Below are 144179 nucleotides of genomic sequence, written 5' to 3'. Positions count from 1 at the left end.
ATATGCACAAGATTGATGTACGATTTTTAAAAATCTATGTCTAATTATAAGTGTATTCTTTCAATAAGTGTAAAATAGAAACACTATAAGATTTTTTTTAGGCATAAAGTCCTAGTTTAATTGGCAGTGTTTTTTTTTTTCTTTCCTAGCAGTTAATGATATTATGATTTATAATAACAAATACATATTTGGTCTTTGTCCACTGTTCCTTCCACAGACCTCTGAAAACTCTTGGAATTTCCTAAGTGATGAGAGTAATAGAGAAGCCTTGTATTATGTTAATGAGGTAGCTTTTGGACCCCTCCTAAGGATAGGGGCTGGTTGCTAGGAGAAGCAACCATGTGATTGAAAGGCTGAAATTTTCTGTCCCACCCCACCCCTACTCCCATCACTGGGGGGGAAAAGAGGGACTGGAGGCTGAATCAATCACTAAAAGCCAGTATCTTGATAATCATGTCTAGGTAATGAAGTCTCTGTAAAAACCCAAAAGGATGGGGCTTAGAGAGCTACCAGACTGGTGAACACATGGAGATTTGGAAAGAGAGCATGCTCTAAGAGGGCATGGAAGCTCCACACCCTTTCCCCATGCCTTGCGCTATGCGTGTTTTTCAAATGGTGGTTTCTGACTTAAATCTTTAATAATAAACCACTGATCTAGTAAGCAAAATCTTTCCCTGAGTTCTGTGAGTAGTCATTCTAGCAAATCAATCAAATCCAAGGAGGGGGTCATTAGAACCTTCAGTCTATAGCCTGTGAATCAGAAGCATAGGTGACAACCTGGAGTTGGAACTGGTGTCTGGATTGGGGTGGGAGGGGGAAGTCTTATGGAACTGAGCCATTAACCTGTGAGATCAGACCTTATATCTAGGTAGATAATGTCAAACTGAGATGAATCGTAGGACCCCAGCTGTTGTCAGAAAACTGCTTGATGGTGTGAAGAAACACACACACACATAGAACACACACATTGTAATTGGTATCAGAACCTACTTAGTAGTACATAAAATAGTGGCATATCTTACAATGGATGGTTTCTTAGATTTGATGAAATGTGATGTTTCTCATTTCAAAGTACTGTAGTGATTTTATGGGTTAACCCATTTTACTGAGATGATTGGTTAGCATGTAGGGGTCCCCTGAGCCATCCCAAGTATGAAAAGAAAATAGTATAGATTTTCAAGAAGTGCATATCTGAGCATTGAACCCTAGGATGTGATAAATCCACTGAAGTCCTTTCTCCCTGTGAGAACTAAATAAGACTTCTCCCTAGCACTCATCAAAAGCCATGCCTTTGGACTCCTAGAAATTGGACACTGTTTTATATTAATTTCTGTGTCCCTCAGAATGCCTAGCACAAAGTTTCACACATGTTCAACCCTCAATGAATGTGTGTTGAGATAATGATGACTTCCACTGAAACTTCCTTTCCTCTGAGTCCATTCATCCAATACCTCTCTGCTCCAAAGCATACATCAAGTCACTGAGATCTTGATACTTAATGTTGCTCCTAACAAAGGCATGCCATCAAATAAATATTTGCTCTGTTTTCCTATTAACACTGCATGTCTGCCATTGCTGATCTTTTTCATCTCAACCCTGAGAAAACCTATAGTGTTTCCACCAATGGGATAGAACTCATCTTTCCTGCATGCCACCAGATTAATCACAGCTGTATTCTATAAGGAAGCAACATGGGCTTATGTGTGTCATCTCTGATCAGTTGATAATAGCTCACAAAAAAAAAAAAAAAAAAAAGAATCCTGAGGCCATATTTGGTTCAGCAGGGAAGATACCTATGATTGATTATTAATGTCTGCAGGAGACATCGAGGTACCACCATACATGTGTCACAACACATGATTCATGCAGCAAAAAGAATTTCCCTCATAGTCTCCCACAATGTAAACATTGAAATGAATCCTATAAAAACATCTTTTGGTGTTTATAACTTGCTTTTCAAGATTGTCTATGATTTTTTATTGTGTACAAAAATGTGTATGTGTGCATTGGTTTTGCCACATAATCAAATCTATAAATTTTTCTTTATTGTTTCTGGAATACTTTTCACTCTAAAAATGATTCTATTCTAATACTATGGAAACTTGCATACATCATTTTATGTAATACTTTTTAGGCTTATTTTTATATTTAAATCATACATCTACTTGGAATTGATTCTAGTGTAAGTAGTGAAATTGTGAAACTTTTTATCACATAAAATATCAACTTCACATCAATTATTGAATTTTTTTTTTCCATTTATGTGAACTGTCTTTTGGATCTAACATTCTGGATGTTAGAATTCTACATTCTATTGCTCTTCATTTCTGCCCATTTCTTTGCAATTAGCATAATATGGTAGCTTTACAATGTATTTTAATGTCTCATGGAACAAGTTCTCCTCCTGTTCCTCTTGTTTTTCAGCAATAACTGGCCAATCTTAAATGTATATTCTTTCTTTAAAAAAAAAAGATTTATATATTTATTTATTTGAGAGAGAAAGCACATATGCGAGAGTGGGGGAAGGAGGAGAGGGAAAGAATGTCAAGCAGACTCCTCACTGAATACAGAGCCCCAATGTGGGGCTCAGTCTCACAACCCTGAGATCATGACCTGAGCTGAAATCAAGAGTGGGATGCTCAACCAGCTGAGCCACCCAGGTGCTCCACATGTTTATTCTTTCAAGTAGACTTTGGGATCATTTTTTAAAAGCTCAGGGAAAAAAATCCAATAGTAATCTTAATGAATTTTGTATTTATAAATTACATAAGGAATAATTTAGTTCTTTATAATATTGTCTTTCTCCTCTCCCAAATGATTATCTCTTAATCTAGCAAGGAGTCCTCTCTAGTCACACAGCAGAGTTTCATTCTTTTCTTTATCAATATCCTGAGCATTTCTTTGAAGTTTATGCCTAAATAACTTATGTTTTAAAGACCACTGGGGAATGACTCTTTAACCAGTACATTCTCTTGCTGGCTCCTGCTGACACTTAAAGTTACTTTTTACAAAATCTTTTTATTATATGCCTCACTGAGTGTATTATTTCTAAAGTTAATTAATTTTCATTGTTATTTTGCATTAAGAGCATACGAAAATATAATTTCTCCCTTTTTTCCAAAACCAATTCCTCTTGTTTATTTCTGTTCTGTAACTACATTTGCTAGTACTATCAGTAAATAATGTTCAAAAGCAAAGGTAAGAGCAGGCATCTGGTCTCAACTTTTATCATAAAGAAAAAATACTAGCGTTTTAGCATTGGCATGACTCTGGCTACCAGTTTGAGATTCTGTTAAGGAAGATATTTTCTATGGTCATTTCACTTAAGGAGCCATATCAGGAAGACATGTTAAAGTTAAGCAAGGGCTTTATGAGCATCTACTGAAATAAAGATTTATCTTTATTCCTTAGTCTTGTGTATTAGTCAACTATGATTGCAATAATGCTGTGTAACAAGCCAGTCTAAGTTTAAAATTAAAAATTTTAAATATTGTTCACAATAGCACTTTAAAAATGAAATATGTATAAATTTAACAAAATATGTATAGGGTCTGTAGACCTATACATATAGGTCTATAAAACTATAAAACTCTGATTAAAGATACCAAAGAAGATCTAAGTCAATAGAGATATTCCATGCTTACAAAAGAGTCAGTATTGCTAAGATATCATTTTTTTTCCAAGTTGGCCTATAGATTCAACACAACAGACTGATCTTAAAGTTAAAAGCAAACTGAATCTAAAGTGTTTACAGAAAGCCAAAAGACCTAGAATAGCCAACAAAACACTGAAGTAGCAGAAAGTTAGAGGACTGATACTATGTAATTTTAAGAGTTATTACAAAGCTAAAGTAATCAAGACACCCCATTAGTGAGGAAAGAATGGACACACAAATCAATGTAATAAAATAAAGAGCCTTGAGATAGCTCTATACATATATAGTCAACTGTTCTTTGACAAGGGAGCAAATACAATTCAAAGAACCTTTTCAACAAATGGTGCTATGACAATTGGGTGTCCAAATGCAAAAATAAATGAACTTACCCACACACCATATACTTTTTTACAAAAGTTAACTCACAATGTATCATTGACACAAAATTATACAACTTCTAGAAGAAAATATAAGAAAAAATCTAGTTAACCTGAGGTTTAGTGATGATTTTTAGATATAACACAAAAGCATGATACACAAAAGAAAAACATTATAAATTGGACTTTATTAAAATTTTAAAACTTCTTTACAAGGACACTGTTGAGAGCCTCAAAAGACAAGCCACAATCTGGGAAAATATATTTGCAAAGCACAGACGTGATAAAGGACGACTTGTAGCCAAAATACATGAAACATATTAAAACTCAATAATAAGCAAACAAACAAGTCAACTTAAAAATGAACAAAAGAGGGATCCCTGGGTGGCGCAGCGGTTTGGCGCCGGCCTTTGGCCCAGGGCGCAATCCTGGAGACCCCGGATCGAATCCCACATCAGGCTCCCGGTGCATGGAGCCTGCCTTCTCCCTCTGCCTGTGTCTCTGCCCCTCTCTCTCTCTCTGTGACTATCATAAATAAATAAAAATTTTAAAAAAAAATGAACAAAAGATCTGAGCAGATACCTCGCCAAAGAATATATACATTGACAAACAACACATCAGTCTGCTCAGTTGGTATTGTATCAGATAGGACCATTTGGTTGCAAGCAACAGACCTAGTTTTTTACTATCTTAAACAAAGAAAAAACTTATTGGAATTGCATGGAATAGTTTACAGAACCAAAAGAAAATCTAAAGAATGAAGGCTCAGAAATATAAGAAGCAGGGAAACCTCAGGGATCTGAGTACCAGAAACTAAGGGTCAGTCTCCATGTCGCTCTGCCACCCAAACAGGTGAGCACCTACCATTTCTTAACTCTTGTATCACTATACTCCAAATTCAACTTCCCAGAAGAGAGAGTATAATTCATCTACTTTAGTTTGATCCCCCCCCCCCAATACTACTAGGACACTAGTACCTGAATCAGGGAGACAGAATGTGTTTCTAGAGTGAATTCTGTCTGACTGTGTTGCTATTACCTTAAGACACTGCAGAACTCAGTTAATATTTTATTTAAAACTTTCAAATACATACATACAAGAAAACTCTCTGGGTGTGTACTATCTTTTGTCTCTCGAAACAGTGTTACCATGCCTCTGTTTTAAAAAATATGGATCCTTGTCGTGACTGATTTTTGTTCCAATAGCTTATATCGACTAGGAATTATGCTCCTTAAAATTCTAAAGGAATCTGTCCATTAAACCATGTGGATGCAGTGACTTTTTTAAAAAATACAATATTTGTATTTCCTACTACTTAAGTCAATTTTAGAAATCCATATTTTCCGCAATGAAACACACATTTTATCCATGTTTTCAAGTTTATTTTCATTGGTTGTATCCTCTTGTTATCTTCTAACTGCTCTTTTGGTTTTTCTGCTGTTCTATTTATCGTTTTCTCATCCCTAACTTATGTCTTTCTGTTTTCTCTAAATTTTTCCCTTGAGTTTTTCTAAATTCAAATTTATGTTTTTACTGGTTTTTAAAGAATTTTTTGATTTATCAATTCTATCTTTTTTCTAATTAATTACATTATCATTAATTAATAGTAACTAAATTGTATGAAGTCCATATTTATGCTTTTGTTAGGTTTTTATTACACTTATTTTGACTTCTAGCACTAAACAATTTATTTTTCTCTCACTCAACACAGATTTTTAAGGTCATAAACTTTCCACTCAATACAACTTTGGCTACATTCCACTACTTTTTTATATATGGCTTTTTCGGTATCTATATTTTCCAAATATAGAAACTTTTGATTTTCTCTTTGGCCAAGAAATTATCCAATAAAGATATTTATAGTTCCTAATCAGTGAAGTTTCTGCTTATCTATTTGCATCTCCATTCATTATATCTAGGTTTATTTATCAGAAAATGTGACTCAGCCTATTTCTACTTTGAAGACTCTATTAAGAGTCTCCATGTGGCTGGATGTACTTAAGTATTTCAGAGAGAATCAGAGATGATGCAACTTTATAGTCTGAGGAGCAGTCCATGGCTAGTGTAGAAATCCATCAACTACCTACCCCTATCTACCCCTGTTATTTTAAAAAGTTGCTTCCCAGGAAACCTGTGTGAATCCTAAAGTAAACTGGTAAAGTGAAATTCTCCCTAGTACTAGGATGCTACAAGGCATGGCACTGGGTGATATGAGATCTGGATGCAAACTCCCAGCTCTACCACCAGCCAGCTGAGTGACCTCAGGCAAGCTTCTCATCCTCCCTGAACTCCAGCTTCACCATCACCCTATCAAAGAGCACAAATATTTGCAAGCTCCAGTCTCTCTAAGCCCAGAGGCTTCAAAGGGCTTTGGGAAGCACTATCTCTAACTCCATTTTGCAACATGAAGGGATATAACTAGATGATCCATAAGATCCCTACCAGCTTTAGAATTCTCAGAGGAAATGAATCATTCACCCATGGTCCTTGCTTTTAGGACCTGGATTAAACAATTGTACCCAGATTAAAAGGACCCACAATATAAAAAAGAAAGTAGGAATTAAGTCCAAGTTTGATGGTAGATATAGCTGGACATCTACTGTCCAACTATTCTGACCCTCACTTATCTCATCTTTAAAATGGATATGATGATCACCAGTCTCTTACAAAGTTTAAATAAGATAATAAATAGAAAGCACTTTGTAAACGGTGAAGCACTGTTAAAGCATTAGTTCCCATTATTAAATACTCATGCACACTGATGCCTCCAATATCTTATGTGTGTGTTATAGGGTGTTAAATTTAACAGAATTGTTAAAGTTACTGCCTTTTATTAAACAGGCAGTCACAGGCAAGTCTAAACAGTAAAAGCAAAGGAATAGGTATTTTGCCTGAATTACCTGGGTAATCACAGCTAAATCACTTTGATGCGTTAAGAAGAGTAAGAATTAAGAGTATCTCAAGGCTGGGGAAGGACTTAATAACCTCACTACATTTTCCTCTTCCCCATTATTTTATAAAATTGAGATTGAAGGAGAATTCCATTACACTACATACTGAAAAGGAAATGAAGCCATAAATTCACACTAGACTAGCACGTTAGAATGGGACAAAGTCATATCTGGTGACTAGTGTGTCAAATGAGTTTTCATGTAAGGTGCTAATTGTTTATATTTTATGGAATAAGGTAATAAACCAACACTCTGCTGCTTTCTCCTAACTCAGAGTTGTATGAGGAGTCATTTTGTAAATCCCAGCCCAGTGATACTAGTGGACACAAGGAGTCTATAATCTCATTTCCCTAGATGCAGGCTAGAGAAAATGGATTCAAAAGATTTCTTCCTCCAGCAAAGAATAATCCCGTGTTTGTCTGAGGAAGTCTGTATGCATATTGTCCTTTTAGCTTTTGAGGAAAGCATCACAGCAATGATAACAATTATAAAACGACCATCCTCCCAACAATTGAGAAGGTCAAAGTCATGCCTCCTGGAGCTGGGCTCTTAAACCAAACCCATGCCAACTGGCACAGAGAGGCTCATTCAGGTGTCACTCAACCACTCACATGGTAAGCCCAGCTGAATTGCTCTCATTCTAAGGGGAAACCTAATACCACACTTCTTTTTTTTTTAACAGAAGTCCTCCTTGGGGGAAAAAAAAGTCGTCCTTGGAGCACCTAGGTGGCTCAGTCACTTAAGTAACTACCTTCAGCTCAGATCATGATCTCAGGATCCTAGACTCGACTCCAAGTTTGGTACTCTGTTCAGTGGAAAGTTTGCTTCTCCCTCTCCCTCTGCTCCCCCTCCCCCATTTGTGTTCTCTCTCTCTTTCTCAAATAAATAAATAAATAAAATCTTTTTTTAAAAGTCTTCCACATAATCATTTTTCTCTTCAGAGCAAAGGATGATGTTAAAGAGGCATTGATTCAATCTCCATCCAGGACATATAACTTTATCCTGTTATTTTTTTTTAAGATTTTATTTATTTATTCATGAGAGATACAGAGAGAGAGGCAGAGACACAGGCAGAGGGAGAAGCAGGCTCCATGCAGAAGCCCGACATGGGACTCGATGCCGGGACTCCAGGATCACGCCCTGGGCCGAAGGCAAGTGCTAAACTGCTGAGCCACCCAGGGATCCCCCTTTATCCTGTTCTTAAGCCATGATTTATCTGCCTGTGTCCCTGTATCCTTGATTCTGAAAAGCATGCATCTATAAAATGGGAGTAATAATATTCTCACTCCCTACCTATAGTAGGGTAAATGGTAACCCCCAAAAGAGATGTCTGTGGCTTAACCCCAAGAACCTGTGAATGTGACTATTTGAGAAACATAGTCTTTGCAGATGTAATCAAATTCAGGATCCCAAATGAGAACAACCTGGATTATCTGAATGGGCCCTACCTAAATCCAATGATAAGTGTCTTATAAGAGTCAGAAGAGCAGAAGATAGAGACAGAACAGAGATGGGAGTTATGCAGCCACAAATCAAGGAATACCTAAAGCTGCCAGAAGCTAAAGAAGGCCAGAATTCTCGCCCAGAGATTCAGAGGGAGGCAGGTCCTGCTGACACCTTGATTTTTTACTTCTGGCCTATGGGACTGTGAGAAAATAAACTATCATTGTTCTAAACCACCAAGTTTGTCGCCATTTGTTAAGGCAGCCACAGGAAATGAACACACTACCTTAATAGGGTGATTACTAATTGTGAATAAAGAATTTAAATCATTTCTGGACTGACCAAGGCCTGCCTGTGAAAATGACGGTCAGAGTCTTATTTCCTCGGAAACTATCACAGAGTTGAGACAAATGTGTGTGGAATGTTACATCAGCCTTCTTTGCTACAAAAGCCTGGTGTGTGGAGCTATGAGTTGACATGCAGACCATGCACTTATGTGGACAGAAGTGTGTAAAAGTCTGGTGGCAAATGGAGACCTCAGCTATTCTCTGTCAAAGTGACCCACATACAAGGTTCTTGTTCTGGATGAGCCTACACACCTTTTTGGATTAGGAAACAAAGGAATCTGTGTCCTTGGGTAGCTGTTGGGTGTCCCAAAGAGATAAAGCCACTGTGAGCCTGCATGTCCTGTCCTTTATACAGCTGAGAAAAGATAGAATGTGATTCAGTCCTATTGCATCTTGTGAAAGTGATCGCCAATTCCAACCTGCACTTACCCCTGTACCAATAAAATAAAATAATAGTTAATACATACTGACACACCTACATACATATGCAGGGTGTTATGTGCCATTTCTCCATGAATCCTCACGTCCTAATGAAATTGCAATCATTATTCCCATTTTAGAGATGGAATATAACATTTAAATAACCCATTCAGTAATAATTCAGAACTTTGGGGTTTTTTTAATTATAAACTTCACATTAGGGCACCTGGATGGCTCTGTTGGTTAAGCATCTGCCTTTGACTCAGGTCATGATCTCAGGGTCCTAGAATCCAGTCCTAAGTCAGGCACCCTGTTCAGTGGGGAGCCTGCTTCTCCCTCCCCCTCTGCCATTTCCCTTGCTTGTGTCTCCTCTCTCTCTCTCTCTCTCTCTCTCTCTCAAATTAAATAAATAAAATCTTAAAAAAAAAAAAATTAAACCTCACATTATGCTCCTACCTGTTGGCAAGATGAAATAAGTTCAGGGTATCTTGTTAAAAAGTCACAAACTGATATCCCTCAGGTTACATCTATTTCCCAGACATATTCTATCTCTATTTATAAACTGTGTTAGTTGTCAGTTGTCTGAAATCAGGAAATTTCACATTAAAATCTGAATTTCTGGCTTGTAGTGAATAAACATATCTTGCAACACAGGGCTCACCTTCTTAGCATATGTGGGAGTGTAGCAGTGAAGGTGCCTTTTATTCAGAACCCTTCAGTTGACCACAGTCCCCACACCATTCCCTCTTGACTCTCCAGACACTGAGGCATAGGGTCAATTAGCATTCATCACTCCTCACTCAGCTCAAGAAATCTACATGTACTCATTTATATTTCTTAGATTTCTTCTTGGCCACTGCTGATGTATGAATTTGTAACCCTGACATAATAGTTTTCTATTGCTGCCATAACAGATTACCACAGTTTTAGAGACCAAAAACTAATTACCTCACAGTTCTGTACATCAGAAATCTAGAAACAGCATGGCTAAGCCTATTTTCTGCTCCAAGTTTCATGAGGTTGAAATCAAGGTATAGCAAGGCTGTACTCCTTTTTGGAGGCTCTCAAGATAGATTGTGCCTAATCTCACTCAGATTGTTGGCAGTATTCAGTTCCATGTGGTTATAGGACTGAGATCCTTATTTCCCTGCTGGGTGTCAGCCAGAGGTCATTGGCTGCCAGTGGAGCTAGCTTTCCAGGGCTCAAGGCTCTCTTCCACCATCTGAAATACCAGCAGTGGCAGGTCCAAGTTCCTCTCATGCTTCAAATTTCTAAAATGTCCCTTTCTAAAATATTTCTCTTTGCCTTCCTTTTCCACCACATTTTCTTACTTCCTCTTCAATCTTTATGGGCTCATGTGATGACAATGCATCCATCCAGATAATCCAGAATAATCTCCCTATTTTATGGGGAGATGATTAGTAACTTTAATCTGAAAATCTCTTCATAGCAGTGCATAGATTAGTACCAGCTTTAATGAACAGAAAACAATTTATATTGGACACATTAACTTGTTACATGCAAATTATTCTTATTAGCACAGCATGAAGACATCTTAGGCAAAGTATATAGATGCTCAAAAATGTGCTAATAGCAGTAAAATGGAAGTAGTATATGCCTCATATGGATAATATAAGGATTAAATGAGATCATGTAAAGTTTTTAGCACAGTAGTAGATATTTGTTGTTTGCCTCCCAAAATATACTCTTCATTCTCTGGGGAAGAGAGACCCTATTGTATTCCATGACTCTTGCACTCACCCATCCACTTCTAGACACAGTCTTACAACGATTGGCAGTGAAAAACCCAAACCATTTATTTCTGAAAAATGAATGGGCACATTACTTAAGCCAGGAATAATAAATTCCTCCATGGCATCTGAATCTTAAATGGATCACATCTGCTACCTAACATAGTTCTGAAACTGAAGTAGCACATATATATTATAAACTTACAAATAATTGATTTATCAAAAAAACTGAAGTAGCACATATATATTATAAACTTATAAACAATTGATTTATCAAAAAAACTGAAGTAGCACATATATATTATAAACTTACAAACAATTGATTTATCAAAAATTATCAAGATATCTATACTGAAAGCTATAATACATTGCTGAGTGAAATTAAAGAATATCCAAATTAATCGAGATACATACCATATTCATGGATTAGAAGATATTTATAAGATGACCCCAAATTTATCTAGAGTCATGGACCTCTTACAAAATTTCCAAGATTTTGTACAAATTGACAAGCTAAGTCTAAAATGTGTATAGAAGGACCTAGAATATCCAAAACTATCCTGAAAAATAATTTAAAATGTTGAAGGACTAGTATTCTCAATTTCAATAAAAACTATTAATCCACAGTAATCAAAAATGTATACCACTAACTTAAAGATAACTAAATGATATACTATATGTTGATAAATTGAATTTAAATTAAAAATATATAACCAATTAATGAAACAGAATATAGAATTTATAAATAGAGCTACACTTACACAATCAATTGATTTTCAACAAAGATACCAATACAATGCAGTAAGAAAGGAAAGTGTTCTGAACAAATGATGTTCAAATAGCTAGGTATCTACTGAAAAAATGAATTTTGACTTCCGTCTCATACCATACACAAAATATAACTGATCATAGACCTAAATATAAAAGTTAGAATTGAAACACTTTCAGGTAAAACATAGGAGAATATTTGTATGACTTTCATGTAGATAAAGATTTTTTAGACAGGGTACAAAAAGATGTGCCATTAAAAAAACATACATAAATTCAACTTCATCAAGATGAAAGACTTCTGCCCATCAAAAGAGGCCATTAAGAAAATGGAAAAGTTAGCCACAGAATGGAAGAAAATATTAGCATTGCATGTTTCTGACAAAGACTCATTCTCAGAACATTTAAATTTCTATAAATCAAGAATGAAAATGTAACCCCATGTTAAAAAAAAAAAAAGTGGAGGAGAAGAATTGAATAGACATATGGCAAAGGAATGCGTACAAAGGGCCAATAAGCACGCGCACACAAAAGTGTTCAACATCATTAGTCATCAGAAAAATACCAATTAAACAAACTGTGAGATAACCGCTATGCACTCACTTAAATGGCTATGATTTAAAATTGACACTACCGGGATCCCTGGGTGGCGCAGCGGTTTGGCGCCTGCCTTTGGCCCGGGGCGCGATCCTGGAGACCCCGGATCGAGTCCCACGTCGGGCTCCCGGTGCATGGGGCCTGCTTCTCCCTCTGCCTGTGTCTCTGCCTCTCTCTCTCTCTGTGACTATCATAAATAAATAAATAAATAAAAAAAAAAAAATTTAAAATTGACACTACCAATGTCATACAAGCATTTTGGAAAACTATCAAGCAATTTTTTGTTACCGACCCTATGACCCATCAATTTCACTCCTAAGATATTATACGAGACTATTTGTAGCAACTTAATGCATAAAAGCCAAACCTTGAGGCAGGGAAGATCTAAATGCTCAACAATGGGAGGAAGGATAAGTAAATTGTGGCATATTCATACAATGAAATACTACTCAGCAAAAAAAAAAAAAAAAGTAATTGATACAACAATAAAGATGAATCTTAAAACCACATTGAATCAAGGATGTCAGAATAAATAAAGTCCATTCTGTAAGATTTCGTTTATATGAGGTTCAAGAACAGGAAGAACTAATCTCTGGTGGTAAAAATCAGAAAGTAGCTGCCTCTGGGTGAAGAGATTGTTTGGAAAGAGGCACAAGCAAATATTCTGCAAAATTGGAAATGTTTTCTATCCTGATGGGAGCCATAGTTACCTGCGTACATCACTTTTCACAACTCATCAAACCATATACTTAAGATCTGCAAATTTTACTATACATAAGTTAAACCCAACTACAGGAATATACATTTATTTTTAAAAGTATGCAGAAGAAGAAATAAACGTCATTTAAAACTTGTCGTTTCCATCCCTGTGCTACTTTATAGCAAACGTTCTCAAACTTAAAGCTTTACTGACTCCTTCATAAATACCATTTTTAGCTTTATATTACTCCCACACTTCATTAATGCCAATTTGGGGGTTTTTTCCTTTTAGTGTTGAACAATTCTCTAGCTAAGCATCTTCCAGGACATGCATCATGCAAACACTGCACCAAATGAGAGAAAGTGAATATGCCTAACCCCAATTACATGGTATAAAAATAAAAGCCTTGTTATTGACCATGGGAACTATGTGAACAAATTAAACATGGCTTAATTGTGCTAAGGAAAAAGGAAGCAACAGTTAGAGTTTAATAAGGTGATCCATGGGGTTCATTAACATGAAGTAGAATTTATAAGAAGAGGTTTTTGGAACCTAATTAATTAAACCCCCATTAAATAGATGAATTCGATTAATATGATCTCATTCTGAGTTTAAACATCAACACTAATTAACCCCATAATTTATATATTTCCCAGCCATGAGAGGAACATTAGTCACATTAATCAAAAAAAATCACAATATTAATGAAAATAAATCGAGTAGCAAATGCAAATGAGATGATGTGACCCTTTGGCCCATCCCATTTTAAATTCATTTCTATAAATGAATGAGCTAGAAAAGTGTCAGGTGACAGTATGTGGCAGAGGAAACATTTTAAAATTAAGAAATATATGCTCTATTCTCAGTTTTGCCACCAACATAGCATAAGACTTCAGCAAGTCACCAGGAGATTTTGTCTTGGATAACAAAATACAGGATGATGTGGGAAACAAAGTCAGAAGAGAAATTATTAAATTTCCTTAGTACCTACAGCCCACTAATAAGTCCTTGAAACAGGCAGAGTGACATTCCTCAACTGCCTCCATGTTAATACTTTGCTAAGGGCAAAAGGCAATCTTAGCCTGGTGCCCAGGATCCTGTCAGTCTACTTTAACATATGAAAATTCCTTTAGAAATAGATTTCATATATCTCTAAACCCTCCAAGATATGTGTTGGCAATCATTCCCCAAGCATATGGCCCACCGATATACATCTGAAGGTCTCATGACTAAGGGTTTATTAGACAGTCATAAATTACTCTTTCCCAACAACAGCTAGACCCCTCAAGGTGCTGGAAACCTTGTTTCCAAAATTCCTTAGAGACTTAGCTATCCCTAACCCCATCCCAGCTTGAAAGTATATAAGGGGCCGCTCCTCATGACTCCAGTGCAGCTCCTTCTTCCCATGGTCCTGTACCCATGCTTTAATGCAACCACCTTCTTGCACCAAAGACATCTCAAGAATGCTTTCTTGGCTGTTGGCTCTAAACCCTAACATCTTTCCTATATCACAGGATCTCCCTGTTTCTCATGGTTTACCTAGGAAGTGGGCTTTTGAAGAATCTGGTGCCATGCATGAGTCTTGTTCTTTATGGACACCCTGATTATCCATGGCTGCTATCAGAAAGTTACTGAATCATGGCCTATCCTGAAATGCAAGACTTCTTAAAAATGCAAACCATTGTCTTCTAGAAATACAAGCTGTTTTCTTTTAGAAATGTTTTCTTTTTTCAGGAGGAGAAAAATTAAAGGTTTCAGGTAGGTCAGAATTAGACTGAGGGCAAAATGGCAAGACTGCTTTTTCCTCCATGTAGAATCCAAAGATTGTTCAAGTCCTCATTGGGCCATGTACTGTTTGACTTGGGCAAACCCTTAATCACTGATAGAGTGAAAGAAGATAATACTACTGCTGTAGGATAACTCTCAAACAGTTGAAATTACGATATTCCTGAAAATATAAAACAAACATGTGTTTAAAATTTTTATTCAACTCATTCATTAATGACACAGCCAATAAAATACCATGACTGGTTCAAAGGAGAGTAGAAGGAACAGAAATATATTTAGTCACTCAAAGGGATGCCAAAATAAATTTGCTCATAGATGCAAAACTGGTTAATACCCTACAAGGCAATAAATGGTAATATTTGGGGCTATCCCTTTTCACCACAGGGAAATCAACTGCATCTCTCCTGGACAAGATTTATTTGCATCCCTGTGGAGAGGAATTATTTACATTCCTCTCAGACAAGAATCATTTGCAATGCTATTCATTTTTTACAAGTTAATTTCTATCCCTACAGAGTTGTAAAATAGCCTAGTTCAAGAGCCTGAGAGACAAACTACTGCCCATGGGTCAAATCCAGCCCACAGCTTGTTTTTGTACAGCTCACAAAATAAGCATGGCTTTTACATTTTTAAAGAGCTGTTTTGAAAAAGCAGAGGAGAATAAAAATATTCAACAGATAATGTATATATTCCACAAAGCCTAAAATATTTAGTATCTAGTGCTTTATACACATTTTCTGACCCCTGGCTTGGTCAATAGACTGTCTCACACCCTTGTAGACTTAGATAATGCCTGGAGGATTTGTTAAATAATGTTTGTGCAGTAGTGAAAGAAAACCATCCTCCCTTTTGCCTATTTTCAAGTTTTGGATCATTTTCTTAACACTACCTTTCATGCCAACCTACCAGAATTGTAAAGTCAGTTTAGCTAATAATGCAGTTAGGAAACTCTAGAGTGTCATGTATGCCATACATGCCTTAAGTGAAGGGTTGATAGTTTCAGAAGTAATCCTTCAGGGGCACCTAGATGGCTCAGTCAGTTGAGTGTCTACTTTCTGCTCAGGTCATTCTGGGATGGAGCCCCACCTTGGGCTCCCTACTCAGCAGTGAGTCTGATTCTTCTCTCCCTCTGCCCCTTCCCTCTACTCATACTCATTCAGAAGGAAGGAAGGAAGGAAGGAAGGAAGGAAGGAAGGAAGGAAGGAAAGAAGAAGGAAGGAAGGAAGGAAGGAAGGAAGGAAGGAAGGAAGGAAGGAAGGAAAGAAGAAGGAAGGAAGGAAGGAAGGAAGAAGGAAGGAAGGAAGGAAAGAAAGAAAGAAAGAAAGAAAGAAAGAAAGAAAGAAAGAAAAAAGGAAAGAAAGAAAGAAGAAAAAAAGAAAGAAAGAAAAAGAAAGAAAAAAGAAAAGAAGAAAAAAGAAAAGAAAAGGTATACCCCAGGTATGATGAGTTCATAAGGACATCTACCCAGGGTGGCCTCTCCAAAGATATTTAGAATCCTGAAGTAAGATGTGTTTGCCTCCATGAATTCTGCTCCACTGTGTCATCTACAATACCATTAGGTTTTGTAAGAAAATCTGCACTTTTGTCCTTCAGCATTGGCTCATAAATCGTTATGGATATTGGGCCTTTTACTAAGTTTGTACTTTTTTTAAAGCTACAACTGCTTTCATAAAGACAGCACTGTCCTCCCTCCCCCACAGCCCAGTTAAATATCACGATAACCACCTCGGTATATTAAGCTTTTTCCCATGCCAACCAATACTTCCTGAAGCTATTAATATGTTTTCTAATAAATGAGGGTGATTAATAAAATTAAGCAACGCTTTCTGCTTGCCCGCTCCAAAATAAAACTCCTACTGATAATATATGAAAATCCATTCCAGCTTTATGAAATATACCATTTATCTCCATTAGTTGGCTTACTAGTATCTATTGACCTCCCACTGGGTGTGAAACATTCTGCCACATATTTTAGCAGATGGAAAAATAAAAAGAAGATCCCATGCATGTCCCTAAGAAGCTCAAAATCTATTTTGAGCAATGCAAACCATACATCGACAAGGGCAAACCCATGAAATGCAAAATCCAAAGTATGGTGAGATCAGTAGGGGTGATATCTTAGCCTTAGGAATCAGAATAGTTCATGTACTTAATTCCAGGAAGTAGTCAAAGAGAGGTTTCCTATTTTTGTAAGTATCTTTGCAAACAATAGTTACTACCATGAAAAATCAGGGTGTTTCAGATAAAACAGAATTACTGTTTTTATTTAAAAAGTCTGATGAGATGGCAAACCTGGACCAACATTGTCATATGGCAACAATCAACTAGATTCTTCTCAGAGGATGGAAGATGGAATCATCTAGCAGTTTGTTAGAAATACAGAATCTCAAACTGGACAGCCACATGCCAAAGAATGAAACCAGTCCACTTTCTTACACCATACACAAAAATAAACTCAAAATGGATCGAGGACCTAAATGTGAGACCTGAAACCATAAAAATCCTAGAAAAGGACACAGGCAGTGATGTCTCTGACATTGGCTATAGCAACATTTTTTTAGATATGTCTTCTAAGGCAAGGGGAAGAAAAGCAAAAATGAACCATTGAAACTACATCAAAATAAAACATTTCTGCACAGTGAAAGAAACAGTCAACAAAACTAAAAGGTAACCTACAGAATGGTAGACATATCTGATAAAGGATTAGTATGCAAAATATATAAAGAATTTATGCAACTCAACACCAAAAAAATCCCAAATAATCAGATTAGAAAATGGGCAGAAGACATGAACAGACATTTCTCCAAAGAAGACAGAGAGCCAACAGACACATGAAAAGATACCCAATATCACTCTCCATCAAAACTACAATGAGATACCACCTCACACCTGTCAGAATGGCTAAAAATAAAAAACACAGGAAACAACAAGTGTTAACAAAGATGTAGAGAAAACGGAACCCTCATGCACTGTTGGTGGGAATGCAAACTGGTGTAGCCACTCTGAAAAATTATATGGAGGGAGGTGCTAGGTGGCTCAGTCGGTTAAGTGTCTGCCTTCGGCTCAGGTCATGATCCTGTCATGATCCTGGAGTCCTAGGATCAAGCCCCAACTCAGGTTCCCCCTCAGCAGGGAGTCTGCCTCTCCCTTTCCCTGTGCCCTTCCCCCTGCTTCTTCTCTGCCTTTCTCACTCACTCTTTCAAATAAATAAATAATTTTTTAAAAATAGTATAGACTTTCCACAAAGTTAGAAATAGAACTACCCTATAATCCCACAATCACACTACTGGGTATTTACTCAAAAAAATACAAAAACACTAATTCCCTGGGATACATGTACCTTTATGCTTATTGTAGCATTATTTACAGTAATTAAATTATGGGAGCAGCTCAAGCGTCCATAAATAGATGACTGGATAAAGATGATGTGGTATACATACAATGATATAATATTCACCCATAAAAAGAATGAAATGTTCCCATTTTCAACAACACGGATAGAGCTAGAGAATATAATACTCAGCGAAGTAAGTCACTGAGAGAAAACAAATATATGATTTCACTCATGTGGAATTTGAGAACCAAAACAAATGAGCAAAGGAAAAGAAAGAGAGACAAAGCAAGAAACAGACTTTTAACTTTAGAGAACAAACCAGAAGGCAGGTGGGTAGAGGAATGGGCAAAATAGGTGAAGGGGATTAAGAGTACACTTACCATGATGAGCCCTCAGTAATGTTGAATTGTTGAATCACTATATTGTACACATGAAAAAAAAATAGAGCACTATTCATTAATTACCTTAGAATTAAAATTAAAACCTTAATAAAAAAATATGGAATCTCAGCCTCCCTCCTCCATTCCAAAACTACAGCCCCATAGATAAGGTGCTCAGGAGGTGCCCAGGTATATTATAGGTATTCAGTAATGAGAGTATGAATGTAGTAACAAATAAACCAATGAGTGGAGGAATGTCCTATTAAAGCCAGAACTTCAAGTGACAAATATTTATGTCCCATCAGGTACTGCCAGGCCAAGGGGATACAGATAAGTAAGATACCATTCCTACTCTCAAGGAGTTCCCAATACATCTGGCAAGCCTGAAAAATAAGCCATAATTGCAACACAAGAGAATCTGAGCTATAATAGAAGTGTAACTGTTATCTATTGCTTTAATAACACTACATACCAAACAATCACAAAACCTCAGTGGCATGCTGCAATTATTACTTATTGATCATGAATCTAGGGTGGTCAGCTAAGTGGCTTTGTTGCTCTTGGCTTGACTTAATTACATACCTGGGAGTGAACTGAAGGTCAGATGCTTTTGGTTGGAATGACGGGCTCACCTCCCCATGTGTCTCTTGTTCTCCGGCATATTGGCCTGGACATTTTCATGGGAATGGCCAATATGTACTTTTTTTTTTTAACTACAAAAGGTTTAAATTTGATTTTTTCTTTAGATAAGGAAAATCCATTCTCCCAAGGAAATAATAGTTTTGCACAAAGACTAAAGAAGCTACATCTGCCTTGTGATTTAGGTTTGTTTTACAATCTATGAACTGCCAACACTGCCTATTCACCTGGCAGCACTTCTCAGTGATGCCCTTGGCTTTGAAGCCCAAAGCAGACTGAAGATATGGCAAGAGACAATTTGAAAGAAATGACTCACTGCTGAGCCAGACTTTGTGAACTGTCCAACTGGAACTGACCTTCAAAGGAATCCTAATAGGATTATGGACAATACTTAGAATTTCATTGTGAAATGACTCAGAACCAGCAGAGACACTCAATGGCTTTGTCAAGTCTTTCTCTGCATTATTTCCACTAACATTTCATTGGCCAAAGGAAATCACATGACAAATTCAGAAACGAGGGGCAAGAGCTTCCAAGTCACATGGCAAAGGGTATGGACAGATGAAGAAGAACTTGGCCATTTTTGTAATCCACCATAAAAGGTATGAAAAAATTGTTGTAGGCAGAAACTTAAAATCTAAGCACAGGAAAGTGTACTTGGAAGATTTTCCGTTCCACAACTCCAAGATCATTTTTTCTAAATGCTATCCAGACCAGAAAGAGCACTGCCATTCAGAGCCACATAGAAATAACAAATAGAACTCACTGAGCCCTTTCAGTACATCAGGCCCTATGCTAGGCTCTGCACACATACTAACTTATCACTTCCTCCCCAACAACTCTAAGACGTGCATGATTACACCAGCTATAGATAAAGAAAACCAAGGTTCAGGGAAGTTTGATGACTTTCTCAAGGCTGCACATCCAGGATTCAGTCTGAAGCCTCTGCTCTTCTCACCTACAGCATAGAAATTAAACTCATGTCCATCCCCTTATCCTTTTTTTTGCTGACAGAGGCTATGTAATGGTTTTCACATAAAGATCATTTCTGACCAAATGTAGAGTCCCAAGAATTAAAATTTCAATAAGTGAACCATCAGGAGTAAATTCTAGCACAGGTCAGCCATGAAATTGCAGTGTGTATATTTAGGGCTGTTGTATACTAACAGACAAGGCCTATTTGTTTTCTTTTTCTGCAATATTGAATTTTTAAATTGCTTCCTTGGTTCAAAAAGTTCTGATGCCATTTGTGTTGTGTCAGTTGCAAAACAAATTCAAGTAATCCTGAAGAATCTAATAATCATGTGTCAACCAAAGATGAGAGCTATGTTTTTTCATTGTATGAATAATGCATTTTTAATGAAACCATTTCACTTCTCAAGTTTGAAAACTATAGCCTAAGTATTCCCTCCTATTACATTATTTTGTTCTGGGTGGTCATCTGCCTGACTTTGCTCATAACTTCAAGATATAAGAAAGGAAGAAATCAAGTCCATAGACATGAGCATTCAGGGTCACTTGGTGTTGAGTTGCCATCCAAGAAAACTTTCTCACCCTAAAGAATTGGATTCTCACTTGGTGCAACCCATTTGCTTTCTCTCCTGAAATACACAATTTTCCATCTGTTCCAGAAGTTGGCTTCCATCAATGTCTGGTGTGGAGTAAAAAGCTCAAAAAAAAAAAAAAAATCAAATGAAGCCTTGCCTCAGCAATCCTGTCAAATTCCCTAGTGGAACTTCTAAAATGGCCCACTTTTCAAAGTGACATAACAAGCAATGAGCCATTTAGTGATTCAGTTGGAAATACAAAGCCTAGGCTGTTTGTCCTCAAGCATTCCCATAAAGAAGGAAAAAAACCAGCAAGGAGAGAAGATAAATATGACTTTTCCTTATGATCTACATCAGGGATGGTAAGACTTCCATTCACATGACCGCTCCTGTCAAGTGGTGGCTCTGCCTGGAATGCTATGTTTAGAACAATTCTGAGCTCATGGGTGGACGTAATGGGACCTGTGTAGCAGTCAGTTAGTAATATCTGCTTGCAGAAAGAGGAGCGGCAGCCTGTGGGCCATCCTGGCTTCCTTCTTCAAAAGTCACAGTTGTTTAAACGTTCATTCATCTAGTTATCCAGGATGCCTGATTATACACAGACGGTAGAATAACTCTTCTAATGCCCAGCATAACAAATGGCATTAAAGAAATTAGTTGATATCAGCATCTTTCCACAGTGGGTCACTGCGAAGAAAAGTGATCTAGGGTTTTTCTCTACCTAACAGCATCAGAAATCCATAACATACTTACATTTTTATTCTTCATATCCCAGTTCTGTAAAATAGGCTTCACCCAGCTGGATATCTCTTTAAAGATAAAGAGTTGCGCTTTCCTGTTCTCTCCCCACAGTTTAGAAATGGAATGCTAAAAAATGACCATGTAGCCATGTCTTTCTGCAGTCCCCAAATCAGATCAGTGGCCTCCTGCTGGACAGACGGTCAGAGGATACCAAGAGTCTATTCAATAAAAGCCATGTAACCCCGGAGCATGACTCTGAGGATCACAACAGATCGTTAGGTAGAAATTAGCTGCCTTTCTTGTCTGGTACCTCATTAAAGTTCAAAAATAATTGTTGTTCTGACTAGTTAGCACGTATTGTACATCTCCCCTTATCACCTTGTAGTGCTACCAAGAGAGAAACAGCCTTATTGATTGATGTCAGCACATACAACAACAAATGGCATTGTGTTCATCGCATCAAGGTTGCCCCCCACGTGATGTGCCCACCATGGTGGAACAGGACAGCTTTGGCTTAGCCCATGTCTAAGCAGCATGAGCCAAGAAGCAGCCCCCCATCCCCATTTCTTTTCTCTCCTCTTTCCATCTTTCTTTTCCTTCCATTCTAACGTGTTCTTATTCCTTTTCACTTTCAACTTTCCTCACACTTTGTTACCTTTCAACTTTTCTTTCTACCTTTTTTTTCTTTACTTTTTTGCTTTGATTCTTACCTTCCTCTTTTTTCTTTGTCTGCCTACACCACTACTTATTTCTAGCCACTGAGCCTGTGAGTTCAACATGTATCAAGAGTGATTTTTCCCACAGTCGCACATTTCACATGGTCATGATCACACTGCCATCAGATCCTTTCCAGAGAAGGGATGTATTGCTGGCTGGGAGAGGCATGGGGAGTGAAGGGGATAAAGTGCACTATCCAGCTGAGCAATGGTGCTGTCATTGCTTAAAAAGAGTCAAAGCAAAGTCTGCTTCTAATAGTCCTGAAGCTTCATCCAAACTAATGGGATAAACTGTGGCAGTGGGATGCTTTGGATAGAAAATAATTTTAATCCATATTTTAGTTCTTTTTTATTATTCTTTTAATAAGATTTGGGGTGGGGGAAGTTGCCATTCCTTGGTTGCAGCCAATTTGGCCTGATTCTCAGCTTGCCCAGCACCCTGGGCAACTCACCTCAGAAAACAAGTCAATGGCAGGAAGGCTCAGTGGTCTCCTTTGGCCTGGGGTTTATATCAGTGGTTGGTCATGGCTAAGAGACTCAGAGCTGAAAATTCACCAGAGTTCACAAAATACTTTAACCCCTCTCTCCGGCAGACCCTTCATTCTTGCTTTCCTGCTGAGTCCCCAGTCCCTATACACCACATCTGACTTTCCTGAGAGAAAGATTTACTATAAAATCTGGATCTGTGTTTAACTTATTATTAAAAGATTGCCTTTTTCAAGGGCTTATGGATACCAAGATTTTTTCATAAATTAATCCCTTTTAATTTTCATAGCAATTTTCTGAAATGAGCACTGTTGCTGTTTCCATTTAACAGATGTGAATACTGAAGCCTAGATGTGGAATTTATTTACCCAAGGTCACATAACCAGTACTCGTGCAGCCATGACTGACAACCCTGCAAAGCTCTTGTTCTTTGTGTCTTTGCTCAACCATCTCCTTCGAAAGCCTGCAAATGCAGCTGTACAATGACCAACTTCAATCCTACAGAACCCCATAGACTGGGTACCCAACCTCCTAGGCCTCACTCAAGTTTCATTTTCTCTGTGATGCCTTTTCTAATGCCCCAGCCTGCATTGGTCTCTCCCCACAGAGGACTGGTCCATGTATGTTTAACATTTTGTACTGAAATTTCACTTCCTTTTTACCATTTTCTCTGTCTCCCTACCTAGAATATGAACTCCTTCAGGGTCAAAACACTTCCTTCCACTTCCTATCTTTGTCCAAAAAGGATAGAGATTCTCCTACCAGGCTCTGCATATCAGTGTCATCCAGGGAACTTGCAAAAAATAAAAATGGCTAACACCTGTCCCTGGGCTCCTGAGGTGGCCTCTCTGGGAAGGGCCCTAGCATCTGTACTTTAACCCATATCACTAAGTTCTTCTGAGGCATAGCAAGGCATGTAAATAGCTTATCTACAACAGATTTAAGCAACTCTCCTCTCAAAATGGCTATAGAGTCCAGTCAGAAATATTTTTCACAACCAAACTCCCTATCTTCCTCTACCTCCCACAGCTCCTGATAAAATAACAGGTCTGGATAGTCCCCTGTGCCCTCAAGTAACCTGGATCCAGGACTGTACTAGACCCTGGCCCAAGGGCGTTCCATTTTCTCAGTGGAGATAGAAGGCCGGATTTATGCATACATTCTAGGGAGTTAAACTATACCAAATGCTGTGACAGAGGTTTATACAAAATGCTCTCTGAAACCTGCAGAGGAATTGGGGAAGCCTTTGCTAAGGAGGTTAAATTGGTTGAAGGATGAATAGATGTTGTAGAGTGGGACTGGGGATGGGTAATAACTGATTTGTGAGGAGATGCAGAACATGTACAAAGGCTAAGAGTGGGACTCAAAAACTGTCGCTGTTGGGATGCCTGGGTGGCTCAGCGGTTGAGCATCTGCCTTTGGCTCAGGGCACTATCACAGGGTCTGGGATTGAGTCCCACATTGGGCTCTCTGAGAGGAGCCTGCTTCTCCCTCTGCCTACATCTCTGCCTCTCTCTCTGTGTCTCTCATGAGTGAATGAATAAAATCTTTTTTTAAAAAGTTGCTATTTTTTAACCAATAGAGAACTGGTTATAAATGATAATATATCTATACAGTGGAATACTATACAGATGCAAAACATGAGTGCAGAATTCTATCAAGTAATTTGGAATCATTTCCAAGATACATTGATAAAACAAAAAAGAAAAAAATCAGGGTATAGAATCATGTGAATTATACGATCTTATGTGTGCTAGAAAAAAAACATAGAAGGAGACTGTGTATATACACACATTTGTGTTAAGACAAGAATATTCTGGAAACACAATGAAATGCACTGTGAAGAGTGACTGGGGGGATAGATGTCAAAAGAAAAACAGAATAAGGGCACCTGGGTGGCTTAGTTGGTTAAGTGTCTGCCTTGGGCTCAGGTCATGATCTCGGGGTCCTAGGATGGAGCCCCATGCCCAGCTTGCGCTCAGTGGGGAGCCTGCTTCTCACTCTCCCTCTGCTGCTTCCCCTACTTAAGCTCTCTGTCAACTAAAAAAAAAAAAAAAAAGACAATATTTCATGATGTACCCTTTTATACTGATAGGTTAATGTGTATGTGTATACATTAATTCATTGTTTAAAAAACCAGTTAAGTGTTTTAAATATATTTTATTGGTGATCAAACAAAAGAATAATGAATGCCATTCTACAGAGTTGTTTCCAGTAAAAAGTGCCCCATCACTCAGGTGTTCGAATGCAACCTGGTCAACTGCCAAGCCAGATGATGTAGACAGGGAGAGAGATGGATTCAAGCAAGTTAGTTGGATGAGATGACCTTCTAGGTATCAAGCCACCAGGAAACTCGAAGAGCCTCCATGCAAACATCTGGGGGCAGGGCTTGCATCACCAAATTCAATTAAACAAGCCCACTAGGCAACTAGCATTTACCGCAAATATTTTTCTCACATGTGCTACTTCTTGGTGTCTATTGAAACTGGCTTGCCCATTGCACCTCATTATCATCCTCCAGCCCAAGAAGCAGTAATCTCCTCATTCCTGCTCAACTCCAGGGTGGCATTACCTTTGTGATATGATCAGGCACCTTTCTTAAGAAATTTCCGTTGAGCTCCACATTGTTAGAAAAGAAATTTCCTCTGCTGCCTGAAACCCACTGGTGGGTGTAATTTGTGGCATTATGCCTTACCACCAGGAGGGTGCATGAAGGCAGGAACATTAATCAAATTTGGAAACAACGAAGAAACAGTGGGCTCTGAGTGGATCAGCATATGATCAGCAGCCCACAGTATCAGATTTTAGAATGTGAAAACCGGAAAACCTTGGGTCTTAGCTGTGCATGTATGAGATTAAAGTGCCAATCTGCAGACTACCCCAAAGCCTTTGACAGCAAATATTACCTCCAAATGCATAATATTAATGTCATTGATTTACTAATTGTTTGTATTTCCTTTCTCTAACATGAGCTGCAGTTTTTCTGAAAACTATAACTTATCAAATCTATATAAATTTAGTATCATCCCTAGCATGGCACCAATGGCATAGAGATTTAAATTTTTTTATTTTTTTATTTATTTATGATAGTCACAGAGAGAGAGAGAGAGAGAGAGAGAGAGAGAGAGAGAGGCAGAGACACAGGCAGAGGGAGAAGCAGGCTCCATGCACCGGGAGCCCGATGTGGGATTCGATTCCGGGTCTCCAGGATCACGCCCTGGGCCAAAGGCAGGTGCCAAATCACTGTGCCACCCAGGGATCCTTGGCATAGAGATTTAATAAGTGCTTCTAGCCAATGAAATGTTTGTTGATCACCTACTATTTACAAAGGGCACCCTTGAGGACGTATTGTTGGATGTTTTATCAAAATAAGTAGTTGAGGGTGCCCTGGGTGGCTCAGTCTGTTAAGCATCTTCCTTCATCTCAGGTCATGATCCCAGAACCCTGGGATCCCTGCTGAACAGGGAGCCTGCTTCTCCCTCTCCCTCCTCTGCCACTCCCTGTGCTTATACTCTCTCGCTCTCTGTCAAATAAATAAAATCTTAAAAGAAAAAATTGGTCTGTGTGGTATTTTTTCACCTCTGGGCCTTTCATACATTTCACCGTGCCAGAAATATCCTCAATCTTTGAAGATTCTACTCCTCCTTAAAGGCATAGTCAGGATTACAAGAGACAGAAGAGAAGACAGAGATACAGAAAAGGAGAAGGCCCTGGAAAGTCAGAGGCAGAGATCAGAGCAGCCCTGCCACAGCCAAATGCCTGGAACCATCAAACCTGGAAATGGCAAAGAAAAATCCTCCCCTAGAACTTCTGTAGATAATATGTTCCTGCCAACACCTTGATTTCCGACTTCTGTCCTGCAAAACTGTAAGAGAATAAATTTCTGTGGTTTAAGACTTTATATTTGGGGCACCTGGGTGGCTCGGTCAGTTGAGCTTGATTTCAGCTCAGGTCATGATTTTGGAGTCTTGAGCTAGAGCCCCATATTGGACTTTGTGCTCAGTGGGGAGTCTGCTTGAGATTCTCTCTCTCCCTCTACCCCTCCCCCTGCTCGCTTGCTCTCTCAAATCTTTAAAAAAAAAAAAAAAAAAGACTCATGTCTGGTGGTAATTTGTTACAGCAAGCAGCAGGAAACAAATACAATTATGGTCTCTGGTTTTAAAGGAATTATTGGGGAGACCGTGACATGCAGTTTGTAAAAGGATATTCACACATAAAAAGACAACAGTAAAGTCAGGTGTCATTAGGAGCTGGGGCAGTTGCACGGATTTCAGAAACCAGGTGCTTGTTGATTGCATAAACATTGATTGATCATCTCTGACGCTCCAGGCTCTCAGAATTCAGCAGTGAACAAGGCAGGGAGACGTCTAGCCTCATAGAGCTTACTGACAGCAGAAACTATAAAACTCAAAAGCCTACAGGGGCCAGGCAGGTGATGGAAAGCCATAAGGTAGGGTGAGTGAATCTATCATCCACCTTCCCACTTTTGATAAAACAGGTTTAAAGAGAATTATTTCTTTACTTTAAAAAATATCAGCCACAAGAATGATGATAAATAGCGATCAACACTCAGACTTCATTTGGAGTGAGACAGCAGGGACAGGTAGAGACTAGAAAACTGCAGACACAAAGCCCCAACTGTTGCCACATGGAAATAAGAGCACAGACTTGCCTGAGTTTTACTCTTAAAGAAATGAGAATCCCAGGGTCCCCCCCCCCCCCGTTTTACTGAGAAATAGTTGGCACATGTCATTATAAGTTGAAGGCATACAGGATGAAGGTTTGATTTATACATATTGCAAAAGAGAACTTCACTTTTTTTTTTACTGCAATCTCCTTTAAATGAAGCCTCCAATGTTTAAAAATGACTGTACATGCCAGAAAATAGACCCGTGCACTTGATGCAGCCCTGATGGCTCCCAGGCTTCTGATTCAGATATTAAATTGGTTCAAAAGAGAAAGATCTCCCTATGAACTGTACCAATGAAAGAATGCCGCAGAGCCAGTGAAACCTGACCTGGACCTTTAAAAGCAGGGAATATTCTTGGCAAGGAAAGGAAGAATATTCTAGTATTCCCAAGAGGCCCTTATTGAATGGGAAGCTACAATCAAATATTTTCACAGCCTTTCCATTCCTGAGCTGGATACAGAGATGGGAATGCATAAGGTACATGCCAGGCAAAGAATAGACATGTGTAAAATGTAAGAAAGACTGTTAAATGGGGATAAAAGAGCCTTCCTCTTTTAAACTCTGGGCTTATTTAGATCAAGTGGAAATGCAGAGGTTCCTGATTCTGACCATGGCTTGTGCTTGAATTCATAGAGGGAACAGCTGTTGATAATGATCATTTTATGGGAATTCTAAAATTCAGAGACATCTTGGAGAGAGAAGAGCTAAAGATTCATTTATGCACTTATTTATTTATATTTGTAAAGCATCTGCTAAGTGCCAGGAGTTATTTTTTTTTAAGATTTTTATTTATTTATTCATGAGAGACACAGAGAGAGAGAGAGAGAGAGAGAGGCAGAGACACAGGCAGAGGGAGAAACAGGCTCCACGCAGGGAGCCTGATGTGGGACTTGATCCCAGGCCTCCAGGACCACACCCTTGGCTGAAGGTGGCGCTAAACCAGTGAGCTACCCAGGCTGCCCGAGTTATTTGAGAATACAGGGATGCAGCCCTGAATAAAGCAGGCAAAGTCCCCATCTTCAGGGAGCCTCTATTCCAGTGAAAGAAGAGAGATAACCAATAAACATGTAAATACATAAAATGTCAATTGTATAAGCTGTGTACCTTTCTGGGGAGGAGTTCCAGAAAGAGTAAAGAGCAAGTGCAAAGGTCCTGAGGTGAGATTGATCACAGCATGTTGGAGGAATACCATGGGAGGCAAAACTAAGAGAATTCTGCAATCCCCCACTCCCTGCCCCACCACTGTGTTACTTCCATGTTTATATATGTTAAGAGAATTTTGCTGCTACAATTAAGACTACTAATCAATCAGTTGACCTTTGGTTAGGAAGATTATCCAGGTGGGCCTAATTTAATCATATGAGTACTTGTAAAACAGAGCGTTTGATCTGGCTGGCTGCAGAAGGGAAAACCAGAGAGACCCAATGCAGGAGAAAGATCCACTACACTTGCTGGTTTAGAGGATCCAATGCATATTTGCTAGCTTAGAGGTGGAGGGGACAACATGGCAAAGAATGTGGGTGGCCCCCAGAAGCTGAGAGTGGCCATCAGCAGACAGCCAGCAAGAAAATGGGGACCTCAGTCCTACAATTGCAAGGAACTGAATCCTGCCAAAAAACAATGAATTTGGGAGTAAACTTTTCCCAAGAGCCTCCAGACAAGAGCCCATCCCAACAGGAAAGCTGATTTTGGCCTGAGCAGAAAATGTGGCTGAGCCTGCCCATACTTCTGAACCACAGAACTGTGAGATAATAATAAATGGGGGTGGTGTGTTTTGAGCTCCTATACTTGGAGCAATTTATTATGCAGCAACAGAAAACTAATGGAAATAGGTGGCCAATATGGCAGGAGTGTAGTTAGCAAAAGGGGTTAAGAAGATGAAATCGGAGAAATAGCCAGAGGCCGGACAATGCAAGCCTTTATGTGCCTTGGTCAGGCCACTGGACTTCCACCAAATGAGATGGGACACCCCCAGAGGGTGAGTAGAGGAAACGTGGCCTCGACTTGCTCCCCAGAGCTCATGTTGCTAGACCAACATATATCCAGAGAAAGCAACTTTGCTGATGGAGTTCCCAATGACCTTCAGAGGCGCTGCTAACTACTGGATTATAAAATATTCAGAAGAAGCCAGCAAAACAAATGGAGAACAGCTAGAGAGGTTGAGAGATGGACCATACCAAACAGAGGATTAAAGACAGGCCTGCAGTTCAGCAGAGCAAATCCGTCGAGGGAGATCACAGAAGGCGGCCTGAAATGCAACCGCACTGCTCACTTTCTTGGGCCCTGTGTGCAATAGGACAAATGCTTGCAGGAGACGTTTCGCTAACAAACATGTCTGTGCCGTGCAGACGCAGGCTCGGGAATATCTGAAGCTTGCCCCCACGCCATCTGGCGAATGATTAACATGTGATTAAACCCGATGATTAGGCACGGCCAGGAATTTGATCGCTAATAGTCAGAGACTCAGAGGGCAACTTTTATCGACACTTGAGTGCTTTGCCAGACACTGGCTCCCAGAGGGGCTGGGGGTTGGAAAGATGACTAAGGAGCCTCATGGTGGGAAGAATGAGACTGTAGACCCGTGAGATAATAACAGCAATAGAGAGAGCCAGAGCCTCCCACACACACACCAAGTCAGAAATACCTCAGGTATAATTAAACCCTACTCCAGAATTTAGCACCTTTTTGTAATAAGAATCTTTACATGCAATCCTCAGCATTCTGTTGCCTTGGCAAAAAACCTATCTCTTGACATTCGGGAGGTTTCCGTCCCATTTTCAAAGAACAGTCCTGGTGAAGATGCCTTTAAAGAAATGTGTTTTGTATCTGCAGGGACTTGGCCAGTAAATACCCCCCTTCCCCAGCAGAATTGGTTCCCATTCTCTCCCTGCCTTCTCCCCACCCCATCTGCACTGGCAAACCTGGGGCTGGACCTGCTGTGGGGCCCCAGCTGGTGAAGAGGATCCCCAGCAGGCAAAGACCGGGATCTCCCATGTCACATGCTTCCCGGGGAGGATGCCTTGGAGTGTCCACTGTCTGCTGGCCTTTGGTTCTGGTCCCTGGGAATGGTGGACTCCTGAGTCAGGTTGGACTTGGATTTGGGACCGGTGACTTATGCTTTCTTGACTGGCTTCTCATCAGTTTTCTCTCAACCACCACTTTATGAGAACTCTGATTTTCTATTTCCATTCTTGTCCATATTTGCTTTTTCCCGCCTTCCTGTTCTCTCTTTTCAAGATCCAGGGTCAGAGCCTAATGCTGTTAGGTGTAAATTAGAACTAGAAATTCTGTTACACTAGGATTACATGTGATTTGATCACAAAGTGAGTTTGTGATGATTTGGACGAAAACGCATATAAGGCCCTATGCAGTGTGGTTGGCACATTACAAATGCTGAACAAACGTTAGCCATTTTTAGCAGGAAAACTGGTGGTTGTGTGGGAAAGGATAAGGATGAGACCCAGACAGTGTGCTTGTAGGAGAGGAGACAGGTGTGGGAAGAGAATTTCAGAATCCTATTTACAGGCAAAAGGCACCATGTAATGGACCCCATTTTATGAGGATCAATTCAGCCCTATGTTCACAGAAACGCAAAATGTGGCCCTGGGGAGTTTGCCTAAAGCCATGTAAGTTTCAGTACACTGTATTTGAAAATCCTAGTGATGGAAAACTCGCTTTAGTCCTCTCACCTTCTCCACCACGGTGGTGAGGATCACCTCACCTTCATTCAATAATTATGTATCAAGTGTGTGCTGTAGGCTAGATCCTAGGTTACTGCAGAAAGCAAAGCAAAGTCCTTGCCCTCCTGCATCTTAACAGTCTGGCCAGGAAGATAGATAATCAATATATACATATCATAAGTAAGTCATCACAGTCAAGATTAGTGGTATGAGAAATAGAAAAGAATCTCTTTCAGAGGGAGTGTTCAAGAAGGCCTCCTGAGGGGCTCCTAGGTGGTGTAGTCAGTTAAGCCTCAGATTCATGATTTCAGCTCAGATCACAATCTCATGGGTTGTGGGATCAAGCCCTGTGTAGGGCTCAGGGCTCAGTGGGGAGCCTGCTTGGGATTCTCTCCCTCTGCCCTTCCTCCCACTCTCTCTCTCTCTTTCTCTAAAATAAATAAATAAATCTTAAAAAAAAAAAAAAAAAAAGGCCTCCTTGAGAAGGTGACATCCAAACTGAGGTTTGAAGCAAACAAGAATAAACAAAGCAAGCCAAGAGTGGGAGTAAAGACCTGAAGTGGGAAAATGACAGCAATCACCATGTATTGAGCTACTTACTACATGCCAGCCCCCTTCCAAGTCCTCTCACTTGACTCCACAGCTCTGCGAGGAAGGTACAATTTTTCCAGGGGTGAACTGAGACTCAGTTCAAATAAATCGCCTGAGGCAAGTCACAGTGCTAATATTGAGTGGCATCAGCATCTAGCTGTGGTGCACAGCTTTGTTTTGGAACTCCAAGGTCAGAGCAAGGCAATGAACCAGAACCAGGAGCAACACAAAAGACAAGCCCTCTGGGCCAGGGGGGAAAAGACCAGAAGCCACCACAATGGATTTCAAAGGACTCTCTTAAAGAGAATCATAATCATCATCACTATTTCCTCTGTGATGCTCCTGTGCCAGGCACTGCTAAGCCCTCCACCATCAGCTCTCAGGTCCTCCTCCCAGCTCCCCCTAAGTTGAGCAGTGCTACATCCCTGCTTTGCAGGTGAATAAAGGGATGGAACACCCCTTCCCCTGTTTCCCTGTCTCCCCTACCACCAGGTCACACACAGACCCAAGTGGAACCCTGATTTCAATCTGGGGTACTGACTGTCAAGGTGAGTGATGAGGGAGACTTAAACCATGTCCTATGAGCATTGACCAGAATAGAGTTTCCCAGAGGAAAGAGTGCAATTGAGAGCCAGGGATGGGACACTGTGAGTATTTAGAAGGTTATTTCTTAGGGAAGCTGGGCTAGATTTGTTGACCTCAGATCATAGAACTCAAATCAGTGGATGCAGTGGAGGCCATCAGCATCCCACTCAGACCCCCCTTTCCAGGTCCATCCTCTCAAAGCCAAGTGGCTGGGTGTGCTAGCAGACACGTTCTCACAGTGGCACCGTTTTCTGAAGAATTGGCACAGGAGATTCACCACAAAGCAACTCAATGTTTGCTCTGTCCCAGCCATTCTTTTGCAACTAAATTTTGACACGTATAATGACTGTCTGAAAATCCAGCCCCCATTTCTATACAGCTTGCTTTAACAATAACTAAAAACAAAAAACAAAAACAAAAAACAAAACTGTGATTTGGAAACAAAATGAATTCCACGGTATTCTGAATCTCCTCAGCAAGTAGACACATACTGAAAGAGGACACAGGTAATGTAGCACTCTGAAAATACGGTTTGGGAGTTTCTCCCTGCCGGTATTTTATTTAAGTCTTGGGGCTTTCCCTCCCTTGGCTAATTAACAGGTCAGTGATTTCGAGTCTCTTTGCACACCTAATATTTGCTTCCTTAGTTTAATCAAGGAAAGATGGAGGCAAAAGCAAGGACATCTGACTGTAGCAAAAAGCACTTGAAAAAAGCATTAAGCCAAAATCAAATATTTATGCTTTGGCAAGCTAGCTAACTGATTGTAATATCCAGGGATAATAAATCATTTGAAAAAAAGGGAGAAAAAGGGATCAATGTGAATAGTATAATTTGCCTTTCATCAGGAGCTTTTGATTTTTTGTTGCTGCTGTTCATCTAACAATGATAGTTTCTGATTTTTTTTCTTCTCATTTCAAAATACTTTTCATTTCCCTCCCCGCACCCCCCCCCACCCCCGCTGGCCACTCAGATGTGCAGTGTTATTACAAAAGATTTTGTGAAGGAGGAACTGGATTTGGTGCACTGCAAAAGGGGACGTGTGCACTTTTCTTTAGCCCTCATCTCTGTTTCAGTGGCTCCTGCTGTGGTTACATGATTAAGAAATTGATTGAACTTAGAGAGACTAGAGCATTTCAAAGAACAGCCATGTTCAAATTACAAATTTCAGTAAATGAGACTTATGAGAAACATTATCAGCCACCAACTGGCCAATATTTTTCATCCGCAGCCACTCCTCCCTCCCAGCCAAGCCCAAATGGACACCAGGTAATAAGCAGGTAGGTAACAGAAGAAAAATGATAATGAACAATTTGACATTCTTCACCATTAATGTTTTCCATTTATTTATTTACTTACTTATTTATTCATAAGAGATACACAGAGAGAGACAGAGAGACAGGCAGAGGGAGAAGCAGCTCCCTGCAGGGAGTCCGATGCGGGACTCAATCCCAGGACTCCAGGATCACGCCCTGGGCTGAAGGCAGATGCTCAATCACTGAGCCCCCCAGGTGCCTCCACCGTTAATGTTTTCTAAAAATCTACCTTTTTAGTACTTCAAACAGTACCATTCATCTTGTTCCATTTTTTTAAATTTTTATTATGTATTTCAGTTACAAAATCTTCCTAGAAAAGTCTGCAACAAGGTCATACCTGAAGATAAATTGCCCTACAATTTATCATCAGACTATAAAATACCTGATCCTCAATGCTTCTAGAATTTGGCCCTTCTGATTTTTAGAATGTATTTATAACAGCTTTATTGAGATAAAATTCATATACTATACTATTCATCCATTTAAAGTATACAATTCAGTGGTTTTTAGTGTAGTCACGGAGTTGATTTTCTTTTGAGTAACCATAATAGTGTTGTTTTAAAATGATCTTTTTGGAGGGAGAGCCATAAAGAAGAGACTAGAAGAACTTATAACCTCACAAACTTTGAACTCAAAGAAGCAACTGCTACTTTTCTTCTACTCATGGCTTTGTTATTTGTAAACGTTTAATTTTTTTTTTTTTTGGACACATTTATTTGACCAAATCTGACATTCCACCAAGAAGTCCTCTATGCCTAGTGTCAGTACAGAAGTAGTTTCATCAGGTTAAATCCTGCACCCTTGCTCTGGAAAGCTGAGTTAGGACTTGGTGGCTGGAAAATAAAACCTCTGTTTCCCATAGTATTCCTTACTGACATTTTTGGGCACAGCTTATTGCAGACTGATCTTTATGACTTCATTATTTGCTCAAGGCAAGTGATTTATTATTAGTAGCACCAACATAAATTCATAGAGGAAAAATCTTTATAAAATATCAATGAACCAAGTTTCACTTTTTATACTGCCCACATGTGATTTGCATGCCAAACACACACACACACACACACACACACACACACACACACACACACATTCAGTCACTCGTACTATGGCCAATGGATCTGATTCTATTGTCTTTTCCTTTTATAAGAGGAGATAAACTGTCCATTCAATTTCTATACATCATTCCTTCTCACCCCAGGTTTCCTGAAATTCTTGGAGAAGTGGAGTCTGGGAACCTGTATTTGAAACAAATTTTCAGGGTGACTCTGATGGCCATTGGGAACATTGGGAACCAAGACTACTCCATCACATACTGAAGACTGGTTATTCAATGCAAGCAGTGGATGGCTTTGTGGGTGATATTCAGGGAGACTGATACACTGATACACAGAATCAAATTACTAGCTGCTAGAATCTGAATGTTTGTATCTTCCCAAAATCCTATGTTGCAATTCTATCTCCCCCGGTGATGGTATTAAATGGTGAGGCCCTTGGATGTTGATTAGGAGATGAGGTGGAGGCCTCCTGAATGGGATTAGAGTCCTTATAAAGGAGGCACCATCTCTTCCCTTCTTCTTCCCCAGAGATCCCTCACCTCTTCTATCATGTGAAGACACAGCAAGAAGCCACCAGCTATGGACCAGAAAGTGGGCTTTCACCACAATCTAACCATGCTCATAACTTGACCATGGACTCATTCACTTTGAGAAGCAAATTTCTGTTGTTCACATGCCACCCATTCTGTGGTATTTTGTTGTAACAACCCCGACAGACTACAATGCAAACTGTTCTGAAGTTTGAGAGTGCCTAATTGAGCATGTGTGCTACTCTAAGTCCACTCTATGCCACATGCAAGAACTACAAGATAAACAAGACTTGACCTCTCCGTCTTATAGGAATCTGGATATGTAAACCAATAAATCACAGTAACATATTTAAAAAGTACAAAACCAAAAATCTGTATGTTACAAGGCCAATTTGGGGAAATCTTTTAAAAATCACCTTCAGGTTTCTGGTATCTTCTCTTTCTTTCTTCTGACCTCCCATCCCACCACCCAAACACAACCCCCCCCCCCACACACACACACAATACACACACACATACACACCATGTACTCCCCACTCACACATCACACAGATATGGCTGCCAAATTTAAATAGCCTGTTCAATTAGACTCTCAGACAAACATATTTGGGACATACTTCTACTAAAAAGAAATTCATTACTTATCTGAAATTCTAATTTAACCAAGGTCCTATCTTTTACTTGGCAACTCTTCACACCTCCTTCTCTTTCTGTCTTTGTCTCTTTCTCCCTTTCTCTCTTTCATACACCCACAGCCACCCACACAGAGACACACGCACGCACACACACACGCACACACACACACACACACACACACACACCTCTGCCCTACTTTCCATAGGTCTACAGATACTGCTGAAAATCCCCACAAAAGAGTTCTGAGTCACTATATTTTTTACTTTCTATATTTTTGGCTTGAATTTTTATAACACATTATGTATTTGAAATGAGAAATTTAAAAAATTGTTCAGAAATTATTAAATGCATATTTAGTCCCATCAAGCCATTTACGTTCCTAGGAATGTGCCCTCTTCTCACCAAGTTCATGAATCACTAGAGAGAATGTTTCAGGGAACTGTGGGAGCTTTAGAAAGGGAAAAGCAAAGGTCCGGTAAAATGGGCAGCTAGGAACAGACACTGGAGAGGCAACCAGGAGGGCTCTTGGCATGGAGACTGCTAACTGCATTGGTTGTTTTTTTTAAATGGTAAAACCTACTACAAAACAGGTACATTTGGCTGAGCCATAAGTGTACTGTAATAGTGGCTGATCCCAGGCCAAAGGGGCTCTACTCTGCTTGCCCTTCCCCTACATTCAGATGCTATCTTTTCCTAATTTTTTAAAAGATTTTATTTATTTATTTGAGAGAGAGAGCATGTGTGCAAGCACAAATTGGTACAGAGGGAGAAGGAGAAACAGGCTCCTCGCTGAGCAGGGAGCCAATGTGGGGCTTGATCCCAGGGTCCTGGGATCATGACCTGAGCCGAAGGTAGATGCTTAACTGACTGAGCCACCCAGGCACCCCATCTTTTTCTAATTTATGTAAAGGCCCCATGTTAACCTCTCAAGAGGTTAACAATCACCTCAGTGAGTTAACATTTAGGAGAAATTGTTACATGCCAGCTAGCGTGCTAATTGGCTTAAGATGCACCATTGTTGGTGGAGATTTCCCTGTCACAGAAAAAGCATCGTTCCAGGACATTCAGAGCACTAGCAGGTAACACAGGCACTTGTCTAGTGCACATGTGGAAGCCGGCACCCCCTCTTTCACCTGGCCTCCCTCACACTGGCTCCTGAGGGAAGTAGAAGATTGCTTTTGTCAAAGATGGCTATACTATGCCCTTCTGCGACGTGACTCTCTGACTTGGAAACCTGGTAGGCTTGCAGGAGCTTTAAACAATACAGTAGCACAGAGTTGACACAGATAGCTTTGGAGGCTAGGTCTAACAGGTGAGGCAGCTCCCCATCATCTCTAACTACCCTGAGGCGGCCATGCTATAAAGAAGCCAGTGAGGTAGACTCTAAGTCATCCTTATCTGGGCACCAGATGTGCAGGAATGAACCTTCAGAAGACTCCTGCCCCCTGCACTTGCACCACCACTAACTTTTTGGTCTTCCCAACAGAAACCCCAACATCCCAGAATATTGGCATGCCATTTCCACTATTCCTTGTCTGATCTCCTGATCCACAGAAGCCATGGGTGTAAATCATTGTGTGTTGCAGTAACTTATTACACAGCCTTAGCACCCAGACCAACAGAACAGAATGCCACCTCACCCATGAACCTGATGAGGGCCAACAAGTTCTATCAAAACCTAGAGGAGGGATCCCTGGGTGGTTCAGTGGTTTAGCGCCTGCGTTTGGCTTGGGGCGTGATCCTGGAATCCCGGGATTGAGTCCCACATAGGGCTCCCTACTTGGAGCCTGCTCTCCCTCTGCCTATGTCTCTGCCTCTCTCTCTCTCAATCTGTGTCTCTCATGAATAAATAAAATCTTAAAAAAAAAAAAAAGCCTAGAGGACAATGTGGCATAATCGAGACCAACTGCATGGTCCTGAAATCAGCCAGATGGGCTGCTTCCCTCTCTGGCCTCAGCAGTATCTCAAACCCATGTGATCACACCAAGACAGAAACTACAGGACATAAAAAATCAGCAACCGGTAAAACTGGCTTTACTCTCTCATTATTGTCTACCAGAAGCCATACTAAGCTCTATCGAGACTTTCCCTCACTGCTCCAAACCTCTGGGCAAGTTTGGTTCCTTCAATATTCTCAATACCCCTAGACCCTTAGGTTTGCAGAACCCACTCTACGATGTGGCAGGACAGCAAACTTTGCAGGTACAATTTGGGGGCTACTATTCCTCAAGGTGAGGGATAGTTTGATGCCTCTTAATGCTCTGTCATGGAAAGAAATTCAGGGGTTGTGGTGCTATTCTATCACGACTCCCTTGAGCCTTTCTTGGCAGATAAAGTAGAAGCTTCTCCTTAATATGTATAAGAACATGCCTAAGAACAGTTATGACAAACAGACATGATTTCTAAATGAAGGAGAGTTCAGCAGACGGTTTGCAAACATTAAGAATTCTCTTAACTTTGCGCAGATTTGCAGCCCAAATCTGGGAAAAGACACAGGAAACCCACAAAAAAGGATTGTTAGACACTAGCTCCAGTTCACTAATTCCACCAATCACCCGTGATATAGAAGAGTCACTCACCACATGATGTTGTTAAGGATCTCCAGGGTAAGGGATTTTTCTGAGGGGCTTCCATGACATTTGCATATAATTTAAATAAGCACCTGTGATTATTTAATAAGGTCCAAGAGGATGCCCAAATCACTCTGTACCCTCATTGTATTCACAATATAGGATGCTCATTGTCTCCAAGAAGTAGAATAGCCAGGGGGCACCTGGGTGGCTCAGCGACTGGGCATCTGCCTTTGGCTCAGGTTGTGATCCCAGGGTCCTGAGATCGAGTCCTGCATCGGGCTCCCTCTGCCTGTGTCTTCTCCCTCTGCCTGTGTCTCTGCCCCTCTCTGTGTGTCTCTCGTCAATAAATAAATAAAATATTTTTTTAAAAAGTAGAATAGCCAGGATTCATGAAAAAGTCTTGGGTCAGTTGAAGAGGTTGTGCACAGCTATTTAAAAACAAAATGAATGGCACTCGTTTTTCAGCAAAGACAAAAAAAGTCTTCCCACTTGGAGCCTCTACTGGTAACAAGCCATGGGCAGGATGGAACTGGCAGCATGGTCCAGAGACTTCACTTCAGCCGGCTCTGCTTATGTTCTATGCTAATAGTCTCCCTGGAAGGGACACCATTAATCGGGGATCCCTTCTGAAAGGGCGACATGCAAGGTACTTCCAAGTCTCCAATAAGTGACATGATGCAGTGGTCCAAGCACTAGCCGAGAGACAGCCCAGGTCTCACCAGTAAGACTTCAGTTGTATAAATATTAATAAATGAGTTCTCTGGGAACAAAATAGGCCCAATGCAAGTGCTGGGAAATACTTTCATCATCATGCTGAGGGTCCCTATTATTCTTTGTGATGCTACAACTACCATGTAGCCACTGCCAGGTTGACTGGGGTAAGTCATTCCTCCTTAATAGCCCCCAAAATAGCAAAAGTGTTCCCCTCTTTCCCAGAAGTACTGAGCTTGGAACAACTTCCCATTGCTGTCCTGAGAACTGAGTATTTATCTTGCTCTGTCTCATATAAAATGCCTGTCCCTAATCCAGGGATAGCAACTAGGTTTCTGACCTATTTTCTCCCCTACTAGGACTATAGGGAGAGAAGGATCCTAAGGCCATGTCTGGAGTCATGCGGAAAGAGTTCCATGATTGATTAATGATGTCTGCAAGGGATCAGGGAGCAAAGACATTGGCCATGGGTTTGTTATCCTGGCTCTAACCTAAAAGCTGCTATCCCCAAACAGCAGGGCTGTTCTAAAAATCAGTCCTAACTTAGCAGGAGAAATGTAAACAAATGCTTGTTTGGTGCTTTGTGTGTGTGTTTTTTTTTTAATATTGCTCTTTTTACACCACTCGCAGTTGATGGGAAAAAAAACTGTGAAAAATGAGTCCATTTTATTACACTCCCAGATCCTGCTACTGATTCTAGTGGGATTAGTGCTAATAAACTTCTGAGATGGAAGATTGAGTTGTAGTGGCTGCAATCCCCATTTTATATCGTTACAGATAATATGTACCCACCAAAAGTAACTTTATTATTCTTCTGACATCTTTTATCTAATTCAGAAATGGGCAATTCCAGCCATGAAATGTGTGTGCTGCATGCCAATATTTCCAGAAGCTGGGCAAATGCCTGCGTGCTGATTGCACGTGAAGGATTTGGGCTTGGCGCCCCCCTCCCACCTCCCTGCAGCCCCTGCCACCCTGTGATCACCTTCACAGGAGGAAGTTAGTAACAACTGCATCCTGCTTCTCAGACACTACCTGGTCATGATTCAGGAATCACTGAACTGCTTTGGACTCCTCTCTGTTTTAAGGGCTGGGGACCATCTTCAGGTCAAGCATAGTCTAGAGTTGCTGACCTCAACCCCTGAACATTTAGAGACTCCAAACTGAGCAGAGAGGGCATCAGGCTGTGCCTTAGGCCAGGAGCTTCAGGAGACCTGGATTCCACATGAGTGCCATCCATCAGCACGTTGCACCATGTGGGAGTGTTCTGTGATCTGCTTGTCCAATAAAGTAGCCATGTGTGTCTACTGAGCACTTACACTGTGGCTGATGTGCCTCAGAAATGTGAACTATTTAATGTTACATCACTTTAATTAATATAAATTATTTAAGTAGCCTTTAGTGACTTTGGGCGAGGGATTTAACTTATCCAGCCCTCTCTTTTACTTCCTACAGACTCTCAAACCCACTCCTTCCTCTCTCTCTCTGCAGCATTGTAACCCCCAATCTAAGCTATCCTGTCTCTCCCCAGGATAGCCACCACAGCCTCCTAGCTAATTGTCCTTGCATTGTGGATGGTAAGCACCTATAAAAAATAAAAATTGGACTAAAAAAAACCCCTATCAACAGCTTCTCAGTGCTTGTCAGATAAAGGACACAATTACTAACATGATTTATAGATCATGTTTTTAGGGTCAGTTTGTAAGATCCTACATGGCCTGCTCCCTCCTGCTTCCCCAGCATGAAGCCTCACCCCCACATCCTTGACCCTGGGCTCTAGCCACTCAGGCCTTTCCCTGTCACTTGAAGCTTTCCTGCCCCAGGCTCTTTGCACATTCTTCCCATCCTACCCTTTGCCCTCTTTCATCCCCCTCCCCCTCTGCCTTATTTACTCTTGTCCATCCTTTAGAACTTGGTTCAAGCATTACTCATCCAGGGAAGCCTCCAGTTTGGGTCCCAATTCTCTGTTGTAAAGTTTATGAAGATTAGAGTCCAACCTTTCAGAGGACCATTACCTGCCAACTTCAAGTTCATTGCTCTTATGATAAGAGAGAACACAGCCTTATCAGAAATGTAGTCACATCCCAGAGGAGGAGGGCACACCTGTAATACCTAGGAGATGTGGGGGGATTGGTTTAAGGCCACTCTTTCAATGCAGGGTCAGACTGGGCATATGCAAATTTCATCTCATAATCATTGAGGACTGCTGAACACAGCAAGGCAAGGGTTTTGAAGCAGTCTTGAAAAGTCATTTGACGAGGCCTGTTAAGCAACGTAGAGCACTGAGAAAGGGACATTGACCCTAATGAGAGCTAGTTGGGAAGTCTCAATTTGGATAAATAGATTTTCCTAAACAATATAGCTATTCGGAACTTCAGCTTCTGGCGTGGTTTGTCCCGTGACACACAGTCAATAGTAAACTCTTGTTAATGAAGATGGTGAGCTGAGTGTTTGCAAGTGGGTCTGCTTCTCAGCTCAGATGGGATTTGTTAAGTATGCACTGGGTGATCGTTTGAATAATGTCTCTCTCTGCCTCTAGGCTGCAAACCCCATGAGAACAGAAACTGTATCTGCTTCTTGAATCACCACTGTACCCTAACACTAAATCTTGTCTGATGTCTGGCAGTAAATATTTGTGTTGCAAATACATAAGCAAACAGAAAGAAGTGGACCAGTGAGATTTGTGCACTGGGAGAGGGCCTTAAGAGAAAAATTCTGGGAGGAGGAAGAGGTGGTTATTTAGAGGGAAGAAGAACTGCACAGAATGGGGAGCATGCCACTTGATCAAGACTCAAAGTTGGTCTGTCTTCTGACTTCAGTGACTACCGCTGCCTATTTCTCTTTCCTGCTCTTTCTGTCCAGGCATCTAGGTCCCCTCAACATGCCGCTCCCACCTCGCCATTCCACTACCAGAACCTTAGACCAATCACATACCATCCATTCCTGCAAATTAAAGTTGTGTGGCCTTTTTCCCAGAAGCCTCTTCCTCATCAGGTTTGCTTCTTTTTGTGGAATCAGAGGCTTTTCCCCTCATAAAGGGAACCCCATCAACCTCCAGTGAGCCTCTTCTGCATGTTCAGGCACTTCCCGAGCAAGCATGAGGTAGAAAAGAGGGCTGACGGCTCCCTGATCATCTGCAGAGATCTCTGCTGGCAGGAGTTCGCCCTGCCAAAGTTCTTGCAAGCATTGTCACAGTTCCCTCTTGTGCTCAAGGGTTAGAACTCCTGTGTGACCAGCACTCCCTCCTTTTTTTTTTTTTAAGATTTTATTTATTTATTTGAGAGAGAGTGAGAGAGCAGGAGCAGAGGGAGGAGCAGGCAGAGAAGCAGGGTCCCCACTGAGTGTATAATTTGTAAGAAAATATCCACACGGATACACTTTTAATATTAAAATAATAATATTAATAATTATATAATAATATATTATATATAATATGATTGTGTAATAATATTAATAATAATTATTAATAAAATTAATAATATTCAAGTCAAATATATTAATTATATTACATAATTATATAACATATAAATTTATAATATATAAACATAATAATATATAAATATGATATTATATAATATTAATAATATATTAATTATATATTAATTATATAATAATATATATTAATAATGTATTAATATTTCGTTTTTAATATTAGTCACTTTTGTAGGCTGGAATTTAGGGAATATGCTACACTCCTGGGCCTCCTCATGAAGCCGTCGGCAAAGATGTGTGTGATTCACTGATGCTCTTGCTGTAGGTGTTCTGGGGCGTGGGATGGGGGTTACCGACCCATGAGGAAGTGACCACTGGGACTCGATCCCAGGACCCTGGAATCATGACCTGAGCCGAAGGCAGACACTTAACTGACTGAGCCACCCAGGTGCCCCAAGGACTCCCTCCTTGACCAAACTACTCAGGCTCCTCTGGGCCCTTGTCAACTAGGCCTTGACCTTGACCATCCATGTCCCTGGCCTACTGATTCCAGTTCTAGCAAAGAAACCTAAGTCAATGTAGCAAGACTATCACTGCTCTTGCTATCAATTTTTTCTTAGTGATTTTCCATCCATCGACCCTCACATTCTGCACACTGGTTGTAAATCCTTAGATGACTTTGCCATATTTGGAGTTCAGCTTAGTTCTCCACTGAAGTCTCTCTCCCTACCATTGTAGCACAAATGAAATCTGCCTTGCCATTTGTAACAAGCATCCAGTGCCAAAGTTTTCTTTTACATGTAAGCTTACAGAGAGACTCCTGTGAGCAGAACATGGCTACTTATGTCCATGTTAATATCCTCCCACATTCCAGGGTGTAGGACTCCTGAATCAGAGCTCTTCTATTGTAAAAGACAGAAATCCAACTTAAGCAAGCTAAAAAAAAAAAAAAAAAAAGGAATAGTTTGCTCATTCCCATTTCTTTTTTTTAAGGATTTATTTATTTATTTATGAGCAGGAGAGTAGGGGGAGGGGCAGGAGAGAGGGAGAGACAATCACAAACAAGTCCACACTGAGTGCAGAGCCCAACACAGGGCTCAAACTCATGACCTGAGTTCATGACCCAAGCTGAAAATCAAGAGTCACCTGCCTAACTGAGCCATCCAGGTGCCCCTGCCTGTTCCCATTTCTAGGAAGACCACAGCATGACTAGATACCGGACTCAAACTTCATCCTCAAGTGAAGGTCTCTCTCCCCATTTCCTTGGCTGCTTTCCCTTTGTAACTTCATAGTCAGACAAGTTCAAGACTCACTTGATCCTTTGTATTTCTAGCATCCAAGGACTTTCATCATCTCACCTCCAAAAAATGTCTGAAGGCCCTGCCCAAGCCAAACATCAACTCATGGACCACTCCCCAGTTCCCTGACCAACCTGAGACCCTGAGATCTCCAGGGCAGAGATGCTCAGTCACCCTTAGTAAGCAACCCCACCCCCAAAAAAAAAACACAGAGAGTGGGGAGGCAAAGGTACTCAAAGAGAACAACAAAGAACAGACACTACCTAATGCTACTGCAAGTGTGGTACATGGATCACACATGGATCAGGCAATCCTTAGGAGCTCATGAGAAATTCAGGTTCCTAGGCCCCATCCCAGATGAACTGATTCAGAATATCTAAGAGTGGGGCCCAGCAATCTCTGCTTTAAGAAGCCTTCAAGGTGATTCTCTGCATACTAAAGTTTGAGACCCACTGCACTCTTCTACCCATTTGGTCAGAAGTCATAAACTGAAGAGTGGTGGTGGTACAATGAGCTGTCACTCCTAGAAACAAATAGAGTCTCGAAATGAGGACCATCCAGCACTTATAAATGTCTTCCCATCATTTCTTAATCCCTCAGGGGTCCTACTTTGTGTCAAGTACAAAGCTAGATTCTGCATATCCAGAGACAAATACAAAGCCATCTTAGTCATACAGAACCAGAGATTTTCAGTCTAGAATGAGCTCTATAGATGCATTATCACATTCTATTGATAAGATTATGAAAGAATACAAGACTTCCGGAGAGCAAACAGGCAATATATACCAAGAAGCATAAGTATCTCTGCGGCCCATTAATTCAACTTCTAAAACCAAAACTTCCTAGGAAGTGAACAGTGACATGGCTCAAAGATTACATATAAATCTTGGTAGCATAGTTCATCATGAGAAATAATGAAGGCAATCAGAATAGCCAATGTAATAGGAAAATAGCTAAATAAATTATGATTCATTCATGAAAAATCACATTCATGACTAGTTTTTAATAGCTTTGAAAAAATGATTACCATACGATACTAAGTTTCATAGAAGTACAATATTGGCTCTGCCTCAGTTATTACCTCCCAGACTCTTTGTACTAGTTAGCTCCTGCTGTGTAACAAATTACCCACAAACCTAATGTCTTAAAACAGTACCACTGATTATATCACAGTTTCTGTGTGTCAGGAAATTGAAAGTGGCTTAACAGGGTCCTCTGACTCTGGTTCTCTCACCAGGCTACAGTCCTATGAAGTCTCAGTTAGGGAAGGACTAGCTTCCAAGATCATTCTGGTGGTTATTGCCATGATTTGGCTGCTCACTGGCTGTGGGCTAATGGCCTCTTTCAATTTCTCATCACATAGGGCAGTTCACACCATGGCAGCCTGCCTCATCAGAGCAAGCAAGAAAGACTGCCAGCAAGACAGAAGCCACAGTCCTTTATAACTTAAAAGGGCTATCCCATCAATTCTGTCGTATTCTACTCATGAGAAGCCTGTGCTTACAAGTAACCACTCTGTGAACGTCTTGCAGGCAATGTCACAGTTCCTTCCCGTGCTTGAGAGTTAGCTCAACCATCCTCAGGAGTTGTACTAGTAGATTAGGCTTAGGATCCCAGCAAGCTTACAGGGACCCCTAGGTCCAGCCTGCACACAAGGGGCAAGGACTACACAAGGCCATGAATACCAGTAGACAGGGATTGCTTGGGGCCCACATAGAAGCAGCCTGCTTCACCTTCAATAGTCAGCCAGAGGCCTGCAGCCTGAAGCCTACCTCATCCTTCCCATCACCCTCATCAATGTCAAGGGAACAGAAAAGACTCTAAGCACCTGATGGTTTGAGGCAGACACCAAGGAGAACATAAAATAAGCAGATGCAAACAGTGAAGAATGAAACATTTGGAAAAACCATCTTATGTAAACACCAAGACTATAGATAACAAACAGTAGAAAAGCACAGATGAAATAGCCCGAGGAAAGTTAGGTCTCTAATGCAAGTTTAGCCCCAGAACCAGGGCCTCAGTCAAAGCCACCTACCTAATGCTTCTGACTTCTTCAGAAGCAAAACAGATACTTAGCCAGGTACACAGAGCAGGAGGCCTGGGAGGGGCACTCATCCCCCTTGCTGCCCATAGCACCCAGCGGAAATGTTGGCCCCTAATAGTACAATTCTCCTGTGGAAATCCCTTCTCCCAGGAAGCTGTGTGCATGTCTTACCCACACACAGGTGGCCTACTGTCTGGCCAGGAGATGGTGCTGTGGTGCCAGGGCCAGACTCCCTGTATCTCCACCCTTGCCTTGCTCTTTCCTCTTAACTATCCTTCTTCCCAACTTCCTTTTCGAGCCCCCACCCTCCTCAAGGAATCCAAATTCCTGTCTCAAGTTCTGCTTCAGGGGATTGACCTAAAATAGTGATGAAAGCTACAAGATGCAGAGCACTGTTGAAAGGGCTGGTCCTCCAGGACATGTGACAAGTGCTGGAACACTACAGCAGTTAGCAAAAACCAAATAACCAAGCAAAAGGGCTTGGTATGGAGGAAGTAAAAACAGGGGCCCTGTAAGGAGTATTGGCTGTATTTGAGTTGGCATAACAAACTCAGGTATTAGAAACAAAAACAAAAACAAAAACAGGAGAATGTGGTTGATAGTCTCCTTAAGGGTCTCAAGCAGGTAGGTTAAGGTATCAATCCTAGGCCATCTTTGCACCATGGTCACCAGAAACATCATATTGATCAGGGTTCTGCTCCTCACCCTCAGATCAATAAGAAAGAAGCATTATCAATTAGCAATAGTCAACCTCAACACAGGAGCGAAGTACCAACACTATATGCCTTGAACAAAAGCTTTCTCTGGATTGCAAAAGTGAGAACGGGCTTTGGAGTCAGAGAGACCTGTGTTAGAACTCTGAACCAACTTCCTGTTAGCCCCAAGCTACTTCCTGTAGCTTTAAGCAAACACTCAACTCCTCTGTCTCAACACACTAGTTTCCTATGGCTGCTGTAATGAATTACCACCAATTTGGCTGCTTAACACAACACACATACTCTCTTCCCATTCTGAAGGCCACAGAGTCAATTACACAGAGCTTACACCAAGGCTGTAAGGAGGCAGGACTGGTTCCTCTGGAGGAACCTCTTGGCCTGTTCCTCCAACTTCAAAACTCATCACTCTTTTCTCTGCTCACATCACCTCCTCCTATTCTGAGCCAAATCTCCCTCTGCCATCCTCTCATACAGACACTTGTGATTCCATTCAGGAACAACCGGGACATTCCAGGATACTCCCCCACCCTCAAGATCCCTAACCTAATCAAATCTGTGAAGTCCACTTTGCCATAAAAGGTAATGTTCACAGGTTCCAAGTATTAGCACCTAGATTTGGGGGAGCCTACCATACTCAGCTACTCAGTTTCCATGCAGTAGGAATATGCCTGTCTCTTCATGGTATTGTTCTAATGATCATAACACTCAATAATAGGCCTTTTCTCTTCCACAAGGATCCAAATTGTCCCAGTCCCACCACTGTGAAGTAAAAAATTTGGCCTTATCCTAAGAGAGCTCTAGACTTTGTTCTTAACTTCTGGAATGTAATCCATATTATACTTGGTAGGAGTGTCTTTGTTGAGGGTAGGGACTGGCCATATTGGATCTTGGAGTGGGGCTGGCCATACCTGATAATCATGGGATGAGGGATAACCAATGCCAGAGAAACAAACCATGTGATTTAGAGTGGGGGCTTTCATCATGCTGTACCAGTTGACCTACAACTGAGTTGAACCACAGGAGCAATTAATCAATCAACCACTCATGTATGTAATTAAGTCCCAATAAAAACCAGACACCAAAGTGTGGGGTAAACATTCCCTGATTGGCAATACTGCATGAGTATTACCACACACTGATGCCAGGAAGGTGATGCACCCTGAGGACAATAGATACTTCCCATTTGAAACCTTTCCAGATGAGTGCCCAATGCCTCTCTTCTTTTGGCTGAGTCATCTGTATCCTCTTACTGTAATAAATTGTAACCATGAATATAATAGCTCGCAGTGAGTTCTGTGAGTCCTTCAAGCTAACTATCAAATCTGAGGATGATTTGGGAAGGGGGCTTCTCCTTTTAACCTTGTAGTTGCTCACAACTCCTTATATTTGGTGTCAGAAGTGAAGGAAGTCTTGCATAGAAACTGTTCTTTTAACCTTGATTTGGAGAACAAAGGCAAAAGGAGAAAAATTAAATTTCTTTACAACTTACACTTATTGACAAGTCCTTGAGAGGCAGAGTGACCTTGCTTCAGGAACTCAACTGCCTTGCTAAGGGCAAAGGCAACCTTAGCTTAATACTAAGGGTAAAAGGCAACCTTAGCTTACCATTAGCCTAAACTCCAGGAACCTGTAAGTCTTCCTTAATATACAAAAATTTCTTTGGAAACTTCCTTTATTTCTACCTCCCCCCCAACCAAGATTCATGTGAGCCATCATTCTCCAAGCAAATGGCCCACTGATAGACATCTAAAGGATCTCATGACTAAGGGTTTACTGGACAGTACTAAATGATCTTTTCCTAACAACACTAGCCCCTCAAGGTCCTAGGAACCTAACTTCCAAATTCCTTAGAGACTAATGCTCTCTCTAACCCCCTCCCAACTTGAAAGTCTAGAATCAGCCACCCCTCACAACCCCAATGCAACTCTTTCTGTCCATAAGACCTGTCCCGGGCTTTAATAAAACCACCTTTTTGCACTGAAGACATCTTAAGAATTCTTTCTTGACCATTCACTCCCAAACCCCACCATTTTCACAGCAACCTTTATAGTTTGGTTAACTTGAAACAAACACCCACTAGTCCTATGACTTTAGGCATTTCTTTGTACCTCAGTGCCCCAACTCCAAACTGGGGGTACCTGATAGGATCACTGTGAGAATAGAATTAGTTAATATAGGTAAGCACTCAAAGAGAACCTGATACACACAGAGTAAGCACTGGATTGCACATCCTCCATGGAGACAATATCACCAAGAGGGCAAAAATGGTTCCTAGAGGCAAAGAAAAAAAGACTTAAAATTTTTATGTATCAAGATTTATATCCAGTATATAAACAGGTAAATAGTATATATCTATAGTATTAACATTTCATAATGGGGAAAAGGATTAGAAAAACTCTAAAAGGCTTTGAGGAGGCAAAAAAAAAAAAAAAAGGCTGACAAACACTGCCCTACATAAGGTCACCTACAGCAATGGTGGTGACACAGCTCCACCATTCCAGGGGCTGAAACATGGAAATGGGCTCTGTGACTTGGATAGTATCCCAGTCTCAGGACTGGTCAGTCCAGATTGTTTTGCCAAAAACCCCACCCGCTTCTCAGCTGTCAGTGCTGTGATCTTGTAAGGCTATTCTCAGCTGGGGAAATGCTTCCTACCTCCCTCAGCTGGCAGCACCTTTATGTGTGGCTGGCCTCACCCATCCTTGTTTTGCATATTATTAAAACCAAATCATCTGAATGTCTGAGCTGAGAGAATTTTACTTTTTTTCCTCTTTGAGATCTATTTTGAAACGGATGGATGTGTAAAAAACACATGCAATGTAAATTAGCCTCAAAATGACTGATTTTTCAGTAATTCTGGGGAAAAAAAAAGAAAGAAAGAAAGTGTTGCCCTCTGAAGGTGTCATCTATCTGCATACAATTTGGGTTAGAAAAAGAAAATCCTTATCAGTACTTTATTATGTAGCTCTCAACCCAGCACCAGGAAACAGTGTAATTTGAGACAATGAATATCATCAATGCCATGAATTCAATGTAATTGTATTTCATTGAGAAAAGGAAAAATGTCTCTCCTGGCATACTTGTGTGCCTCTGAGTGAGGAGAAAGGGAAAGACGAGGAGCAAGAGCACTATACCATCTGGACTGTCAGAATAAAGATGAAAAAATAGAACAGACACTCACCCCCGTCATTGGGAATTCAGTCACATGTTCCTGAAACACAAAATACGAACACCATTAAGCTAAGGTCAAAAGTAATCAGCTCGAGGCTGCTTTTTCTCTACAGTCCAGCCATCCCTCACTGAACACCTCCACAAATTCTCTCCCCCTGCTGAAGCTTCAACCCTTTTAACAGAAGGGGTGGGGGAAAAAAATTAAAAATAAATAAATAAGTGAAATAACAGAAGAGGTGAAGACGAAGCCTGAAAAGGGCAGAGTTGGGACTCGAACCCACGTTCCCTGAGCTTTAAATGATAACCCTTTTAGTTTCAACAGACAGAAGCAAGTTCCAGCCAAAGAGGGAAAGGACTTTTTAGCAAGCTAAAAAGTCCAGTAGAGGACGCCTGGGTGGCTCAACGGTTTAGCGCCTGCCTTTGGCCCAGGGCGTGATCTTGGAGTCCTGGGATCAAGTCCCACTTCGGGCTCCCTGCATGGAGCCTGCTTCTCCCTCTGCCTGTGTCTCTGCCTCTCTCTGTGTGTGTCTCTCATGAATTTAAAAAAAAAAAAAAGTTCTAAGAGGAAAGGCTTCAGACATGGCTGGATTTAGGACTTCAATGAGATCTGGGTTCTCTGCTGCCCTCAGCTCTACCTAAGATCTCAGGCAGTGCCAAAGCCTCCATCTGGGGGATCAGGGAGGTGAACGCTGATTGTCTGGACCTGGGTCATGTGGCCACCCCCAAGACTGTAGGGAAGGAGAGTGAAACCTTTTGAATTGGATGGGGTGGAGTGAAGATCAAGATTAAAGGGCAAAATATGGCTCTCTGTATCATCCAAGAAACAAAGAATAAGCTCCCTTCTCCACCCAGCCTACTAGCCTTTCTCCTGGCTCTGCCCCCATGTCTTGCCGTGCTCTGACATTAGAACATAAGCTGATTTCTGTAAAGGCACAATCCTTTCACTATGCCCTAGTATCCAGAAGAGTGTCTGGCACCTAATAGCTGTTGAGTATTTATTTGTTCAATAAAAAGAACAAATGAATCAGGAACACCAAGCCTGCCTCTCAACCAGTAATGACTTGGTTCAGGTGATAGGGCTCGTTAGAGGGGATGAAAAATGATCAGCCCACGCTCGGCTCAAGAAGGGCAGGAAGTGGATGGCTTCCGAAATCTCTCCCCCCCGAGGTGGCAGGAAGACCAGCAGGCCCTCACGGAAGGTCACCGGCCACTCAAAATCCAGAATCCTTGTTAAAGCAAATTGCCAAATCCACCCTCCTCCCCTGAGAGTCCTGTTCCTTAAGTCTTGAGTAGAGCCCATGAGTTTGCTTTTCTTTCTTTTTAAAGATTTTATGTCTCTAGGGCAGCCCCAGTGGCCCAGCAGTTTAGCTCCACCTTCAGCCCAGGGCATGATCCTGGAGACCCAGGATCGAGTCCCACGTCGGGCTCCCTGCATGGAGCCTGCTTCTCCCTCTGCTGTGTCTCTGCCTCTCTCCCTCTCTCCCTCTCTCTCTCTCTCTCTCTCTCTGTGTGTCTGTCATGAATAAATAAATAAAATGTTAAAAAAAGATTTTGTTTCTTTATTTGAGAGAGATCAACACGAGGAGGGAGGGGCAGAAGGAGAAGCAGACTCCCCACAAGCAGGGAGCAGGATGGGCTGATGCCAGGACCCTGGGATCCTGACCTAAGGGGAAGGCAGCCGCTCAAGGGACTAAGCCACCCAGGCGCCCTTATGAGTTTGCATTTCTTTTTTTTTTTTAAGATTTTATTCATTCATGAGAGACACAGAGAGAGGGAGGCAGAGCCCGATGCAGGATTCGATCCAGGGTCTCCAGGATCACTGCCCTGGGCCAAAGGCAGGCACTGAACCACTGAGCCACCCGGGCTGCCCCTGAGTTCACGTTTCTAACAAGTCCCCAGGTGCTGCAGCCGCCGCTTTAGGGACCACATTGTGAGGATGAGCTTTCCCACAAAGACAACATTTCCTAACTGCATTGCAGAGCTGGCCGGCAGCTCCCGGGTGGCAGGAGTCCGGAGAAGGGTACAGCAGGAAGCAGCCTCAATGAGCTGCACTTGCGAATTTTATTAAATTAGTCCCAAAGGTAAGCCTTGAAACGCAGAATGTGCTGCAGTTCCCCGCCAGCAGACTCCCGAGGCAGCTTTCAAACTGTGACCCTCCGACCACAAGCCTGGAAGCCTGGGACAGTCGGTTGAAAGGCAGACTCTGACTCAGGGCCATCAGGAATTGTTTAGCAACCACACCAGGGATTTTTTTTTATTTATTTTTTATTTTTTTAGATATCTAGAAAGATTATGAAGGATTAGCCTCACTTGAGTATGGAGGCTAAATTCCCCCCTGCCCCCCAGTCCGCCGACTGCAAGCTAGAGGCTCAGGAAAGCCAATGGTGTGGTTTCAAGTCCAAGCCCAAAAGCCTGAGAGCGAGGGGAGCCGAGAGGGAACTCCCAGTCAGTCGGAAGGCCCGAGAGCCAGGAGCCCTGATGTCTGAGGGCAGGAGGAGACGGACATCCCAGCTCAGCAGAGAGCAAATGTTCCCTTCCTCTGCCTTTTTTGTTCCATTCAGACCTTCACCAGATTGGCTGCCTGCCTGCGTGTGTAGGATGATCCTATTTGCTCAGCCACCTACCAGGGGCAGGGGGGGCAGCGAGAGCCAAGGGCCAGCCACCGTCCATGAGGGAGACTGCCACAGAGGCCCAGCCTGGCCACCCATCTTACAATTGAACAGGGGATACTTATTTAAATATTAGAACCGCTGCCTCAAGGACTGCAGGGTTGTGTAGCAGAGCGAATTAGGTCAGTAACAAATATTCTGTGAATCCTCTCCAAACCAGGGCTCACAAGCACAGGGGGGCAGCCAATCTGAGGGTGAGGGAGGAAGAAAGGAAAGGATATCCCCACTAGCCCCTGTTTGATGGGCCTAATTAGCCCCATTTTACAGATGAGTAAACTGAGATTCGGAGAGGGTTAATAACTCACCCAGCTAATAAGGAGCAGAATCCAGATGCAAAACTACAATGTCAACTGTGTATACTGCCCTCTGTCTGCCAAATCGGACAACAGAAACCAAGGCAGGGCAGTAACCAGAAGGGAAGGCTCACCAGGACCCAGAAGTGTCCAACATCCAGAGTACAGGTTCAAGGTGAGAAACCGTGAAGGAGAGCCTAAGGAAGCCATCCTCTGGGAAACTAACTCTCCATTGTGCAATGCCCTGTGGGTGCCCAGAGACACCCTCCCAAGTAGCGAGCCCAAGGCAACTTCACAAGACGAAAATTAAGCCACCCACTCGAGTGCTGAGGAAAACCTGGTGCACTTCCCAAAGACTAAGTCTTCATTTTCCCTTTTCTTCCCTACCCCTTGTTCTGAAATATCACTGTCTAACTCGGCAGCTTGTGGTATTTACCTAGTCTTGGTCTCAAAAACAAAACAAAACAAAACAAAACAAAAAAAATGAGAACCCCAAGACACAAGGCATTGTGAGTCTTCACCGAATAACCCATATGAAAGAGATTGCACTCAGGAGGAAGACCCCATGAAGACACCCAATGCCATCATTGTCATCGTCACTATTACTCATGTTTCAATTAGCAGCACACACCGAGAGTTCGATACAAGATTCCAAAAGACCATGAAATTACATTTTTTGCACACCGAGTTTAAAACATGCCAACACTGTTTTTTTTCTGTACCCCTGGTTGTTAAAACTGTATTTTTTAAAGGCAGCATTAGAAAAAGTGAAGCAAGAGTGGCCTCTTGTGGAAGTAATGACATCTACAGCGATTTGTAGAGCTCGAATGGCACAGAATCTTCTGAAGCCCACTGGAGGGAAATGGTCCTTTTTCAAAGTGAGTGGGTTTGTGTATATGTGTTTTTAAAGATTTTATTTATTTATTCATGAGAGACACACAGAGGAGAGACACAGGCAAAGGGAGAAGCAGGCTCCCTGATGTGGGACTCGATCCTAGGACTCTGGGATCATGCCCTGAGCCAAAGGCAGACAGTCAACCACTGAGCCACCCAGGTGCTCCTCAAAGTGAGTGGTCTTTGAAGGTGCATACCTAAAACCTGAAGCCATGTTTGGCAGACTTTCCTCAAGGCCATGACCAGCTGAACCCCTCTTGTCCACCACCAGCCTTCCTACCCCATGCTCCTCAATCACCCAGGTGAGTCCATAGCAGGTGTTCAAGAAATACATGCTGAGATCTGGTGTTCCAGCAGCTTTATTGGCATGTGTGGTATGTACCACTGCTTTCTTCCAATAGCCCTTGGAGTAGGGGGGGGCATGAAAATTAAAGACCTTCCCTCCTAGACTCCCATTCAAAAACGGTCAGCCAACCCACTGATGAGCCCTCACGTAGGTTTGCATCCTCATAAGGAAAAGAAAGACTAAGGCTAGCAGAGGAATAACTGAACTAAAAGGCTTCAGGGGCCCCAAATCCTTGGGACATTTGTCCACAAGGCCATGCACGTGATTTTATTTTTCCCTATTTTGCCGAACATTTTGCCACTTTTGACACTGTACCAGAACAAACTGAATTGTGACTTATTTTTCATAATTTGGGAAACCAGTTTCACACAGAATGTTAAGATTCGTTTATTATGAAACTTGACACACACTGGAGAGGATCTAAAACATATGGACCATATAAAGACTAAAACTAAAGCAGCCATACAGCTAAAAATGAACCCAGGATAAAACCGGACATTGCCAGCACCGCTGTGTGCCCCTCCACCCTCACATCCACATCACTCCGGGATGACACGTATGCTAACTTCTAAGATAATCATTCCCTTTTTTTTTCTTTATAATTTTGCACGTGTGTTTACACACCTAAGCAATAAATTCCATTTTGGTTGCTTTTGACCTCTATATAAATAGACCCTTGTGAATTGCATCTCTGCCCTAGAATATGCGGTTGTACAAATCAGGCCTTTTGTTGCATTTGCGTGGCGTCTCATGTTTTGCTTTGGCAGCCATCTATCTCATTAAGTGTCGCTGGGTTCTCACATGCAAGGGATCCTCTGAACTAGATGCCAGCAAATGTTTTGTTTGTCAAACAGTGAATTTTGGGGGGTTTTGAACCAGATGGTCTCTCGCAACTATTCAGCTCTGTCACTGTATCAGAAAAGCAAACGTGACCGTGTGTAAACTAAATGAACGTGAAGGCGTTCCAATAAAACTTTATTCCACGACACAAAAGCAAACCAAAACCAGTGGCAGCTTTGGATTTGGACCATGGTCCAACAGTTTGCTGACTCCTCTTAAAGAGGATTTCCTTAGGAGTGAAATGCCAAGGCCCCTCCGTCGCACAACTGCACGGCAGCCCCAAGTGGTGCGGCGCCCGGCCTGGCACAGCCGGGAGCTGCAGCCCTGGCTGCTGGGACCGAGGGCATGTTCCACTTAACTGCGCTGGGTAACACCAAGCTCTTCCCCCCAAGGGGACTCACAAGTTTGCATTCCCATGAGCAGTGTGGAAACGTCCCCAACACTCGCATCCTAACCAGTATCTGGTATCATTAATTTTTGCCAAATCCATGGGTGTGCAAGAGTTTTGCTTTGCAACTTGCTGAAAAGTAGCTGAGTCCTGACATTTCTGTCATAAATTTGTATTTCTGACAGAAATGCTATTTTCTGACAGAAATACTATTTTCCTGTACATTGAAGATAAGACATTTCTCCTTGGGCACTTAAGTGGCAGAAGCACATGGTTTTGTATCTCCCTCTTGCCCCTTGCCCAAAATCCACGTGGAGGCAATATATACATAATGTATATGTACATTGCTGAAGCAACTGTTTTGATCATTGAAATTATGCCTTTAAACTTGAAAAGATCCTCCTACTAATAAAAGGCAACCAAGACTGGTGGTTGAGGCTGAGGCTATTGTTTTGTGGAAGACCACAGACCATATTAAAACCTGAAAAATGCAAACCCTACTAGTGAAGGAAGCAGAGTGAGTGGCTATCTCCGCGTTCCTGGGGGGACCTTTAGTTCTTCTAAAACAGACCTGGTTGGAGGAGTGGGAGGTTCAGGGTCCCCATTCCTTTCCATACTTAACCAGGGCTACAAGTCTACAGGGTTCTTTTTCTGTTGTTTTTGTTTTTGTTTTTTTAAGATTTTATTTATTCATGAGAGACAGAGAGAGACGGACACAAGCAGAGGGAGAAGCAGGCTCCCTGCGGGGAACCTGATGCAGGACTTGATCCCAGGACCCCAGGATCATCACCAGAGCCGAAGGCAGATGCTCAACCACTGAGTCACCCTGGTGTCCCTCTGTTTTATGAAGTCAGCCACTTCATAATATTTTATTTGAAGAATTTTATAAGCTCTTTAAAAAAGAGTACAAACCACTGTTCAATGTTAAGCAACTGACAGAAAGCCAACACAAAAACTGCCCCACGTAGAGCCTATATGATGCTGCCCATGGTTCAGTTTAGGTGCCACAGCCAAATGTTCAAATCCTGGGTACCCACATTGACTCTCCCACTTACTGGTTGGGCGACGGCTGGGCTGATGCTACACTTCTCTGAATCTGTTCCCACATGTGCACAATGAGAGTAATGATTAAAATACCCGCATCAGGGGCCTCTAGGCAGCTCAGTTGGTTGGGCAGCTGCCTTCGGCTAGGGTCATGATCCCAGAGTTCCGGGATCAAGCCCTGCATTGGGCTCCCTGCTCAGTGGGGGGTCTGCTTCTCCCTCTGCCCCTCACCCCACTTGTGCTTTCTCTCTCTCAAATAAATGAATGAAATCTTTAAAACAAACAAAATACAAGTCCCACATCGACTTAGTCCATGCTTTAAATGAGATAATACCTAGTAAAATCTTGCTATGGTACAGGCATGAAATTTAAGAAATGCTAGCTATTATGATTTTAGGATTTTTTGCAGTATAATCCGGAGTACAGTGGAATGTCCCTTTGCTAACTCTACACTAAACTCTTTAGGCTCAGAACCACTTGTCTTCTTCTAGTGAAGAAGTAGGTTTGGTGTGACTAGACAATGAGAGGCCAAGAACCCAACTACTTTCCTTCTTTGCTCTAACTGCTAGGAAGTGAGGCTCTATAACCGGAGGGTTGGGAGTCAGGGAAGGGGCAAACAAATGTGAGACACAACATATATACAGACTGATATAAGTATAAATATAGAGAGTAATTGAAGAGTATATAACCAAAAAATGTGAGGTAATTTTAATTAAACCATTGTGATTTTCATGGAATGTGTGTTATTGTAGTATTTGTTAGCTTTTTTAATATTTGTGATTTATTGTGATTTTTTTCTCATCCTACAGACATATTTTTTACTTTTGCATTTCTAATTTTGTGTTCATAATTTTATTTTATTTTTCATAAAGACATCCCCCGAACAGTCCCCTGCAAAACATGGGAAAGTTAAGAGTGTCCTTTGTATTAAGACTCTCCAAGGGGAAAGCTTTAAACGGGATTCTCAAACTGTGGTCCCCAGACTGGCAGTAATCAGGCTCACCCAGGTGCAGAGCCTCAGACCTACTGAGTCAGAAGCTCTGGGGTGGAGCCCAGAGATGGGTGTTGCTACAAACACTCCAAGTGACTCCAGGGAACTTTAAAGTCTGACAACCACTGTCTTTAAACGAATCAATTTCCAAATCCTCACCATATGCAACATAAAAGTACACATGTGTACTTTCCCTGAAATGGCTTGGCTTGACCTGTGACCGGCCAGTCCTCAGCCCCCATGACCCCTGTCCACCTTGGTGGGAGGGCACACGTGGCACAGATCCAGAATCTCACTGCGCTGTGTGCCCGGCCCTGAGCTATAGGAACCTTCTTGACCACTGAACAGAACACGGGAAATACATCTCAGGAAACAAACTGCCTCTTCCCTTCGTGGCCTGTTGGCAACAAAGCCTCAATCCAGGCTCAAGCGCCTCCTATTCCCGCAGCAAACACAGCAAATCTTCGCGCCTCCTTGCTCGGCGCTAGAATGCAGAAGGGAGGGGGCTCTCGTGTTAAGCAACATGTCTATTAGGACTGAAAAATGAAATCAGACTTTTTCCATCAGCAAATCAGCCTGCTAGGGCCAAATAGCTTGAAAACAAGGACCAGCTTAGCCAATTAGGTTACATGGTGGGTATTTCCTCCCAAATGTGTTAAGACTACACAGCTCCAGGGTTTTGATGTAAATATATTTAAAGGAAGTGACAAGATAAAGGCACTTATTTTTAAATGTACTATTAGATATATGCCAAAGTTAATATTACTTTTTTAAAGATTTTATTTACTTGACACAGAGAAAGCACAAGCAGGGGGAATGGCAGAGGGAGAGGGAGAAGCAGACTTCCCACAGAGCAGGGAGTCCAACGTGGGTCTCAATCCCAGGATCCTGGCATCATGACCTGAGCCGAAGGCAGACAGACACTTAACCAACTGAGCCACTCAGGTGCCCCTAAGATTAATTTTCTAGCACTTTCTGAGTATTTCAGGTTCTATAAGGTGCCTCTAAATTTAAAAATAGCAGGTACAGGGACACCTGGGTGGCTCAGTGGTTGAGTGTCTGCCTTCCACTCGGGGTATGATCCTGGGATTGAGTCCCACATCGGGCTCCCGGCGGGGAGCCTACCTCTCCCTCTGCTTATGTCTCTGCCTCTCTCTCTATGTCTTTCATGAATAAATAGATAAAATCTTTAAAAAAAAAAATAACAGGTACAATGAATAATCATTTGATAAATCTCGGAAGGCATTTCTGGGATATATTTTATTAAAGTGAATGACTCTAACTGAATAACAAATCCTTTTTGCAAAGGGGCTTTCTCTTGGTTGGAGAGAGGGCAGTTTCCCCACTTCCTTCACACCTCCACACTGGCACCGAAAATGTTCTGATTCATGGAATGCAGTGCAGCTTCTGGATGTCTTTTTTTTTTTTTTTTTTAAGATTTTATTTATTCATGAGAGAGAGAGAGGCAGAGACATAGGCAGAGGGAGAAGCAGGCTCCCTCTGGGGACCCCGATGTGGGACTTGATCCTGGACTCTGGGATCATGCCCTGAGCCTAAGGCCGATGCTCAACCGCTGAGCCCCTCAGGTGTCCTGTTTCTGGACGTCTCGATTCTCAGAAGTGGGAGGGCCATGGTGCCTCAGGCTGGGGTCCCAGGAATCCGGAAGCAGGCTTACTTCCCTGTCCCGACCTCCTCCCTCCCACTCTGTGGAAGGGGCCATGGGGGTCTCAGACCAACGATTGAGGAACACCCCTCTGGAAATGGCCCAAGGTATTCCCCGCAGCAAAGACCCCCTTCTCTCCAGCCAAACTATTCATTCTGGTACTTACATGAGCTTGAGGTCACAGGTTCAGAGCGGTTCAACTGTGACCTAGGGCAGGGTTGCTTACCTTCCAGTGTCCTCAGCTGGAGAAATGGAAAAATAGAACTCACCTCCCAGGACTATGGTGAGGCTTGAACATGGTAGGTTTTAAGCCACGTGCACACGTGCACACGTGCACACACATGCACAAACACACACGTTGGAGCACCGTCTATTTGATGAGCCAGTGAGGAGCAGACTGTGCTGGGCACTTGCCCACAACTCCCTGGGGCATGTGGGGTACAGGCACCACTGCTAACCACCCTGCACCTCACCTTCTGGCTCCTTAGGGTGGACAGGAAAGCAGCCTATTTGCCTGATTAAACTCTGAGAGAAGTAAGGTATGTAAAGATGTTAGCAGCTGGCAACTAAAAGGCTCTGATAAAATGTAGCTCATTCTGCTCACAAGAACCCTGGAAGTGGAAATCATGTGAGACTCTGATGCGAGCTGCTGATCCAGAACAAGCCCGGGCTCTGGCTCTGGCCTCTTCAGGCCAATCTAAGTCCTTATCGCTCCCCAGGGTCCCTGTGTAAAAGTCCTACAGCTTATCCTGGCCATCAAATCCAACTTGACTATAATTATAGGAAATGCACACACACAGCTACTATGTGCAGATGCCACTTTAAATACTCTACATGTCTGAATCCACACTGTCCACCCCATGTGTATGGACTGCTGTTGTCACTCCATATAATAGATGGGAAAATTGAGGTCTGATAAGATTGTGTACCTTGCATGACTTGGCACAAGGCTCATGGGTGGAGTTAGGAATGTACCTCAAACAGTGTGGGTCCAGAGTCCCACTCTCAGCCCTGGCGCTCCCCTGCAACATCTGGACAGGATGCTCCAGGACTCTCACCACCAATGATCAAGGGCATGGGTGCTCCCAATACCAACGCTCTTCAGGTGCCCCCTGGGCATAAGGGCCCCACCCAGCCTTGTCAAGAGGGTTACAAACCCACAAGACTTCATAGAAACAACCACCACCAACCCTTACAAAGGGGCAGTGTACTTTTTTTTAAGTAGCTCCACACCCAGCGTGGAGCCCAGTGGGGGACTTTAACTCACAACCCTGTGATCAAGACCTGAGCTGAGATCAAGGGTCAGACCCTTTACCAACTAACCCACCCAGGTGTCCCAAGCCAGTGTGCTTTACTACCAGCAAGGTACTTCCGATCTCAGGGCTCTCTCTCTCTCCTTGTTGCAACTCACAGTTTTTCAAAAGCCCCATCAAGGGGTCTCAGGGGCAGAATCAGTGATCTCCTTCCAGACCCCATCTCAGGGTCAGCAGAGAGATGGTAGCAGTAGGGATGGAGGCCATCTCACTGAAACCCTCCCGCCTCAGGCCTCCCCCACACCAGCACACCCCAAGCTGACTGCATGTGCAGCTTAGCCTGCAAGGTTAGGAGAAATGAATCGCCTTGCTTAAGATAACAGAGCACTGGTTCCAGAACCTAGAGAGATTCAGATAAATGGCAACAAGAATTGCGAATGAGTCAGTGCCTGGGAGAAAGAGGCTAATGCAGAGGGGAGAGGGTGTGGGGGCCAGGACTAAACCACATGGCAAGGACAGTTCAATAGAAGGTATGACAGACAGACATGGAACGGTACTACTCAGGGCTCAGCTGTGGAAAAAAAAAAAACAACACAATGTTTTTATTTGTCTAGTTTTATAGTTTGTCCTGTGTGTAATGTATATGTGTGAGTATATAAATGAGAAACAAAATGACAATTCAAAAAAAAAAAAGAATCTTTTAATAAAAATTACTCATAAAAATCCTAATAAATTTCAAAGAACAAGATATTTCTTAGTACATTTATAAAAGAACATTTGGTCCTTTTACAAAAAGCTCCCTCTTAATTTAAATACACTTCTTATTTACAGATTAAACATAAAATATCATCTATAGTTGCAAAGCATATTGCACATTACAGAGAGAGAAGCATGTGTATATTTCAATAGGTTTTCCCAGAGTTTCCAACTCCAGATTTTTTTGTAAAAACAGATTTACCTTTTTTGTGCATAATAAATAAAAATGCAGCTTGTGTTTTGCCATTTAAAACTAAAACAAAATACCTTTTAAAAATATTATTTCTCTGCCTCTCAGAAAGAGGGAAAGGGGGTAATGAATCAGGAAGGTCCACAGGTACATTTTCCCGGATTCACATCCAAACTCCAGCGGGAACAGAACCCTGAGCCCTGCAACACCTAGGGACGCGCAGCCCAGCCAGCCCACCTTCCCTCTTTCACAAGGGTCCCTGCCCTGCAGGGAAGAGGCACTAGAGAAGGAGCTGGATGTCTGGGAATGGAAAAGGAAAGAAGAAGATTTTCTTCAAAAGTCCCTGCTCAGGTACTCTGGTTAGAGCCATCATTCAGCCCTACCGTTTCACCAGCATTCAATTTGAAAGTGTCAAAAGAGAAAGACCTCTGGAGCCCTCCAGAGAGAAGAAAAGGATGTCTGACGTTCAGTCCACAAGATTCAAAGCAAAGGATTACAGTTTGCAATCATTCGGTAAACTGAGCTAAGAAAATAGCTAAGAGGGTATTTTTCTTTGCTGGGGGAGGGGAGGGGAGAGGAGGGGAGAGAGGGGGAAGGAGGGGAGGTAGGGGGAACCACGTTCAGGCCCTCGGATCGCATACAGAGCCTCCTCTACAATTCACCTGCATAGACACAGCCCTGGTGCATAGACACACAATGACTTCAGTGATGGCACGTGCCCCTCGAATCCGGGATAGCCTGGGACCAGGGATTTGGAGGCACAGACCGAGTTTGGGTAGAAGAGCTGGAACAAACTATAGAAAGATGTGAAAATTGGAAGCTGGTTCTTCACCAAGGCCAGCACAGCCGGAAGCCAGCCAACACTTCCTTTGTCACCTACTGTTCCAGAAATGGACTTCCTTGGTCACATCACCCAAAGTAGCAGGGCCTGCCCTATGCTGACTGAGAACTCTGTGGTGGGAGATCCAAACTCCGCCAAGCCTAACTGCGGGGCAGCTTTCTACGACAGTTTTGCAAAACCATTTTCCCTCGTGTTGACCAAAGCAGACTCTAGACACTCGCTACACAGGGAACTGGAGGAGGGGGCAGGCTCACAGCTGTTCCAAAGGATGACATCTGTTCAGGGATCAGGGCAGTCCTGGCACAAGACACTCCCCTCCTTGGCCCTTCCCTACCTGACATCCTGCAACACAGAAGAGAAGAAACAGCAACTGTCCTGCAAGATACAGCACAGGTGTTGACACTCTGATTTCCAAAAAGAACACAAGTAAGCTTTGACCTTGGCTCAGAGAACCTTCCTTTCACAACTGGCACTAGACAATACTGGGCCTCTGGTCCCATAGATAATGGGCTAGGTAACATCAAACTTTCGACCAGGTAGCCCGGAAGCTCAACCAGCAGGACTGGTCTGCAGTAAGTAAGGCCCTCACCCTCAGGCTCACCACCTGGTACAAGTCAGAGCCCAGAAGTCAAGGGGCTTGAGACTCATACAGAACACATCTCCTGCCAGCCTGTGGCCCCTGGCTTGTGGCAGTGGTGCTGAGGCACAGGTCCCTGGCCTGAGCATGAGGGGGATGGAATGCCAGAGCGGGTGACAGGTTATGGGCCCAGATAAGAGGGTAGTGTTGGAATGCTACATATCGATGTCACAGAAGCTGGAGACAGAATCCAGCAGGACCACAAGAGAGAAAACGGATACGGAGGGCCCACTTTCTTCCCTGACGTGCCCCATCCTCCCAAATGGGACGTTCATGGTCCCACCTCAGTGTGCCTGGACAGAAGCTATGGGGACACTCGTGCCTGTATCCACATGGCATAAGTAAAATGAGGCATTTTTATTTTACCAAGTCAACGAAAACACTTAAAATATAGAGTATTCTCAAAATGTTCTATTCAGTAGATGAGACAAGGTTGATAAAGAGAATGCTTCTGAAATAAAGAAAAAAGGTAAAACAGAAGCATCTGATTTTACTTTACAATTTGCATAGTAAATATTTAAATGACAGAGGTGATACATTTATTACTGAAAATCCCTTTTTTAAAAATCACCAAGAAAAAAAATTTAAAAAATTAAAAAATCACCAAAAACTGAATTCTGCATCTATTAAAAAAGAAAAAAAAAACAAAAAACAAAAAACAGTAACACTGAAATTTTCAAGAAGGAATAAAACTTCTCCCTTTGATTGGTATGCAATGGCTCAGACCACACTTCTGGTTTTAAAAAATGAACAGGAAATCATTTGAAGTGGGCAAGCAGAGACAGGTGAGCAACAGGACAGGTATGGCTGGAGGTTCTTAAGAGACTTCTACCCTTTGTACCAGGATTCATTTCAACCTCAGATGTTAGACGGAAGCCAGGCTGAGGGTTCAAATCCACCTCTGCTCTGTATGAACATTCAGCCTAAGTTCAAAGAGAGACACTTCTGTTCTAAGAAAGAAGCCGTTCTAGCACAACTTCCTCCTAATGCAGGTTTCCTTAAAATATCAGGCTGCAAGGCAAGGACTGGCCAAGAATTTTCCAGAGCCTTACAAACACTCATCCCTTCCCCTTTTTCACTGTGGTCCCACCATGTGACAATATGAAACATGCCTGCTAAAACCACAGCAGCAGCTGTGACATTCAGCAGCCCCTACCAAAATCATATAAGGCACTAATCTAAAGCCTGTATTACATAGAGAAACGGCTCAGGGATGCCAGAGAGTCATCTGATCATTTCTTTCTCCCTGACTTAATTAATTGGCACAAGACACAGAAAACAAAAACAAAATAAAATTCTAACCCAAATCTGGTCAGAATTGAGAATCCTTGGTTAGTAAATATGAAATAGATGGAAGCTCAGACATTCTTAGGTATTTTTCTCTCTCTAAAAGGCACCTGGTTCTGGAACTATGAGAGTTCCTCAGGTAAGTTCAAAATAAATGTAATACAGCGTCCAAAAGACCTAGCTGTGTGACAACTTAAGACACTGCCTTTTGAAATTCAGATAAAAGCTATTCATAAGCAATTAACTTGTAACACTGTGAAGATACCTGCGGTGCAAATGAATAACTGAATGATATTCCCCCGTGTGATCCAAAACCGTCAGTGGAGGGAGAGCCAATTGTTTAATGAGAGAGAGAAAGGAAAACAAAATGCAATAAATAGGGATGAACCTCAGGCCTTTCGCACAGAAATTTCGTTCACAGTCCTCTAACAGAGAGGTAGCAATACTGCAGTCACAGCAAGTGCCGGAGACAGGAACACACTGGTTGGATTCCAAAGTGTGAAGCTGTGAAGATCACTCAAAGATGCCTCATCCACACTGTGCTTATAAAACCAGCATGTCATAAGAAGCCAATCTCTGTGTACCTTCTTACTTTAAATTATATCCTTAAGAAAAACAGGGCATTTTATTGAACAGAAAAGAAACACTAATATATGCAAGATTCTGTTAGGTGTGTGTGAGGAGTGGGACAGAAATTCCTACATCATTGCGGATGGCCAGACTTCCATCCTCTTCTGTCTCAGACTGGATCTCTGCACTGCGCGGGTTCAGCTGTTTACATCCCGTATCAGATGAGGCCACACAGAGGAGAGTAGATCAAATCAAGCCAACCATCTGGTCAATCTGCCGCATATAGATGCTCTTTAAGGGCAGGGAGTATCTCCTCTCGTCAGGAACACGATTGCACTAGAAAGAAAAAAGAAAAAGGAAAAATGTAAACTTTAAATTAAAAATCCGGGTATTAATTGCTCTGGGAATAAAGTAGGATTTCTCAACCTGGGCCCTGGTGACATCTGGGGCCATCCTGTGTGCTGCAGTATGGTTAGCAGCATCTCTGGTCTCTCCTGCTAGATGCCGCCTCACCCTTACTCCCCTAATCGTGAAAACCAAGATCGTCTCCAGACATTGCTCAATGCTCTTTGAGGAGCAAACCATCCCTAGTGGACAGCCCATCACAAAATTTAAAAAATTTAATATCTGCAATTCAGAGGTGAAGAAGTAGAGACCTAGGGAGGCTTAAAAACATCCATCCCTTGTGTCCTTAACTTAACATCCAGAATTTTAGAAAATACTCTAGCTATATGAAGATACAACTGGCCTTCAAGCAACACAGGGATTGGGGCACTGCCCCCAGTGTGGTCAAAAACCCACAGAAAACTTCTGACTCCCTAAAAACCACTGATGGCCTACTGTTGACTGGAAGCCTTCCTGATAACATCAACAGCTGATTAACATGTATTTTGTATGCTGTATGTAGTCTATTCTTACAATAAAGTAAGCTAGAGAAAAAAAATGTTATTAAGAAAATCCTAAGGAAGAGAAAATACATTTACAGGATGGTACTATATTTTGTCAAGAAACACTGACGTGCAGTTTAGATCTGCAATGGTCAAGGGTCAACTGTCCTGTGGTTTTTCTGAGTTTATGGCTCTTTTCATCCACAGCTAAAATCCTAAATGCCTGACAGAGCTTTTTTGTTTTGTTTTTCCCCCCTGCAAAGGAGATGCAAGTTTGAGAACCAAACACATTTATCTGCAGTTTCCACATACATTCATTACACACTTGCCCCCAAAGAAACACATTCGCACCCCTCTGAACTACCACTATGCCCTGTTCCTCAGCCTTGTAAGATCAAGGCCAACAAACAGGTCCTTCAGTTGGCCCCAAATTCTCCCCAGCTGTGCATCTGTAGGTGCCATTCTTGCTGCCGGAACAGCACTTCCTGGGAAGCTCCTCCTCATCCTTCAAGGATATTCAGAAAAGCAACCTCTGCCAAGAAGCCCTCTGTATTTTCCCTGGCAGATTAACTCCTCCCTCCCGTGTGCTGCAACAGCACTTTACCAACAAACACCCAAGGAGGAGTGGGTCTCCCCACTAGGCCATGAGCCTAACGGAACCCCTGGGACAGGCCGACATAGCAAGAGCCAGGCACAGGATCAGGTCTAAGATGAGTGTCTCCTTCCCGGCCACCTGCTGGTTCCAACAAGAGCCAGGATCCTCTCTGTGCCTCCCTTTCTCCACATGTGAAATGAGGAGCCCAGAGGCACCTACCCTCACGGGGCTGCTGTGAGAGGTTAACATGCACGACTGGTTGGATACCGGGGCCTGGGCTTTGGTAGGTATTATACGCAAATGTTAACTGTTACTATTTCTCTCCCCCAGCTCTCCTCCTTCCATTTCCTTCCCACTTAGGCTGTGTTCACCTGGTCTACACTGCATGGCCTTATGGCGATTTGGGGGAGTTTGCTCTGCTCTGGTCCGTCAATATAGCTCCTGGCCCTTCAATGGGATGCTGAAGGCCAAGTACAGAAGCACAGCCTGGGAGGGCGGGATGTCCACTAACCAGGGCAGTTTAGAAGAAGATGGAGAAATCTTGACAGCATAGCTTTTTCTGAGCAGAGAGGTGGCATAACACGGTTTGACTTTCAACTGATGCAGGGTCTCCTTCCCCATCCTCACTTTCAAACCATCCTATTTGACTCTGATCAATACAATTATCTCGGACTCCTACCACAAACTCCAGGACTTGTTTCCAAATCTTTCCCAGTGTTCATCAGGACGATCGAGGCATGCTCAGTGAAACCCTGCTTTAAATGAAACCAAGTTTCTTCTGCACTTCAAAAAGCATTTCATTAAAAGTCACGATGACTGATGACTGCTTTTTTCCCCCCTCTCCTGCTGGTGGGTGATTTGGCTGGGCCTCCTCCATTTGTCCTTTCAGCTCTGCTCTCTGCCCTTCCCATCCTGCTCTGGCCCCCAAGGCCAATTTGACAGATTAAACCAAAAGGTCCCTGTGGCCTCTGCCTTCTGGTGAGCATTGCCAATGAGAAGCTCCAGTAGATGAGAAGGGAAGATGGTCAAGGGCTTACTCTGCTGGCTCTTTCCCACAAGGTCACTGAAGCCAGCTCAGAACAAGACTTTGCTGGGAGACCCCCCTGCTCTGCACACCTCTCCCCATCCAGGTTCCCATGACCATGAGCCCCTGGAGCCCCTGCAGCCCCTACAGCTAGGAGAGAAGTGGTGCTGCCCCTAGGGGTCCCCACATCTTGATGATATCCACGTCAATGGCCTTTTGGGAAATTCCCCTCCAATTGACCCAGTCTGAGTAGGCCACCAATTTTTCTCTCAGGGACTTTGGATGACAAGTTTGTATTATTTTCTCCTCCTCCACATGCAAGCCAAGCCTCCCCTGGAGAAAGCAACTTACATTGGAGCTGGAGTTGATGACTTTTATCTCGGGTGATTTAGGCCTGTGCACAGACTTCCCCTCTGGATCCTGCCCTCCCTCTTCAGAAAAGAATTCCTTCCAGGGAGATTCCCGAAGATGTTTGTCCACAGATACAATGTGTCCCTCGGTTGTAAACATGTATTTGGTTCCAGATTTGTGGACTGGATTCTCCTCATCAAATAGCTAGTAAGAAAGGAAAGAAAAAAACAAAACAAAACAAAACAAAAAAGATACAACTGATAATTGTAGCACATTCGTAACAAATTCAGACGAGTATGTCCCAGACCACTCAGGGAGTAGAATTTGCTGGGTCCTCAGGCTTTTCAGGGACATACGGGTAAAAAGGTGATTCCCAACTGTGGCTGCAATGCAGAATCACCAGTTTTGTTTAAACTCAAATGCCTGAATTTACCCCATCCCATCCCACCCTGCTCAAACCTAAAGATTCAGAAATCCCAGGGCTGAGACCCAAACTTGCTCTCTGGATGACCCCCATATACTCCCCTGAGAGTTCTGGCACTAGAATTCTAGAACTACCTCCACCTCACACACACACATAGGCCCTGAACTGGAAAATGCTGGAGGGGAAGAAGCATACACTTTATCTTTCACCACATCCCAGGGCCTGATAGAGCAAGACACCTGTGCCACCATCCCATTGATTCCTGTCAGAACACAGGCCAGGCTGTGAGGACAGAGGCACACAGGGCAGTGCCTTCCTTCAACAGTAGGCGTGCGACAGGAGCATCCAGAAAGAACACGTAACTGAATACAGGACAGGTTAGTGGGTGGAGAAGGCAGGTGTCAGGTAAATGTTAAATGAGCAAACATTTAGAACAGAAATGTCAGTGATGGAAGAAACCTTACAGTCCCCTGAAGTATTTGGCAGATGAGGAAAAAAGAGGCTCAGCACAACTTGTCCATTTCCACAGCTCACAGGAGAAGAATAGGGTAGGCCTAGGTTTTTTCGCCCCAGAGCCTATGTTCTTCCTTCTAGAACAGCCTAAGGAGTCTCCATCATTTGCTCTAGAACTCGCCCTGTGAACACTCCAGGCATTGAGGGCTGCAGAACGGGGATGCACGTAGGGCTTCTATCAGCCTGCAGCGGCCCACCTGGCCCTGACACAGTCACTGATGGAGAGACCTAGGCCCTCACAGGGATCGGACGGCAGGGTGGCCATCTTCCCGTGGGCACACCTCCTGCACAGTGTCCTGTGAAAAGCCACACCAGATTAGACTGGTAATTCTAAACCGTGGCTTTGTACCAAACCACAAGCCATTGTCAAAATTACAGATTCTTGAGCCTACTCCTGAAGATTCTGATTCAGCAGGGCTGTAACTTTAACAAGGGCCTAGGGTGTTTCTGATCCAGCTGGCCCCTGGGCCTGGGAACCAGAGACCTCAATAACACGGCCTGTCACTACAGCTCATTTACCTTAGAATCTCAGCCTCCACACTGTTTCTGACCCTCTGTGCCTTGAGGAAGTATCCTTAAGTACAGTGGTAGAGAAGGTAGTAGAGTAGCCATGTGCACATGCCACTCATACCATGTGCGCATGCTGCAGAGTAGGAAAGTGGCAAGAGCACTGCAGAAGTCAGCACTGAGAGTGAAGCCTTAGCTCTGCCATGCAATCACCCCAAAAACCCAGGCAAGTCACCTGACCTCTCCGTGCAGATAGCAGCTCCCATTAGGGAAAAAAAATGAATGCTGACAAATGACCCCTTAAAGGTTTCCTCCAGGTCCCGTGACTGTCTTTCTACACACGAGAAATGTGGGCCTGGACAGAGAGCCAACCAGGCTGGGGTCTTAGCCACACTCACACACATCAAAAGACTTAAGAGCTGTAGACACTGGCGCTTCCTCAAAGAAGCCTTCCCTGATTGCCACCACTCATGTGGGCGGGTCCTTTATAAACCGTGACCATGGCTTATCGGTCAGTCGTGATCAATCGAAAGTTCATTTGTTTGTTTACTTGACGACACTTCCCCCATGAGGTTAGAAACCACAGCGGATGACAGCAATATGCTTTTGTTTTGATAGTACTGTGTCCCTGGGCCAGCACATGTCCAGCACGGAGAAGTGCCCAGCGAATATATGCTAGATGGAAGATCAAATAATGCATGCTCCAAGCAGTAATAAACATTTTTGGGGTTAACCTTCTAACACACTTACCAGATACAAGTATTTACAGGTCTCACTGAGAAAGAAGCTCTCCATCCGGTCCTCTTTGGATTTGTCTATGACATGATGCAATGTAGCATACCCACACCTGCAAAACAATTGCCCTGTTAGTCCTACCTCTGCTCCTTCCTGCTTGCTTGTTAATTTAAGAAGCAGAAATAGACTATTAACAGAAAAATCAACCAAATCATCAAATACCATATGAAAAACAAATTAGGTTAGATTTAAGAGCTATCCTTCTGCAGCCTAGACTATTTGCAAATTCATTAAAAAATGGTTTGGCTGCAAAATCATCAGGTTAGTTGTGGAGAGAAAGCAGGTGGAGGTGGTGGAGCTCATCTGCCAAGAGCTAACATGACACCAAGAAAAGGACTGGCAACAAATTTAGAACTGATTGAAATTTTTTGTCCCAGTATCTGTAGAACTGACTTATTGGGTAGTGTAAAATACTATTTTGTAATAAAATACTTAAGATATGCTGCTAGGTGAAAAAAAGCAGGTCCCAAAATTGAAATACAGTTCTTTTTTAATATATGCATACATACACACATTATACATACAAATATAGGAAAATGATTTAAGTATATAAACTTAAATGCTGATTGTGGTTATCTGCACATGGAGATTACGGTGATAATAGTCTACCTCCATATTTTCTGTAATCTCTAAATTTTTAGTACATGTATTATTTGTAAAACTAGAGAAAATAAGTTACTTAAAAAGAATATACATAGTCTACTGGAATCTTACAGAAAAAAAAAAAAACGTGAAAAAAAAATTAAAAGTAATTCCCACTATAATGGACCTGTCCTGCTATGCAAAAAATAAGCAAATTCCCTAAAGAGTAAACATTAATGACCTGTTCTATAAATTAAAGTGCAAAACAGAATACTTCCCCAGAACAACTGAAAGAAATCAAAAGTGGCCAACAGAAAAAGGAAGGAACTTAGGAAACTAACTTGACTTTTGTGTACTTTTCCAGACTCTGCAGAATATCCATTCCTACATGGAGGTAGAAGGGATTCTTGGTTGCCTAGAGAGAACATGAGAGAGTGTGATCCAGCAAGGGCCTGGAAAACATGCCATCAATAAACATCACGGTGACTGCAGGAATCTCCTGAGGAGGTGAGTCACTGGCCAAAGGCAGGCACAGCGCCCAGCTCTCTTGATCTTGAAGGGTCATAAATGTTCAAGAACTAAGGTGTTCTGTTGGTTCACGTCAAAGTCCATCTAGTGTGTTTAACCTTAACCAGGCCAGAGGCAGTCCTGCCTCAGGATAGAACAATACCCTGCTCTGGCTCTCCAGCTCCCCACCATAATCAGAAATGAAATAATGCCTCACTGAGAGTACCATAGGTGAGAACAAATCTACTCTTTCTTGCCTCAGAACTCCCTAGAAACATAAGATGCAAACCTAAGGACACAGGACTCAGCCCCCATTCCACGTGTAGCCTTTAGAGGAAAAGCTGAGAGGAACAAGAAGACTCTCAAACAGGAGGCCCCCACACTTTCCTCTCGAATTGCCTGATGAACTCAGTCCCTAGGGTTGCTTACTCTGCTCCATGCTCTTATATGGTTTCATTAGGAAACCAATTTTCTGAGAAAATGAGACCTGTCCACCACATCCAGTTCAAAAGCTGGGAATCATCTTTATTTCATGCCTAGTGCCAACCTGCAGCAGCATATGCAAACTACTCTAAGGGCAGCAGTCTGTGTGGGAGGAGAGCACAGGGAGTGGCCTCCGAGGGTGGAGCCAGAAAGCTGCAGGTTTCTCTGCCTTCTAAGAAAATAGTCAAAGGGAGAAGAAGCTGAAAATAGGAAAGAAGAAGTGACAGAAATGAAGAGGTATAAACCCAAAGGCAACAGACCTAAGCTTAAGAGAACTCCGGCAGCACCAGGCATGGCATCCTCGGAGCACATGGAACCTGACTGTACACCCAGCTCAGAGAAGAAAGCCTGGAGGCTATCTTTGCCCTCTTCTGAGAGGTCATCTAAGACTCATGCGGTCTCTCTTTACATGTGAGGACTTTGACCAGTTTCATAGGATTTTTCCCTTTTTCCTCTAGAAGCAAATGGCACGATTAGGTGTTCATTTTATCTTTACTAAATCCAAACCCCAGTACTAATCCTACTACCAAGACTCATAAAAATAAGTATCTTCTTGTCTAGGCTTGCTCCCTGCAGGCATCTGTCACAGGTCCCCTGAGGTGCACTGAAGACAGGCTTTGTAGAAAGCTGCTGTGTTTGTGAATGGATGCACACTCCCAGTGTGTATAGACGGATGGCAGGCCCAGAAGTATAAATATCTGCCTTAGGCTGCGGGGGAGACTTCACAGTTAAAGTGACAATCTCTCTGGCATTAAATTTCATGGAAAAATGAACACTATATGTTTTTTTAAGCGTTAAACAAAAATAGGCATTCGGATGAATCCCAGATGATTTCCTTTACCCAGAAAAAGAATTCCTTTCGTCTGAGTAATTATTACACAGACCAGTGCTCCACAGCGCATGAATACAGAACTATATCCCAAAAAAGAGTTCTTTGGCCAAACAGATCTAGAAAACATTGAGTACTAAGTCCTCTTTCATGTGTCAGGGTGGGAGAGAAAAGCCCCATGGTACAGGCACAATGGGCTTTGGAGAAGATTAGATTCAACAATTTGGTGTGAGACTGCAGACACCTTCTCTGTCCCAGGGAACCATGAATCACACTAAACACCGACAAGCCTATGGTTAGGTGGCAACCATATCACAGTCACTAGGAAACAACACACCTCTACACCACTCAGCCAATGTTTGCTAAAAACCAGTTGCTAACATTTAAATACAAACTACTGATCAACAAACTCTAGTACCTGGTAGAGGAGATATGTAGACTCCACTAGCTCTGGTCTCAGCGGGTAGAAGAGCACATCAGGGGCCTGGAGCTGCCAGTTATACCTCTCAGGGAGGGCCCCGTAGCGTTTCCAGATGGCGTAGTAAAAGGCATGGAGGCAGATGGCATCTTCCACATCTCCTATCAGAACCTACGGAGAAGACACAGGTCACCAGGCTAAGAATCTTTTTTCAGAGCAGCAAGACATAGTGGCAAGGCCCTGGGCTGTCCCTCTGCCCCCCGGTTCTCATCTGACCTGACTGGAGACAAAAATCAACCCAAAAGGAGCAACCCAGGAAAAAGGATGCCCTCCCTAACTGACTCACAATGCCAAATTGATGCAAACTGCATGGGACAAGAGGTTTACCATTCTTATGAGCAAAGAACAAACAAAATTAAGAGACAGATGATTCAAAAATCACACTTTCCAGCCATGGTTTTACACTTACTTAGTATGGCTCTGTTCAATATTCTGGGGCTGATCCCACAAACAGAATAATCAGGACATATATTGTGCTACTAACCTCCCAAATCCAGAGGAGCCAGAGAATGCTCTGGTCTCAGAGAAAGAAAAGAGGAAAAAAACAGAAACGCTTTCCAATGACAGCTTTTTCTTGGTAAACATGATCACAAGATACCTGCAGCCCGGGGAAGAAGGCCTGCAGAGAGTCGATCCAAGTGTTCATCAGCTGCCCACTGAACATGTTCACATTGACATACAGCGGGGGGTCTCCTTCTCCTTCGTTACAGGCTTCCCGACTAAGGACCCAAGCAGAGCGGTCAAAGGTGAAAAGAAAGATCACTGACAGAGCTCCAGCCCAGCTCCTCCCGCAGCTCCTCGTGGTTAAACTTCAGTGGAATCAACATTAACGTTTTCTCCTAACTCACTCTTTAAACCTTTGGAGATAAACTGCCTCTACCTGTTGATACCAGACTCTAGCATAAGGTAACATCTACCATAGAATAAAAGTTCTTAATTTAGCCATTGTAACTTATCAGGGATTTCACCGTATTTTTTGCAGAAAACACTTGGACGTTCAGGCTTACAAATACTGCCACATAATATGGTATCTAGCATGGGTCTTTGCTGGATTTGACTGGAGTAGAAAAGCCTCTGGTTACTTCTCCACACAAGAGTCTCTTCTCTGATAAAGTCCTATACCAGGGGCCCAAAGGAACGAATGCATAAGCAAGATGCTCAGGGATCATCACTCAATTTAGTTTGGGACTTTAAAAAGCAAAAATGAGGGATCCCTGGGTGGCGCAGCGGTTTGGCGCCTGTCTTTGGCCCAGGGCGCGATCCTGGAGACCCAGGATCGAATCCCACATCAGGCTCCCGGTGCATGGAGCCTGCTTCTCCCTCTGCCTGTGTCTCTGCCTCTCTCTCTCTCTCTCTCTGTGACTATCATAAATAAAAATAAATAAATAAATAAATAAATAAATAAAAAGCAAAAATGACTAAATCCTGGCCAGACGGCCTCTTACTAAAACACAGCCCTCACATAAGGGGTTCCTACAACAGCTAACATAGAAATGAGTCTAAGAAAACCCTAAGATGCAGAAACTCAGTAGCTATTACTTGCAATGGACATTTAATAATAAAAGCATATGAAGAAAGGCCCAAGGAAGTAAGGTGACATCGGGGTAGAAGCCGCTGTAGCTTTGAATGGCACTCCTCTCCTGCCCCCCTGATTGTACATATGAGTAGTAGCAAATAATGCTGTTTTAATCAACAGAGGGGGGACATGTGGTAACTGTCCTTCCTCTCATTAGGTATAAAGACCAATCCAAACAAGTCTTTGAAAGTAAAAAAAAAAAAAAAAAAAAAAACCAACAACAACAACAACTCAGTAATTGTCCTGTATTACAGCTCCATCTGCAATTAAAGCCCCAGTGAAACACAGGCACATGTCACTCCTTGGGACAGCCAGTCTCCACCATGGCCCCAAAGATCCCTGACTTCTGGCAGTCACAAAGGGTGTGACTTGTACGGCCCCCTTCCACACTGTATCAGGGTTCGTCTGTGGGACCTATAGAGCCGGGCAGAAGTGCTGGTTTGTCATTTCAACAGTAGGTCATGACAGCACCCTTTGGTCTCTCTTTCTACCTCCCTCAGATCACCCACTCTGGGGGAAGCCTGGCACCATAACCTGCCTACAAAAAGGTCCACATGGCAAGGGATTGAAACCTGCCAACCAGCAGAGGCATGAGCCTACAAGTGGGTCCTCTGGCCCTGACCAAGCCTTGACAGGGCCATAGCCCCTGCCGACAGCCTGGTGACAATCCTGTGAGACTCAGGGCACTCCACGGCTCTTGGATTCCTGACCCTCAGAAACCGAGTGAGATAATGTGTGTTGTTTTAATCCACCCAGTGCTGGGGTAATTTGTAATGCCACAGTGGAAGGCTAATACAGCTCTTCACCCCCAAAGGTCCGATCAACAACTAGGAAATGGGAAGATGAACGCTGAGACCAAACAGTGCTGTGGAATCATGGTGGGAACGCCACAGGGGTTTGTTTTACAGGGCAAGAGAGGAGACGCACCCTCTTCTCAGGTAGTTCTGAATACTTCGGTATGCTGCATTAAACATTTCTAGGTCTTCCTTTTCTCCAAAGAGAATGTAAGATTTCAAGAGGTATTCATAGAAGGAGTCCAGGCCGGCGCCCAAGCCGCTCTGCTTGCCAACCCAGCGGCCTGTCTGAATGTTCACCACGTTGCCTGCAAAAACAAAGAGAGCCCGTCGGGCCCCAGTTACATGCCAGGGTGCCCTCCTACTCCAGCCCCCACTGCTCTTCCACATCCTTGTGCTTAGCAAAAAAGTGAAGGCAGAAAGAGAACGCTTGGCCCTCATGTTTGTATCAGTCCCATCAGGGGCACAGAGAGCCAGGAAATCTTTCTGAATATAAGGTGTTTAAATACTGGGATAAAACTGGGAAAAACACTTAAGACACAAGAAAAGTAAAGTTGTCATTTTGCCTTTCCAGATTAAAAATGCATTTCAAACGCCAACTGAGTGTTCAAACCTTTGACTTGGTAATGCCATTCCTGGGAACTTATCCTTTGTGAAAAAAAAATGTTTTTAAGAAAAAGTATTGTGTTGTTCATCAAGAATTATGAATTGTATGATTTATATTATCTGTAAAATGGGAGGGGGGAGAAAAAAACAGAAATAATCCAAGTGTCCAACACAGGAAGAGTTAATGGACTATATGTAGATTTTAAAAACGATAGCTATGAGAAAAGAAATAAACCAATAGCCCTGAAAACAAGGTAATGACACAGAAAACCTGAACTGCCAAATGTAAGACAGAATAAAAATGCTTATTTATATTATAGGTTGAAGGTATATAAACACTTGCACATGCCAGACTGACAGAGTATATGGAAATTTAAAAGGTGACAATTTGTGGTGACACTGGCAAACCATTTGGTGGTAGGGTAGCAATTGGGCAACTTTTTTATTTCCACCACTGTTATTAAACACAACAAATATGTCAATAAGTTTAATAACTTAAGGCATAATCAAAAATCACTTGTGGGGCCCCTAGCCAGCTCAATCAGTGGAGCATGGGACTCTTGATCTCAGGGTCACAAGTTTAAGCCCTACACTGGGCACAGACATTACTTAAAAAAAAAAAAAAAAAAAAAAAACACACTTTCAAAAAGCAATGCTCTTGCAGTGACACTCTATGGCTCTAGGACAACCAATCAAGGTACTTCTCAATGACAAAAAGGTTTTTTCTTAATGTAAGACAGTTTAAAATAACATCTTAAATAGCAAAAAACTAGTAATTATTGAAGATGAATGAGGAGTACATAGGGATCCATTATTTATTCTACTTTCTCCCTGCGTGTATAGGTTTGAAATATTCCAAAATAGTTTAATATCTTGACTAGCATTCTCAAGAGGAAAAAAAAAATCCCACCTAATATAGGTTAATCTGGCCTTTCAACCTACTACCACACGCCCAGGGTTTTTTTTTTTAAAGGAGAAAGCCACTCTACCAGTAACACTAAATTCCTAATTTAGAGCCTTATGTTAAAATAATATAACCTGCCTTAGAGGCAGTTCTTTTTATAGCATTTCTATTAACAATTATTTTCAAGTAGAATATGCCAGGGGATTCAAATCAGAGGGAACCCTCAAATGGCAAAAGCATTATTCTTTCCCATCAAATGTTACAGCCTCACTCTAAGCAGAAAGTCCCACAGAGAAACTAGACATGAAGACACTGAGGGCCATTCTTTCTGAGGTGTCAACTGTCCAGTTCAGCAGTACAGACAGAAAGAGTGGAGAGGATGTAGAGCCCTAGAGAAGAGGAAAGGAAAGGGAGCCAAATGTACACGGTCCCAATGGCCTGAGAAGGTGCCATCATACCTAATAATCCCGTATCATTGCTCCGCAGGTTCCAAAGGGCTTTCACAGCACGTCTGGCCACCCACTCAAATGTAGAGTCCCCTAGGAGTCGGCTCAGAATCCCAAATTCCACCAGGAGGGAACCAGCTCCTGCTGTGCACGTCTCATTATTGCTGTCAGGAGGAACACCTGTCTTTAGATTCACCTGGGGACAGGAAGAGACAAAGGATTTGTGGCAAGGCGTGATGAACCCTCAGGGCTAGAAGGCCAGGTCATAGCCACTAGATTCAACAAATGAATCAAACTTACTACAGTGGACTCAGCTCACTGCCTCCCATGTCACATCTGAGATAGATAAGGGAGTTAATGCTTAAAAGACACAAACAATGGGACACCTGGGAGGCTCAGCAGTTGAGCCTCTGCCTTTGGCTCAGGGCATGATCCTGGAGTACGGGGATCGAGTCCCACATCAGGCTCTGCAGGAAGCCTGCTTCTCCCTCTGCCAGTGTTTCTGCCTCTCTCTCTCTCTCATGAATAAATAAATAAAATCTTTTAAAAAAATAAAATAAAAGACACAAACAAGACAATAAAGACACCCAGAACCTTGTTTGAATAAGAGCAAGTGTCAGGGGAATGGTTACAATGCTATTCACTAATCCACCTCTTTCTAGCACCAGGCTTTGGCATTCAAAAAAAAGGCCAGCTGTGGAATCCCTTATAAATTTTAAGTGAGCTACTAGGAACTCACCCCCGCTCAGCGAACATAAACAAATCATGGACTAGTAGACAAGGGAGATACAGGAAGAATGTGACAGCCTCTTTCATCACTGAGGCTCTGTGGGCTGGCAATTCTCTGCTGGTTACCTAAAAGCCTGACTCAATTCCCAAAGGAGTTCTGAGCTCAGCAAATTGCATGCCACAAAGATATAATCTCATTTCAGATCTTGCATTTAAGTCAGCAGCTAACTGGCTGGGCTGTGCAGGCTTCTACTTGAAAGATCCATGTGAGGCATTCCCAAGAACGTTCACCAGGACCCTAAAGTACACACATGAGGGTCTTTGGGGAAATGTACTCGAGCCAGAAATAAAGACAAATTCCCCATGCTATTCTATAGCAGGAGATATAAATCTCACATGCAGAACTTCAGAATACTGAGCACAGGAACAAAAAATTCTTAAAGGGAAGAATCAAAATATGTCACTGTATGCCTGACATGCAGTAGGTTCTTGGTAAATGCTAAAGGGATTAAAAAAATATCATATTTAGGGCCAAATTCTCTCAAGGACACAGCTTTCCTCTTTCACATTACCTCCCCTTTTCCCCCAAATAAATTAATCAAAAAAGAGTTTTAATTCAGGAAGATGCGGAAATGTCAAACTGGTCTACCTACCCGAGGATAGGGGATCCCTGTCTTGGTGTTTTCAAAGGCAGGGAGGAGGCGCACAGCCAGATCGTGAGCCATGTGCAACAATTCGTTATCATAATCCTTAATTGTCATGTCACCAAAGGGCTGCTTGGAGTCAGTTATTATTCTGTGGGCAGAAAGGAGGCTTCCTAGGACCCTAAAAGACAGGATGACAAGAATACAAAAATAATAAAAGCATGTTGTTTGTCAGGGCATACAAACCAGTTTAGAGTGACAGCTTCAAATCCCCTGAACTCAGAGCTGCCCAGAATCAGAGGAACTGAACTGCATGGCTCCTTGAAGGTCTTTCCAGCCCTGATAACAAGTGACCGATTCTAGTTAACCACATTACTGGAAAGGAGAAAGAGAACCATTCACCTGAGGCCGCCAAGAATAATCTCACTTAAAGTAGTAACTAATGGCTGGCAGTCTCCAACATCTCATCAGAAGGGAGGGTCCTAGCCATTCTCAAAATAAACATTACCTCTCAGTATCCATAAATGACTCTTGATTTCTCTCACACGGGTAAAACAACCATACGGGAAACAGGAAAGGTCAAGAGAATAAATAAAGGTCAAGAGAACAAATACTAACTGGCTTTTCTAGTTTGGGCTCCCAAGCAGCTGAGAAATTCTCCACCTGCTGGTGAGGAGGCAAGGTGAGGAAGAGGAGGAGATGGAGAAGGTGAGGAGAGGTAGCAGAAGGCCACCGGCTCAGATCTATGTCTCCATGGGCCAGGAATCATGGGACACTTCAATGATCTCAAGTGGACTGTGATGTGTTGGTACAAATGTTGTCATAACTTTAATTTTAAATAAATGATACATCTGGAATGGTATGCAGGAATACAGTTTTCTAAATGAAATGATAAAATAGTCACAATACAACAACCTAAAGAGGCAAGAGACAAGGTATGGAACATGTGCCCAGTACCTTGGTGGTGGGAGTAGAGGGGAGGAGGGAGGCAGGGTGGGGGCGGTGGGGTGCGGAGAGAAGAGAGAGTGGCTCCTGAGGGAGAAATACACCCAAATGATAAGAAGGGGTTCTCTGTGGGTGGTAGGTAAGATGGGAAACTTTCATTTCCTTCAGAAATACATAGGGGTTTTCCTAGGACGCAGTGAAGGAGACCAGACACAAAGTGACAGAGAAAATCTGCCTTAAAAGGGCACCTATCTCCCGCCTTTATTAACGCATAAGTCTTTCTTTTTCGGCCCAAAATGTAATTACTTTGAAATGACAATTGTTCCACTGTTGATAAAGCCCACAAGGCAGAGGAAAAATGGACACAGCGTCCATAAGGTCCCCACAGATGCTACCTGGGACAGCCTCCCAGGAATTCTGCTGCTTATACACACAAAAAAAGCCTTCAATATATTTCATGTACTATTTTACCTTATTGTGGCCTCAAAGACTTGGACGGTGGAATCTTTGTCAAATGAAACTGTGTTGATCACTAACTTGACTGCTTTCTGGAACTCAGATGAATTTCCCATTATCTTTAAAAAGAGGAACACAAACCATTATAACAGCCTGAAAGGACACTGAGGGACCACTTCATCTAAATGTCTGTATGCGGTCTTGCCATCCATGGGAGGACCGGAAACACAAAAGGTACCTCTTAGAATATATTTCGGGACAGATGGCAAGCCCATTTCCTGCAATTCAAGAATCCTGTCTCCAAATGGTCAAACTGTGAAATAATTCCTTCTGAATCATTAGTACCCCTCACCTTCCCACTTGACTCTCCCTCAAACTTCGGTCTGATATGATTTAACATGCAAGGCACCAGAGTCCCTAAAACTCTTGAAATGAGTAAAAATAAAGCCAAAAGCCAAAGCAACAAAAATACCGTTTTCCCTATGCTCCTCAAATAAATCGACAGCTTGGGTGCTTGGCTTCCAGGAGACCAAAACATCTGTAAAAGTGACTTGTTGCTGGTTATCCAGATGTCTAACACTTTGAGAAATAGTAGCATGATCTTTTGGAATACAGCATTCAAACAAACAAAACATACAAATAATCAGCTCCATGTCCTTTTTAAACAGTAATCTAAAATTATGATTCCTATTTTGGGTATATGACTATGATCTCATACTAAGCTGCTCTCTCCTATCTGAAGTGCAAATTTGGTATAAAATTTTACAGATTAACTGAACCAAAATGCTTTCATTCTGTTCAAAAATCTAGGACAATCCTGGGACTTTAAGGACATCATAAGGACACACACACAAAGGAAAAACAAATAATTTCATCCAGACACTATTTATTTCAAGTATGCCTTATCTCTTAGTATTTATTGGTCTAATACATCTTTTTATTCCCCTCTTCATTGTTATTTTGCCATAAATATGCAGGGCAAGTACAGACGTTTCTTTCCTGACTTATAGTTCTCTCTTTTTAAAAGATTATGCAATAATGCTACAAGTTGCAGCCAGTGGTCAGGGGACTGCTATCTTCTGAATGATTCCACAACACATCTGTTAAAGCATGTTTAAAATGTTAGCAAGAGAACAAGAAAACCTCAACTGAAGTAACACCTGAAAAATAAGCTTGAAGTGCTAGCACACTGAAGACCGGATATTCTACAATGAAAACCACAGAAGTGGCTTTGTTTCCTTACAGATGCTTACCAGCAATAGTATCTGTTAGCAGCTGCAGAGGCTGATATGATCTCAGATCAAGTGAAGGAGGATGCTGAAGGAAGCCAGTAACTTTCAATTACATATTCTAATTTACCATTTTAGTCACACAGCTAGAGAACACAGTAAGCAGACTGCGAAATCATTCACTCAGGCTTAAGAAAACCTGGATTGGACAAAAGGGTTAAATCACCTTCTTTACCGCAGGACCTCTCTGAGCCTTTAAAATGCTGGTGTATGCTGTCGCTCTCTAATAATGGGACAGGCATGCAGAATTTCTCAAGTTCATTTGGGAACGCAATTCTTCATTTAGGGAATATAACCTTGGAAATAGTGTTGGGAAATGCTGAATCTGTAGAAACTCATTTTTTGAACACATATCTGCACTTCTACTATGTATCAGACACTTTTAGGTGGAGAATGCAGTGAACAATAGAGATTAGATCTCCATACTTAATGAGCACAGCAGAGGGATAAAAAGACACAATGGAGGCCAAAAGACAGAGAGCAGGGACAAGTGGTGCTCTTCCATAATGTATATGAGTTTGGGGAGACTCTTTTTTAAGCAATACCTATAAGGCTGAGTCAGCCTCTGGTATCTTCAACAAGTTAGCTCTAATTAGGCTGCACAGACTTGTCTGGGCACATTGTGATCTCCGATGATACATGACGGAAGTGGAACAGCGAGAACCCCAGAAGAGAAATTGGCCCAGTAAAACATCGTGCCACCACAGGGGAACGAAAGCCTGAAGGCCCCACATACCCCGGGCCTAGGAAGTTGCAGAGCTATCGCCCCAGCTACTTCCAAGTCCTAGTCAGTTTTCTCCAGCAAACTCCTGGGCAGCTGTGATGCACATTTGGCTAGCATTACCCACCTGTAGCCCCTGACAGCTTTAAACTCTTCTCAGGAAGTTAAAACAGACAAGAGTACATTATTAAATGCAGGATTTGGGCTCGACTATGGGTAAGAATTCTCCAATGGTAAAGGCACTGGACAATGAAGGGGAGCAAAGAGGTTGTGCAATCACCTTTATCAAGGAGGTTTTAACACGCTATACTGAAATACGGTCCCTTGGAAGCAGAGTAGGAGAAGCAGACCGAGCACACGTGACGCACAGCGGGATGGTAAGGACCATGCCACGGTGCCATCCAGCTTGCAATGTGCTTCTTCAAATCTGCTCAAAGGTCTCCAGCTCCCCAGACTCCATGAGGGAAACCATGGGATGATGGAGGAAAAGGCAGCACCCAAGTTGGCAGCCTGAGCGTGGACAGAACACGGAGCGGCACGCAGAAGGGAGCATTTCTAGAGAAGGTCTTGTGTGGGGGCCCGGGAGCAGGGCTCAGTACATACTCTTGGGGAGCATATAGTGGATGCTATTTCGGGGGCCCTAGTGACCCCTTTTACTTCTGAGATCTTAACTACGGTACTGTCAACTTGAATGCAATGCTCTACTGATTCCTTTATGGAATAAAACAGTGGGACACTGAGAGAGAAATTGGTTTTCCCAAAACAATCATACTGTCTTCTCCATTTTCTTAGGGGGATCACATTTCTTTTCCTTTAACCTTGAATGCTCTTCTCATTCTCAGCATTGGGGTCATTAAAATAAACAATGGCTATCAGAGCTATGAATACATTTTGAGTGTCAGGTTTCCCTGGAAGAAACTAAGGATAATCAACTCTAAAATACCTTAATTAATTAAAAAAATAATAATAAGGCTAAACACTTACTGCAAGAGTATCCAACGCATCAACAAGAGTCAATGAATAATTCCCTAGGACATCATTGATGTTCAGATTTGAACTGAAAAAGAAATAAAATTAAAATTAAAGAAAGGTACTTTATCTTAAAAGAGAAAAAGGATAGTAAAACTAAACACCCATCAGAAACTACAACTGCTGGCAACTCGTATTTATTCAGGGACAATTATAGGTGTGTCTTATAGGTCTTATGGCAGTGGTCTTTCTATAGTGTCTACAAGTGGACCCAAGTAACCCAACAACAGTGATGACACTATTGTGCAAAAGGACATGCAAAAGGAAGTCCGGAGATGGTGACCCAGAGTCGTGTGCCCTCTCTGGGGTAGTTTTATCACCACAAATCACCTCTCTCACCAGCTTCAAAGAGTTCTGATTTCAAAAATCATTAGAAATGAAAAAAGAAAGATCCTGTCATGTGACCTGCCCATGACCCTTTAATACAGAAATCAGACACTGCAGCAGGTTCCATACAAAAAGAAGGAAATACCTCAGTTAGGTCTGATTACCACTCAGCTGTGCTTTGGTTGGGGGAATAAATTAACCTCTTGATCCCATTTTCTCATTCACATCTCAAAGAATCCCCATCACCTCTACCAACTCTCAAGAGCTGAGCCAAGGCAGGACTCCTCTGTGCTGGAGCTGCATCCACGTTTCTGCCCATACCTCCTGTCCCCACAGTCAGCACTCGCTTTCCCTCCCTGAAGCAACACCGACTTCAGGCCTATGGTGAGGGTAAAGCTCCCCAGTCCCTCAAACAGCTCCTTATAACCCCAAAAATGATGGACAAGGACAACGATGAAGTCCGGGAAGGGCCAGGATGGAGCAACCAGGCAGCCTGACAAATCCCGGGGATGTCAGTTACTTCTCTGTCTCATTCCTATAAGCCCAGAAAGTAAATGGCGAAAGCCTGAAAAGATGGAAAGTAAGGAGAGAAAGAGGTCAGCTGTTTACTTTTATTAAAGACCAAAGTGGAAGGCCCTAGCTTTATCTCCGACAGCAGGTTCACTGACATTATGGCATCTTCCAGCATACCCCCAGGCCACTGGAGCTTCTCCCTAAGTCCCTCTGATAGGGCCTGGTCTGGCCTCCCGTGTCCTTCAGAAAGTACCCCCTCCCTAGTGCCTCGGGTGGGTGAACGGCCTCACGTGAAGCAGGCCCACGCCAGCTCAACACTTCACATCTGGGCTGATGTGAGCCTTCCTGTTGCTTGGCCATATGCTGTGTCACCCCACTGGATCTGGGACAAAGAATTCAGAGCCAACTTTTAGGGACCTTTTTTTTCCCCCAAAAAAAGCTCTACAGAAGGGGGCTATCGAGGAACCCGGCCTATCTTGTCCCTCACAAGCCTTGAGGCCAGCACTCAGCAGGCATGGAAAAGTGCATCTGCTTCTTCTATTTGTAGATTCTTTCTAAATAAAGTTGTATAATTGCAAAAGGTCCTCTAAAGACGAGAGCTGTGAGTTAAAATAAGCATGTCAAGGGCAATGCCAGCCAGAAAGGATACAGGAAATGCCTGAAGTTGAAGGAGGTCAAAGTAGACACAGAGATGTCACGCTCAAGTCTGCCAACTCAAGAACATTCTGTTGGGTTTAAATATTTAACTGCACTGCTCTGCAGCTCAGAGCAGAGTGGGTTCCAATGACCCACCTCATCAGAAAATGGCTCCCCCACCACTTCGCATCCAACCTGGAGGATGTGTAAAACACACAGAGCTGCCCTCTCCTGAGCTGTAACCTCGTCAGGGCCAAGGTCACCCTCTCCCACTGCAAAGGCCCCTGGAAGGTAGTACGCAAATTTTAATCGCTGCACTCCTTCATATGTTTTATTGTACTTTTCCCTTTAGGCTATAAGTAAAATGGACCCAGTTTTAAAAACACCTCTCAATACAGTGCCCAGGCAGCCACTCATAATGAACAATTGTAAAAAATGTCACAGTAAAAAAACAATAATCTTCTACCAAGTAATTGCTATATACTCTTTCAAAATGTGCCAAAATAGAAAGGAGAAAAGAAAGAGGGGTGTGAAGGGAAATGTAGATTCCATAAAACCCTCTTGGCCTAACAGCAGCATATCACTGTAATTCCATTGACACAAGCCCACAATGTAGGTAAGACTGTGGCCTTGTTCCTTGTAGCTACTCTTGATGGATGGCCAGCCTGACTTCGTATCTGCTAAGTGCCTCAAGCCAAGAACTTAATCTTCCAGTACAAGGCCAGGCTCACAAGTACACATCTTTCCACATCACCAGCTGGCTGAACCACAATGTCCCAGAATTAGACTTTCCACTTAATCTACCATGTGTGACCGTTCATGACATTTGCCCCAGTGTCAATCTGTAAGGTTCTTATTACCCAAAACAGAGCTGGAAAAAGCTACAACCTTTGACAGAGATAATTTTTGATTATGTAACTAACAAAATCAAACATATGGTAAAAAAAAAAAAATCTCCCACATACAATTAACCTGTACCAGCTGTTCAGAAATCTAGCTGGTGCTGAGTAGACACAGACGTAATATAAGAAACAGTCTCTGTGTCGAGGGATTGATAATCTGGGGAGACAAGACAAAAGGAAAGGAATACACAACAGTACTCAGTTCTCAAGCGATGTTGAAATGTGAACAGTAGCTCCAAGGAAAGGAACTGAAAGGAGAACCAAGTAGACCACGAAAAATCGTCTTCAAAAGTTCAATAGCATTGGAGAAAAAGACTTAGGTCTGACTCTGAAGAGGGACAGGATGTTAGAAATAATGCACAGGAAGCCATCTTAAGCTAAGATGAATGGGTAGACTTGCTGACAAGTCATCAGTTGGGGTTGTTCACAGATTTGCTTTTTGACCTGAACAGCAATATGGCTAGGGAGGAAGCAAAGAAGGATCATGTGCCCAAGTCTTGAACTATTGTTTTAATTTACAAGATTACAAAAAAATATAATATCCAAATTCATTTGAGAAACTTTTGAGCTTGGATCCTCCCACCCAAACTAGGGATGTGAGAGTACTGACTTTGCATAGCAATCTGTAGCTGGACAGAAAAGTTTGCTATTTTGAAGCGTTCAGGTTTCATTTACGTCACATGAACTCCTCACCATACCTACAGTCAGACAAGACAGGCAAGACAAGCCTCAAATAAATGTGACTAAAAAAAGATACACAGCTCTAGCACCCATATTTTGTTTCTGTACTTTTTATATAATATTCTAATGATTAGGTCACTCTGTATTTTAAATGCATCATTAGAATACACTTGACAATTGTCATTAAAATACATTTGATTTTTTTTTTTTTAATCCAAAAAACTATAGGGCGCCTGGGTGGTCCAGTTAAGCGTCTGCCTTCAGCTTAGGATCTCAAGGTCCTGGGATCAAGTCCCATATCAGGCTCGGTGAGCCAGCTTCTCCCTCTCCCTCTGTGCTCTCTCACTCTCACTCTTGCTGTCTCTCAAGGAAATAAAATCTTTACCAAAAAAAAAAAAAGATATCCAACAAATAAAAGAAAATCTGAGAAATTTTTATTTCCGGTTATTTGTTTTGGGGATATAAACATATCTTATTGTTTCAGAGCCAGCATGACAAAGGTCTAGTTGTAAACTTTCCTCGAAAATACTAATCTGAAAGGAGTTAAGTTAAAGAAAGGGGAGTAAAACAAAACAAAACAAAACAAAACAAAACGAACGTTTCCACTTCTTGGAAGCAGCCAGTGTGAGGGTCTAGTCAAGGCCACCCCAACCTGAGTTCTTTCACCTCCTCACAGATACCAAAGGTTTATCCACCAAACAGATTATTAACCTCGGGGCACAAGGCTTCACACGACCCTGCCATCTTTCAAACTCCATCTTTCCAACAGCGATTTCTCTCTCTCAAAGCAACCTGACCTCAGTTTACCCACACCGCCACTGTACAATCAGACCACGACACTCATCAGCAGACTTCATCCTGCCACAAAGGTCTAAGCCACCCGGAACTACCAAAAGGGACAAGCAAGTTAGTCAACTGCCACGTCACCTGCAGCAGAGGGGCTCCAACTCTCCCAAGAGGTCCTAAGGTTCACGAAGAAAAGCATCCAAATGTCATCAACTCACTCTCCTGACCACCATATTCCCCATTGAAGGCACTATCACAAGTCCTCATTAAACTGTTTTCCTTAGGTCCAGGCCATAAAAAGAAATCTGAGGTAAAAGTCTCTGAGAGAGAGAATAAGGACACGTACTCAAAGTATCCTCTCCCTCCCTGTAATGCCATCAGCATTAGTGAGAAAATACAAGTAAGATCCAAAATATGTACACACACTTTGTTTTCAACTATGTAAAAAATGTGTAGGCATATGGGTGGGAGCTGGCAGGAAAAATAAATTAAAAATAACTGTCTGGTGGGGATTTAGGCTTTTTTATTTTTTCAAATTTTCATCTTTTTTTTTTTTTTAAAAGATTCTATTTATTCATGAGAGACAGAGAGAGAGAAGTAGAGACACAGGCAGAGGGAGAAGCAGGCTCCCTGTGGTGAGTCCAATGAGGGACACTAATCCCAGGACCTTGGGACCATGACCTAAGCCGAAGGCAGATGGCTCAACCACTGAGCCACTCAGGGGCCCCCAAATTTTAATCTCTTTTTCCTCCAACAATAACAACAAAAAATGAGATCAAAAGAAAATACATAGGCATAAAGTCTGGTACAGGTAAATACCAACAAATAACTCATTAATTTCCTAATATCTTAATAAAATTTTTTCTCAAGAAAAAAAAAAAACTGAGAAAATACATGCATAAAGCCTTGATATAGTGAAGCAAGAGAAAATAACTCATTTCCTACAGTTTTTTAAAAGGCCCAGTCCTGGGCAGCCCGGGTGGCGCAGTGGTTTAGCACTGCCTGAAGTCCGGGTGTGATCCTGGAGACCCGGGATCCAGTCCCACATCGGGCTTCCTGCATGGAGCCTGCTTCTCCCTCTGCCTGGGTCCTACTGTGTCTCTGCCTCTCTCTCTCTCTCTGTGTGTGTGTGAGTGTGTCATGAATAAATAAATAAAATTCTTTAGGAAAAACAAAAACAAAAACAAAAAAGGCCCAGTCCTTTGAAACTAGCTTCGACTGTGCCCCTTGCTTCACTAAAACTCATGCTCCTCAATTTGTCATTTAAGACACGATTTTGTAGATTACCAAGCCATTTTCTAAACTCTTCAAGCCCCTTAGTAAACGTAAATGGGCTTCCTTTTCAGAATTGAAGGGCCGGACTCTTCCTTTTGTAGGTGAAGGAAGATACACCCCCCAAAGTCCAAAGGCACCCACAGGACGCGCGGCCAAGGCACTGGGCAGCCGAGTCCGCCGCCGCCACCGCCCAGAGGGGGAGTCACCCACCCGGCCCGAGAGGGGGGGGCCGAGCGCACCCATCCCTCCAGCGGGAAGGCGCCCCGCTGGGTGTGTGCCGTCCCTTGGACTCGGATGTCATCAGCAGTGACCCTGGAAGCTGGGCCTCCACGGGCAAGGCTGGTGGAAGGGGAGCACGGGCTCACTTACTGGACAGTCGGAACCAGAGTGGAGGGAACCACGGGGCAGATCGCGGTGACAGTCAACGCGGCGGCCCAGGGATCACGCCGCGAGCGTCCGGACCCCAGGGCCCGTGTAAGTCTCCCCCCGCCCAAGGAGCGGCGCCTACACCCAAGGACACGAGGCTGCAGCCCCGCTCTGCCTCCGTCAGTCACCGGCTGGCCCTGGGGAAGTCCTTTCCCGGGATCAACCCCCGAATTTTCAGATATAAAAGCTAGGGATGGGCAAGAGGGCGGTGGTGGGGCTGCGTCTGCGGGGATTCCATTAGGCTGTGTGTGCGTGTTCATCTGCAGAAGGGGTGCTGGAGGTGAGGCTCCAAAGCCCCCGAAGATACCCGCGGCGCTGCCGCTGTCCCCACCCCCGCCCCACCCCGCCTGAGCCTCAGTTTCCCCGCTGGCCAGCGGTCCCGGGACCGGGAGGCGCCGGGAGGAGGAGGAATGAGCCCAGCCCCGCCCGCTCACGCACCGCCCCCGGGCTCGGGTCCCCGGGGGTCCCCGGGCCACGGCACAGGCGGGCGGGCGAGGCCCCGGGGCCCCGAGGTCCCGAGGTCGGAGGCTGCAGCCCCCCGGGGGCGCGGCCGGCTACTCACGGGTCCCCGCGGTCAGGCCCGCGGCCGCGGCAGTGGATGGGGTTGAGCTCGTCCTGCGGGAAGGCGTGCGCCATGTAGTTGTCGTAGCCGAAGACGAACATGCCCCGCGCCAGGTCGCGCATCTGGGCGCGCAGCTGCGGCGGGAAGGCGCCGCTGTAGCGCCGCTCGTACTCGTCCGGGCCGTGGCCGCGGCCGCCCAGCACGTAGCCCCAGTGCGCCGGGCCGCACACCGCCGGCTCCGGCCGCCGCCCCCGCCGCCGCCGCCCCGCCGCCGCCGCCGCCGCCGCCGCCGCCGCCCCGGGGCCCGGAGGCTGCAGCCACGACGGCCCCGACGGGCCCCCGGGCGCCCCGGGCCGGCCGGCGGGCCCCAGGGCGGGCGGCGCGGGGCCGTCGGGGGCCCTCAGGCGCTGGAAGCCGAAGCTGAGCGGAAACCGCTGGTAGAAGCCCATGCTGGGCCCCAGCCCGAAGACGAGCCACAGCACCCCGTGGAGGCCGAGCCGCAGGAGCACCAGCCCCAGGACGAGCGCTCGCCATTGCATGGTCGCGCGGGCGCCGCGGGCATTCTCCTAAAGCGCGGGGGGCCTGCCCCGCGGACCTGCCCCGCGGACCGCCGCGCCCGCGCCCGCGCCCGCGCCCGCGCCGCGGCCCCGCTCGCTTCCCCTTTAAGGAACTCCCCCGTGACGCACCGGGAACCGGCCCATTGTCCCCCACCCGCGGAGAGTCGGGCCGGCCGGCCCGGCCCCGCGTCCGCCCGCCCAATCGCCCGGGATTGGCCCGGCCCGGGCCGGCCTCGTGGGGCGCGGCCGGGGACTCCCTCCTGCGCCATAGGCCGCCGGGACTTCCGCCGCGCCGCGAGGCCCCGCCCCCAGGCCCGGCCCCGCCCCCTGGCCCGGCCCCGGCCCCGCCCCCAGGCCCGGCCCCGCCCCCTGGGCGGTCGGAGTCAGGACGGGCTGGCGTGGCGACTAGGGGCCGCTCCGGCGACGGGCGAGGAAACTTGCAGCCAATGGGAGCGCGGCACGGGAGCACCGGCCCGACACCCGGCCGCGCCGCGGCCCCCAGCCGCCTGGCTCTGGGGAGAGCGGTCCCCCGCCTAGCCGGGGCGGAGAGAGCCCCTCCAGCTCTGGGTTGGGGACGCCGCCAGCTAAAAGACGTAAGGGAGAGAAGGGAGAGGGGCATTCCGTAGGCAGGGAGCTGCTCTTGCATAGCTGAGGGCAGGGTTTTTAACCAGATCGCTGCCTACAGTGGGCATGGGATACTACCTTGTAGTTCCGGAGGGCGCAGAAAGGTATCCTGAACCCTCCTCTTTTTACCAGAACACCCTAATCTGTAAGCATCGCTCACTGTGGTGGTAAGACCCATATTCCCAGATCCTGTCCTAGACCCAGCCAATGGAGGTTCCTGGGAGTTTGTGTGTAACAAGTGCTCTTGGGCGGTTCTTAGCATCCGGGGCAGTTTCAGGAAATTCTATTGCTTTTGTCTCAGGAATAGGAGTTTAAAAAAAAAAAGAGAGAGAGAGAGAGGAGAGATTGAAGAGGGAGAGTCAAGGCTGCTGCTACCACCAATAATAGTCCCCTCCCGCCCCTCCTACTCCCACTGTGTCTCCTCTGCAACACAGTAGCGACCTAACCTTTGGGGTGTAGGACGGATGCCTGGTCAAATTACCCATTCGGTATCTACTTCCTATAATTAAGGAAGTTGCAGATGTCCGCTCTGAAGGGCTATGGCTCTCATGTAACGATTCAGCTAAAGTTTAGGGGTTTTGTTTGCTACATTTGTAGATGTCTGTTAACTGTTCGCTCGAATTTAGAGCATGTGTTTGTTACACCGTGGTTTCTGAAGAGCTTGGGAAGCAAAGCCTGATGCGACGGCCCAAATCGGAAATTGGCTGAGTGACCAAAGGAGTGATTAAGAGGATGATGAAGTTGTCATGTGGCAAAAATCTTCACATTTTCAGAGTCAGGGGACCTTTTGCAACATAGAGGAGGTGTGTGTAACAGGGACTGAGAAGGAGCACAAAGAAAACATTTTATTATGACACAAGGTAACTGGCACCTAGTAAGGCCCTTTTTGTTGGCTGACACTTATTCCTCCCCGCCAAATCCTGAGAGATAGGCCTGCCCAAGCATTAAAGAGTATAAAGAGAGCTTGGACCAAGGTCTTTTCCCTACGAAGATTCTGCTTTTACTTCTCTGTGACAGGCAGCTGGGAACTCTGCTAGAAATCCAATCCTAGGGCTTGATCCTGGACTTTCAGGTCAGCCTCCCCAGAACTTGCAAACTGAATGCGAATATTAAGGTATGTGTTGTTCCCTTCGTAAGCTATTTTATTGCAAATTTCTAAAGTTTCAAATTTGATCTTGCACCATGGTCAAGGGCAGTCCACATTAACACAGCCCCTATTCTCACAAATGGAGACATTTGTTCTAATCAAAATAAAAACAGATTTTTCATAACCAGAGAAAATCATCCAACTTCTGAAAGATGCTTTTCCTGGTAAAACTGATGATAGCTGCCAATCGTATATGTCTTACGGTTTTCAAAATGTGTTCGTTGTTTAATCTTCACAGAAAGCATTGTGAGGCCTATTCACAAGCCCTAAGGGAAGAAGTCAGGTTGGAAGGCTCAAGTTCTCTGAGCTACTTACTGTAGCCAGAAAAAGAGCTATCACCTAGGTCTCCTGAACTTTAGCAGAATCTATCAAAACTAGCTAGCCCCCAAAGCAAATGAAGACTGGTTTTCCTACTCTTCCTAAGCCACTCACTCCAAAGGCAACATTATTGACATTAGCCTCTGCTAGGCACAGCCGAAGAGTTAGAGGCCAGGTTCAGAAGTGTTTCATCTTGAATTAAACTGAACCAAAAGAGAATGGATTATTTTGTGCTAACCTTTTAGATTAGCCTAGGACTCCCCTCAAGGTAAATGTGGCTGCTAAGATTGGGATAACACCCCCCTCTAATAAGAAAATCTCAACCTTAAAAATCAACTATGAAACAGTTTTCTGATAGGCTTTTCTGCACAGTCTCATGTTCTATGGTAAAAATGGCTTCACTCTAGGGGACACCAAAGAGATGACAACTAAGAACCCAGCCCGAGAAGCCCAATTGCTAGGTGTTCAAATCACAGCTCTGGCCTGAGTGACCTTGGGAAGTAACTTTTCTCGACCTGGTTTTCCCATCTGTGAAATGAGGGTAATAAGAATAGTCCTTAGAGCATATGGCAGTTTTGAGAACTGAAATATTCCATATGTACAGCGTACCTACAACAGTGTTCCATAGCGAACCCTATTCTTACTACTCATGGACTCTGTGAACTGACCAGCATTAGTCAAAGTACCTGGTACATTTGAACCAGAGGTCTGTTGGATGAATTAAACAAGTAAGCCTCTCCTATTTTCAAAGCACTATTTTAGGAGAAAAATGTCTAAAGAAACCAAATGTAAGACAGGACACGGACTAAAACTCACCACAGTCCAAGACCAGATGAAAGAGCTTTGAATCCTCATGTCTAATATCAGTTCTACTTAACCTGTTCCAGCTTCTATACCTCATGATCCTAAATTTCTGTAATTTGGAATTATATCCTACAAGGCAATCCAAAGTCAATCTCCCTCTTACTTTGATAGTTGAAGGAAGTGACCTAGGAGATGTATTTTGGTGCCAATAAATAAATAAATAAATAAATAAATAGGACATTCCAGTTTTCCGAATCAATCTTGTGAGTCTGAGTGAATCAGTGCACTAGGTTCCTAAAACTACAAAGCCAAAAAATAGCTGTGGCCCTATAATGACCTCAAAGGATATAAGGGTACTCCCAGAGATTCCAATGTTAAATCAGGGTTAAAACAGTCTATTAAAAGGAAATTTTGGGATCCCTGGGTGGCGCAGCGGTTTGGCGCTTGTCTTTGGCCCAGGGCGCGATCCTGGAGACCCGGGATCGAATCCCACATCAGGCTCCCGGTGCATGGAGCCTGCTTCTCCCTCTGCCTGTGTCTCTGCCTCTCTCTCTCTCTCTCTGTGACTATCATAAATAAATAAAAATTAAAAAAAAAAAAAAAAAACATTTAAAAGGAAATTTTTCTGCTCTAAGAAATTGATTATCCAAAGCAATAATGTAAAACAAATGACATAATGATGACTTTTAAAACAGTATTGCTTCTTTCTGAAGCATTATATACTTGCTTTGTAAAAGGCGAGGGGAGGGAGACTTAAGCAAAAAAGGCGGAGAAGCAAAAAAGGGGAGACGAGGGATCCCTGGGTGGCGCAGCGGTTTAGCACCTGCCTTTGGCCTAGGGCGGGATCCTGGAGACCCGGGATCGAGTCCCACGTCGGGCTCCTGGTGCATGGAGCCTGCTTCTCCCTCTGCCTATGTCTCTGCCCCTCTCTCTCTCTCTCTCTCTGTGTGTGACTATCATAAATAAATAAAAACTAAAAAAAAAAGGGGGGGGGAGACAAGGAGGAAATTACCTATAATCACATTAATTGGGTGGAAATCTAACTGCAGAATTAGTCTCCTCAGCTGATTAAGAAAAGCCAAACTTCATGTGTTTAAAATTATATAATCATCATTCCCACCTTTTTAATGGGCAGAAATCCAGAAGCTTGTTAACACACTACTGACAAGGCACAGGGGACAGGAACTGGGAGAAATAAAAATTGGCACATCCTCTGTGAAGGGCAGTTTGGCAACTCCTAGCCTAAGTACAAAGCCATTTACCCTTTGACATAGATATGCTTCTGTGAATTGTGGCAAACTTCACGTAATCCACTGCAGTACTGGTTACAAAAGCAAAAGGTTATAAGCAACCCAAATGTCTATCAACAAGGGACCAGTTAGGTAAACTATGGAATCTCAAACAGCGAAAAAAGCACATACACAATGAAATGGGAACCATACTCCTATGAAGGAGAATGAAGAACTCTCTATATGTTGATATGGAAAGATCGCTAGGACACAGTAACTGGAAAAAAGCCATGTTCAAATTAGTATGCTACCTTCTGTGTAAGAAAGTGGTTTTTTAAAAAAAGGTATATGTATTTCTATTTGCTTTTTATTTTGTATAAACACTAGAAAAACAAATTAAGTGATGTAAGGATTGATTACCTGTAGGGCCAGAGTGGTGGTGGAAGAGTGGTTACTCAGTCATGGGTTGAACTAAGTATTCATGTTTCTTTAGGTATTTTCAATTTTTGAATCATGTGACTTAGCTATTAAAAATCATTCAAAAAATAAATGGAACCCAGAAAGAAAAGTGGTAAGCTTCTTTTCCCCACCTGTTCTAACTACTAAACCACTAAATCAAATGCAGTGATTATCCATCAGGAATTAATATTCACCATTCATAGGCTGTGCCTCACCCTTTAGGTTACTGATATTTCCAGAGAAAGTAGGCATCATAAAAACTCTTAACCTTCTTTGAAGGGTGAGGACAGCTTGTGCTTTCATAAATCAGTTAGTGGTATGATAAATATTAACAATTTCTTTTTCCTTAGAAAATGATACAAATAGGAAAAAGGAGTTAATTCAAATATTGGGTAACAGTAGATAGTAATGGTGACTTTTAATATGTATAAACAAGATATCAAATTGTGTGATACAGACTGTACAAAACTGAGAGTAGGGGATCCCTGGGTGGCTTAGCGGTTTGGCCCCTGCCTTTGGCCCAGGGCTTGGTCTTGGGGTCACAGGATCGAGTCCCACGTCGGGCTACCTGCATGGAACCTGCTTCTCCTCCTGCCTGTATCTCTGCCTCAATCTCTGTGTCTCTCATTAATAAATACAATCTTAAAAAAACAAAAACAAAAAAAAACTGAGAATAGGCCAAACCTGTAAATTATATAAAAGCTGATTGGAGGAAATACCATAATTGGCAATCTATTAATGTTCTATTTCCCATGTTCAAGAGGGAATACATTGATTTTATAGGGGGTTTTCTTTCCCTCTCATTACTTTGAAAAGCAGTATTTTCTAACTGCTCTAAGTTTTCTCCAAGCTCCAAATAAATTCTAGCAGAACCCAGTAACATGGCAGTTATAAAGTGGTAAACATTAGCTCTAGTTGACCCCCAAATTCGTAGTAGGTTACATATTTTTCCACATTGTATACCAGAATAAAGATTTTTCTGCAGTCTGGGAGAAATGCTTTAAAAATTTTAAATGCCTTTCAAAATATAAGCCTGTATTTATTACAGCATTTCCTTCAAACAAAATCTAAGTTATTGTATCATTCTGTAAAATGTCTGTGATCTCCAGCCCTTAACTGTATTAAAGTGATAAAATGTAAATATTACATTTTTGGATTGCTTTTGGATTATTTCCAAGCTGAAAAACATGCAAAGTTAACATATTCACTAGGACAAGTGGGCCTTTTCATCTATCTTCTCTACTGTTTTACCACCATCCACATCTCTTGGCTGCTAACACCATAGTCTGTTAGATATCACATTAGGAATCATCTACTCTTCATTTTACAGTTAGGAAAAGTGCAGAGCCAGAGGGGATTCAGCAACTCCTCACACAATCAGTTAATAACAAAGAAAGGGACCCATTTTCTCAAATGTCAATCCAGCACTCTCGACAGAGCCAAACTACTTTAGTATTTTCAAATGACAAACTATTTTCCTACCACATCCGTTCCTTTTATGAATGTAAGACCTACAAGCCCCAACAAAAGAAGTTAAATACCTTTCCCCCTCTAATTCTTACTAGGATATCTGCATTACCTAAGTTACCAGCTGCCTTGCAGTTTTAAAATAGAAATTACCTTACTGAAGAAAGGGCTTGTTAATGAAATGGAATAATGAATGACTACTGCTATTGCTTAGATTAAGGAACTTCCCTTTGCAATCTATCTAGCATGTCAAGGACCTGCTTCTATTTCCCTAAGAACAGTCAAGAAGCAGCAATTTAAAAAGCACCCATTTTTATTAATAGCTGAGTGTTAAACAGAAATTATGTGGAGGCTATTTACTAATCAACAGGAAACACCTGCAGTGGGCCACATATTGTAGAACTGCAAGCTTAAGGGAAGTTGGCAAGAAGACTAGTGTTTGCTTTACTGTTTTCAAGTATCTTCGCAGGCATATACGTTGCTGAGGGCACAACAGTTAAAGTTTGTGAGAGAATAAAATATTTCAAATACTCAATATGGTGGTATCCCCGCGATGGCATTTTTAAAGTATGTGGCCAAGTGGATGTTACATTACAATACTGGCTACAGTGAATTCAGATTTCCCCTCCAGTTCTCACACTGCCAGACCATGAGGCTGGAATTACCGAATCAACAGGATTTCAGTGTAACTGGATCCTGTATGGATAGAATTACAAGAGGCAGTTAGTTCCTCAGTCAAAACAATGAATACTAAAGTAGCCACAGTTCAATATATCCAATTTACTTGACAGAATCAAAGGGATTTTAGAAGTCTCCATTTTTGAAAGCAGTAATAAACTTAAAATCAAGGATACAGTAAGCTAAACTTATATCCACCCCGCCCACTCCCTCCTCTGACTTACACACTCCTTCAAAAGTCGTTTGTAGGAGGGTGACGAGAAGAGAACCGAGTTAACTGTCTGACTAAATGTCTCCACTAATTCCATACAAGAAATGAAACTGGATATCCTAGGGACTTCTGTCCTAGAAATGCTAAATCACACATCTAATTGGACAACAAGGTCTGGCTGTACAGAGTAACAAGTTATGCATATAGAGAGAAAACCAAGTTGAATTTTCCTGACTAAAACTATAAAATCATTTCTACAATAGTTCTAATGAACTAAGTGTTCACTTTTATAATGCAAAAGATAACATGTAGAGTAGGCCAAATGGCTTTACTTTAAAAATATGCTTTTGTAGGAAAATCGTCATGTTCGATTATTTAAAATCTTTTCATTCTGGAACTAAAGTCAGTAAGTAGGCCTGCCTTGCAATTTTCAGTTTATTAGATTTTTGTTAGAATTTTTAAAACAAATAGATTATAAAAAATGCCTAACTAGCTCTAGCCACTTCTATAAGTCCTAAATTTGGTGTATCATGACAGCTTGCAAGAAACAGCATCTCTTCCACCCTGTCCCCCCAAAAAAAATCGCAATATCAATCTGTGGATATTTTAAAAGTTTATTTCTATTTTAACTAGCCAATAGCCCCAATTCTTTGAGAAATGAGCTGATTTCTTTCTAGCACAATGTCTATGGACCTTGCTCATGGTAACTTTCTTCCCATCCCCTTCCAAAAAAAGTCAGCACCTTCCATCATGATGCACATTTTAAGTTAAAATTGTCAATACAACCCTCAAAATGCAAGTTTATTGAATAAAGCTGAGAAGAGCAGTAAACAGACAAAAAAAAATGCATCACCTAAATAAAAAAAAATTCACGTATTTACAAAGTTCAGTAACTGTTAGGTTTTCACATGCAGAAGTTAATGCACAGGAAAATGTTGGTAATAGAGTTTGGATGTCTTGAATGCTGAAAGCAATGAAAAGACACAGAAACACATTAAGTTTTAGCTATAGGTCAATTAATGAACCTATGCGGTCCCCACACAGTCACACATTTTAGTTCCAATTCCTCCTTTTAGGCACAAGCAGATTGCCACATTATTTGTAATGGTTCATAGTAACCATTAATGGTGTTGAACTACGGTAGCAAGTTTAAATATCCCTTCATTTACAGAACCATTCATCCCATCAGGGAAGTATGCAACATGCTTCAAAGAATAAGAACAGAATTTTAAAAGCTGAGATTCTACTCATAAAAATATGAATGGAGGAAAACCAAGTAGTATCTGTGCAACACAGTGCAGTATTTTGTACAGAATATTGTTAAGGCCATGGCAGTCTATAAATTAAAACTGGTATTCATTAAAAGAACTTACTGTTGACTGCACTTCTGAGTGCTCAACATGTTTGGAAATGCACTGTCTACATGAGTGCTGCTTAACAAAAGGAACAAAATCACACACAGTGTGAGGCAACACATAAGCGGGTGTAGCATAAAGTTTTATCTACTACAGTGGTTTATGTGAATAACAATTTACAAGTGAACCAGTATTAATATGTCCCTTTATGTATATGGACATCACTAAACTACAAAACATGTTCGTTTTTTAGTTTTATACATCTCCGTATCATAGAAGCAAACAATACACAGCATCAGTTCCTCAGTTCTCCATGTGATTGATTATTAAACAACCTGTAGACGTTGCGCATGATTACATTAGATAGAGCAGGCAGGTCTAGAGTTGTCACAATAATCAAGATGTCTAATGGCACCAGACAAAAGAGTGCCAAACTTTACATCAATAAGAGAGAAAAATAAGAATTTTTATTTGTTTCTAAGTATCTATTGTGCTGAAAGTCTATGACTGGATATAAAAAGTCAAGAGTTAGAGTGTCATGCAGCAGCACTGATTTAAGGACTAGAGATAGAAAGAACAAACAGGTGTTTGAACAAAGTCTGACATCCTTTACACATTTTATTATATTGGCTGGAATGCTCTAAATTCATGAAAGCCTTTGAGAAAATCTTCCTTCCCAACCCTTTAAAAAAGTGTGTTGAACCCTGCCCCCCCACACATCAAAACAAAAAGAAAAGAAAGAAAGAAAAAAAGAAAAGAAGGAAAATAGAGAAATAATGATCTGGACAGATACACAACAGCATGCCTTAGTTCCTCCCATATTCCCAACTGCTATCTGGTGATGAAGAATTCTCAGAAAGCAGAATGTTTTTAAAATTCATATATAATCTCACCAGGCTAAAGAACCAATAACAACACTGATCTGGTGCCTCCGCTAGCTCTTTGCAGACCATTTTTTAAATTCCTAAGGTGTAATTATACATTTCACATGCATTTGTGAGATATGTAAACATTCTGTTTATATCCCACATGAGTCAGGCTAAAGGTTTTCTAAATACTGTGTGTGGCACTAGAAACTTCATGCTGTATCAAGTCAGTATCAGTATTAAGCTAATGGACTCTATAATGAAATATCATAGACATTTACTGAAAACCAATATAAAAATCTGGCCCAAAAAGACCAAAACAGAAATATGCAATTTTCTTGATTTAAGATGGTCAAATGTGTGTTTTCTTTAAAAAAAAAAAAAAAAAGCTCTACACATACACACTGTTTAAGACAAGTATGTATAAGAAGCTTTTGTGTGTGTGCTGACTTTATCATGACAACTCTAGCTGATTCTTTATGAAGGATAAGGGATACACATCTTCAGCAGTGCACAAGAGAAATAAACTCTGAAAAAGGCAATTTCTTGGGTTTAGGAAGGACCGTATTCTGGGAAGTACTTCAGAGGAACGGACAATAATTCTAGAATTATAGCCAGGAAGGACTGGAAGACTTCAGGAGATGCTTCAGCTTCTTCTAGATTTTGAATGTTGAATAAGCCACTGAAGTGTGATATCTAAAGACGGAGGGAAAAAAATTGAAGGCGTTAAGGTAAGATACCAAGTTAAGACACTAAACAGAGATAGTATTTAAAATGCAGCTACTTCAAAGTACATGCTGGGCCTGCCCTCTTCTGCTTTCCTGCATCTAAACTACTATTCTCCATTACCTAAACTTCAAGAGGACATTCTAAGGAATTGAGACTAAAGAGTCTCTGATCTAAAAGTTAAATTATGCTCAGGACAGCTTGTACCACCTTTTTTTCATTGAAAAACTTACAGACTGCCTGTTAAGATCAGTACTGTATGTGAAGTACCAGGAATGCAAAGATACAGGAGAATCCCCCTGCTCTCAAGGAACTTTTAGTATCAAAGTTGAAAAACCTAGAACTCATTTGCAGTTGGGTGGAGGGGTGCCCCACAGATTTCCAGGCAAAGGAAACAAAAACAAGAAACAAAGGCATGAATGGTGTGGAGATCTGGATGGATTATATGTGATAAGATATGGATGAAGGACAGGAATGGGAAAAGGGACTGTTACTTACTGCTAAGGCAGGGGTTCTCAATTTCACCTTTTTGACATTTTGGACCGGGTAATTCTTTGCTGGGACAGGGATCAGGGCCTTTCCTGTGCATGGCAGACTATTTTGCAGTATCCGTGACCCCTACCGCTAGATGCCACTATAACTCCCCCACACACCCACAATTGTGACAATCAATAATGTCTCCAGGGGATTGCCAAATGTCCTGAGGAGCAAAAAATGTCCTTAACTGAGATCCATGGGCTAGACAGAGCCAATAACCCTGTATACCACTCTAGGATGCTACTAAGTTTGAGTTTTATTCTCAAGTGGAAGTTACTGGAGAATTTTAAGCAAGGAAATTATTAGTTTAGTTAGTATGATTAACAATGGCAATAGAGGAAGACAACTTGGAGTTATCAGTATAGGACACTATCACAACAAGAATAGGAAATGGATGAAGGCCTGAAGCAAACAAGTGCTATAGCGATGATAGAAGGAAAATGCAGAGTTGACTAAGATATAGAACAGAGAGACTGACAGTATGTAGTGGGTAAGAAAGAATCTGTTGGCTTCAATGACCTGCGTTGGTCATGTTGACAAACACAATGGCTAAAGGAAGAACAGACTTGAGGAAAAAAAGATTAAGAATTTAGCTGTAAAACACACTGAGTTTGAGGTGCAGAAGGTAACAGGTATGGAGATGTCCAACAGGTAGTTTTAGCTACATGGATCTCAGAAGGCGATGGGGACTAGCAAGATGTCACCAAAGAGGTGGCAGCTGAAGCTACCGTAGCAGAGATCAGCCAAAAAAGCACTTAGACTGACAAGAGAAGGAAGCTAAGTCAAAACATTGAATTACTGTCCTTGAGTTCTTTAAAATGTGTCATCCGTGTAAAGGGTATGTGAGCATCTACCAGAAGTAGCATTCTATTCTCCAAGCCTCAAAGATGAGTGCAAATTCAGTTTCCCAGCTAATATGCATTACAGAAAATAGACACACATATGAAGAATCTCAGCCAAGAGCTGAGATCTGAACAAACACAATCTGTTCAGAGTTGTGGAAGCAATGAATTAACCTGCTTGCTGAACCAGATCATGTGTACTTTTAAAAGGAGGACAGCAGTACGTAGTAAGAGCAAAGCTACTTTCATTAGAATTGAATGGGGGAAAGGTAAATCTAAGAGTGAAATGCCCAGGTTTAAATATTTAAGAAATTCACTTAAAAAAACAAAAACAAAAACAAAACTTGTGGACACTGGACAGAAGTTACATCCTAAAGACAGATGGATCCTTAAGACTAGATTAAAAAGCAGAAAAGAAGATACTCAGATGAAGCAGTCATCTTCCATGACATAAAGGGCCACAAGTATGAGTCATCTTTGCAAAGATTATGTTCACAGAAGTAATCTGTTCTATGTGTGGTTTGAGGACACATTACCAAAGTATTTCATATACCACACTGGGAAGCTGGAAGAATATACAACCCATGTGCATGGAGATACTTTTGGGACAATTTAGTAAATTCATAAATTTACTTCCAAAATATGTTGTAAAAGCTGAAATTAAGGAGGATATTCTGATTTGATTACCCAAGAAGTCTAATTTACTTGGCTGTTAGTTGTATTTCTTGCTCCAAATTAATAGGCATTCTGATTTACAAACTATTCGTTTTGAATCTAGTTAGAGTAGATCTACTTCCTTGGGCTTGAAACTCAATGAAGCAGGAGTTCTACAATCACAAACTGGTGACTATGGAGCGCCCTATGACAGACCATGAAGATCAGCCTCACCAGCTCTCCTGCATTTACCTCCTAAATGAGCTCACAAGATTTTTTTCAGGAAAGTATCTGGCTAGTTTGTCAAGGTAGTAAGACAAAGACACAAAACTTCACAAGAATTCCTCCTAACAAGGGAAGGAAATTTTCAAAGATTTTACTTACTTATTCATGAGGGACACAGAGAGAGAGGCAGAGACACAGGCAGAAGGAGAAGCAGGCTCCATGCAGGGAGCCTGATATGGGACTTGATTCCAGATCCTAGGATCACGCCCTGAGCCAAAAGCAGACGCTCAACCACTGAGCCACCCAGGTGTCCCAGAAGGAAAATTTTGTTAAATAAATTCTAAGTAACCCTAGTGCTTAAAGAGTCTATTCTCAAATTAACTAAATGCTTACAATGTAACAAGTTACTTATCCTATTCATTTAGAGAAGATTTTGTGTCCATAAGCAAAGTAAGCTCAGATTGCTTTTGGGTGCTCTTTTAAGGAAACTCAGGGATGCTTGGCTGGTTCAGGGAATGGAGATTGTGATTCCTGATCTCAAGGTTGTTAAATTCAAGCCCCATAACCCACATTGGGTGTAGAGATTACTTAAAAATAAAATCTTTAAAAAATAAAATAAAATAAAGAAAGGAAGCCCAGAATTAGCCAGAAAACTATCAATACTCTGAGCCCATCAGAGTATGTTTGAGGAGGGGTGGGGAAAGAATTGATAGACCAGAACCAATATACACTGAATGAAGGCTAATGGGGGAAAAAAATTAAGGAAAAAAAAAAAAAAAAAAAACCTTCTAAGCACACTGTTTTGGCACTATTTATTACATTTTACTCCAATACAAGTTTTTGTTGGGTTTTTTTTTAATTGGAGGTATGACTATGGTAGAATGGTGGTTTTGGCTTTGAAGATGGATGAAGGAGCTGTAAGCCAAGAATGCAAGCAGTATCTAAAAGCTGAAAAAGACAAGGAAATGGAGTCTCTCCTTGTGTCTCCAAAAAGAGCACAACCTATCACCTTAGTCCTTAATTTCTAGCTCAGTGAGAACCATGACAGACTTCTAACTGACAGCAGCCATAGAAAACTAATACACCCATGTGACATACATCATATGTCAAATGCTGCAATGCATTTTCAGGTTCCCTCTCACAAGAGAATTTTTAAACTGCTGCTATTACCATTTTATAGATGAGTAAAACCTGGAGATCAGGGAGGTTAAGTGCTTTGTCCAAGGCCAGTCAGAAAGTAACTTAGGACCAAGTGTTCTGGCCTGAGGCTGCCTGACCCCAAGGCCCATACTGTTTGCAGCCCATTATGCAGCGATGATGGACAGCCTCATTTTTCCATAGTGACCCACAGAGCAATTTTTTCACCAGTGACCACTAAACTGGGAGAGGTAAAGGTGCCATGAAAATCTCTAGGCTCCTATGCAGTTGCTTCAAGTACATGCATTAAACTCTCTTTTCTCATTTTGGTTGAGACTGTCATGCCAGACAAAAACTGTGTGACTCAGCCTAACTAGCTTTTGTCATGAAGGTATACTTTACCAGTGAGTATATTTTCTTGCACTGTTATAGGTCTTTTCACTCAAGCAGTTAACAGGTTAAATAAATAGCCTTTCATCTTGTCAAATGCTTCTATTCATATTTCCTTTTTACCTTTGGACCCATCTCACCCATTCCAATCCACTTTTATTAAATAATCTCTCACAAATTAGTTAAGAAACTAAAGGCTCTTATACTTAAATTCTTTAAGGACACTCTATTGGATTGAATGGTGTCTCCTAAAAATTCACTCCTGCTCAGAATCTCAGAATTTATTCAGAAATTGTCTTTATAGATAAAAGACGAAGTTGCTCTGAATGAAGGTAGGCCCTATTCCAATGATATGGATCTTTATGAGAAGAGAAAATACGCGCGCGCACACACAGACACACACGGAGGAGAAGGCTATGTGAAGCCAGAGGCAGAAACTGGAGTGAAGTATCTGTATGTTAAAGAGTAAGCTAGGAAAAGGCAAAGCTGGATACTCCCCAACAGCCTTCATGGCCCTGCTGACACCTTGATTTTGGACGCCTAGCTTCCTGAACTTGAGAAAATAAATTTCTGCTGTTTTAGGCCACCCAGTTTTGGTACTTTGCTATGGCAATTCTAGGAAATTAACACAGACATTAAATAGATAAAGGATACTTTTGGCTTATTCTTCCAATAGAGCACTAACATACTGCAGTAATATACAGGTTGAATAAATGAACAATTGTTTTAGTGCCTATAGACCAATTTTTGTAAAGTCTTTTCTCAAAAACATAATTTTGTTATAAAGCACAGCTAGATACTAGCTCTGCCAAAATTAATACAATAAATTGATATCACATAATGTTTAACTTCATGTCTATTTCACTTACTACTTTAAATAACAGAGAGCACATTCGGGATGTTGTATTTGCTGTCAAAAGATATAATATCTATTCTTTTTCCTAAGGCAAAAACAACAGTCCTGTATAAGGAAGTCACTTAAACAGAAATGGGGATAATAAACAGTAAGAAGCACTAAGATATCCCTTCCAGTGATATCCATTTTTCCACAGTCATTTCTTACCTATATTATCCTTTTCTTTGCAAGAAATTGAATAGCAGCAAATTTCTCTATCCTGAATAGCAGACAGGTTCCTATAAGAAGCAGAATTAAGAGAATAAGGTCTGTGCTTAAAACAACTATCATACCTATCACTCTTTGTTCAATTTCCTTATATTTTACACTGAAGAAATTATTTTACTACTACTAAAATTTTAAAAATTCACTTCACTGGTAGGCCAAATTTACCATGTTTACCTTAAAACATGGCTGTAATCATTACTAAATAACAGGAGTGCCTGGCTGGCTCAGTCAGAAGAGTATATGACTCAATCTCAGGATTGTAAATTCGAGCCCCATGTTGGGTATAGAGATTACTTAAAAACAAAATCTCTAAAAAATAATAATATAATGTTGCTAAACAAAGTAGTGGGCAAAAAAGTCTAATTTAGAAAAAAGTTTTTTAAAACATCATCATTCTTAAGACATACATTTTTTCAATTAGCTGTTTCTCATCCAAGGCATTAGGAAGATCTCTCTTGTTTCCAAGTACTAGTACCTTTAAAAAAAAGAGATATTAACAATAAACGTTTATGTAGAAAAAGGTCACAGAAGCATATGATAGTCATATTTGTAGACATTAAAATTGGAATGCTACCACATGCCATAATATTGAGGCATATTTGTGTAACTGGTGGGCTATCTCATTTATTTAATCATTCAAATTAGCGTTCATTTTAACTTCTACCACACAGATGACTTAATTCAATGTGGCTGCCAACTTCTATTTAAATTATTTTAAGTCTATGGTATGCATTCTGAAATTTCTAAATAAATCTGTACCAAAATGTAATTATGATCTTAACCAAAGTGGGGGAATAATTTTTTAATCATTTTTTGTTAGCCATTAATCATACAAACACATAAACATGCTTTTAAAATTGACCCATCCTATAGAATGTCATGCATAAATATTCTAAGACAATGGTTAAGTCTGGAGATCAGGATAAATATAGTAGTCATAAACTCTAGGAATGAATTAATGTCATCATCTGGTTGTGAGATGTCCTTTGAAAAGAAAGGAAAGCAGAGACAGCTTCCCAATTACCACCCTTTCTTTCTCAGGTATGTTCTTTCTGCCGTAGAGAAAACAAAGAATATGAGTACATATAATGTATTTGAGAATATCCATACTCTAAGGTCAGTGTTCTCTAAGAACATGTAATCTTTGATCCATCTCAACAAAGTACATGTCATGTCTACCTTGCCACAGCTATTTCTTTCACTTAATACACCCCTACTCCATACACTTTGGCTGATTCTACTTATAAGACCTAGACTCTTACTTTGCACAAAGGATAAAGAGACAAGGACTGAAGCACAGAGAGCTGAGGAGCACAGGGAGCTCACAGGAGAATGTTCAACCAGAGCCTGTCTCCCTTTCCCCAACTTTCACCCTCTCCATACTTATTTAAGTCACACTAGGTTCTCAAGCTGGATCTGCCTGAATTTCTAAAAATAATTATCACGGTCATTTGTGATCAGCTGTCAGTTTGGGGGTTGCCTGGCATTTTAGCCCTCTTACTACATTTAAGAACTCTCCTCCTACCTTATGAACCTGCCTCCCAATGAAGCTACTTGGTTCAATGGATAATTTTTTCCCCTAGCTTTCCTTTCTAAAAGAGCATGGACATATAATCTAGAATGAACCAAACTTTTCAATGAAGAGTCAGTGATGTAAGAAAGCAGGATAGAGAACCCTTCCTTTCTTTTTCTTTTCTTTTTTCTTCCTTCCTTCCTTTCCTTCTTTCTTTCTTTCTGAATGACATAGAGAGAGAGACAGAGAGAGAGAGAGGCAGAGAGAGAGACAGAGAGGCAGAGACACAGGAGGAGGGAGAAGCAGGCTCCATGCCGGCCGTGAGACTCGATCCTGGGACTCCAGGATCGCACCCTAGGCCAAAGGCAGGCGCTAAACTACTGAGCCACCCAGGGATCCCCAAGAGAACCCATTTTGATAGGGAAAGGAAATCAATCAGCTAGATGACCTTTCAATCAGAACAATTTGTGTCTAGTGTTCAGAAACTACATGTGGTAACCAGACTTACTCTGTGGTGGGAGTTTGGATATGACCCTGACAGCTGCTTAGCTTCCTTGTTCCAGCCTATTTCTCGAGCCTACTTATTTGCAGCCTTCTCAGAGACCCTGGGAGCTACCCAATATTATTTCATTGAATTCCTTTCTACTGAAGTCAGCTTTCTATTGCTTGCAACTAAAAGACTTATGGTGTCCATAAGGTAAGACTGATTACTTTTTTTTTTTTTTTAAGATTTTATTTATTTATTCATGAGAGACACACAGAGAGAGGCAGAGACACAGACAGAGGAAGAAGCAGGCTCCCTGCAGGAAGCCCGATGTGGGATTCAATCCCAGGACTCCAGGATCACGCCCTGGGCTGAAGGCAGGTGCTCAACCGCTGAGCTACACAGGCATCCCTGATTTTTACTTATGGTAGGTATATAGAACTAGGAACTAGGTCCTAACACAGGAGAAAAAGAAGAGACTTTGAAGTCAGACAGACATAGATTTGAAACCTGGATGCAGGGATCCCTGGGTGGCGCAGGGATCCCTGGGTGGCGCAGCGGTTTGGCGCCTGCCTTTGACCCAGGGCGCGATCCTGGAGACTCGGGATCGAATCCCACATCAGGCTCCCGGTGCATGGAGCCTGCTTCTCCCTCTGCCTGTGTCTCTGCCTCTCTCTCTCTCTCACTGTGTGCCTATCATAAATAAATAAAATTAAATTAAAAAAAAAAAAAAAAAAAGAAACCTGGATGCACAACATACTAATGTTGCCATGTAACCCTGAAGAACAAGTGTTAGAAAGGAAGGATAACCACGAACCTCATTATGCTGTAAGAATGTGATAATACACCTCAAGTATTTGACATTCATGAACTGGTCCTTTTCCAGCATTCTTCAGCTCAACAAATGGCACCACCTTCCATCTAACTTCATGAACCAGAAACTAGGAATTATTCTTTAGATCTCCTCTTCCACCAAGTCTGGTGGACAGTGTTCCTAAATATCCCTAAAATCTGTTTTTTTCTCACCATCTTGTCCACTACCAACACCCTAATCCATGGTACTGTAATTTGTCAGCACAACTTCAACAGCTTCCTAACACTGCCATCCTTACAGTCCCATTTGCCACTTCAATCCATTCTTAATCTGAAATCAGAATGACTTAAATAATAAATCTGATCATTTAAAACACTACAAAGTAAGGTGCCTGGGTGGTTCAGTTGGTTTGAATGGTTGAGTGTCAGACTTGATTTTGGCTCAGGTCCTGGTCTCAGGGTCATGATGTCAATCCTTCCCTCCCCCTCTGTGTGGGGCTCCAAGCTCAGGGCAGAGTCTGCTTCTCTCTTTCCCTCTGTTCCTCTGCCACCCAAGTGTGCTAAGAAATAAATAAAATCAAGAAGAAGGAAAGGGAAAGGGAAAGGGAAAGGGAAAGGGAAAGGGAAAGGGAAAGGGAAAGGGAAAGGGAAAGGGAAAGGGAAAGGGAAAGGGAAGGAAAAAAGAAAGAAAGAAAGAAAGAAAGAAAGAAAGAAAGAAAGAAAGAAAGAAAGAAAGAAAGAAAGAAAGAAAGAAAGAAAAGAAAAGAAAAGAAAGAAAGAAAGAAAGAAAGAAAGAAAGAAAGAAAGAAAGAAAGAAAGAAAGAAAGAAAGAAAGAAAGAAAGAAAGAAAGAAAGAAATCCTTCAGAAAAAAAGCTTTATAACACTACACTTTCCCACACAGTCCATACCCAGTCTCCTCTAGGATCCTTACTGCCACATGGCTTCACCACTCTCCCCACCCTCTTACTTTGCTGTTTGCTCTAGAGACTGGCCTCCTCTCAGTGCCTTGCTTCCTCCTACCAAAAGGCCTTTGTCTACATATCCCTCACAATTCAGCTCAAGTGAATACCTAGGTGGCTCAGTGGCTGAGCGTCTGCCTTTGGCTCAGGTGGTGATCCTGGGATGAAGTCTCATATCAGGCTCCCTGCATGGAGCCTGCTTCTCCCTCTGCCTATGTTTCTGCCTCTGTCTCTCCATGAATAAATAAACAAAATCTTTAAAGAAAAAAAAAATCAGTTCAATCATCATTTCCTCAGGGAATCCTTCGTAGATCTTCCCTCAAACTAGATCAAATATCCCTTCTAATTTACAACTCTCACGGCCCCTTGTACCTCTCCTTCATAGTACTTAACAGAGCTGTATTATTCAAATGATTTCATGGCATCTACCTTTCTTACTAAACCACAAGCTTCATGATGGCAGTGAGCATATTTCTATTCACTTCTGTTCATCACTGTATCCCCAGGACTGAGCATTGCTTCTATTGCAGATAGTCTAATATATAGCTGGCTAAGAAATAAATAAATAGCACAGTGTCCAGTATATGGCTAATATTCAGTAAAGGTAAGTGTTTTAAGACTTTAAGACATAATAGCTGATTTCAAATATAATATAATCATATAATTATAATCTTAATAATAAATATTACCATCATATAATATAAAATAAGAACTCCATACTTACTGGAATTCCTTGTAACTGTGGTTTATCTAGAAGATTATGTAGTTCATTTCGAGAGGCTTCTATCTTTTCACGATCTGCGGCATCTATCATGTAACTTAAGAAAAAGCAATTTTGATATGTCTTCTCCAAATCCTCTGATGGCCACAATTAAAAATACAGATTTTTTAATTTTCATATTTACACTACTAAGGGGCACCTGGATGGCTCAGTTGGAAGAGCATGCAACTCTTGATCTTGGGGTCATGAGTTTGAGACCCACACTGGGTATAAAGATTAGTTAAATAAACTTTTAAAAAATGATTCACACTACTGAAATCATTAATCAAAACAAAGACCTAGATAAAGAAAAGCTCAGTACCCAAAAATCTTTCAAACAAACTATACTTAGGTGCTAACAAATGATAATAAAACACTTACATCCCTTAGCTCTTAGCTGCATAAACAAAAACATAAATAAAATTCTCATTCATGATTAAATTTTTTAAAGTTTCATATTAATGGGATTACACTAAGAAAATAGAAAGACTACTAACTGCATGAAATAAAAACTGAGCCGTTGGAAGTATTAAAAACAACTTTTTTCCTGGAAACCAAAGTTGACTTTTTAAAAAGTGCTTACACAATGGCATTGACTCCTCTGCAGTACCTTTCCCACATGCTCCGGAATCGGGGTTGTCCTCCTATGTCCCAAATCTTTAAATCAAGACAGACAAATCTTAATAAAGATATTTTAAGTAATACATTGAAGAAAAAGTATCAGAAGAAGGAGAGAAGTAGTTCTGGGGTCCACTTATAAACTTGAAGCTCGTATTTAATATGTTTACAATTGATCTAATAAGTTCTACTAAAAAAATTTTGTGCAATACTTTCTTTGCTTGTAAAACAATAAATTTTCAAAGTGAAAATGTATCTTTAAGATAACACTTGTAGCATCTACAGAATCATACATCATCCAGATTTGAATACCAAAAGAGAAAACAACAGTTCATTCAGAACCTATTAAAGTTTAATTGTCTGCCAGGAAATGCATTAATGCCTAATGATTTTTCTGATACAAAATTATTGTATCCATATGAAAGCTACTACCCACAATAATTTCATAATTATGTCTACTCCGTAGATACTATTCTGGACACGGTGCTACATAAATGTCTTAAGTCGTGGTATTTACCTTCAAGGGGCTTCCAGTTTAACTATAGACACCTGTAATACGCATAAAAAGACCTATACATGAAAAGTGAGATGCTTCATTAGATGAGCTCCAGAAAGAATTCAGTAAGCAGCTTCTGTGAGCCACAGAAATTGGGTGAAACCACTGTAAGGGTCTAGACAATTAGAAGTAAACTCCCATTAACTACAGAACATACACACACACACACACACACACACACAAAAATGGCCTCTGATAATAAACAGTTCAACAGTCCATAATTTAAAACCCATCAAACTCACTCTAAAAACAAAATTATGTTTAAGTAGTTAGCTTTCCTATTTTATAGTTTTAATTTTACGGCTTGGTAGCAAAGAAAGTGAAAACTAGGTTACCATATATGCACCACAAATATAATACTAAATTGCCAATATTATAAATAATAAGTTACCTTTCAATATAAAATACTGTTCATGAAATAATATAATCACATTCTAAATATGGGATCTCAAACATGGGATTTTTATTTCCTAGGAATATCCACATCCCAAATTTTATTCTGACAAGCCATATCCTAAGTTTTTTCATGGCAATTAATAACATTTCAACTTAAACATTCTGATTTATGAGAGAAAGAAAAAAACAACTGATTTACATTCTTTTGGAACATATTCATAAGTTAAGAAGTACAAATAAATATGTAAAAAGCAAAGAAAAAAACAGAAAAATTTGTAGCAGTATATGCTGACAATATGAATCAAGTATCGCAAGATCACATACCTTTATTGTGACGTTACCTTTAGTTACTTTCCTCATGTTGAAGCCCACGGTGGGTATCATATCTTCACTGAATTGACCTGACTGAACAAAAGAAAACATGTGAAGTTAGATTAATCAATATTTATTAAGACATAAAACATGGCATAAGCTTCATACATCAACCATGTTTTTTTTAATTTAAAAAAAAAATTTTTTTTTTAGAGATTTTATTTATTTATCCATGAGAGATACAGAGAGATGCAGAGAGAGAGGCAGAGACACAGGCAGAGGGAGAAGCAGGCTCCATACAGGGAGCCTGAAGTGGGACTCGATCCTGGGTCTCCAGGATCCTGCCCTGGGCTGCAGGCAGCGCGAAACCGCTGAGCCACCGGGGCTGCCCTCAACCATGCTTCTATAACCATTTTAGTATATAACTAATTTTTTAGTGGGGGTAACAATCTGTCTTAAGAAAACATTCTTTATAGGTGCTTCTTTATAGTTAACTCTCACTTTCAGCTCAGGTCATGATCTCAGGGTTGTGAGATTAAGCCCTTGGGTATTGGGCGGAGCCTGCTTAAGATTCTCTCCTTCTCCCCTTGCTCCTACCCCCCCCTTAAAAAAAAAACACAGAAAAGAAAATATTCCTTATATCCATAATTCTTAAAGGGATACATGATTTTGTTCATACAAATACATATTCCCCCATTTAAAAAATTAACTTTTTACATTATTTCCTTAAATTTAAAAAACATACTGTAACTATAAATGACAATTTATTCATTTCCCCACCTATACATAAATGTTAACACAAAATAGGAAATCAGAAGTAAAACTTCAAACTTTTCCATTTTTAGGATTTAAATTATTTTGACAATAACTGTTAACAACTTCAGCTAAATAGCTTTTCCAAGCTTGTCTTTTACAAGCTTATAAAATATTTTGTCATTTTATAGGTTTTCCTTTTATGTAATCAATTGTTTTTTCTTATGACCTTCTTATCATTAAGATTAAAATATTTTATAATAGTTTTTGAATACCTTTTTAAAATTTAAAATGTTCATCCATCTGGAATATGATTTTATAGTACAAGAAAGCTACTTCTTTCAATCATCCCACTCATTTAAAAATCCACACATTCCTATTTGAAATGATATGCCAAATGCCATACAGAGACAGTTCTATATCTAAGTCAATACTTCTCCATTAGCCTGTTTATTCCTAAATGAGGATTAGATGAATTACTGTAGCTTGTACAGTTTCTTATTCTTATATAGAAGATCAAGAATTTGGAATGTTTTCAAAGTTGTCTGGATTCATCACACATTCCAAATAAACTAAAAATTCTTATTTTGGTTAAAATATTGACTGGAACTATATTAACTATATTAATTTGAGAAGGGCTACCCTATATCAAATTTTTTTTAACCATCAAGTTTGTTTAATTGTATTTAAATTCAACTAATTGTCAATGTAATATATTATTGGTTTCAGATGTAGAGGTCAGTGATCATCAGTCTTAAAATACCCAGTGCTCAGCACGTCTCATGGCCTCCTTAATGTTCATCACCCAGTAACCCCCCCTCCCATTCCCGCCCCTCCAGCGACCCTGTTTGTTTCTTTTGATTAAGAGTCACTTATGGTTTGTCTCTCTCACTGATTTCGTCGTGTTTTATTTTTTCCTCTCTTCCCCATGACCTCCCGTTTTGTTTCTTTAATTCCACATGAGTGAGATCATATGATAATTGTCTTTCTCTGATTGATTTATTTCACTTAGCATAATATCCTCTATTTCCATCCATGTCATTGCAAATGGCAAGATTTTTTTTTATGATGGCTGAGTAGTAGTCTGTTGTACATATATACTACATCATCCTTCATCCATTCATCTGTCCATTGATATCTGGGCTCTTTTCATAGTCTCACTATTGTGGACATTGCTGCTATAAACATTGGGGTGTAGGTGCCCCCTTCGGATGACTAAATTTATATCCTTGGGGTAAATACCCAGTAGTGCAATTGCTGGTTCATAGGGTAACTCTATTTTCAACTTTTTAAGAAACCTCCATATTGTTTTCCAGAGTGGCTGCACCAGCTTGCATTCCCACCACATTTGAAGGTTTCCAAAAATATGGAATGCTTCATGAATCTGCATGTCATCCTTGCACAGGGGCCATGCTAAATATCAGTTCTTGATATTTAATCACTATCAAGTCTCTCCACACAGGCACATGGTTTGTTCATTTAAACATTCAAATCTGGAATGCCTAGGTGGCTCACTGATTAAGCATCTGCCTTTGGCTAGGGTCATGATCCCAAGGTCCTGGGATGGAGTCCTGCATCAGGCTCCCTGCAGGGAGCCTGCTTCTCTCTCTGCCTGTCTCTGCCTCTCTCTGTGTGTCTCTCATAAGTAAGTAAGTGGAATCTTAAAAAAATAAACATTCAAATCTTTTATATCCATCAGTAAAGTATCATAAGTGTCATAATTGCTTTTGTATTTCTTATATTTTTTTTAATTTTATTTATTTGAGAGAAAGGAAGAAAGAGCAAGTGGTGGGGGTGGAAGGAAAGGGATAGAAGAGGAGGGAGAGAATCTTAAGTAGACTCTGCACTGAGTGCAGAGTCCAATGCAGAGCTGAATCCCATAAGCCTGAGATCATGATCTGAGCGGAAACCCAGAGTTGGATGCTCAACTGACTGAGCCACCCAGGTATCCTTTATATTTTTTTGACTACAATTACAAACTATACCTAATGAGTCACAGCTAATACTGATTTTATACATTCTACATATTTATATATTTTATTTACCAAATATCAACTTCTCAGTTGACTTGACTCTTATTTTTAGGTAAACAGCCCAGGGTTATAAAATCTCTCAACAAAGGAATGGTTGAACAAACAGGACTATTTTCAAGGCCTTAACACTGGCTAATTGTTTGCTGTGACCTTATGCCAGCCACACATGATTCTAAAACTGTCTACAAGTCCTGAGCATAATGAATTCCAATTTTACAAATTAATTTCCTCTACATAACTAACTCCAAAGTTCTACCTTCCCCCCACCCTGCTCCATTTGGAGGCATTAGGCTGATTTCAGAAAAAAGATATTAACCACAATCCCTGCTTTCATTTATATTAAACATTATAATTCTCAAAACTTTCACATGATTTATATGTGAAAATCTAGTCATGACATCAAAACTACATATATCAAAACAGTTATGATACAAAACAACAAAAAAATAACCTGATTAAAAGGGGGGCAGAGGTATCACCAAAGACACTATATCCATGAAAGCAACAATAAACTGACTTCATTAAAATTAAAAACTTCCCTATGAACAAGATTTAGAGTAGTTACAGAGTTAGAAAACAAGCATTAGAGTAGGAGAAAGTATCTGCAAAACAGATATCCAATAAGACTATTATCCAAAATACACAAAAACTCTTAAAATCCCAACAATATAAAAAGAAACACCCAAACTAAAAAATGAACCACAGACTTTAACTGATACTTTATCAAAGAAGATAGAGATGGCAAATAAGCATATGGAAAGACACTGCACATCCTATGTGATCAGGAAAATGAAAATTAAAACAAAAGGATTTCATGGTACAGTTATTAGAGTGGCCAAAATCTGGTATACCAATAATACCAAATGTTGGTAAGGATGTGAACAACAGAAATTCTCACTCATTACTAGTGGGAATGCAAAATGGTACAGCCATTACAGAAGACAGTTCGGTGGTTTCTTACAAAACCAAATATACTCTTACCATCCAATCCAGCAATCATGCTCCTTAGTATTTATCCAAGAAGTTGAAAACTTAAGTCCACACAAAAATCTGCGCATTAATGCTTACAGCACCTTTATGCATAACTGCTAAAACTTGGAAGCAACCAAGATGTCCTTCAGTAAGGAAACTGTGGCAGATCCAGGAAATAGAATATTATTCAGTACTAGAAAGAAACGAGTTACCAAGTCATGAAAAGACACGGAAGAATCTTAAAAACATATCTAAATGAAAGATTCAATCTGGAAGGACTACATACTCTATGATTCCAAAAAAATGACTGAAAACATGACCCCAGCAATATTCTGAATAAGGCAAAACTATGGAAACAGTAAGATGATCAGTGGTTGACAGGAGTTGGAGGGGCAGGGAGGAAATGAATAGGCAGAGCAGAGCGGATCTTTAGCCAATGGAAAAACTGCATGATACCGTAATGATGGATACGTGTCATTATACACTTGTCCAAACCTAAGAATGTACAACACAAAGAGTGAAAAGTCATGTAAGCTATGGACTTTGGGTGATTATGTCAATGAAGTACATCACTTGTAACAAATGTACCATTCCGCTGTGAGATGCTGATAACGGGCAAAGCTGTGAGTGTAGAGCAGGAGGTATATGGGAAGATCTATACCTTCCCCTCCTTGATTATGTTGTGAACCTAAAACTGCTCTAAAAAACTCTTAACAAAAACTTTTTTTTAAATGGGCAAAGGACTTGAAGAACATTTCTCCAAAGGAAATATACAAATAGCTAATAAGGACAAGAAAAGATGCTCAATATCACTAGTCATTAGAGAAATGCAAATCAAAACCACAGAAGATACCGCCTCATATCTATTAAGATGGCTATTATCAAAAATGAAAACAATAAAAAACAAAGTAAGTTGCAATTGCAACCCTGGTGCACGGTTGCAGGAATGTAAAATGGTGCAGCTGCTAGGAAAAACAGTATGAAAGTTCCTGAAAAGGTTAAAAAATAGAATTACCACATGATCCAGCAAATAGACTGCAGTTATATATCCAAAAGCACAGAAAGCAGGGACTCAAAGAGATAGCTGTATACCCATGTTCAGAGTAGCATTATCCATAACAGCCAAAAGGTAGAAGAAACCCAAAGGCCACTGGCAGATGAACAGATAAACAATATGTGGACTATTCCTACAATTTAATACTATTCAGCCTTAAAAAACAACTTATTCATGCTAAAACACAGATGAATCTTTGATGACATTATACTGTAATATATATTATATATAATATAAAATAGTATTCATTTAGGGTGCTCCTTAGATGTTCCTTCATTTCCTTCACCAATACTTCTTATTGGTTATAGAAGCTAACAATAACTTTCTCTAATTCTGTTGCTAGTGCTAACAAGCAATTTAGGAACCAAACAGATGTTACTTAAATGGAACCAAGAAGGGATCCCTGGGTGGCGCAGCGGTTTGGCGCCTGCCTTTGGCCCAGGGCGCGATCCTGGGGACCCGGGATCGAGTCCCACGTCGGGCTCCCGGTGCGTGGAGCCTGCTTCTCCCTCCGCCTGTGTCTCTGCCTCTCTCTCTCTCTCTGTGACTATCATAAATAAATAAAAATTTAAAAAAAAAATGGAACCAAGAAATATTACTTAAACTTAATTATGTATCATTCTATTTAACAAACTTAACAAATAATGCCAAACACCATTCTTCGCACTTAAAAATATTTTTTGTAATTTTTTTAAAGATTTTATTTATTCATGACACAGAAAGACGCAGAGACATAGGCAGAGGGAGGAGAAGGCTCTATGCAGGGAGCCCGATGCAGGTGTCGATCCCAGAACTCCGGGACCACATCCTGAGCTGAAGGCAGACGCTCAACCGCTAAGCCACCCAGGCGTCCCAGCACTTAATAAATATTATACAAGTAGCACTCACTGATTTTGTGACGATGGATAGAACTATAGTCATCTACACACAGCATATAAGCCGAAGTCTCAAGGCAATATTCCTGGAATTTGTTTAGCTGGGCAAAATAAATGTGAAGCAAATAAGATGGCAAAAAGAAGATTACCCTCCAAGTCTGGGAATCTTATTACAGTTTTGCAACTTACAAACCACATGCAAGTCATTTTACTTTTGGAATGAAGCTACCTTATCTAGAAGAGGAAATTGGAAGAGTATGTCCAAAGTTTTGTTTTATTCATATGCCTCTCATTTAAAATACAGTTAAGCAAGAGATGAATGCCTACAACAGTAGGAAAATGTGGCTCTCTTTTCCCAAAATTCTTTGGTATATCAAAGGCTAAAAGCAAATCTTGTCCCAGAAACTTTTCCTTTATTGCTAACTCACATGTAGAGCTGAGGAGAACACAGTGATATACATTTCAGTGCTTTAAAGTAGGGATTCTAAATGAATTAGGTTAGATTTTACAGTTGCTCTTTTAAATGCACAAATATGCAGAAAGCAAGCTATTAACAGCATGGGAAAATAAGCTTCTCTTTGCTTGTTCTGTCCATCTACAGTAGCAATCCAATCCAGTCTAATAAACTTGAAAAGACAAGTGGAAAAATACCTGCTTTGACTAATTCTCAGAGTATTCCCTAACAAAAAAAATTTTTTTAAAGGATTTGATTATCAAGCTACTTTGTAAAGACAGAATGTAGCAAGCAACATGACAAATGCCTAATATAAATTTCTACTTTTAGCTAGAAGACACTACTGGTAACAGGCTAAACAGGAGTCTTTTGTTTTTTAAACAACAAACACTATGACTCAATTGTTTAACTGCCAAAATTCACACATTTGCTAAGTGAGAATATATGGCCAATAAATATGCAAGTTAGTAATTTTTCTTTCCAAGAACCTTTAACATAAAATTATTATTACCAATACTAATTTTTCTAGTTAGTAGTATTATTACGCCTCTTTTATTTCACTACTAAGTGGAATTGCTGGCAATATTTTTTTTAAAAGATTTTATTTATTTATTCACGAGACACAGAGAGAGAGAGAGAGGCAGAGACACAGACAGAGCGAGAAGCAGGCTCCATACAGGGAGCCCGACATGGGACTCAATCCTGGGTCTCCAGGATCCTGCCTGCCCTGGGCTGAAGGCAGCGCTAAACTGCTAAGCCACCAGGGCTGCCCAAATTGCTGGTAATATTACTCTTAAATTTCAACTTACATTAGTGAGAAGAACGACAACCTATTTTTTGATGGTGAAGTACTTAAAATGAAAAGTAGATCTAGGGGGAAATCTTGATGAGGAGCAAGCTATGGTCTTTAAGTATATCCCCACAAACCACTCATTAATTACAGGACGAAAAACTAGTAAGAACACAATTGAGAAATCAGACAACACCTTGACTGAGGGATCAAAATCAACAGATGAGGCTCAGATGGACATCACGTGCCCACAGAAGTGATACCATGAGAAGGATACAATATCTCCTGAGTCCTACTATTTAAGCTGAGAATGCATAAACTAAATCTAGTCTAATCTTGAGGAAACATCAGACGACCCAAACGAGAAACATTCTATTAAATGGGAGAGGAAGGGGCAGCTGGGTGGCTTGATGGGTTAAGCAGCTGCTTTTTTTTTTTTTTTGGCTCAGGCCATGATCCTAGAGTCCTGGGATCAAGCCCAGAGTTGGGGTCCCTGCTCAGTGGGAAGTCTGTTTCTCTCTCTGCCCCTCTTCCTCCCCATGCTCGCTTGATGTCTCTCAAATAAATAAATAAAATCTTTTTAAAAATAGAAATAAAGGGCTATGGTACATGTATTTTACCTATGTAAAGTGACACACAGACTACACAAATAACAAAGCAAATGAAATAAAATGTTAATAGTCTGATCTCTGTAAAGGGTGTATGGATGTTCTTGCAATGCTTTTATTCCTACAACTTTTTTGTGAATTTGAAACTATTTCCAAACAATTCATTTTTTAAATGACAATTTTTAAATGAGGATAATCAAATATCACCTTCTCCTATACTACATCAATGACAACTGGAGTTAGAAGATAATATCAGCCATGCCACTACTACCTATTGCCTACAATAATATTAAAGCTCATGAATACACTCAGTCATAAGGAATTCCAACAAGTTGAGAAGTCATTGCTCATCTTGTTCTAAAAGGACATTCATTTACAGATGTCTTTTTTAAAATGTTTTTTAAGATTTTATTTATTAGAGAGAGAGAGAGAGAATGGCAGAGACACAGGCAGAGGGAGAAACAGGCTCCATGCAGGGAGCCCAACGTGGGACTCGATCCCGGGAGTCCAGGATCACACCCTGGGCTGAAGGTGGCACTAAACCGCTGAGCCACCTGGGCTGCCCCTACAAATGTCTTCTAATAGAAAAATAGATATTTTATATTTTATAATTTTGGTATAAAGTAAAATCCTCTGGGCTTTAAAACTGGCATTTTAAAATATACTCCAATGTTTCAGTATTTATTTACAACCTGGAAATGAATTATAGTGTGTTCTACATCTAGGCTTCTCTTAGTTTTCCTAAGAGAAACATATTTTCCTTTTCTTTTCTAAGCACTTAGTACAGTAATTATCACTGAACACAGAAATCATGTCTAAGGCAATCTCCCTTACAACACTTTTTTAAGATTTTTATTTATTTATTTATTTATTTATTTGAGAGAGAGAGCACAAGTGGGGGAGAGGAGCACAGGGAGAGGGAAAGGCAGGCTCCCTGCTGAGCTGGGAGCCTGACACAGGGCTCCACCCCAGTACCCTGGGATCATGACTTGAGCCACATGCAGATGCCTAATTGACTGAGCCACCCAGACACCCCTAAACACTCTTTTTAAGGGGCTAGAAAAGAGAATCATTCACTACAGTAGCCCTTCAAGAGTCATTAATATAATGTTCAATTTTCTCCCAATTTTAGAACACTATGGACAATCTCTCCTTTAATAATTTCCCAAAAGACAATTTGTTCTCAGTTTTATGTGTAAATCTGGACTTACTTCCAACTACAGATATAAATCATTCCAACAGGACACCAGTTTGAAAGCACACATTAAAAAATTTGTTTGGACAGCTAGAATCTTATTAACCAAGGAATAACTTCTCTCAAAATTCCAGTGGGTTTGTTTTTGAATTTTGTTTGGAGAGAGCGGGATTCTCTTTAGTACTTACCATACAGAATAAAGAACCATCCCCAAATTTTAAGTTTCAGGTTCCTCAGGAACATAATCAAGGCCTCTTTTCTTCAAATGGCCCAAATTCTCAAAATGGGCCACTGTTCTAAATAAACTAAACTTAGAAATTATTTCTCTGAAGCAAATCAAATAATAAAAACTTTCTACAAAATCATGAAATTCCAAGATTATCCTTTTTTTTTTAATATAAGATTTTATTTATTTATTCATGAGAGAGAGAGAGAGAGAGAGAGGGGCAGGCAGAGACACAGGCAGAGGGAGAAGCAGGCTCTATGCAGGGAGCCCGATGTGGGACTCGATCCCGGGACTCCAGGATCACACCCTGAGCCAAAGGCAGATGCTCTACTGCTGAGCCACCCAGGCGTCCCACAAGATTAACCTTGAAAAAAAAGATGCAACTTGAAATACCAACTCAAAAAAACTTCTAACTCTAGCTAAAGAAATAACATCCTTAGACTCTTGCATGGAAAGGTCCCCTGTGTAGACTGTGGTCTAAATGCCAATGCTTTTCATCTTGTCTGGCAGTTCAAATCAACCCAGGGGTTCCCACCTGGGCTCAGTGAGGATGTGCTCTTCCGTCTGTGTTGTCTGTACAGAAGAGGGAAAAGTGGTTACAGCTCTCAGGCTTGGCATGTATCATCTCTAGACTAGGGAGGCCACTTATAAAAGCCTGTTTCACATATGATCCAATCATCAACAGCATACAGAGACAATGAATGTGTGTTGTACCAATTCATAAACACCTCTATTGTTTACCCTTTCCTCTATGGTCATAAACCCACAAAGCTACTCTGCCTCTGCTTTTACTCATTCGTTTATTTATTCACTCACTTATTCAAATAACAGAGACAAAGAAATTAGGAAACAAATATAAAAATATTGCATGACAAACACATGCCATTTAAAACAAAGATAATATGGATGACTGGGTATCTAGGAAGACTGCTGAAGTAAAGACATTTAAGCATCTAAAGATAATTTATAATCTACATAGGATAATAGGCCAGCTTCTGCAGATAATCTATTATTGTGCTACTTGAATATCAGTAAGGAAATGTAAATTTCAGTCCCAGCTATGACACTTTCAATTGCATATAGATACACACAACTTTGAACGCTCTTGCTCAGAATGCAAAGGTTCTACCTCCTGTCCTTAATAGCTGCTTCTCTTAAGTGTCTATTGCTACTTCACTTCCTCTATTACCTTAAGTGTTTACTACTCCCTTCCCTTTGCTTTTCTTTTTTCCCTAGTCTCAAAGGCTACTGTAGATAGGAGTTTCTGCTCCCAAACAGGAGGTTTTTATTAACAAGTGCATTCTTTTCATGTCTGAAGCAAACAAACCCACTCCAACTCAGAAGATGTAATATTTAACTCTTAACTGCTGTCCAGGTCCTCACAAACCACTCAAGCACTGCCTCTCTGCCCCACAGAGGTGCTCTTGCTAGACTTCTCCGCCAAGGACCACACCTGAATCTAAAAGTGTCCAGACAAGTCTCTAGATATTAGTATTAAAATGGCTAGTGTCTGGTTTGTTTTGCCCTTTATTAATGTTGTTAAATTTATGGTAATTTGGCAAACAATCAAGTTTGCCTTGGGAGAACTGGAAGTGAATAGCTTATTTTTCAAGTGAATTACTGGTAGGTTTTTACATTATTAGCATATATATAACACCCCAAACAGTAGCAACATGGATTTTAAAATCTCTCTTTTTGGGTGGCAACTCAATGAGTGGAAGGCATTATGTTTTCTTTGACACTAGGCTATGAAAACTAAACATAACAGACAAAAATTTTCCAAATGAAAACTTTTTAAAAGCATAATGGCAAAAGGAACTAACTACTAATTATTAAATACCTGTCATTCCAATTCAACTCATTTTAAACAACTAATTAATCCTTACTGCTGGCTAACACCAATAGGGCTACTTTGCAGCAATCTCCTTTACAAAGATAACTCTTGAGGATTACAATGTTCCAATGTTCTCAAAATCAGTTTCAATTAGGAACCTGAAAACTCTCATCTCTGCTAACCTCTATTCCTGAAGAAAATTCCTTTCAAAAGGTCTCTAATGATTATTTTCTGTGTTCACTATAGCTTTCATTAACAGCACTTTAATAATGGTTTTTACTAAATCTATATCCAAAGAATTGCTGAAGGGAAACTCAACTTGCTTGTCTGTAAAACAATTTACTAGTGAGCATCCCTAGTTAAACACTGAGAGACCACATCACAGTGCATTCTCACCCAGAAATTATCACAATGTAGTAATAACATGAAAATGGACCCCAAAAGAAATCAGTGCTACAGACCTTTAGCAAATATAGTTTTGCTAAATCAAGTCACTAATATGTCTGAATGTATTTCCCATAAGCACCAAGGGTGTACCATAAATCTTTAATAAACATCTGTGTCTTTATATAAAAAGACTACTACTCATCTTCACATGTGAGCTAAAGCAGGTTCTAAAATCAGAAACGTGAGAGTGGGAAAAATTAGCATATACATATAATCACATTTTTAGGCCTTGATACTACTATTCTACTGGTTGGTCTCTAGACATTTCAACTACTTTTTTTTTATTTTTACTTTTCTAACTTAGTTTTTCATAAAGAAAGCCATTTTCTATATTTAAAATTTCTTTCCCTCTTTCTGGGAAAAGAAACTAGAACTAGAATAAGAAGGAGACCTCTTTTAACGCTGCACGTGACCTGCTCTGTGTTCATGTTTAGCTTGTTCAAAAAGAAATTAGCAGAAAGTTTCTTTCAAATCCCAAAATAGGCTTCTATTGCTAAATTAAAAGGGGGATTCCTAGAACCACCCAAATCAATAAGTTATATGTGTAACAAAAGTCCGTCATAAAGAAAACTGCTTTATAGAAAGGCTTCATCATATGTATCAAATTTTTAATCTGCTAACAGTACATTTCATACTCTTTAAAACAAGATAAGAAGCCTACTCCTTATCAAATCTATTAAAGCCAGAATCAGAAAAAAATTTTAAAGCTTTTTTAAAGATTTTATTTGAGGACGAGATTGAGAGAACATGGAGGGGGGAGCAGTGGAAGAGCAGGGGCAGAAGTAGACTCCCCACTGAGCATGGAGCCCAATGCAGGCTGGATCCAGGGACTCTGGGATCATGACCTGAACCAAAGGCAAATGCTTAAAGGACGGAGCCATTCAGGCACCGTTCAGAAAAGTAAAAATTTTAATGTAATTAATAAAGCCCATCCTAAATAAGTAAAAGGGCTGGTAAGCATTTCAGTACAGTTTAATAACTGTGGAGCTACTATAAGAGGCTGTGGAATTACTATTAAGAGGTCCTGTTCATTTTCTCAGGTAATGCATGTTAAAACACAATAAAACAGAGACAGCGTTAGTCTGGTGGTTATGACTGAGACTCTGGAGACAGTTATACTAGGTTATAACTCTGGTCTAACCACTTGCCTAGCTGTATGGCCCCTTGCACATTCCTTAACTTTGTAATGCACCTCACTTTCCCCAAATATAAAATGGAGAGAACAGTTTATCACACAGAGTTGTTTAAAAATTAAATCAATTTTAAAAATTAAAACACATACACTATTTACAACAATGCCTGCTTCAGAAACAGGTATAGGGAAAGCATTTAATATTTGCTACCGGGCAGCCTGGGTGGCTCAGCGGTTCAGCACCGCCTTCAGCCAAAGGCATGATCTTGGAGACCCAGGATGGAGTCCCACATCGGGCTCCCTTCATGGAGCCTGCTTCTCCCTCTGCCTGTGTCTCTCTGCCTCTCTCTCTCTGTGTCTCTCATGAATAAATAAATAAAATTTTAAAAAATAACAATAATATTTGCTACCATCATCATTACAGAGTTCATTAAGTGCAATGTAATGTTAAAAAACAATACACAGGGTTAAGATTAGGTAAGCACACTGCATCTTATCCCTTCCACTGACTAAAAACTGTAGACAGAATGCAAGCAGCAGCTGAGGGGTCTAAAAAGTAAGTAGAAGCACACAAAAAAGGAAATCAAAACTTGAAGCACAAGCAATCTGGTGCTATTTCCTACTTGTTTTCTTTACTTCCAATCTCCCAGCCTGGATTCAATTGCCAGAAACACATACCAGGCATGAACAGAAAAGGCTTCAACAGAAGCACCTCTTTGGATCTGAGGAGCATGTCTGTGTGTTGGGGGTAATGGCAGGAGGAAGAAAGAAGAGGGAGATTAGGAAAAATCCCCTCGGTGTTTTTCTCCTTTCTCCTGCTATAGCCTCCAAACAAAACCAAGCCCAAAAGCAATGAGCATCTATAGCAGCTATGGTCAGTCAGGTATTCCTTAGAGGGAAAAGGATCCTCTGTAACCATAGGAACCCTGGTCCAAAAACTGCTTGGTAGTGTGGGGAGGATTGAAAGAGGAATCCCTGTTGATTATTTTTTTGTCTATTCTCTTGGCCCTTGAGATAGATTCAGTTGAGGGAAAGACATAACAAAGGAGGGATTATGAAGCCCCAGGTTTATAGACAGAGGATCAGGAAAGTGGGAAAAGGGTTGTGAGCCATAGTATGGGGGAAATTTGCAAAGGAAAGATCTAGAGAAACAGATCCCACAAAGTTGTACATGAACTCCTGGGCTAATCCTTAAACTGTGATATGTGGATCTGACCACTTGTCAGGTTTCTACTTAATGCCCACAATATATAGCTGGGAATGATCCAAATAGTACTACTGAGGCTTTGAAAACAGGACTTAGAACATTAGAAACATTAGAAACAAAGCTCACAGAAGAAGGCAGGTTGGATTTTTTGGCCTAAACCTAACTGGGTCAAATGCACACTAAAATAAAACAAGTTATCCTCCATAGGTTGTAAACAAAACCTGGAGACTCATAATATCCAAAGTGTCCAAAATAACTGAACATATGAGATTCAAGAAAACTAAACAACTAGCAAGGGAAAAAGTCACTGAACAGATGCCAACATCAAGATGACCCCAATGTTGGAAATACGGGACAGGGGATCCCTGGGTGGCGCAGCGGTTTGGCGCCTGCCTTTGGCCCGGGGCACGATCCTGGAGACCCGGGATCGAATCCCACATCAGGCTTCTGGTGCATGGAGCCTGCTTCTCCCTCTGCCTGTGTCTCTGCCTCTCTATCTCTCTCTCTCTATGTGACTATTATAAATAAAAAAAAAAAAAAAAAAAAGGAAATACGGGACAGAGACTAGCTATCATAACCCAGCTCCAAGGATGAATGAATATAACATGAAATTTCAGCAGGTAGGTATAAGCCATAAAATAGAACCAAATGAAAATCTTAGAGCTGGGGATGCCTGGGTGGCTCAGCGGTTGGCCCAGGGCACGATCCTGGAGTTCTGGGATCAAGTCCCACATCGGGCTCCCTGCATGGAGCCTGCTTCTCCCTCTGCCTGTGTCTCTGTCTCTCTCTCTCTCTCTCTCTCTCTCTGTCTCTCTCTCTCTCTCTCTCTGTGTCTCTCTCATGAATAAATAGTCTTTAAAAAAAATTTTTTTTAAATCTTAGAACTGAAAAATATAATGACAAAACAAAAACAAAGCAAAGCAAACCTCAATAGAAGGTTTTTTGCTTTTTTTCCTCAATAGAAGGAGCCCAATAGATGGGCTCAATAGAAGAATAGAGATTACAGAGGAAAAAGTCAATGAACCTGAAGATAAAGCAAAAGAAATTATCCAACCTGAAAAAGAGAAAGTAAGATAGGAAAAAGAAAGAGCCAAGCCTCAAGAATCTATAGGACAATATAAAAAGGTCTAATATTCATGTTATTGAAATCCCAGAATAAGAGAAAATGAAACCACAAAGGACCCCAAAAAGTCAAAGTAAAGGCCCCGTGAGAAAAGGCCTCATACTCCTTGATTTCAAGTTCTATTACAAATTACATACTCCTTGATTTCAAGTTCTAGTAGTCAAATGAGTATGGTATTGGCATAAAAACAGACCCATCAAACAATGAAACAGAATAGTGACTCAAAAATAAACCTACATATATGTGGTCAATTAATTTACAACAAAGGGGGCAGCCCAGGTGGCTCAGCAGTTTAGTGTCGCCTTCAGTCCAGGGCATGATGCTGGAGACCCAGGACTGAGTCCCACGTCAGGCTCCCTGCATGGAGCCTGCTTCCCCCTCTGCCTGTGTCTCTGTCTCTCTCTCTCTGTGTCTCTCATGAATAAATAAAATCTTAAAATATATATATATATAAAAAATTTACAACAAAGGACCTAGAATTTATAATGGAGAAAGAAGAGTTTCTTCAATAAATAGTGTTGGTAAAACTGCCACTATCTTATACCATTCACAAAATTTAACTCAAAACAAATTAAAGATTCGAATATAAGACCCAAAACCATAAAACTCCTAGAAGTAAACAGATGGTAAGCTCCTTGACACAAATCTTAAGAATGATTTTTTTAATCTTGACACCAAAAGCAAAAATAAATAACTGTGAGTACACTGAACTAAAAAGCTTCGGCACAGAGGAGAAAACAATTATCAAAACGAAAAGACAACTTACTGAATGAAAGAAAATATTTGTAAATCATATATCTGATAAAGGGTTGATATCCAAAATATGAAAAACTTATACAATTCAATAATAAACAATCTAGTTTAAAAAAATGGCAGAAAACCTGAAAAGGTATTTTTCCAGAGATCTACAGATGGATATCACACATATGAAAAGGAGCTGAAAAAAAAAAAAAAAAGAAAAGGAGCTTAACATCACTAATCATCAGGGAAATGTAAAGCAAAAGCAAAACCAAGTGCAAATCAAAACCTCATGCTATTATTCCTTGTGCACTCTTGGTGGAAATGTAAATTGGTACTATTGGCCTCTATGGGAAATAGTATGGACGCTCCTCAGAATTAAAGACATAACTACTATATGATCTAGTAATTTCATTTTTGAATATTTACCTGAAGGAAGTAAACACATTAAAAATATATGTACCCGACTTTCACTGTAGTATTATTTATAATAGTCAAGATACAAAAACAACCTTAAGTGACCAATAACGGATAAATAAATAAAGAAAATGTGATATACGTATATTCATATCAATTCACATATGTATTCATAAATATGATTATTATTCAACCATTAAAAAATAATGAAATCTTGCCATTTGTGACAACATGGATGGACTCTTTATTTTATTTATTTTATTTATTTATTTATTTATTTATTTATGGCATAAAAACAGACCTATTAATCAAACAGAAATATTTTTTTTATTTTAACAAAGTGAAATAAGACAGACAAAGACAAATACCATATGTTTTCACATGTGAAATCTAAAAAGAACTAAGCTCACAGATAAAGAAAAAGACTGGTGGCTGACAGAGGCAGGAGATGGAGAAGGGGATGGGAAGGGTTGTGAGAGAAATGGGTAAAGGGAATCAAAAGGTACGACTTTTCAGTTTTAAAATAAGTCATTGGATGTAATGTATCACATGCTGACTATCACTAATAATATTGTATTGAATATGTGGAAGTTGCTGAGGGAGTAAACCTCATCACAAGTAAATAAAAAATTTTTTGGTAACTGTGCTAAAATGATAGATGTTAACTAGATTTCTTGTGGTGATTATTTCATAATGTATACAAATATCAAATCATTATGTTGTACTACTGAAACTAATGTTATATGAGAATTATACCTCAATTAAAAAAAAAAAAAAGAATAACAAAATGTCCAAAATTTGGGGAAAGACAAACTTTAGATTCAAGAACGACAACAAACCCAAAGCAGTGTTAGGTTCAAAGAAATCCACACCTGGAGAGATCATAATTAAACTACAAAAAAAAAAAAAAAAAAAACTTGAAAGTTGCCAGAAACAACACATGACCCATGAGGATACATGAGAATAACAACTTCAATGACTATGATATTTCTCATCAGAAACCATAAAGGTCTTTACAAATGTACTGAAGGGGAAAAAAACTATCAACTTAGAATTCTATATCCAGCAAAACATTCTTTAAGAATGAAAATGATAAAAAAAAAAATGAAAATGATAAAGACATTCTCAAATGAAGGAAAACTAAAAGAATATGTATTAGTAGATATACTCTAAAAGAAGTCCTGCAGGCATACAAGAAGCTAACAGGGGAACCTAGAACTTCAGGAATTAAGGGAAAGCAATAGAAATGGTAACATCTGGGTAAAAGTAAAGTAACTACTGTCTTCCTCTTGAATACTTAAAATGTTTGATGGTTGAAGCAAAAATTACAATCTTATCTGGTACTATTTTCAATAGATATGATAAATGCACCATATAGGGAAGAAAGCAAAGGGACCTAAATGGTGGCAAGGTTTCTACTTCCACATGAAATATTAATATATTAATTCTAAGTAAGCTAGATGTATATATATTGTAATCCCTAGAACCACGAAAGAAGCCATAAAGAGAGATGAGTCAAAACTGCAATAAATTAAAATAGTGAAACAGTCCAATTGAAAATAGAAAAGAAACAAAGGAATAAAAACAAAAGAGACAAACAGAAAACAAATACTTAAGTTGTAGAACTAAATCCAAACAGGTCAATAATTATAGCAAAAATAAATGCTCATCTAAACACACCACTTAAACAAAGATTGTCAGAATTTTTTTTTTTATAAGATGACTCATAATGCTGTCTCCAAGAAACCTACTGTAAGCATAATGATAGAGGAAGGTTAAAAGTAAAAGCATGGAAAGAGTAACACCATGCTGCCACTGACCAAAAGAATGCTGGAGTAGCTAAAAATTTTCAGAACACAACAAACCACACTTCTACACATAGAGCTGCATCCCTCAGGTTGTCTTTTCTTACTGTACCCTTGAATTCATTTTAAGCAGTCTGGAAACCTGTTCCAACACTCACTAAATAGAGAATTAAGGACAAGATTAGAAGATTAGTCTGTGTTGGAATTTAGCCATGAGGCTTAGTTCCTGAGGAACCAACCAGGGAACATTATTTTTAAAACTGCCGTGCATAGTACCCAAAGTGGAAAAACAAAAAAACAAAAAAAACCAAGCTAATCATTATCTTGTATGGGAAGATGCCCTGACCACTGCTACCTCTGAGAGAATACAACTAGGTAGGCCACTGGGAGCCCTGCAAGCTTTATGTCACATATTGCCCTAATTTCTTTGAGACAGGACACCCTGTAGGATTGAACTGACTCATTCAGAATTCCCAAGTCCAACATCATCCATTAACTACTTTTGCTTCCCGTTCAGCTCCATTTCTTTAAAAGAAGTTATACAAGGTTTTTTTCTGGGCTATTAAGAAATCTAACTGGTGATGAACATTTTATATAATTTTCTGAATCTACCTCTTTTTATTTCCGAGATGATAAACTTCACTGTTCACTGAAACTATAACATCCATTAGTAGCTATATAGATCTGCAATTAAACAAATGTCAGAGACATTACAGAGAAGTTATCCAGAAAGTGGCTCCTAGTTTAGAACTTAACCCATAACTCCTACTGCTACTCAGAACCTTTAAATGTTAGAATGAAAAAGCCTCTAAATGTAACCAAGGATTAGAGCGTATCATGCCAGATGACAGCATATGCATGACCTCTTATCAGATCTCTTTTCTAACTAGAAGATAAATGAAACTGTTGAAACCCTGTTCCACAGGTATATCACAAAACAGATAGGCAATACTCCCTTCCTTATCTTTTAAAGACTAGCCCAGGCATCCTTGACAGCAGTAGTGGAATCAACTTATAAATATAATTCTGATGTCAGACTCAAGAGGAAGCAAACTTTGGCACCTATCATTAGGATACATTAAAATCTGGATTTTAATTTCTTAGCTCTTTATCTCCAACTTGTAGCCTTTTCCTGCCTTGTAGATTTGCAACCTTATCTCCTCCACTAATAACATCATGTGGATTGCCTCATGCTTTTCCCCACTGTAAAAACTTTAGTAACACTGCTTACTTTTTAAAATATTAAAATTACTAATTTCCTGAACACATTTTAAACCAGGATATATCAAGTCTTTTAGCTATCTGTTAACTTACGTATCAACAGAGACATCTCTGTTTCTACATTTTTCAGTTTAGCAGTTATAGCGTGTGGCTGCAGAAAATGCCATAGTGTGAATATATTTCTCTTTCAGTGGCTGCTTTTCACTCTCTGGGTGTCCCTGAAGAAACACTAAACATTGTAAAGCTACTCCATTAGTCCAGTCAGTGTTATGAGCATTGCTTCATACAGAAACGCAGCTCTTAAATGATGGGCAGTCATGAAATACTGAGTCACTGTACAGTGCTCAGATTCCAAATTGCTGTGTCTTCTAAATGCTAGCATCATTATTTATTCAGTAGCTGTCTACAACCCCACTTTCTACTATCCAGGTGGGGAGCTTGGCAGAAAATTAGAAGTACAGAAAAAAGCTAGAGTGACAAGAATGCTTTCCCGTTATATGTGATTCCTGCATCAAGAATACATCACCGTTATTAATTAGCTAGGCCACGTGTCACTGACTTACACTATTAATAACAATAGTAATAATGATAATAGCAACATGACATCATTCACCTTACCTGCTTCATTTTACAGAAAAGGAAGCTTGAGATCAACAGCACAAGGTCACACACATAACAGCAAAACTGGGATTTAGACCCAGGTCTGAATTTCAAAACCCTAATGTTACTTTCTATTGGAGTATAATGCTTCAGGCATTTGAGAGTTACCTGTGATAAATAAGTGAAAGTCATTACTCCTACGGAAGCTTGAAGTCTATTTTAGGTTGCTCAACCACAGGAACAAAAAATACAAACTCAATGGTTAACTGAAAGATTATAAATCGATACTATACTATGTATTTTACAATACATAGTAAAATACCAATTAGGACCAATCACAATCTCTTCCACCAAGCCCAAACTAGCAACTACAACCAAATTTACCAACAGGAAGATAAACCCAATTAACCAGCAAATTTTTCAGTAGATTGCCCCAAACATCCTACCACATCTATAATGGATTATGGCAAAGGACAGTCTGGGATTTTAGCTTCTCTCTCACAATGACAGAACCTTCATCAAGAACAGAAACTGGAGGCAAGCATAACTTCCATTCTGGAACTCAGAAACCTTTCACCCTCCTTTAACACTGAATGAGGACTGAGAGGAGATCCATTTCATCTGCCCTCTAATACTGGAACACATGTTCCTGTCCTAACCCCCAAATACTACATGAGCCACACTAGTAATTATCCACTGCAGAGCATTTATGCCAGGCACTATGCTGATTTATCTCACCTCACACCAAGAGCCATGGAACAACTATTCTCAAATCCAAATCACCAATGAAGAAACTGAAACTTTGAGGGGGTCACAGAGCTCTGACAGATCTAGAATTCAAATTTAGGTTATGTCTGACCCAACATACTTAAACAATGCTCTACACTACTTCACTCTAATAAGTCAATAATTATGAGCACCTTCTGAGTCAGGCACAGAGTTACGTTTAGGGGACATAAATAAGAAAGTCTGCAGTCTGGAAGTAGAGACAGATAAATAGGTAACAGACCCAAATAAATACAATTTTGGACCAAGTGCTATGAAAAGAGAGCAGAGAGCAATTAACTTTGCCTTGGAGAAGAGTTAAGGAAAGGCTCCATAGATCCGGAATCTAAACAATATGTAAGACAGTGTCGTCTAAGGGAAAAGGAGCACCAGTAGATAATGTATTGTAGACAAAGGAAAATAGCTTGGTATCTTGAGTGTTTCATTCTCCATCATTAACATGATCTAAGACGTATTTTATGGCCTGCTTCCTCCTCCTCCCCACAATCATCTTGCTAATTGTCACTGGCAAATTTAAGCCCAACTCCAAGTCAAAACAAAACAAAACAAAACCACTAAAATTTACAAGTGTTCCTAAAAAGGGTAACAAAGAGAAATATTAAAACCACCAGTGAAGTAGTCTTAAAGTATTTGGCAACAAATTGACAAAGAAAGCTAAAAACGCCTAAGAAACACCACAGAGGTGATGTCCGATTTCCAAACTAGTCTCAGTCACAGGACTTGGAAGAGCTATATTATATCAAGTGGCAAAGTAAGGTCCTAAAGGATTTGTCTGTAAACAAGGATTCATCATACCTCATCTTTTCAACGGAACAGGACATTCAGGCTGAGTTACAGTTGCATTCCAGGCCCATCTCAAAACTGTCACTTAACCTCTTTTTTATAAGCCAGTGAGTATCTACTTAACAAGGGGGCCAAAAGAATCATACAATGCTTGTATGTGAATGCACTTCGTAAAATAGACAACTGTTTCATTATAAAAAAAATAAGCCAAAACATTTTTATTGAATACCCCCTGTGTGTTGGAGATAGTAGAAAAGTATGATTAAGAAACAGTAGAATGTCTGAGAACAGTCTTTGTGTTAACTTTCCTTAAGAATGACATAGCATAGAGGTGCCTGGATGGCTTCCTGGTTAAGCATCTTAAACCATTAAACTCTTAATTTCAGCTCCAGGGGTTATGATCTCAAGGTTTGACATTGAGCCCCATGCTGGGCTCCACATGGCACAGAGTCCGCTTCTCCCTCTCCCTCTGATTCTAAATGAATCTCTCAGCAGATATCTAACAGCCTAACTGGAATAGAAGGACTGAGGATCACACCATCTTTCCAATCATATGGTAAAATAATCAGTAATGTAACCCAGTAAGAGAAAAAAAATGATATTCTGAGTCTAAAACTATCTTCATGTTTACCCAGTACCGAAGAAAAATCACAACTTAAAGCCCAAGAGATCAAATATCCTTTATGTTTAAAGCAAAACAAATTACAACTATCAACTTTTCTCTTCAGTAGAAGGACAGTATGTATACACAAAACTAAACCAGACGCTTTCCAGGGATAGAAATATTCCTCTCCAAATTAAAGAGTGAAGGCTTCCAAGCCTACAAGAGCCTGAGCCACTTTGAATATACACCCTTCATTCAGCTGCCTGAAGGGTCTGTGGATTAGGACCTCTTCTGGGCAGCTACAATCTGGGCACAGACTCATGTACACAGGCACCATAAACAAATCAAGATAGTCCAATTGCAATTCTGGAGTAGTGGAGAACATTCTGTTGACTCCTTGCTTAAAAAACGTTTGCGAAATAAGTAATGAGCAGAGTAGGATAACTAACACAAATCACAAGAAAGAAAATATTCTACAACATTCTTTTGAAGAGAAACCAGGATTGGATTCTCAACTACTTCTTAAGTTTTTTTTTTTACTAAGATTAAGATATGAATTGATGAAATTCTAATTCTCAGTTTTAGTCCCACTGTATCTAAAAATAATAGCATGAATGCCCTTCCTAAATATAAATTCCCTTTATTTCATTAACCATATATTTTATACTCAACTCATACCTATCTCTTCTCAACTTATTCCCCCTTACCCATCCCATATCCACTACTTGATGGTACAAGCATATTCTCCAACATTCATTCCACTCCTTAAAAAAGTCTTTGACAACAACCCCCCCCTTGTCCTGCACATCTGATGCAACCATTAAATTGCACTCATTCTACTGCCATAATAAAGCCATCTTTTCCTTAACTCTTACCTTTTATCTCTCAATCAGACCTTTGTAATAACCTTGTGATCAAGCTCTATTTCATTGGTCTCTATATTGCTACTAAATTCATCCTTTAGAAAACGAGTCTTACTTCAACCCCCTGCCAAAAAAACCTGAGCAAGTGTGGTGGAAATTACAATGGAAATGATATGATCAATCCTAACTTGCGAAGACACATGCTCTCGACAGGAAGAGAGGAATATGTAAAGGTTAAAAGATTGTCAAACTGGACCATCTTCTAGAACTCTGAAGAAAATTACAAAATCATTAGGCACAAACATTTCAATCAGTCAATAATGGAAAATAATGCCTGCAACCAAAATATACATATACAGATTGATTAAAGCCTATAACATCTGTTCAAAAGAAGAGAGGTTGGTTCCCTGGATTACGGCAGAAGGGGATCAAAAGCTCCATCTTGAACTGACTGAACTTGAATTGCCTTTTAGCCATCAAAGTAGGTAAGTCAAATAAACTACATGAGACCACTTAGCATGTAATCAAGATGATCCTGTCACTGTTATCAAGAAAGCATATATTGGGCATAATTATGTTAAAGTGAAAGAAGTCCAAAGAGAAAGACACTTACATGTGGGATCTTAAAAAAAAAGGGGGGGGGGGATTCACAGAGAACAGACTTGGTGGCTGCCAGAGGCAGAGGGTACAGGACGGTGGTAGAGGAAACAGGTAAAGGTATGACCTTCCAGTTATAAAATAAATAAAAGGTGATGTACAGCATAATTAATAATACTATACTGCCTATTTGAAAGTCAAAGAAGTAACTAAATCTTAAAAGTTCTCGTCACAAGATTTTGAAAAATTTTCACTATGCATGGTGATGGATGTTAACTAATTAGACTATGATGATCATTTTGCATTACATACAAATATGCAATCATTATATCATACACCTAAAATTAATATGTTGTATGTCAATTATAGCTCAATGACTAAAAAAAGCAAATATTTGTGTATATATAAAAGGATAGGGAGAAAATTGGAAGGACATACAGCTTAATGTTAATAGTCATTAAATCCTAATGGTATTAAAAATGTTTGTATATCTAATGCTTTTTTGAAGCAATATGGATTATGTGTATTCTTTTTAATAATAAAGTTTTAAGTTTTTCTGACATTCAGCCATTGAATGAAGAAAATAGTAATATCAAAATAAACCAAAAGCTAGGAGTGAAACAGCTAGATTTTGGAGGCAGAAAAAGTAGGTTTCTTCCATTTCCTAGTTTTGCCTCTGATAAGAACTATTCAAAAATAATGAAGTCTATATATCTGCATTCAAACACTCTCCATACAAAACAAGCTTTCAAGAAAAAAATCAATGTCTAAACCAGACCTTAAACCATTTTCAGAGGAGAAACGCTGCCTAAAGCTCTTTCTGGTACAGCCTGCATACAGTCTCAGGAGCCCACTTCTCATCTAGGAGAGGACAGGCTACCACAAACACAACATACTACCTTTTGCAGCTTACAAATTCATGGTTGTCAAGAGTGATTAAACCTACTCTAATCTTAAATCCTGGTTTAAAAATTAAAGCAAACACACCCAAATGGATACCAATATTATGGTTTTATCCAAATTTAAAATTACAATCTAAGCATACACTTGTATAGGGCACCTAAATTCTAAAGGGCAGACACTACTGCCAAGTGCCACTCTTTCCTTCCTATAGGGATCAGTCTACCTCTCTTTTACCATAAAGATGCATTCTTAATTCTTAACACTATTCCAAGCTTCAAATACTGAAATATGAAAATGGAAATGTGGGTTCATAAAGACATATATTTGAGCACCTAGTATGTAAGAACTGGAATACATCGGTGAACAAAAGCAACGGAAATCCCTGACCTGAAGGTGAGCACATTACAGTAATCTAGCAGCTAACATTTATGAAGTACTTCCATATCGCATGCCTTGCTTTGAACACTGTTCAAAATGTTCAAGGATTAACTCATAACTCTATGAGATGAGGTAGAAACTACTGTTATTCCCATTTTACATGTAAGGGAACAGACACTGAGGAGTTAAATAACTTGTCAAAAATAACACAAGTCAAAGAGTCAAGATTTGAACCTCAATAGTCTGGCTCTCAGTACCTAACCTCTATTCCATTCTAATTCATGCAACCAGCCATTTATTTAAACATATTCCAAAAAAACTCATTCATACCACATTCATATGCCAACAAATTTAGGCTCAGAATATATTCTTACAATAATACTACTTAGGTAGAGCTAAAGTATTTATCATCAAGTAAACTGGCAAAAAAAAAAAAAGGCATTTTTAGGATCATTTTGCCAATCATCATCCAAGGTTTTCTTTTTTTTTTTTAATAACAAATGATTATTTTTCTAACCCAGTTTCAAAGGGAAATCTTCCAATTTTCAAGCAGAAATATCACAACTTAGATACCTGAAACCTAAAGATACTATTACAATTTTTTTAAATACAGTATTTTTAGAGATGATTTTAAAATGAACTCTAAGGCTTTGATTTTTTTTAAATGTAAAAAGAATTTCCTTTTGGGATATGAAATAATGTTATTCTAGTGTATAAAACTAGACAAACTATGAAACTGGATCCAAATACAAGATCCAATGTCTAATTTAAGAAACAGTGTAACCTTTAAAAAAAATAGCACAATAGAATGTAAGCCTTGTGATTTTAACTTTGAAGAAAGAAATTAAATTATTCTATTAGAGATTCCAACTCTGGTTTGTCACATCCTAGAAAAACTAAATGCCTTAAATTATCATTTAATTTTGACCTATTCAGTAGATAAGTTAATATTTTTTCCTTGGTTTTTTCCTTATATGAGCACAAAGGACACAAATCAATTTTATTATTAATAAAAGATACACAAGTTATTAATTTTAAAAATTCATATACTATAGCTTCAAAAAACGGTCTACTTGGCAAACATTCCTTTCTTTTTTTTTTTTTTTTTTTTAGACAGACAGGTGGGGGGACAAAGGGAGAGAGGAAGGATCTTAAGCAAGCTCCTGACAAGGGGCTGCATCTCATGACCCTGAGATCATGACCAGAGTCAAAATCAAAAGCTGGATGCTTAACCAACCATCCAGGAGTCCCTACTTGGCAAACTTTCTTAGATTCTGATTAGAAAATAATATTTTTTTTAACTCCCCCCAACCCCTGCAAGAAAAAGCAGCAACACACTATAATAGGACAAGATTAGGTAAGGACTGCATGGAAATATGCCAGATTCCTGGAATACAACCCTTAATGCAAACCACCATTAAGCTTAAAACAAATTAAAACAAAAAACAGATAGCTAAAGGGGATGAGCTGTATTTATATGGCTTGCCTAAAAAATTCAATAAAAAAGAAAATTGAAAAGGAATTATGTTCTCTATAGTCTCGGTCTTAGTTGCTGAAACAGATACTTCTTTAAACATTAAATACAGAAGCAAGCAATTACCTAATAGAATAGTTTAAAAATACTTTTACTTATCAACAACTAAATATGTTTTGCCCTAAAAATAACAAAGGACAAATACTTAGCTGAAGTCCAACTTTATACATGAAATCTGTTCAGAGGACATTCTCGGTAGGAGCACATACTTTATTTTCTGGAAAGCAATTTTGCCATTTGACATGAAATATGTTCCCATCGTTTGACCCAATGATGTAACTCATCCTTAGGAAATGCAGAGCACATTGATATAGGGAGGCAAATCTGTATACTACTGAAACTACTGAAATGTCCAATAATGAGGAAATGATCAAATATATTATGGTACGGCCACAAGATAAAGCCGTAACAGAATAAATTATAAAGGCATTAAAATAGTTTTACACAAGAAAAATGCATATTCCATAATTAGCAGAAAAACTAGATATCTCAAAACTTTTTAAAAAAGTGTTTGGATATATTCATTTAAAAAAAACAAAGAGAAAAAATAAAATAAAAAACTAAAAGGACAAAAAAGGAAATATTTTGAAATGTTTACAGCAGTTAATCTTGGATGGTAACGGTAACATGTGGTTTCTCCTACTTTATTCTTTTCAAATTTCTAATGACCCTGAATTGTCTTGATAATTAGAAAAAAATCTAAAAATAATACTTAAGTAACTAGTTTTTATAGGTGCAATGCATTTTGTATCTATGTTCAGTGACCATCCACTTTAATCTTTGAGAAAGTTAAAAAATGCTTTAGTTATGAGATATGTTCTAAGTCAGTAATTTAAAACATATTATTGCATTCTAACAGCTTTTTAACAAGAACATTCAGCTTTTGATATTCTAGGTCTGCATGTCAAAAATAATGGGAATGGGGATGAGGGTAAAGAACTTAGAAGAGAAACTCCCTAGCAGGATGCCTCATGTGCTACTACTCCTAATGTCAATTTGAAGACTACCTTATTGGAAGGCTAGTTTTTACAGTAAAATTACAAATTTACTGACCTATAGACGTGAGCCACATTATAGTTTCTTTAAAAACTATTTGCCCCATTCTTACTCCAGAGTAAGTAATAAACACTCCAATCAAATTCAGAATTATTTCTGCTTTATAAGGAAAATAAACATAGCTCAATTACCCAACAATGCTTGTTAGCCAGTTATTTAAATGTACCAACATGATATAATATTCCAGTACTCCTACTTTATATAGATTATCATTCCTTCCCCTAATTCATAGCCTCAATATAGAGATATACATGTGCGCGCACACACACACACACACACACACACACACACACAAATAGTCCTCAAATGTTAATCCATAAGCTGAAGACGCTTTGGTTTAAATGTTATCCAGATTCATAAGAGTATATTTATGAACAAATATATTTTTAAAAGATTTTTAAAGGATTACGACCTGCCAATCCACAGCTATATGATTCTAATCTCAGCTGGATTTTAGAGGTAGACCAGAAAAGTAGAAAGGGAACTAGCCCTAGGTTCTAATTTTATCTCTGCTATGAGTTAGCTGCCTTAGGAATTTCACTTACTTTTCTGGATCCTTTAGCTGCATCTGTAAGACGAGAGTAAAATTAAACCACCTAATTAAAAGTTCTACAAATCCTAAAAAAAAAATTACTCTGGGGCACCTAGGTACCTCAATCAGTTGAACGCTGAACTCCTGCTTTTGGCTCAGGTCACGATCTCAGGGTCCTGGGATCAAACCCCAGCAGGGCTCCAAGCTCAGCAGGTAATCTGCTTTAAATTCTCTTCATTTGCCCCTCCCCCAAGCAATGTTCAAAATTCCCCCTCCGCAATAAAAAAAAAAAAAAAACAAAAAACAAAAAACAAAAACAAAATTCCCCCTCCTCCCTAATTAAAAAAAAAAAAAAAAAAACATTGTAGGTTCAAATTCCTACAATCGTTACAAATATCTCCTTTTTCTAATTCTCAGCAGTGATAAACTTTCCTTGGAATAACCAATTTAGCATCAATACTTTACAAAAATGTAGACAAACTTTTATACAACTCATTTCAAAAACAAAGTCATCTATAAAAGGTAGCTTATAACACTTTGCTAAATACTATTAAACATTTCTTAGTAACTCCATGTAAGAGTCTCCGTTAAAAATAAAGATTACTCAATGTACTTTACACATATAGGACACATGATTTATTATGCAATAACCGCCAGAATACTTAGCAATGGGCATTATTTCATTCCTTAACACTAATGAGAAAATTAACGACTAGAGGGGTTTCTTTGTTTAATGTTAAAAACAAAGAGAACAGTATGTATGTTAAGGGTCTCTATGTCCTTATTAAATATTAGATAAAATTGATATTAGATAAAATGTCCTTAAAAATATTAGATAAAATAAAGTATCATCCCATTTTTAAAACTACAAGAATATGAATTTTAGGATTGAAACTCTCTGTAAGTAAAATGCCCGATTTCAGAAAAAGGCCAAACCCTACATATAAATAATTCAGTTTCACAAACCTTTTGAGTAAGTTAAATGACATTTCTGAAATTTGTGTTAACTTTTAAAACAGAATATAGAGACACATTTTATGCAAAAAGTTGATTTTTACCAAAAGAAAACTGGCATCACCTGAAACTTTTCATACCTGGCAAGTTACTTGTTGAATGCAAGTAAATAAATGGCCAACTTTCTAAAGTGACATCAAATTCAACCAATCTGTATTTTTGAGTCTATAAATCAAACATCTTATACAAAATATAAAGAATAGCTCAATTAATTTTTTTTTTAATATAAGGCTAAAATTACTGTCTTGGAAACACTGTTTTTATCTAAAAGTCTGTAAAAATCACTTTACTAACCTTTTCCTCACCCTCAATATATTCGATAATAATCACAGATTAAGTTAGAGTCTGAGATTTCTTTTTAAAAAGGTGTAAAATTTATTGAGGTCTCTTTTTCTCAGCATCTTAAAGGCTATGACCAATTACAATCCAGATTTTTTTCTAAGCCAAACCTACCCATATCACTACAATTCAAAAAGAATTGTCTAATGTAAAAAAAAAAATAGTGGAAACACTAGTTCACTTTGAGTTCAACAGTGTTCCAGAAGCTCTGCTGTTAAAATAATCTAATATATTTTTTAAATCGGGGTGGGGGGGGGAAGAGTACATGATATGATTATTTGCCACAGTCCATAAATCCACTCTTGGAGCACACGTTTGGATAAATCAGATTCAAAGAAGGAAATGAACCCAGCTAATTCCCTTCTGAATATTTTTCAAAACACTGTTTCTGCATTAAATAAGCAATGTATTGGCTACAAATAACAACAACTACCACTTACCCAGCCCCTTCTATGGGCAGGCTTGGTGCTAGTCACTTACTATGTGTCATTTCATTTACTTCCCAGAACAACTCTTTAAGAAACATATTATTATCTCTATTTAATAGATGAGAAATCAAGGACTGAAAGAAGATACAGGCTGCTAAGTGGAAGAGCCAGATTGCAAACCCAGAGTTCCTTGACTTCAAAGTTCTTGCTCATTATAATAAACTACACCATCTATGAAAAACATAATAAGGGGCGCCTGGGTGGTTCAGTGGTTGAGCCTCTGCCCATGATCCCCGGGGCCTGGGATCGAGTCCTGCATCAGGCTCCCTGCATGAAGCCTGCTTCTCCCTCTGCCTGTGTCTCTGCCCCTCTCTCTCTGCCTCTCATGAGTAAACAAAATCTTAAAAAAAAAAAAAAAAAAAAAAAAAAAAAAGAACATAATAAGCATAATTTTCATGCTCAGGCCTTTAGAAGTTCTTCAAAGACTTACTAAGCTTTTTCAAGTTTCCCAAGAATAACTACTCTGCAACAAATACAATTAATTGTAGTAATACACCTACATCTACACTATATATTAATTCAGTCTTGTCAAAAAAAAAAAATCAGGTTTACAAGGAGATTCCAATTCTTATCTCTCAAGAGAATACCAGAAAAGTTACAGTTAACTAAGTCTTTCCCATATCCTATAAAAGCTCTAGTATGGATATTTAATCTACAGGGATTTTTTTTTTATTTTTATTTATTTATGATAGTCACAGAGAGAGAGAGAGAAAGGCAGAGACACAGGCAGAGGGAGAAGCAGGCTCCATGCACCGGGAGCCTGACGTGGGATTCGATCCCGGGTCTCCAGGATCGCGCCCTGGGCCAAAGGCAGGCGCCAAACCGCTGCGCCACCCAGGGATCCCTCCACAGGGATTTTACACTAATTTTGGTGCTATCATATACTTTCCACTCTACTACATATGTTGAAAAGTTAGTCATCCCAAGCCAAAACAAAACCAAAAACATCACCACCACCACCACATCACTAGAGGAGCCAAAGAGGAGCCAAACAAGTAGGCAAATTTTCTTTCATGCTTATATGCAACGTTCCTCAAAAGAAGTCTGGATCTCTGCTCACCTTTTTCTTCAAGTCTTACTCACTCCTGCTGCTCCACTACTGCAGGACTAAGAGTCACACGTCACATATTTTCTCCCACAAGGGAGCTGTGTTTGAATCATTCCTGTAACCAAACCAGTTGGGCCACCGGTCTATTAACTAAGGATTTCAACCACCATCTCTAAAAGATGGAAGAACTGCTGCCATCTCTCTTTAAAACAGTTCCAAAGCTTACCCCTGACAAGTACAAGCACCTATCAGCTACAAGTGAGTCACATCGACTCCTGGCCTCTAAACTGAGATCCAAGAGCATCTTTCTCTCTTTTTCCTTCCCCCCAACTAACCACCCAAGCAAAATGTAATGATCATCCTTCCACTCAACCGAGGCTGACTAAATAAGCACCACACTGCATGCAACACAGGTTCCCAGGGCAATCTCCCTCCTAGACACCCTTTTCCCGGGCCTGTAATAAACTGGGTTCCTGCCCCCGTCTCTTCCCTTCCCTCCCCTTCCAGTAAGAAACGGCCTCACCAAAGATCAACCCCTCCTTTTTTCAAGGGAAGTTGGGGGACTACAGATGCCCTCTTTCCCGACTGCTGGCCCTGGAGGAGCAGAAGCCCCCCGCCCCCCCCCCCTTAACTGCTTGGCTTAATAAGTGCTGCGGACCACCGAGGACTGGACGGGCTGGAAGCGCCCCTCCCCGGTTCCTACCGGCGAGCCCAGGCAGCGCTGAACTTGCTCTCCGCCCCCAGGGGGACGACTGAAAACCAGTAAACTGCGTTACAGGGAGACATCCTGTCCGCGGAGCTCGGGAAGGCGCCCCGCGCCGGCCTGCTGCTCCCCCCGCGACGGCGCTCCCGTCCCGAGCCGCCACTGGAGGGACGCTCCGGAGTCTCACGCTTTCTCACGGGGCTGACAGCTCGCCAAGTCCCACCCTTCGGGGAAGTGACAGGCTGGAGCGAAGCCTTCAGGTGTCCCCCCCCCCCCGCCGGAGCAAACCCGATGCGAAGACACCCATCCCCACGCACGCGACGAGGCCAATGTTTGCGCCTTCCAAGCCCCGGCCCGCGAGGAGGGCCCGGCCGGCCTTTTGCAGCAGGCGGCTACACAGAATGAAGCCGTCGGCGGCCCGGCTCGGCGCACCACCGGCACGCGGGAACCCCAGCCCCAGCCCCCGCGCCAGCCCCCGCGGAGGGGGCAGGACGGCTTACCTCCTCCCCTCGTCCCACTCCCACTAGCCCCGTCGCGCTGACGGCAGCCCCAGCCCGGGCCTTCGGGCCGGCGCCGGGCCGGCCTCGCGGACGGCGGCGCCCCGGGCGGGTGAGCGGGCGGCACTCACCGCGATGACATTGACGAAGGTGGTCTTGCCCGAGTACTGCAGCCCCACCAGCGTCAGCTCCATCTCCTCCTTCCAGAAGAGCGAGCGAAACCAGTCCAGCAGGCGGGAGATGAGCGCCAGCATGATGGCGGCCGGGAGGGCGAACGCGCGGGCGGCCGGGCGGGCGGGCGGCAGCGGCGGCGGCGGCAGCAGCAGCGACGGCTTCCACTCGAGCGGGCCTCAGCCCCGACCCCTCAACGGCTCCTCGGGGCCGCGGCGCACCACTGGCGGACACGGGCGGGCGGCGGCGGCCGGAGCCAGGAAGCCGAGCGGGTCATATGACTCGCCCTGCCCCCCACGCTCGTCCCCGCGCCACCGGCGGCGCCCACGGCAAGAGCGACGTGGCCCGGGCGGCCGGGCGCGGCTGCCGCCTGCAGCGCCACCTGCTGGAGCCTCCCCGAAGCGCCGCGTACCGGGGAGCGTACCGGGGAGCGGCCGTGGGAGCGGCCCCAGGGCTCCCTACCTGCGCTCCGGGCTGGCCCCTAACCTCGGTTAGCTCACCCTTGCTGCAGCTGTTTATGGACAGTCGGCTCTCCGCAGGAAGTCTGCAACGCGCGAGCCGTTCGGCCTGCAGCGAAGACTTCCTACATTTTTGGTAGTCGCCAAAGATGGGAAGCCCTAAGTGTTGTATCAAGGGGGAACTGATTCAAAAAACCCCGAGTGTGCGACCCAGCCATTGCACTGCTGGGGATTTACCCCAAAGATGCAGATGCAGGGAAACGGCAGGACACCTGCACCCCGATGTTTCTAGCAGCAATGTCCACAGTAGCCAAACTGTGGGAGTAGCCTCGGTGTCCATTGACAGGTGAATGGATAAAGATGTGGTCTATGTGTACAGTGGAATATTACTCAGCCGTTAGAAAGGATGAATCCCCACCATTTGCTTCAACGTGGATGGAACTGGGGGGTGTTATGCTGAGTGAAGCAAGTCAATCAGAGAAGGACAAACATTATATGGTCTCATTCATTTGGGGAATATAAAAATTAGTGAAAGGGAATAAAGGGAAAGGAGAGAAAATGAGTGAAAGTATCAGTGAGAAATACAGAACATGAGAGACTCCTAACTCTGGGAAACGAACAAGGGGTGGTGGAAGGGAGGTGGGTGGGCCTGCGGTTGGGGTGACTGGGTGACGGGCACTGAGGGGGGCACTTGGCGGGATGAGCACTGGGTGTTATGCTATATGTTGGCAAATTGAACTTCAATTTAAAAAATATACAAAAAAATTTAAATTGGGGATCACCAGGGGGCTCAGCGGTGTAGGGCCGCCTTTGGCTCAGGGCATGATCCCAGAGTCCCGGGATTGAGTCCCCTGCATGGAGCCTGCTTCTCCCTCTGCCTGTGTCTCTGCCTCTCTCTCTCTCTCTCTCTCTCTCTCTCTCTGTATCTCTCAGGAATAAAAAAATAAAATCTTTTTTAAAAATTAAAATTAGAAAAACAAAAAACAACCATAGTGTGGCCCCAAAAGGGAATACTATGCAGCTATAGAAACAAATGAGGAAATTCTCTATAAACTGATATGGGATGATGTCCAAGAAATGTTTTCAAGGACTGTAAATGCAAAGTATGTACATATATACAAGTATCCAGTGTATCTGCATAAAGAAATGCTGGAAGACCAGTAAAAATGGTTTCCTATGGAATAGAAGAAACTGGGTGGCCAGAGGCAGGAATGAGAATGAGACTTCTCTAGCTGTCTTTTGTTTGTCTGTTTCCACTATGGAAATGAGTTGCCTGTTCAAAAGTTTAATTTAATTAAAAAATAAATGTAAACATCAGCAAGTCTTTCATACTAAAAAAAAGTCCTTGCCCTCATGGAGCTTACATTCTAGTGAAGAGACATGTAATATAAGAAACAAATAAATAGAAGATATAATGCCATGTAGTGGGACACCTCGGTGGCTGAGCGACTGAGTGTCTGCCTTTGGCTCAGGGCCTGATCCCAGAGTCCCGGGATTGAGTCCCATATCAGGCTGCCTGCATGGAGCCTGCTTCTCTCTCTGCCTGCGTCTCTGCCTCTCTCTCTCTCTCTCTCTCTCTCTCTCGAATAAATAAATAAAATCTTTTTTAAAAAATAATGCCATGTAG

General features: G+C 41.1%; 2 protein-coding genes and 1 pseudogene across 3 annotated transcripts; all 3 read right to left on the bottom strand.

Annotated features, from left to right (window-relative positions):
• Positions 1 to 60728: 60728 nt before the first annotated feature.
• On the bottom strand, positions 60729 to 89289 carry EDEM1 (ER degradation enhancing alpha-mannosidase like protein 1). Of its 2 annotated transcripts, XM_041764125.1 has the most exons (12): positions 88554 to 89279; positions 82401 to 82473; positions 79422 to 79525; positions 78015 to 78186; positions 76645 to 76828; positions 74810 to 74984; positions 72905 to 73025; positions 72247 to 72417; positions 70351 to 70424; positions 69383 to 69479; positions 67189 to 67392; positions 60729 to 64667 (listed from the first exon to the last, which is right to left on the bottom strand). In XM_041764125.1, exons 1-12 carry the CDS (start codon positions 89090 to 89092, stop codon positions 64578 to 64580), a joined length of 2004 nt encoding a protein of 667 aa, XP_041620059.1. In that variant the 5' UTR covers positions 89093 to 89279; the 3' UTR covers positions 60729 to 64577. The 2 variants fall into 2 exon arrangements, with proteins under 2 accessions (XP_041620059.1, XP_041620060.1); XM_041764126.1 differs by lacking the exons at positions 60729 to 64667; positions 70351 to 70424 and having other exon boundaries at positions 67255 to 67392; positions 88554 to 89289.
• Positions 89290 to 96647: 7358 nt separating this feature from the next.
• ARL8B (ADP ribosylation factor like GTPase 8B) lies at positions 96648 to 142351 on the bottom strand. The gene is made up of 7 exons (XM_041764128.1): positions 142055 to 142351; positions 110327 to 110407; positions 109016 to 109089; positions 108397 to 108490; positions 104310 to 104377; positions 103843 to 103913; positions 96648 to 98964 (listed from the first exon to the last, which is right to left on the bottom strand). Exons 1-7 carry the CDS (start codon positions 142175 to 142177, stop codon positions 98915 to 98917), a joined length of 561 nt encoding a protein of 186 aa, XP_041620062.1. The 5' UTR covers positions 142178 to 142351; the 3' UTR covers positions 96648 to 98914.
• LOC121496359 lies at positions 112428 to 112515 on the bottom strand (annotated as a pseudogene).
• Positions 142352 to 144179: the final 1828 nt, after the last annotated feature.

Source organism: Vulpes lagopus, chromosome 7 (assembly GCF_018345385.1).
Source record: "Vulpes lagopus strain Blue_001 chromosome 7, ASM1834538v1, whole genome shotgun sequence".
Taxonomy (NCBI): Eukaryota; Metazoa; Chordata; class Mammalia; order Carnivora; family Canidae; genus Vulpes; species Vulpes lagopus.
This window is presented reverse-complemented; position numbering and strand designations above follow the sequence as displayed.

Coding starts and splice junctions, on each gene's coding strand:
- EDEM1 (XM_041764125.1), bottom strand. CDS start 89,092: ATGCAATGGCGAGCGCTCGTCCTGGGGCTGGTGCTCCTGCGGCTCGGC. Junction 79,526..82,400: donor ATGCGTTGGATACTCTTGCA/GTAAGTGTTTAG, acceptor CTCTTTTTAAAG/ATAATGGGAAATTCATCTGA. Junction 69,480..70,350: donor GAAAAGTACACAAAAGTCAA/GTTAGTTTCCTA, acceptor ATTGTTTTGCAG/GTGTGGGTATGCTACATTGC.
- ARL8B (XM_041764128.1), bottom strand. CDS start 142,177: ATGCTGGCGCTCATCTCCCGCCTGCTGGACTGGTTTCGCTCGCTCTTC. Junction 109,090..110,326: donor AAGGTAACGTCACAATAAAG/GTATGTGATCTT, acceptor CTTGATTTAAAG/ATTTGGGACATAGGAGGACA. Junction 98,965..103,842: donor CAAAGAAAAGGATAATATAG/GTAAGAAATGAC, acceptor CTCCGTCTTTAG/ATATCACACTTCAGTGGCTT.